Source organism: Thermochaetoides thermophila (assembly GCF_000221225.1).
Source record: "Thermochaetoides thermophila DSM 1495 unplaced genomic scaffold scf7180000011823, whole genome shotgun sequence".
Taxonomy (NCBI): Eukaryota; Fungi; Ascomycota; class Sordariomycetes; order Sordariales; family Chaetomiaceae; genus Thermochaetoides; species Thermochaetoides thermophila.
In genome coordinates, this window is record NW_006383039.1 from 617185 (window position 1) to 745067 (window position 127883).

The window sequence follows — 127883 nt, forward strand, 5'->3', positions numbered from 1 at the left end:
TCATCATAATGCTTCTTGCCGATCGTGGCACAGAGGTCAAAAGGTCTTTACTCCCTGCCAACTGCTTCCGAGACGTAACCTCAGAAGAGAGCAAGATGAATGTCTTTGATGTCTCAGGCAAGATATCCGAAGTGGATGAGCACAGCATTCTGGCCGCCGTTCTTGCCTCACTCTAAGACCTCAGATATCTATGCCAACAATAAAACGAGACCATTGATCATCTATCCATATTACTCACACACTAAGGAGCATCAAAACCTGGGCATGCAATGCAGCACTGAGGTAAGAAGATAACAAGTGTTAAAAGCGCGTGGCGCAATCAGAAAGCTTTGGCAAACTTTCTTGACACTCGGTTGCATCTCGAAGTTGAGGAAGCTGTGGAGTCTAGGAGCTATACTTATATGAAGCTTGGGGTTTCCATGCCTTAGTGTCAGAGAAACAGAGCTCGTATTGGCCCTCGAGTGTTCTTGCCTGTTGACCGCATTCCGTCGATGTTTCAGGGTTAGGGTTATCGCTACCGACTTCGGCCGCTCAAGGATTAAGGGGTAAGGTCCACCAATGTCAGCAAATGTCGTCTCCAGAGAAACCTTGTGAGTTGACATAAAGACGAGAACTTCTGAGATGATCTGAACATAAACTCATGGCAAGGTGAGCTATGCATAGCCTATGCTCACGTGCTACACAGCCGTTTGGCAGCCCGTGCCCAAGATTTTTGACTCGGATAACAAGATCGGCGCCAAGACCGGAGATAATCGTGGTCATCGGGTTTAATTCGCCCGAAATCCCTAATCTAGCGCCAGAGGTATCTTCCCCACGAGGCATGCTTCGTTGCTTGACAAATCGCAAACTCTCAAACAGCCCATTAAAGATGAGAGTGTGGCGTTCTCGCCACATGGGGTAACTTCGCACAATTGTGACACGATGACTGATTGGTCCGGTTATCGTGATTCGAGGGTTCATCAGTGGCTGAGGACGGGCTGAGAAGGGAGAGAACAAAGAGTTGAGGGTGTTTCATTGCCAAAGGAGGAATGCCCAGACATTGCGTGATCGCATTTGTCCCGCACGCCATGGCACAGAGAAGGCGCGTTCTGACAGCATATTAACACACCCAATTAATAACGAACCAACCCGCTGGTAAAATGCGCGCGCGACAGTCTCCCCTGTTTTGTTGTCGTTTTATCCTTCCCAGATTCGCAGACAGGGACGCTGGATGCGGCTCATGTTGCGGTGAGACAAACCGACCGCACGTTAACCGGAAACAGACTGGAAACCGTGATGGATTCCCTCCAGGTCGTAGTGGTGGCATCACCCTTTGTTAACCTGACCCCGCTGTACGAGGTTGACCCCGACGCCGATGTGCTCCTCATCGTCCCGCCACGAAACAGCTCTGCCGTTGCCCCGTCCGACCTGCTCGGCGTGAAGCCCAAACAGACCAGCACAGCGCCCCCTAAACCAGGGGTCCGCATCAAAGTTTCCTCGAAGCACCTTGCCTTGGCATCCAAGGTATTAAAGACCAAGCTCTTCGGCTCAGGCAAGCTCCCCAAGCAACCAGATGGCCGCGTCCACCTTCAACTTAGCGAGGGATTCGACTCCCAGGCCGTGACGATCATCATGAACGCCATCCACGGTCGGGGCCCCAGAGTCCCCAAGTCTGTCGACCTCGATCTTCTGGCCCAACTCGCTCTAGTCGTCGACAAATTTCAGTTTTATGACGCTCTTGAGGTCTACGCTGACAGATGGATCTCCCGTCTGGCGCACACTCTTCCCCAGTCCTACAACCGCGATCTCATTCTTTGGATCTACATTTCGTATGTATTCCGAAACGAGGATATCTTCGCCTCGATGACCAAAATCGCTGCCTTGCAGAGCTCGAGACCAATCCAAACCCTGGGCTTCCCCATCCGGGATAAGATCGTGCAGTCAATCGATGGAAGTCGCCAGGCTCTTTTGTCTCGCACACTTGCGACGCTCTACCAATCTCTGGAGGAACTCGCCAGCGGCGGCCTGAAACCAGCCTCCTGTTCTCACCACGGCACCCACGACTGCGGCGATTCTTTACTCCTGGGAGAACTCGTCAAGTCTTTGCACCGTCAGCACATCAGTCTGTGGCAGAAGCCTTCAGCGCCCTTCACCGGTCTGAGCTACGCCTCTGTTGCTGAAGGCGTTGCCTCAGGTCTAGAGCTCTATCAGCAGCGTCAGCGGGTTGAAGATTCAGAAGTCCTCTCCACTACAGCCCGACCCAGCACCGCTTCTTCTAGCACAAGCACTCGCCAGGTGCAAACCGTCTGGTCTCAATCAGAACCCAAGAAGGAGCATGTTATTAAAGAAGACCTTCCCGAGTGGAAGAAGAAGAAGAAACATCTCGCCTCCAAATCGAACGCCAACCCCGCCTGGGGTATCATAAACCTTCCCTCTGTTGGCCCACGCCTGCCCCCCACGCCAGCTGCCAGCCCGGAACTGACGTATGCCAAGGTTGCTGGGCTGCCGGACTTACCTGGTGCTGGGGCGGGGCTGCAAGCAGACTGTTGGGTAAGGAGGGTTACGGGGAAATTGGAAGGGGTGGAACAGCTGGGACGGGAGGTCGAGGGGTTGAGGTTGGTAAGCAAGTTGGGTTATCTAGCATTTTAAAGAATGAAATTCGGGAGGGGGATGTATCAGGTGAGGCTGATGTGCGGGGGTATTTGGGGATGGAGATTGGTGCTGCATCAGAGGCTACTCAGGGCAGGGATATAGTCTCTGAGGATAGCAATCTGAAGAAGGGGAAAATGGTGCAAGGGGATATGCCGGAAGTTAATAGTCCAGATGAGGGGAATTTGGACACGGAGGATGAGTCTCAAAGTGGCAACTTGCATAAGCAGACTCTGAAGAGGAGATATGAATCGCGGATTGACGACCTGAAAGGGGAAGGTCTGGGGAAGGGCGAGGAGTCCCAGCTTGAGGGGATTGGTTCAACAGGGGAAAGATCGCAGAGAGGAGGGCAGTCAGATAATGACAACCTGCAGCAAGAAGAGATGTGGAGAAGGGATTACTGGAGGGGAGACCTCGTACAACGACTAGAGGGTCTGAGTGGTAGGGAGGGCGACCTGAGCAGTACTTTCCTTGTGAAACAGGGGGAGCTGAATGGTAATAGGCCGAAAGTAAGCCACCTAAGTGGGACTATTGGTCCTATTGCGTGTGCTGTGGACTTTGGGTGTGTTTGGACATCCTGCTCTTGGGCAGGGCATCACCTATGGTTTGGAGCGAAGGAGTCACAGTCATTTTGCTCAAAAGTTCCCTGGCACCTAGTCTTTTCCTTTGTCTATTTGTTCATCTTTTCACCTTTTCTTCTTTCGGGGTTTTTTATTGAAGTTGTCGTTAATATCTTGTGCAGATGTATTTTCATTTAACAAAGGGTATTGTTCTTTGTTTTGGCATATGTTGGAACTTGCAAGACGGGAATCGACGGACGCAGGACAGAACGCTGGGCCTCCATCCAGCTTTCTCAACTTGTGACAGCTTGACCATACGAGCGTCAACACATGGCGTAAGGCCGCCATGGTGGTGATAGAAAACTCAGCCAATGGTTTAAATAGAGCAGCTCAGTATGCCTTGTCAAATGCGAGGTTGCTTTTGGGGCTTCTGGCTGAAAAGCGTCTAGTGGTTGAATTGTGTAAGAATTTATCTGTGAGCTCTCAGTCAACGATTAAAGCCTATTAATGAGCGAGAGTGAGCACTGAATAAGCGGGGATACCACAATGCTGTCTTTGCCCTTACCCATCATCACAATACGGAAAGGGTGGACTCATGGAAACCTTAAATCTCATAAGTGGGATGCGATTTTAGACTTCGCTTTTTTCCCTACTCAAATAACCTGAGCGACGGATATTGCAAGATTAGAACCTTGAACACTACCTAGTTGAAGGCTCATATTGACCTTGTTAGGTCTTGATCTCCTTGATTTGTAGAGAGACAAGTAACTTCATAGAAAAGCTTCATCCAACATGAAGGCCAACGATTCTGATGAGGCCTTACAGACATGATCAGATAAACCATCAGATAAGACCAGCAGCATCGATTATACTTCAGAGAATTACGGCTTCAAGAAAACTGGCGATGAGAGACTCGGTAAATGGTGTCAAGCCTGAAAGCACAGCCGACTTAACCTTGCACCCCTTTACTTGGACAACCTACCCCATGATCCCACCCCTGACAAATGCTTTGCCCACCAGAAATTGATGTTCGCCATCCAAAAGATAAAAGAGACCATCGCATTAACAGACAGTTTCTGGGGACTGTGGGACAGCATGGGACACACTCAGGAACTCGACCCAGTGCATCATTCCCTTGGCGCGCATTGAGAAGGGGGAAATCCTTTCATAGAGCTCCGAAGACCAGACCCTGAGCCACAACACAAGACCTTGCCCCTTCTGAGCCAGATCCGGGAGAAAAGATGGGTTTATTTTGTTGCTCGGACTGTTGACCGTTATAAAGCTTAGTGAAAGTTTTTACTGATAGGACTCCAAGCGGAACTGCTAACTAACGAGAACATATTGCTCCTAAACCATGGCAGTTATGGTGGCTTTGTACAGGGTACAGGGCATGTTGACTGGCGAGAGGAGATGTTGCCCCGTTAGGTAAGCTAATGTTTATCAAAATGGTTGATGTTATGGCAGTTTCGTGTGGTTAGAGTCTTCAGTTATGGTCCGCACCTATGTATTGGTATGCATTGGTATTATATTGTCTTTGGGAGAGTGGCCTGGTTGGGTATTTCTTTGCATACTCAGCTTGATGTTAAAAAGACAAACTGCTAACAACGATAGACATTTTTATGATCTGGCACGCCATATGCTCATTCCTCGTATCTTCCTTGGAGACGTTATGTGTCACATGGACACGGCAGTCCAAGGAAAGGGATGTCCCCGACTGCTAACACAAGGGACACCAGAGACAGGATGATTGAGCGGCACAAATGCGTGGTTGATTCCAGAAGATGTTTGGAGCCGGATGACCGAAGATAATCACCCATATAGCCGAGGCATGATGAGAATTCTATAAAGGAAGCTGCCCGGTCATGAAAGACTTCTCTTGGTTCCTCCTCTCCCTGACACAAGGACACCGAGGACCAAGACAGACTGTTACACGTAGTAATTGACTTCGCTTGCACCTCACATCGTCAGTGACCATTATATAACCCATTTGACCCATTGTCGATCTCTGTCTGCACCAGACCAAGTCACCCGTTACACCATGCGAGCAGGTCTCAAGCTGTTCTGGACAACGGGCATGCCTTGGGACCTTACCAACAAGGCGATCGATAAATCAAATTTTGAGTATCGAGTCTCATACGAATGAAAAAATAGATGGAACCAGGAGACTGACTGTGCATGATCAAATATTATGGCACCGGCACCTAACTCCACCTCATGCACCACATGTCATGGCGTTTGCGACATAACACAGCCTGATCATTTCCCAACACCGCCGCGGCCGCCTGGTCCGGACGGAGAAAGCCCCGACAACCTGCCAAGAATTTCCTATTCCCCTGTGACAATCTGAGGTAGTCAAATATGATTAATTCAGATGGGACCCAGCATGGCAAACCTGGACTCCCCACAAGAAACACTATGCATGTCAACCAAACTCGTGAAGGATTTTCACCAATTGTTCGAGGAACCATCAGTAAAAGGACCTATGGCAGGAACACCGTTGTATCCAAACTGGGAACAGGGAACAGCATATTCGGATTGAAGACAATCCGAGGCCCTTCTATGGCCTAACAGAATCTTCTGATGCCACGGAAATAGTTTTTTGATAGCAGACTACGACTCGACCACAGGAAATGGGTTTGAATGTTAGACGTACCCGAAGCTCTGTATGTATCGTTTGGTTACATAGCCCAACGGCCCGGGATACGATGATAGGCGCTATTGTCAGATACAAGTGATTTACGCTTCTCGCAGGCAATCCAGGTTCGTTTATGGCTCCTATCCTAGGCATTAATCTTGTGTGGCATACGCATCAATTGAGCCCGAGATAGTATTAAATTCAGTTGCAATCATACTGCTGGCTGATCGTTGATCATAATGATAGGATTGAGGAAACGAGACTGGACCATTGCTTTGAAAGGACGAGCAAGCTGTACCAGAAACTGTATGGAGGGGTTTCGCAGCATTGACTCATACACACCTCCATGTGTTCTTCAAAAGTAGGTAATAAATGAGCTTTGTAGGAACTCTATTCAGTTTGTAAACAGCATTCCTTTTCTTCACGTAAATTTGCACTGCGTCATCTTTCTTTGCCCAGAAGTCCTAGGTGCCATACAATCAAATATCTCTGTGTGAAAGAAATTAGAAAATTTAACCGGTGGAAACAAGAAAGTGTCCAAAAATAGTATCCAAAAAGGGTTCTACTCTCCTGCTAATCTAAACCGTTCATTTCAAATCCTTGTTCTGTCTTATCAGCACCTCCTCTGTGACGTCTCAGTCATGCAGAAAGAAGGCTTCTAGAACGCCCAACGATGCTCCCCCGCTTGATAGCGGCCTCTATGGTCGTGCTTCCATGCATGGAACAGCAGCTGAAAGGCGGGGTCCTCCACTCATTTGGCGCCAGAACATGTAAGCTGCCTTGCGGCCCTCGCTAAGCCCCACCGGCCGCATGCCTCAGCTTGACGTGTTTGTGTTAGTGCAACGAGTCAAGTATCCTATGTGTGAGAGATATCGCAACACATGTCAACCACAATGATGCATCTCGGGCAGCATACCAGATTGAGTTCTCGGTCATGCAAAAATGGAAACGCTGCAATCTGTCCTTGTGTTATCGAAAAGAACCGCGTTCAAAAAGGCTCACCTGATGCTTGAGAGCGCATTCGAGGTTGGAGTGGCGAGGCGGATGAAGAGTTAACAACGCGACGTTCAGCTGAGAGTTACCAAGTTGACCAGCCGCTAGAATTGGCTGCATCTCAGGCTTCACATCAGGTTGACAGCCCTCGACCGGCACGACCATGGATTCAGAGCACGTGTATAAAAAGAATGAAAGTCCTCGACTCCTGTGCGAGTGTGCCATCTTGAATGACTCAAGAGTAAAGACCTTTCAAGTAGTTTTTAACTGCCACGGCTTGACTTACAATCATCACTTTTTCATTGCGCTCTCTCAGTTTCTCGGCTTGCTTCTGTTGTTTATTCTAATTCTTGGGTTTTCTGGCCAAGACATCCGAGTCCCTCGTCAAAGATGTCGGCAACTTCTGGAATATCCCAACCTAACAAACGGCACTCTATCTGGTGGCTTAAGCACAATCAAGCGTCCAACTCTTCTAACAGGGCGCCCACTATCTCCAACGTCGCATTCGATGCCTCCAAGTTCAATAGGATGGCTTCAAACGACGGCAATGTTTCCAGCGAAGGTGCTTCTCCGTCTGACTCTCCCCCGCCCTACCAAACCGAAGCTATCCAAGACGTCGATCTGACTGCCGGATTTAAGAACCTGAAGCTTGAAAACGGCTGCTCCCCTCTGACGGCGGATTCTTGTCTTGCCCATCTAAAGTTGATGTTTGCCATTCAGCAGATGAAGGAGGAAGTCGGTTGCAAAGATGGCCTCTGGGGTCTCTGGGACTCTACCGCCGGCTATCATGATTCTCTGTCCAAAAACCCTTTGGACAAGACTACAGGGTCTGCGGGAGCAGAAAACCCACAGATGTCAACTGCCGGCTCGGACCTGAAGGACAAGGACAATGATGCCAGGCTATCTTTGTTGAGCAAAATTCGGGAGAAGCGATGGGCCTTGTTTGTTGCTCGAGCCGTCGATCGTTACGAAGCCTGGTGGGAGCATCTATCCAAAGAGTTTGCCGTTAGGCCTGTGGACATCAATGCGAGGACATCTGAATTCAGCTATTCTGATAACTCATGGAACCAGTCCGTCCTTCCCACAGCAACCCTGGACTGGCATGAGATATGGCTGCCGCCCCTTGGTAAGTTATCCCTCTTCCTGACTACATACATTGTCATTTCTCTTAAGTAATCAACTCTAACACGAAGCGGCTTCGCAGATGTTCTCATGGTCTGGCATACGCATATGTTGAATCCCCGGGCATTTCTTGAAGATTGCATGCGGCATCGCATCACAACTTTTTGGAATAACGGCATCCCATGGGCGCTCATCGACAAGGCCATCGACAACAACACGTTTACCTACAATGTATCAGATGCGTGCAAGAGGTTCTGGAGCAGAAAGACTAATCGTGCTTGGGAGAATGAGGATGACCCGATGGAAAAGACCCTCCGATGCCCCAACTTGAAGTGCTTCAAAATGATTAATATTCCATGGACAACTTGTCAACTTCCAACTTCATACGTCGATGATGAAAGCACTCCAATTGACTTCGATGGCACCGGTTATGGCGACGATCTGAACTTTTCCTGCCAGCACTGTGGGGCTCCAATCAACACAGACATTTTGACCTTCTTTAGGTTCAACGTTGACAGGGTATTGGCCATCATAGAACCCTCCGGGAGTCCAATAGACTTGAAAGACAACTCCGCCGACTCCCTACTGATCACTAGGGATATGATGTTGGGCATGCCCAAAACCACAGAGAGTCGGCCGATGCCCGGAACACTCCTGCATCCCAAGACGGGAACTCCGGTTCTGGATACGTCCCTTGATGATTACTTGGACGTGTCTTTCCCCCGTCGCTTCTTGGTTTTTACTTGGCAGTTGACAGATAAGCTGTACGGGGTGACCCCTACATCCTGGCCGACAATGAACTCGGTACGGACGTCCTGAACGGGCAGGTGAAGGACAGAAAGACCATCGAGAAAGCCCAGGAGAAGATCCCGTCTTCTTTGCGGCCCACATATCACTGGCGGGCCGTCAGGCCTATGGCCCGGATTGCTCTGCGCAAGATGATGGCTCGCTATTTCCAGAACCACAGCATGTTCGCCCTGGACCTCCGCAGCGCCATCATGAGACAAGGCATCTTCATCCAAAAGATGTGCCAGCTAGACTGGCTGCATAGCCCCATGGCCAGAGACACCATGAACCGGGCCATTAAGAGATACCACAGGTTCTTTGCCATCATCAACAGGTACCCTGGAAAACTCGTTGTGCCTACCCTGGATATTGATCTCGTTTGGCATACATATCAGCTCAGTCCGGGGGAGTACTATGACTTCAGCATCAAGCATGCCAATTACGTCTTCATTGATCACGACGACAAAATTGAGTCTTCAACGCTCAACACTCAGTTTGAGTGGACTTGCAAGACGTACCAATCTCTCTATGGAGAAGTGTACAGTCAGTGTACCTGCTGGTATTGTGAAGGTGAGTTCAGCCCCGTAAGCTATGATCATGCCATCAGAGAGAATTTGACCTAGGTTGACTCGTCCTTCAGCGATTCGATCTGCCAACATTCACCCCATCGGCGGGCTCCTTGGATTGTCTAAACAGCAGAAAAGTATATCATAATACTCTCTGTCTCTCCATTCCTAACTCCTGTCCCAAGGATAGAAATTCTAATTCTTGTTTCTGATCAGTTGCCGAAAACTTTCACTCCTCTGGCGAGGCAAATCTTCATCCTCCCGACACCAACCGTAAGTCCTTCTAGAAGCACCCGGACCACGATCCCTTCCCTCTCATCCCCGTGATACCAGCAAAGCACGCTTGTCAGACAAGCTAACTAACCCTCCCCCTCAAACAAGACATCTCCTCTCATCCTTCCATCAAACTGATCCCCGCCCCAGGCTACAAAGGTTCCAAAGGACTCGGCACCCCGCGCTCCGAACTCCTCTGGTAGAACGCCCTCACCCGCCGACACGCCGCCCACAAAAAGAGTTTAGACAACGCCTACAAGCGGGCCTGCGCTCGCGCAAAAAAACATGGTCGTGAGCCCCCCAAACGAGACGAAGTCTACTACGACCACTGGGGCTATCCTTACCTGGTTACTGCCCCCTTCGTGTACCCCCTGTACTGGACACCGGCAATGTATGCGCCAGGAGCGTACCCTGCAGAAGCAGCGATTTGTGGGAAAGGAACGGATGCCGGATGTGTGGCGGGAACGTGTGCGCCGGGGATAGGGGCGGGGGTTTGTGCAGGGGGTGGTGTAAGTTCTCGCCTTTCTCTCCAGGCCGAGCCTTATCTATGCCTTCAAATTTTTCGAAGCCAATCATGCTGACAAATTATCTGGATAGGGATTCTGCGGCGGCCAAGTGAGCACCGGCAGCGTGGGAGGTGGCCCCGGGGGCCTTGGTGGCATTGGAGTCTGCGGTAGTAAGTAGTCTCTCTCGACAGGTTGACTGTCCTATACAGATGGTTTGAAGATTTAAGGAGCTAACATTGTCATTTGCCAAGTCGGCGGTGGTGTCGGCGGTGGTGGTTGCGGTGGTTGTGTTGGCGGTATGTAGAAGAGTTTACCAGAAGACTGTGAGGGTGGCTGGGAATGCCTTGAGGCAATTCTGTGTGTCCTTGGCTACATTACCTTCATAACCATTAAGTGCTTGAGTCAAGCATGTTGTTTCCTTGTCCGAGAACTGGGGTTGAATGAAACTCTGAAGATGCTTTCAGAATACGTATAGCTTGCTTAGCCATACCTTGTTTTCCTTTAGTAAATCAATGCTTTATATGCGTGGCATGATTGTACATCTCTCGACCTTGTTGTCAAGATGTCTAACCTCTCGACCTGAGACATGTGCCGAAGGCGCCTTACAGAGAGCCTCATCATGACAGCAAAAGCAACCCTCGAAGGTGCGCGAACCTTTACACGACTGATCAAGAAAACTTACACCGCAACTTTGTGGTTACTAGTCCTAGTTCTGCAGGTGGGAATTAAGCAGAAGGGCATTTCACTAGCCCTGAGACAAGCGGGCAAGGATGAATACGATCAGGCAACCTATTTACAGATGAAAGGTACGATAAAAAATTTCAATCATGGGGTTGTGGGGCTATGGTCGATACAGGATTGGCTGGGTGAGCTGCAGGCCCCGCTCCGCCCTGACGCATGGAGCAGGGTTCGCGCAGCTCGGGAGACCCAGAGCACTGGTAGGGTGCGATGTGGGCGGGAGATTACCCGAACCCAAAGCATTGGGTGGCTAACTGACTGCAACCTGAAACATCGTTTTTGTTGTGGGCGTCACTCGCTATTTGGCGTTCTCTACGTCTTGCTCCCATTCTAAGCCCACCTAGCAGGAGGGCGGATTTCCAAAATCCCCGCTCTTCGGTAGTTGATGGGTCTGACTGATAGGTTGCGCGAGCAAGGTCGCATCTATCTTGTCAAGTTCAGAACTCGACGTAACTAAGGTACTGGATCTCTGTAGGACCCCAAAAGTTGGTGGACTTCGATTGCTAACCTAGAATTAAAATTTGCCATCCTCTGTGATTCTCGTCGGTGTGGGCAGTGAAATCCACTCTCCCGCCGTCTTGGGCCGAGGGATTGCCGGAGGTTGTATCGTCAATGTGAAGATGAACTTCAAGAAAGAAAAAAAAGCAAAATGAGGTCAAATTGTTGATGTTGAGGAGGAAAATGAAACTTCCAAGAAGAGTAGTGCACAAGCAAGGTAAGTGAGGAAAGGCAACAGTCGACCAGAGCCAGGAACGACATCCTTACCGCACAACGTGTAACATCCGCAAGGCTCTGGGAAAGCTCCTTACCCAGCTGGGATGCCAATCAAAATATTTCGGGCCGGAGGTGCTGTTTACTAGCACATCGCACGATTTCTCGAGGCTGTGTCTTCACGGTTGGTGATTCCTTCCCCTGCAGCGTTCGCATCAAGTTTTGTCTTCTATGGTCATTCTAGGTTCCACACCTCAGGCAGATACGGATTCATATCACCATCCGGATTGCTAGAGCATGTCGCATGCAATTAGGAGTTTTGTGCAATACACTGCAGATAGGTTCATCCACTCCATAAAGCGTTCGTCTCATATCTGCTCACTAGAAAACCCCTGGCACCGATCTGCCCTGTCACTGAGATCAAAGCATTGACATATACTAGGTAATTGCTCCCTAGCCTTTGACATCGCGTACTCTGTCACCCGAAGTAAGGCAGCGGCATACACTTACCATTACCTAACATTTTATCAGCAGCATTCGTGTTGCAATATGTAGGAAAAATGTACGTCAACAAAAAAGGAAAGCTGGATGCTGCAGAACGCATCTTGATCTCTGTTGATATGGTTCTAGCCCGTACCCGAAAGACTGGACAAGACTGCCAAGCTGGACAAGGTGCAGAAAAAGAAAGGCACCCAGCCGGGGGCAACCCAACGGGACGGTTCGTAGACCTTGGGCGCAGGTTCGGGCATTTCCACATGCCGTTCCAACTTACTGTCTCATTGGCCATCTTTGTTTGGACCTAGACAAACAGGATACGGCTCGGCAAGTGTTCGTATGCCAGGGCATTCGTTGAAAGATCTTGGATTACTTCCGCGTAACGTCATTGGCGTAACGGCAGGCAAAATGCAGGTGAGGGGGCGGTAGGGCGAGTGTGCATGGATTCAGTTAAGCCCGAGAGCAAGGCTGAACGTGTAACGAAATAGCAAATAGGTACATGCTGGAAGCTTATCTCCTTGCCTAAGTACTCGAGAAAGTCCATGTCTCTCTGTAACAATAAGTACACACCTGCAGCAAAAGCTATCCTAAATCACAGAACCCTAAGTTCAGAGTATAGGTGATATTTTGCTAAGAGGTACTTCGCTGCATTAGCGTGATCGATCCAACAAAATCCGATCCACGGCTCTTGATACAACAGTATACTATATTGAACTTAAGCTATCATTGAAGAGAGTACTGTGCCACGTACAGCAAGAGCATTGCGCTCACCCACAACCTGACATCATAACTAATAAGTTCCACTCTTCCACGTATGCAATTACTACATAATACATTCTTACATACGAGATACTTACCCGAGGAACCTTTTCTAGAAGGGCCCACTCTACCCAAATTCGTGGGCTCGGTCCTCCGTGCGGGCCCAGTTCTCGGCCTGCGGGGGTGGTTCAGCCTTCCGAGTCAATCCCTATTCTGAGTAGATATGGGAGGACGTCCACGCCCGGTCAGAGTAATGCTTTAGGCTGAATTTTGGCTGTGTAGGTCACTCTCTTTAGTTGTTGATAGGAAAACTGCGAGCAGGCGTGGATCGATCCTTTGGTGGTGCAATTGGCATGCCGTCCACAATTAGCCAATGAGAGGTTCAGGATTCTGCCAACATGCAAGTCACGATCTCTTGTAGCATCCTTAGACTTCGATTTAAGAGGTATAATCTGCATTCAATGTCACTAAACAGCTTGGAAAAAAGTATGACAAGTGAGTATAAGATTTACGTTTGTACTTTAGAGTTTTCCGTATAGTAGAAGAGTTTAAAGCATGCTTTGACTCCAAGGCAATATGTAAGCTGAAGCATCTGTTGGAATGTCTAAGGTTTCAAAGGCGGTGTGATGGTTGTATGACCAAAGGGGTGCAACACCTAACACTCCCCCTTTGACCCACTTATAACTAATGGTCAGTTTCTCAGCCGTTGTGTATTAGGTTAAATCCGGGCCAGGTGAGCATGTAACATGCACCACATAGGAGAATGTATGCAAGTACGCACATCACATGGGCTGAGGGGATCGCGAGGGGAACTAGGATTTGCCAGAAGGGGCGATCCTACTGGAGGAACTCACAACCCCCTAGCAATAGAAATGACTTAATGAATAATCAAGGCAATAAGCAACGTGCACCTGTGGAGGCGATAGTCTCACATAGGTCGAGGCCCTTCTCCCTGTTGGGTGTTTCAAGGGACATTCTAAATTTATATATGGGAAGCTTTCCACCAGCTCTTTCAATATTCTTACTCTCATCAAGACACATCATCCTCAATCTGCAGAACGTTCACATGCACGCACACACCAACACATAACGCAAACACTAGCATGCACCCCAGTTCGATTAACTTCCTGGGTCTAGCCCCCAACCCTCAAGATGCAACTCCCCTTCTCGATCCTGCAGCACAGGATGTTGAGACCATGAGCCTGTCTGAGTCTAGCGTTGTCGGTCTCTATACCTGGGGCGAGAGGTAGGCTTGTCCCCAGTAGCCAGAAGTCAGGGCCGATGACTACTACAAAGAAGCCCGAGCAGTTATTCAGCAAAAGCCGAAATACTGACACCCTTTTCCCTCAGTCAACTTTTCAACTCCAACCCATTCCCAACTGAGTTCCTCCCAACACCAGACCAGTCAGTCTTCAACCCAAGCCACAGCCCTTCTGGCTCCTCCAGCCCTGTGGTCTCATCCGTCTCCTCTTCGTCTGAACGTATCATTAACACTTTGTCCCTCGCCAACCATTACCCCCAGCGCCCCGCCCTAGAGCACTATCTCACGACTCCCGAACGGCACGAACAACTTTTCTTCTCCAACATCCCTCTCGAGCCCATGGAGTTCGAGCCCTATCCCAACGATCCTCTCGGCTGTGAGCTGGCAGACCTCTCCCAGGAGGACGACCATCTCGCCGCCGATATGCTCCGTCACAGTATAGAGGTCGACTCCAAATATGATCTCGACCTGGTTCAGTCTCACCCCGAAATCCACTGCCGTTCACCATCCGTCAGCACCAGCAGCACACTATCCATCGCCGCGACCTACGACTCTGACGGTGATAATGACCATGACCATGACCCATCACTTTACGACCCCGGGATTGAACGTACCCGCCGACAGTTGTAAGTGCCTCTTCCACCACTCCAACCCCACCTCTGACCCCGATCCCAATCCTACATGTTCTTCTACAATACCATGCGCCATCCCATATCACGAGGGACCAAGCTCATTGGCTTTGCTCTAAAGCATCCCCTGGTGCCTGAAGAGATTTAAGGCGAACGACCTCGTGACCCAAGACTGACGACATTGTCTCCCACAAAACAGGAAAAGCACTATCCGCAGAGTCGTCAAAGAACAATGCCGGACTAATACCCGAGTGTTGAAGAAGCCTCGCATGCGGCGGCGCGGTACCAGTAAAGGGTCGTCCTCGCTCTCGCCAGAAGAAAGTGACAGACCAGCTAAGAAGGCCAAGCTTGAGTCCGAGTCCGCAGCTGTTTTTGAGTGAAGATCGACAATGTGATCATTATGATACCCAATCCTCGGGAATGTATAGAAGGTAAAGAGTTGAAGTGAGATGGATGGCATCTTGGTGGCAATCGCCTGACACCCCTGAATATGTACACGATACAACATTTTCGTTTGGATATAGAGACCTGTCATGATTCCGCTGTTATCAATAATATTCAAGTTCCATTTCAACTAGTCGTTCATGAGGTCATGAAAAATGACATTGTTCCTGATTTATATCCAAAGGGGGCCGTCAGCCATCCATCCATAATACATGTATCCATCGTCCACAAGCAAAAACGTAGGGGGGTTGAAGGTGCTCATGATGATAATGATGCTTTTTGATGACAATGCTGAAGTTGGTCCCATACCAAGCATATCAGGGCCCCAAGCCAGCCGTCAGTGGCTAGTCGCAGTGTGGTGTGACCACAAAAGTGCAACCAGAAAGACAATGTCCCTTCTAGACAAAACGCCCATCCAGATGCAAATGCGAGACAAAAGCATGGGGGATGTACTTTGGGTATGTTCTGTGACCAATCCATCCAATCGCATTGGAAGTCAGTTCCCACATCCATAAATTTAGGTCAATGGTCGAAGGAAATGTATACAAGAATCCAAGCCCCTAACTTGCGAAACGTAAAAGCTAACAGCCGCCCAATTGCATGGCTTACGAATTGAGCCACACTTAACCAAGAACCTCCACTCAGAGGTCTCGTACACAATGCGGTTCGACTGAGTGTTAGGCATTCGTAATGTTGTAATGCTGCAGGGTGACCACCCCCCAATGTTTCTGGAACAGTATCGGCCCTGGGTATACATTCCAGGATCCCATGGTGGTCTAGGCTTGTCGCTCTAGTTCTCGATTGCTGGGCTAGGTGCTAGGACGGCACATCCGCTTGCGACAATAATCTTGTATTTGAATGAGTGCATGTATGATAAAGATCTTGGATGCCCTCGAAGCTCTCGAAGGACATGTGTCGTGTGTGAATTCTGCTTAAGTGTCCATCATGTCCATAGGACATGACGCCAACGTCCAATGCTTTGAGGGTCGTTAGGGGCCATGGCTGAAAACTCAAGTTGCGATATCGGTAATTTTAAGACGTCAGTTTGCGCTCAATTCCTCAATCCCTGCTCTCCAAGGCATTCTCTTGCTGGACCACAGCCCCCTTCTTCACCGCCGTCAACGGCTCAATAACCTCATTAATCGGCGTCCCCGGAGAAGTAGTACTCCTCGAGGAAGGCGATAGCGCGGCCGAAGCAGTGCTCCTCGACGCAGTACTACTGGACGAGGCGCTCCGCGATTGCAGGGAGTGACCCATCGTTGCCTTCCTCACACCCGCAGCCGGGCCGGGAGTAGTGGGCCTCGAGACCGAAACGGGGGTGCTGCAGCCAGAGGGGGAAGAAGCGGGGAGGATGGGACTAGTGAGGGTGAGCGAGCGAGCAGCCTTCTCGAGACGGAGGTTCTGGACGTTCAGAGCAGAATCAACGTTCTGGGATGAGTCGCGCTCTGACTTGTTGCTACCATTTTTGACAAGTTGCGGGACGAACCATGCCTCGGCGTCCACTAGGAAGCGCTCAAACTCGCAGTCGAAGTTCGTGGAGACGGCGGCGTCGAAATCATCCTCGAGGATAACAGGCAAAACAGGAACGACAAACGTGGGCTCGACATCGAGCTTCTGGGACTCAAACGTAGTGGCAACTTCAGTAACAGTCTCGGTGGCATTTTCGGCAGCAGTCTCCATGTTCTCGGTGATGGGGACAGACTCGATCTCAGTGCTGGCTTCGGTCTGGCTCTCAGAGGCCCCAACGGCGACATTCTGCTCAGTTTCAGATGTAACCTGAGCTGTTCCCTCAATCCTATCCCCGATGACAGGCTGGACCGGTTCATTAGCGGCAGTAGGAGCACCAGTTTCGGTAGTCTCCTGTTCCTCAACTGTGACTGTAGTCTCCTCAACCGCAAACTGAGTAACCTTAACTATCTTCTGAGACGGAGCCTCGGCGTCATATTTGGCGTCGAGAGCAGACAAATTCTCAATCTTGGGAACAGCGGCATCCTGCACAGTTTCCTCAACGACAGCTTCAGCCCTAGCAGTAGGATTTCCCTGAGTCTCAGCGAGAATCTCGGTTTCGGCAGCGACAAGCTCGGTCTCAACAGAAGGGGCGTTCTGAGGGTCAGCGACAGATTCCTCAGCTGAAGCAGTAACCTTGACAGTTTCGCTTGTGCCGGGCTCAACCTCGACGATGGGAACCTCAGATTCAAAGGAGACATCAACAGGAGCATCCTGCTCAACAGTAACCGAGGCCTCAATGGCTTCAAACGCTTCGCTAACGGTGGACTCAGCAGGCTCGACAGCGACCTCAGGAATTTCCTTGGAGACAGGCTCAATCTGAGAGGCAGAAACCTCGACGATCGGAGAAACCGATTCCTCAACGATAGAAGAAAGGGTCTCAACAACCTCCTCGGTGACAACCCTAGGTTTGGCAGCAGCGGAAATCTCAGCCTCGCGGGTCTCAGCTTCGGGGGTAGCATCGCCAATGAATTCCTGGGTTGCTGGAGTCGGAATCTCTCTGACAGGCACTGTCTGGTTCGGCACTTCGGTGATAGCAGCAATGACATCCTCGGCCGATTCCGGAGCAGCATCAGCAACAGTAGAGACGGTCTCGGTTGAAACAGCAGCGTTCTTGGTCTCCACAACGGCCGGCTGGGGATCAGCAGCAGGGACATCAGCCTTGGGAGTCGACTCAACGGTGGAAGCCGGATATTCAGCAACCGCAGACTCCTCGACAGGAGCTTCGATGGAAGTCTGCTCGACAGGGCTTTCTTCAACCGGAGCTTCGGTAACAGCCTCAACGTGGACTTCGACAGCAGACTGGACAAGAGCTTCAACCGGAACTTTAACAGGAGTTTCGACAGCATTCTCGATGGGAACCCCGGTGGAAACATCGACAGGAACTTCTCTGACGGAAGTTTTCTCGACATGGGGGATGGCCTTAGCAGTCTTTACCTGGGCAGCATCCTCAACAGTAACCGGTTTCTCCAACTCGCTAGTGACAGTCTCAGCTTCCTGTGCAGGGACCTCAGGTTCAACAACCGGGAAAGACTCAACAGGGGCATCCGAAGCGACAGCAGCAGGAGTCTCTTTGACCTCGGTAGCCTCTTTGACGGGTTCCTCGACAGTGCCCTTGCTGACCTCAGTGACGGCATCCTGCTCGACCGGAAAAATGTTGACCTGCACAGTTTCCTTAACCTCAGGCTGTAGTTCCTCTGCGGGAGCGCTCTCCTCAGCTGCCGCTTCGAAGGTCATATTTTCGACAGGGACATCACGAGTGACCTCAAGAACAGACTCGGTCTCAACTGCAGTCTGGGCATCAACCTGGGCACGCTCAGAGACGTCGACAGAAGAATCCTCAACAGCAGGAACAAGCTCTTCGACTGCCTTGAACTTGACTACAGGTTGAGCATCAACCTGAACGAGTTCGGCAGAGTCCTTGGCATCCGAGACAGTTTCTGTGGCAGAGACCGTTTCCTCAGCGGGCACGACAAGAGTTAACTCGACCTCGACTGGCTCGACAGGTTGTTGATCCTCAGCCGTGGCAGCATCATCCTTTATCGTGTCAACCGGAATCGATTCAGCCGTGGTAGTCTCTTCTAGAGGCGCCACAAGTTCCTTTTCATTGACTGAAACGCCATTGGCAACTGGAACAGCAGGATCGTCTGACTTGGTACCGGCATGGTTGACAACGATATCCTCGGAAGACTGGACCTGTTCTACTGCATCCGACGTTGAGACAACATGATCAACGACAGCCTGACCTATTACTGGGTCGTCCGAAGCAAGCTGCTGGGCCAATGCCTCCTCTTGAGGAGCATTGGCCTCCTTGGCAGCCTCGAGACCATCGTCGACAGCAGGCTCGGGGGCCGGAGAAACAGCGTGAGTGGAGAGAACCGGAGACGAGGGAACCTTAGACGAGACAGGATCGACAGGCTTGACGGCAACGACAGCGGGGTCGGCAGTTGGGATGGCGAGAAGATCGTGGTAGAACGATGTAAAGACCTCGTTGATGGGCTTGAGCGGGCCGACGCCGGGCAAAGCCACGCACCCGAGGGGCTTGCGCGCTATGGCGAAAGCCGGCATTGCGCCCGCGCCCAGCATCATCGCTGTGGCGGGGAAATTACCGGGAGCGGCCATGATGGGTGGTTCACGGCCGCTTCGAGAAAAAGCAAGAGGAGAGATCGCGGCGATCTCAATTCTGTTCACTAATGTGGGCGTCAAGACATGACTTGGAGATTTTGTGCAAAAAGCGAGCGAGAAGAAAGGCGGAGAGAGGGCAGAAGTGGAGGGGTAACTGAAATCTAAGAAGGCGGTAGGGCCGCTAGGTGTGCTGCGGTGCAGTGGTATTTACTCTCCCGGAAAATTTTGAGCGTGCCGGTTGGAGGACTGGCGGGCTGGCAGTGACCGAGGGCGCCAGCAGGTGGAGCCGCCCAGGCCACAAATACTCACAGCGGCCTGTGAACAAGAGTCAATCGCTTGATGGTGGGGTGAAATGGAGGGTGGGGTTGGCCAGCCCAGGTGGGGTCTTTAGGGCACCAACCAACCTCCAACGTCCAAGTCAGCGCTGCATAAGTGTCGTGCAGAAGGCACAAGATCGTGAAACCACAGCCAAGGTGAAGGCAAGATGAGGATCAATGCCTTCAAATCGACTACTTGAGATGTTGCAAAGGCTTTAAGTGGGTAATTGAGGCATCACGATACGACATTGGGCCCCGGGAGGGAGGGTTATGTACCCGAACAGAGCGCTTTTTTTTTTTCGATGAGAGATTTCGCGGCCGTGGTCTTGGGCTCTAACAGGCGAGCGGCTGGTGATTCTACTCATTAGAATCATGCATTTGGCTTAACTCAAATGGATTACCACCAATTGGGTATTCTCGTCATGAGGGTGCAGGCAGCCCTGGGCCCTTGGCTCAGGATTATGGGCTCCGCTGCTTGCGACCCTAACCCAGGACATTCAGCATTCGATGCCGATGATGTGCCATCCTCTGCTTTCACTCCTCTAATCTGCTATCATATGCATATTTCTCCTACTACTACTTACCCTCGCTTTGTTTGATCATTGCTTTATATATTTCCCTCATCAAGTGCTGTTTTCGACGTTGAAGTCTTGTTTCCCAGGCTATGATCTAATCCAGCCCTTCTCCCTCCACGCGTTGTTTGCCTTCTCGAGTCGCTTTACGATGTCTTTGAGTCCGACATCCGTCTCAGTTCATAATGCCAGAAACACATCCAAACAATGAGCGAATGGGGGCGCAAGCACTGACATCTTTCAAGTCCAGATCTCTTCCGTTACGACACATCCAATATGTTCCTTGGTCACCGGACTGGCACTGGCATACGTGCTTACCAAGCAAGTGTCTAAAAGGGCCAAGGAGGTTATTGACCGTCGTACAACGCCCAACTCTCTTCTGGCTTGTGAGACTGCGTGAAGTCTGTGCGCAGGGTATCTTCACAAGATTACTAACAAGCGCGTCTGCAATAATGGGACTTAGATAACGCGCTGAGCTGGCCACTATGTCCCTTGTATGCCCTCATTTTTTCAGAAGCTTACAACGTCAACAAAGACAGCATTTGCAGGCTTGTCAACAGCGCTGCAAGTATGACACTACAGCACTACAGCGTACGTTGCAATACAAGCGTCATGGTCTCGCTGAGTGTATGCAGACACTTCAAAAATGGACATTTAAATCCTGTCGCTTGCCAGTTAGGATTTCTCCCTCGAACTACGGAAAGAAATCAAACATCTCAATATTGGGTCCGACTTCCTTTGAGACAACGAGCCCGAGTCGACTTCTTTTGGGACCATGAACACCGAGTTAGCAGTTACCCAACACGAACCTGAACCTGAGTGCCGCCTCTCAAGCTCCGAGACCGCCACTATCTTGGCATGGCGTTCGGGCTCGGAACCTGGAGAACCCCTCCCCGACCAATGCTTCTTGCGCTGGCAGTCTGTGGGCTTCAAGGACGTCAAGCTCAAGCTCCTGAGAACGCCAAATACGCCGCCGTTCACCTTTACGACTGAAAGAGCATCCTGGATCGTTCAGCCAGCGGTCAATCTGGCGATGGACATTCTAGCGTGTCCACGCGGCCGGAAGGTTCTAACCATGATGGTCCAGGAGCTTCCGGAGGAGATCAAGGATCCCGTCGTCTACCAGATTGGACCCAAGGCCATCGTCCAGCAGTTCCTGCTACGGCTTAGGGAGAACTTTGCCAAGGTATACATCACGGACTCCTTGCAGAGGGATGTCCAAATTTGGTCGCTTGTGTGGGGCCATGATTCGAGCGAGCTGTCTCGCTTTTTAACCTGGAGACCCAGCTCGGAGGTATCAGTCTTCCTACGGCGACACGTGCGTCTTTCTATGTTCTGTTTACATATTTAACCACTCTTCTAACAACCAACTAGGCTATTGAGACCGCCCTTTTTGCCTGGGACCAAGCTGGAGCCCAATCTGAAAATGGGGGCGCTACGCCGCTCGGCGTTCACGACGTTCGCAGGGTGATCTTTTTTATCGGGGTGAGCCTCGCCACTCAGCTTGTGGACACCCTCCTAGGATTGCTAGCTGGGAAGTACGGTACCGAAAAGAGCTGCCTGCCTAATTGGCAGGGGATCTTTCAGGACCGTCTCTACGGCGGCAGGCTTCGGCGCCTTTTTAACCCTATTCACTCGCGCAGGGCTCAACAGCCTGGGTTTCTGTGCATTGAAACCCAGGACAAGCGCGAAGCAATCAGGCCAGATGTTATTGATCACTTCGTGATGAGGGAATGGTACCTCAAGAAGATCGGTACGTTGCTACATCTCTTGATAATCTCGAGCGATGGAATGCGTGCTAACTCTGCATAGTTTACTTCGATCCCTGGGTTCTCGATCTCGAGTTTTGGCTTTTGTGTATTTAGATCAAATATATACCACTATTGTTGATGTTTCTTAAAAGTTAATATAGTCATGCATAGTTGCATACCTTCAATTCTATATTCGTTCAAGTCTGCTCTGGCACCACCTACCACCTGCCCAGAGTGTGCTGTCTTGACAAACTGCTTAAAGATGAGACCTTCCAACTGCGGAGATGTTTGTAATAATCTTGATATAGAATCCTATCGGCTTACTCTCTCTTGATAGTTGTTCGAACTACATTTTGGCCTAATTCGGCCCATTCACACAAAGAGATCATCCTCAATGGTTATTTCGTCAAGCCAAGGAAATGACCAACGTTGAAGCAGCCCACTTCGGATCCGATGACGTCATATTTGCCAAGAGTTTCCCACATGAAGTCCCACAACGCCAAGCCTGCGGGATGAGAGGGCGGGGACCCAAACAGGGCATGTTCTCCATTCCTCCTCAAGGTCCCACCTGAGCTTCTCATCAACGACTTCGTAAAGTCATCATGTCCTCGTTTATTTTGCCTCAGGAAAATAATGGAGGTCAAGTCTTATCTTAATTCGCTCCATGGCTTTGTGACAAACGCTGACAAAACTGCGACAGCCCGCTTTACCATTCCGTTCATCGTCAGGTTCTTTGACCCACGAAATCAGAGCAGGCGCTAAGCACTGAAGCCACCGTTTTCACGGCGACGGAGCCTGTCACGCAAGTTTGCGTATCTATAATGTCACTCTCAAGGATAAGACCCAACCGACCGGCATGACCGCATCTTCCGTTCCAGACTTTTCTTCTACTTTCTTTCCACTATACCATCCAGGAGCAGGGGCTCCAGGGAAACCTCACAGTTCACACGAGTTTGGGGCTAATTTTTTAACACCGACTATCTCGCCGGGTGCTCAGGATGATTGGGGGCTATATGGCAAACCAAGATGCGAATGCTGGAAGAGAAGCCCCAAAAATGGAGGGAAATGTTTCTTCATTCCACCATGTGTTTTAACAAGGCCACGGCCGACCTTACGAGAGTCCTGGCCAGACGATGGCCCCTGAAGAGATCGTCGAACTTTTACAAAAACCAAGGCATTTTTACGGCTCTTTCTGTATTGCGGGCAGATTAGCGGGTGCACACGACACGACTTAAAGGTGTTCATCCTCGCCAATGCCCATGTGTTTGGAGCTGATTGCCGGCGTTTCGGCTCTCCGAGGAATTTGATAGAATTGAAGGAATCAATAAGGACGGCAATCCTCCGGGGGAATCACAATTGGTGTGAGGCGTCTGAGAGTATTGTTCAGAAGGATGACGAAGCGGTGGAGAAGGCTGATCCCGTGCCGTTTAACGATGTCAGGCCCACGACTGGGTTTGTCAAGGCACCGTGAATGAATAGTTGACTGTGAGATTAGGTTTAAACTTTAATTGATGGGGCCTTTCTGATTATGATTGAGCAAACCTCTCTGGCTTGTTCACGAGGTCGGAGGAAAAGAAAGGAATTAATCCCAAGATTCTCGTCTTAGGGCTCCGCTTCCATTCTATCGTACTTGTATCTCTCTCCTGCGCAGTTTCGTCCAGGAACCCGCAACATTTCTGTCTTGGCTTTCTCCTCTATAAATACTGCATGCTTTCATCTCCAAAACTCCATTCGATCAAAGTTATCAAAGCCGGAAGTGGGTTCAGTATCCTCCATCGCAAGTTTCGGATTAAACGCTTTGATTTGATGCTTGATCAGTCCCTCTACATACTGGGTTGATCGACCTTTTCATCACATCAGGAACAGCGGCAAACATTGGAGCTGTCAGGGCAACCTCATATAGTAGCATTAGGGAGAGTATCTACTTCATAACGACCCATCTCTCAATACCAATCCAATCGGCGTTCTGGTTAACTTTATGTCTGCATCTAATGAATGCATCGTTATCATCTTCCCACCACTTCACAACAGCAATTCCCATCACGAGCAAACCCCTTAGCTCCACGGCTCCCGACCTCCCTGACCACCAGGCGGCGGAGGAGGAGGAACGGCACCGCCCCGATTGCCGCCAACCTGAGGAGGGGGTGGAGGAGGGGGGGCAGCACCGCCACGGTTGGCTCCATCGCCGGCGCCGACGATTACAGGAGGACGTTGACCGTTAACCTGGCCACCGGGGGTGGCAACCTGGCGGTTTATGTTTGGCGGCAGGGGAGGGGGAGGGACGCCATTCCGGTTACCAGCTTGGGCACCAGGAGCAGGGGGAACACCGTTTTGAGTACCACCGGGACGAGGGACGTTCTGTCCGTTGTTGACGGGGAAAATGTTCTGGTTGTTGTTGGTTGGCGGGGAAGGAGAGACCTGACCCCGGTTTCCCGGGACAGGAGTATTCCTGTTACCGGCCTGGTTACTGCCAGGAAGAGGGGGAGAGGGGACTCCATTCTGCCCCCGCTGAGGACGGACCGCATTCCCATTTGGCGGCAGCGGTGCAGTCTGTGTATTCCCAGGAGAAGCAAGCGCAGCCTCGGCGTTCCTAATACCGGGACGGGGAGGCGGGGGGGGAGGAGCAGCCGGGAAGGCAGGGGCACGAGCGCCGCCGGGGGTGGGAGGAGGCCGGGCGACGCGAGGAGGAGGAGGAGGAGGAGGACGGGCGACGCGGGGAGGAGGCGGGGGAGGACGGCTAATGGCACCGACAATTTGGCCAATTGTGCCGAGGAGGGAGTTGGTGCGAGGAGTTGGGACTGCAGCCGCCTGGATGGAAGATGTGTCGCGTTGTTTGTTGCGGTTGCGGCCGCGGCCGCGGCGGCGACCGCCTGTACCGGCGCCATTGTCATTACCAGTGTTGGTGCCAGTGCCAGCGTTATTATCATTGTTGTTGGTGTTGCCGGCAGCAGCTCCTCCGCCAAAAGCAGCAGCCTCGAAACCACAGCCTTGCTTTCCAGCTTGGGTCTGGGCACCGACTCCAGAGCAAACACCGATGGTTTCGGCGCCGCGGGGGAGGATAGCACAGCAGCCTGAGGCACAGTCAGCAGCGCCAAGGCACTGGCCACCGATGAACTGGATACCGGCGCCGTTGCCGATGTTTTTCTCCCCGGCAGGGTCGGGAAGGTTCTGCCGGGAGGAAAGGTGAGGGGCAGCCTGGACGGCAACGAGAGACAGCGCCAGGCTGCTTACAACGTGGCCAAGCTGAACCATGTTGGAAGAAGGAGTTGAGCACAGCTTCAACGAAGGGAAGATGGAAGGAGTATTGAGAAAGGAGTGTCCGTCCAGACGGCACCAAAATTGAGACAGAGAAGAAGGGACACCAGGTCCTGGGAAAAGTAAAGACGATGATGAATAATGGTTGAGAACCTGTTGGCTAACTGTGCCAATGAGGAGAGGAAAACCATGGACGAGGAGGAAGATGGCTGATATTTATGCACCTCGTCCATCGTCAAGACGAGCTGGATGTCGACCTCTTGCGACTTCTTCCTGAGACTTTTGCAAGGCAGGGAGCAAGATAGCTTTGTCGGAAGCGGCTTTTCCTCCATCATGTTGGCTCGACATCCCCACAATGCTGCCGGAGAGTAGGAGATCAGTGGATGCTTTGGTTACAAGTTTTCATTCGTCTCAGACTCTACTGATAGACTGCGCGCCTAAGTTGCATGTCAGCACTAACACCGCAATGTTCGGCAAGTGGACGGCCCACTCGGCGACATCGTGATCGGAACAACGGCATTATGAAGCCAGGTTAGAGTTGTCAGAGAAGACTTTGAAGCGCTAAGGGTCATCAGCACAAAGTAGTCCCATCAGGGGTCTCTATTTACTGATAGACTGCGCGCCTAAGTTTCATGTCAGCACTAACACCGCAATGTTCGGCAAGTGGACGGCCCACTCGGTGACATCGTGATCGGAACAACGGCATTATGAAGCCAGGTTTAGAGTTGTCAGAGAAGACTTTGAAGCGCCAAGGGTCATCAGCACAAAGTAGTCCCATCAGGGGTCTCTATTCCAAGCTGTCTCGATTATCACACACGTCTCAAAGAACTTTTCAGGCCCACCAACATCGCGTAGTGTGTGCCTTGCTTTCAGCTGTAACATCGCGAAGAGAGAGTCGAGACCTAGACCGGTCTTTCGGCATTGTGAGGGTAGAGGCCGAGGAAAGCCGGATCGGGACGCAGAGGACCGTTAAAACTGTTGGAATACTTCCAGGCAGGAACCACAAAGTTTCAGATGATTGTCTGGTGTCAAATGTCAGTCACAAACGTTGGGTCTTTCATGAATCAGTGACGTGATGAAGAAATCGGCATAAAAGACGTTGGTCCAGCACGTTCAGCCTTGTGGGGCATCCACGTGGATGTGCAAGGAAGCTAAAGACGTGGCGTTCTTGGTATGGCTTGGCGAACTACTACCCCACACTCCAGGATCCAGCACGCATCTGAGGAGGGCTTTTCGACCCTTGTGACATGTCACTATCGCCACCCGGGCTTCTGAGTGTTGTCTCGGATCTCAAGGCACCGGTTTCACTGTAGAGGTCATCTGAAGTCTGGTTTTAGACTGGTACAAAACAAGACGAGATCGCGGTGTTGCAACTGTCCTGAGTTTGACAGCGGCACTTCCCGTGTGTAACCCACGATAAGCTGGCCGGAAATCTCGATGCCGTGTTTCATGCGGCTCTTGGCAATTTCGCCCATCTTGGGGCGGCACAGTGAGATTTGCGAAACGTCGCCATATCATGGCGGGCAGACTGCAAGATACCGTACTGACATCTGGAGCACAGTCACACCACAGCTAATGGTCGGGAATTTCTGCAAACAAACTCCAACAGATTGCCTGAAATTTGGAAAAATAAAAACAGGTGAAAGATATACTAGAATAAAAGGTTCATAATCACGTCCAACCCGGATTTCGCTGGTCGTCACCGGCCCAACTACTGACCGGGCCCTCAGTGGGTTAACTGGGGCAAAGCGGACGCGATGCCGTACTTTCCACTGTGTATGGTCGTACATACCAGTAAGTCCCGAAAACTTGACTGATATGAGCAGATATGAGAGGAAGGATCATGTTGAGTTTGCCCAGCGTCAGTCTTCCCAGCCCCCCGCAGAAACCCTTGCTTCAGGGCTTGTGCCTGGGCTGGGAATATCAATACTAACCTGCTTGCGGCCGGCCTTGGCATCGGCCCAACATGATAGCCGAGGACCCACACAGGCCGTCGCGCCAAGACTTCCGTTAAAACCCTATCCGGCAAAATTTTTCCTTGAGCTGTTCCACGAACAAACCTTCGTGACAGACCCTCGAGTAACACTGCCAAAGAATGTCAACCCTCAATGCCGGTGCCTCTGCTGGTGTAGCTGGCACATTCTCCTGGCAATTTTATTAAGGTAGGGACAACGCGCGTTTCTCTGTGAACAGCCGATCCTCTTTTTTGGGCCTCAGATGAGCCCACGCTTCAAGTGTCAAAAGTCATCTTGTAAATAACCACGCAGCGATCCTTCACCAACCGCTCGCCGTCAATGAGCCCCTCCCTCGGAGAGCCTTCTTGCTCCTGGCACGTCATGTGTTGGGTTCCGGAAGGGGTTGGCGTTTCGCTTGCTGCAAGAATAACAAATTCCTGGGTCGTCATAGTCCGCGCCTCTGCTTTCTCCCCAGAGGCGAGGCTCCAATTAGCCCGACATTTCTCGTAGTTCACAGTTGTCCTTTTTGTCTTGTAATGTGCAGACTGTTAAGTCTGCACATTGTCACTGGTTGGAAATCTTCCAGACATGACTGGGCGAATGTCAAACGGTTCTTGGCTGGATGCGTCTTTCTAGCTCGTCCCGCTGTTCCTCGACGCGTCATACCTCTTTCCAGGAGATCAGCCGAAATGCGGCATGCTCGTGCTTTCAAAAACTTGATCTACATAATTTTCCAGCATGCGCTTTTCTGGGATTCTAAGCATCGGACGATCTGGCGAAGAACATGTTCTTGATGTCCTTGAAGGATCAGAATGTTGTGCTTTACTTCAAGGTAAGACTGACTTCGTAGTTTTAGGACGTTGGTCGCATATGTTGATGTGTCGTGACTCTGGGAAGTAGTTTCTGCTCGACCACCTCAAGATGTTTAGAGTAGTGTACACGCCAACAGAAGGTGACGCTATCCAGAACTACTCGCGCATCTTCAGAAGTCTCGAAGGCGTCTACTTGAACATCAACGAGATTGACCGAATACACCATGATCTCTCATTGTGGGGGACAGCAGATATCGACTACATCCTAGTTACAGACGGCGAAGAAATCCTCGGCATAAGCGATCAAGGCTGTGGTGGCATCCTCATATCTGTCGCAAAGCTCGTTCCCATGACCTTTTGCGGCGGGATACACCCGAACCGCGTGTTACCCGTAGTCCTCGATTGAGGCATCGACAATAAGGATCTCCTTGCCGATTCTTCGTACTTAGATCTGAAGGAGAAGCGAGTCCTGGGAGCAAGATACGACCAGTTCCTCGACACCCTTGTCACATCGGCGAGTGGGCTATATCTAAAGGCTTGTATATACTTTGAAGATTTGGCGTTGGATACGGCAAGGGGTGTCCTTGCTGGATGGGAGGATACATGCTCAATATCAACGGCAAGACGTCCTGTAGAAAAGTGGAGGCCGCGAATTCCATGCCTCAATGATGACATCCAGGGAACGGGATGTGTCATTGCTGCCATGATTGCCGGACAGCATGTGACGAAAATGGCCTAAGAGACACCCGCATGGCTGTGTTTGGAGCCGGGACAGCAGGAGTTGGAATCGCCGATCAGGTTGTTAATGCCATCATGAGCAAGCTGAGAGAGCAAGCAGCCGTCAACAAGATTTGGTATGTACCTTTTCTTACACTTCGACACCTTCCAGTTACTCACCATGTAAACAGGCTCGTCGACAATCCCGGGCTCCTGAGTGACAAGACAAAAGACATATCTGAGGCTCAGAAGGTATACGCGCGCTCGAGCTGGAATCGCGAGCAATCCGACTTCCTTGAGGCAGTCAAACAGGATAACCCGAACATTCTGGTAGGCACATCCACTGTGCTCAGGACCCTCACCGAAGATATTGTTCCTGCAATGGTAGGAGGGAAGGAGGGCCAATCATCCTTTCGCTCTCCAACTTAACACGGCTGCACGAGGCAGTACCCAAACACTTGCTCCGCTGGACAAAACGGCAAGGCATTGGTAGCGACGGGGAGCCCGTTCAAACCGGTCAGGGGTCCTTGGAAAACATATGAAAAGGAGGTTTAACTCGAGTTGGCAGAATGCAATAACAACATTCTCTTTCCAGGCATAGGCCTTGGCGTTGTTTTGCACGAGCAAAGCTCATCACTGACAAGATGCTCATCGCGACTGTGGAGAATGGTCGAGCTGAGCCCTGCACTGTGGGACGGCACTGCACCCTTGCTGCCAGGTGTGAATTATGTGCGTGAGGTAAGTTTGCGAGTTGCTCAGAAGGTAATTCAGGCTGCTGTTGAGGAGGGCGTTGCAACGGCAGAAGGGACTCCTGAGGACGTCGGTGAGTTGGATGCTGGATCAAGAGCAGATGTGATATCCGGTTTACCGGCCGTTGAAGTATGTCGAGGCTGAGGGCACCAGCTGCCAGGCAAAGGGCGAGCTGCGTGTTGTTAGTAGCATACTGCATTAAGAGTGAAAATGAACTGATACCAAACAATAGACTGCTTGATGACCTGAGTTCGCTCTCGCGCCTATGTCGCTGGTATCGACGATGGTAACGGTGGGGCACACATGGTATCCTGACTGCTAGTTAGGGTCTTGAGGGTCTGCCCCACGTGACTACCCACAGCCCACTGCAGCCAAGTGAAAGCACTGACCACCCAAGTAGGGTTTCCGATCCACACCAAAAATTATCGCGAGGTGCCGCCAATTTCCATACTTGCCCTTGTGTCTCCCGAAATTTCGACCTATCGTCAAGTCGCCTTTTCCGCAATCAGACAGTCACAATGGCCAAGCAAAAGTGAGTCGAGCGCGCCGTGATGCTTGTCTGCGATTTCCGAAGCGCCTGCCGGCCTTCTCGAACGAAACGCTGCCGCACGGGCTGCATTGAGGGGAGTAAGAAGAGGAAACTAGGATGAGCCAAAAACATTGCGAGGGAATGGCCAGCGGAAGCTATCGAGGAATCGCAGAAAAATTCCTTATTTTGGCCCCTCTTGCTGACCAGATGTCGAAAATAGGCGCGGTGCCCCCGGTGGCAAGCTCAAGATGACCCTCGGTCTGCCTGTGTACGTGAAAACCCACCTAACGTTTCCTAGATAGAGCCTTCCCCGACTGCCTAGCCAAGAATTGCTTCCGAGAGACGCTAACTCGCGACGAACAGCGGCGCTATCATGAATTGTGCCGACAACTCGGGCGCCCGCAACCTGTACATCATCGCCGTTAAGGGTGCTGGTGCTCGCCTCAACCGCCTGCCCGCTGGCGGTGTCGGCGACATGGTCATGGCGACCGTCAAGAAGGGCAAGCCTGAGCTGCGGAAGAAGGTCCATCCCGCCGTCATCGTCCGCCAAGCCAAGCCGTGGAAGCGCTTCGACGGTGTTTTCCTCTACTTCGAGGACAACGCTGGTGTGGTACGTATTGCTTGGGGCGGCTTTGCTGGTTCCACCTGATGATTTCTCAATAGAGGGATGGCTAACGTCTGCAGATTGTCAACCCCAAGGGTGAGATGAAGGGGTCGGCCATCACTGGCCCTGTTGGCAAGGAGGCTGCTGAGCTGTGGCCCCGTATTGCCAGCAACGCTGGTGTTGTCATGTGAAGGGTTACTGGGGCAAGTGATGGGTTTTTGGCGCTTGGGGTTTCGAGGGACAAACGATTCTGTTGACCGGTAATAGTCTTCCGCTATAGACGAGGAGGACACGGACGATACTTCACCATGGGCTGGTTGGGTTGGCTGGGTTTTGCCACGGAGTCATACCACTTCTGCATGATACACAGGTCAATGAATCAGCTCTTCGATCCCAGGAATGGCTCGTGTCAGCTCGGTGTTATGATCGGCGGTATTTAAACCTTAAGAGAAGGGCTGTTCCAGTAATTGCCGACGGGCGGGAAGCTCTATGAGAGGCAGCGTTGCAACGTTCGGTCATGTCATCTTGGACAGCAGAATCAGGTTTTTGCCAGAAACCCTCGGCAAGGCTGGATCTCTACTAAATAACTATGTGCATACTAATACTTACAGAACATAGCCCCCCCTCTATTCACAACGTCCTGAAACTCAACATCCTCCTTTCCCTGTCCGACACCCTCCGATTGACCGCTAAACTTTGCCATTACTCACTTAACTAAAGGTAACACAGAAAGCCTTTTGGTATTCCTAACCACCACCATTGTATTGTCTACAGCAGCTATTCTGCAGCAACTCCTAAGCCCCTAGCCCCGTATCTTGTCAATTCCGCCCCCTTCTCCTTTCCGGACTCTCAATTCCTATACTTGGACTCGGCTCCAACTTCAGTCAGCCGCAGTGCCCTCGATTGACTTGCGTTGGGAACATTGCTCCTTTATATAGATAGGATCTCATTGCTTATCACCGCCGAGCATCTTGCAGTTACTGTGATGGAAGTAGGTTCCAATGTGAATTGTGTTGTGGAGGGGGTGTTGGTGACCGCAAATGTGATGGGTTTGGATGGGCCGGCATATGCTTGGAGTTGCAATTGCTTGTAAATGTATGGGCTATGAATCATGGTAGTTGTTGAAGGTTAGGAAGAGGAACTTGGAGGTGACACCTGCAGTTTAGAGTGCTTGAAGCCTGGTTCTCTATAGGTAAACAGCCCTGCTTAACAAACAATAGTGAATAGGACAAAGAGTCGCACACTGTTCTCACAGTCAGCAATAATCAAAGAAAGGTTTCAGTTCAGGGGCTGTTTCAAGACTGCTAATTCACCACGTTTCAGGACTGCGACCATTATTTCTTGTGAACAGGATAAAGGCATGATAGTGGCTGCATAGGCAGTTAGCCGGATTTCTGCGCACCTCTTTTCTGATTCTATAACTCCACCTCTATTGCCCTTCAGGAACTTTGGCTACTTTGACTATCTCAAAAATGGAAAGAGAGATGACTTGGAGAGAGGGTTGGGAGTAAGCACTAGTTTGAAATCTCCTTAACCACTGGAGGTAACCTTCCAGGCATGTACAGCTCAAGTTAAAATTTAAAGTTGTACCTTACCGCAGTTACTTAAGGTGAAGCTCCTTGCTAACTAGCACAATCAGTCCATCACTGCATCTCGGCAACACCTTCCTACCTTTCTAGGAGTTTAAGAAGCAATCCCTGCCCTGTACCCAGAAGACCCAACCATGCTTCCCTGATAGGCGGTGGAATAATATGTCACTATCCGGCTTCTTGGTCTTGCAACTAGGGCATTTATCGGTCATATAGTGCAGAGCAGTTAGGTCCACGGTCTTGCAGTTGTTGCCAGCCTTGGAAACATCGCACTCCTCTTTGCGGATGTTGTAGATTGCGTATTTACAGCCACAGGCGTAGTAGACTGGGGCGTATCTGCACATGGTTGGTGATAACAAATGATGGATGTGCAGATTGTGTTGGTTGTGGTGGGTTGTTGTCAGAGCGGTCATGCTGCAGACTCTTCTGTCTTGATTCCAATGACATCAATGCTATGTTACTAGCCATGAAATTCTGTGAGAACTGCGAGAAAACTGCCAGCGTGGCAACATGACGAATTTCAGGTTGGGATATTGGACAGTTTATGCAAGAACAAATTGATACATCTGCATGATATCCAGTTAGGTCAGAAAGAATCGCAATGCACTTTACGTAGTCTTTGTCCTGGTCGGAGTAACTTATTTTAAGCTAGACATCAGAGAGTGTTCATTAGTTTTATGCTTTTATGGACTTGATGCAACATACAATAGCACGTCACAAGCATGGATTGTCAAGCTTTTCGCTACAAAGTCAAGGGGCAGTGTATCCCATTTCCCTCGTAGTTTTCTTTTGCCATATCCATCTTCAAGGATTACGACACTCAGCCCAGCCTTAGATGTTCCCTCACAGTCGCCCAAGCTGGGTCCATAGCTAACAGGTAGGCTTAAGAGTTGTGGAAACAGTGATCAGGTGGATTAAGCAGCATGAATGTTGGGCACCAATCACCAATCTTAGCTGGCTCATTTATCTCAACTTGCTAGTCGGGTGGACAGTCGTCGCTCTTCTCGAGAATTTACTCGCAGCGGCAAGCCACTCTTCTTCGTCCAGGATGTGTATTAAACTGTGCGCTTTCTGCTTGTGCTTCCAGCACATGTCTCCTCAAGTGAAAGTATTGAGTAAGGTAATGATCGAAAAGGAAACCAAGTATCCGTTTAATGTTTGTTCAGTGATTGTCACATGGACACGGCAGTCCAAGGAGAAGATGTATCACTGACAGCCAGCATATATAACACCGGTGACACAAGAGCTGGGAAGGGCAAAGACATATCTGATTGGTAGAGCCCGGGAAATATAAGGTGGTAACAAGAATGAGTTAGATAACCTTGCCACGCTGAGGAACCCCTGAAGATTGCAGGAGACTGCGAGGTATTCACAAGGGCAAAAGGATTTTATAAAGGAAGCTACTGGGACACGATGAGGGATTTCTCTTGGTTTTCCTCTCCCCAACACAAGGACACCGAGGACCAGGAAAGATTATTACACGTATTACTTGACTTCGCTGTGCACCCCACATCCGTCAGTGGCCATCATCTAACCATTTGACCCATTGTTGGTCCCTGCCTGCACCAGACCAAGTCACCCGTTACAACATTGCCCTCTTTGATGAAGTTCCATGTTTGGTAAAACTTTGTGTAAAATAGATCTTGGTATATTCCAGGCCACGGTGCCATAATTTGTTTTCGGACTTGATACTGTCTTTGATTGAAACAAGACGTTATCATGGCTTTCTCTCAATATCTTGCTGCAAGCACTGAGAGTGAGCAAGGAAGATTTTAGACTTTGGCGCTAGCTTGTACTGCTGCTTCTCGCTGGACAGGATGACACAATGGTAATGTTTATGATGTGTCCTTTTCCACGGCATTTTTCGTTTGCTGAAAACCTTGTGTCTTGCAAATTTGGCCCACATAGGTATATGAGCAACTCTGTAACATATCATTAAATTCCATTCTTGCTTCAACAATGTCCATCCCTTTGCTATACCACTTTAAAAAAAGACAAATTACAAACTCATGCCCTGACAACCCAGCCCAATGCAGCCCATACAAGTTCTATAAATACCAACATACACACGAAGAAAAAAAAAAACCCGACCCATGAAAAACCATATCATAACCCGGGCATTCATCAACGTAACATCATACCGATCTCCGCAAAAACCTAGACCTTATCCGGCGCCATCCAGAGCATGCTCGTCATGCTCAGCTCCATCAAGCCCTTCTTCTTCCTCTCCAGCTTAGCCTGTACTGTTCGCATATACTCCCTCTCCCACATCTCCACAAACGTGCAATTATCAAATACCCCAAGCTTAGCACTCTGCACGGTGCTCCAACCGCCCTCACTCAAATCCAGCCCTGACACGCCCGGCTGATACCGTTCGGGATGGACAATTTCCATCGTGACCATCTGCACCCCGGGTGAGCCAGTCAAACTTGGGATCGTGACATCTACGCTCCCTGGATCCTCCCACAACCTTTGTGCTTCCGCACATATCTGATCCTGAGAATTAATTCTTGGATCACTTGCCAAATCAACCCAACACCGCCCCCCCTGCCCCGATGGCGTGACTTCCACCAAAATCCTTGCAATAAACCCAGACTTGATATGCTGCGACCAAAATGCCACTACGGCCAACTGACACACCACCAACCGATACAACGCCGCCCGATTCTTACTCATCATCCTCCTCACCTCCTCCTCATCCATCTCTGCGCCTCCAGCACCCGTGACCGACACCGCCCCGACCTTAACAACATTCGCCTTGCGATCAAACGTGGCAAACTTCCCTCCTAACCCACATACCTGGACAATCTCATACCCAGGCGAAAAGACGTCCGTCGCCCGCAAGAAAATGATCTCCTCCCTCTGCCGGAGTCTCGCAATTTGCTCCGTTACATTTGGGATGTATATCCTCTTGTTTTCACACTTCCCCTCTTTCAACACCGATACGGGGACAAGCAGTGCCTCTGACGAGGGGGCCCCCAATGTGCCGGGCTTGACGCGCAGATAAACATTCGGAATAGCCGTCACAGAAAGTGGAATCGCCAGCCGATGGGACGGGTCACTCGATAAATGGCAGGGCAACAATGCCAAGACATATCGTGCCCCCCCAGCGGGGTCGGGTAGAAGCGGCAGGGTGATGTGCAAGCCCTTGTTGGTCATAGAGTAATCTGCCACGCCGGCGGGGGCATTGACTTCGGGAGATTGCGGGACGATGACGAACTGCATATTGGCGAAATCATCAGGGGAGCGGGCGAGGATGGGGGTTGCGCCGGCGAGATTTTCATCGCTTTCATCATCCGCTTCTTCGTCGAGGCAGAGGGCTGAGGGAGGGAGGGTGTTTGTATGCCGGGGTTTGGGACCTAGCAGTTGGTTGAGGATGCCCCATGCAAAAATGGAGTGGTCGTCGGAACGCTTAATAATCTCCTCTTGCAACCGCTGGAACGCTGCCTCGGCACCCTCGCCGTAGACAATAGGCATGTGTATTCCGAACAGGCCCAGCAAGGAATACGCGACATCCTCCGGCCTGGACGCCTGCCTCCCTGCTGCCCAGGCCAACCGCTGCGCGATACTCGCCTTATGCACCAATTTCGGCTCAATGAGCGTCACCTCATCAATCTTGGTCACCCTCGCCACATGCTTCACCAAACTGGACTTCGTCCCCAACAGTTTCCAACCCTTCGCATAAAAAACCAATTTTTTCGGTGCCAATAACTCAGGCAACGTCCACGCGCGCTTGAACCACCGACTCATATTAAACAGATCCAGCCACGTGCGATATCCCTCAATGTTATCATCTGCTTGCACGTCGGCCAAATAGGCGTAGCATATCCCTGCGCGCGAGTACCACTGAAAAGCAGAGTTGATGGCCTCAGACACGTCGGTGCTGCTGGTGCGGTCGATACACGCAGTGTCAACCCAAACGTATTCGAAGCCGTCCTTTTCGGCTTGCTCGACTGCGTAGAGAATTTTTTGGTAGCCAGGCTTGAGTTCAGCGGGATGGGGGCCAGTGTTAGTGGATTGATGGGTAGAAGCTGATGCTGCAGCTTGGGCGAGGACTTCGAGACTGCTGTACCGCTGGTGATGACTCTCCCCATTTCTATTCGCGCGCTCAATTTCGTAGGACTCGGAGTACCCGTTCGTCGTCGTGCTCGTCGTGTCTTTCAGGGCAGGCAGGTTCCTAAGAAGATTATTCCCGATGCTGGGTGATGTTTTCCCCCGAAAGGCCATTAACATGCTAGTCAGCAACATCAAACGCATGGTCTCGGTGCTGTCGAGCGACGGACGTCCTGTCGAACTATGCCCGTTGACGCCGTTTACCCCGCTGATCGGCTCATGGTGGTGATGGCCTTGTGTCAGTAGAGGGGCGTTGTTCCGACGGGCTTCGCGCTGGGCCTTGCGGTGCTGGGCGATGCCCTGCAGGTCTTGGGCCGTGACTTCATCATTCTCTGGACCCCAGACGTGGGAAAGGATAGCGTAGGGCGGGACCTTGTCGTCGTGGAACTCCTCGACCTCGCGAGTCAGCACGCTGATGAGCTTCATTGTGGTGTGGATGTTGTTGATTCGATCTCAAACTGGCCGTGACCAGTTGATGACCAGAGGGTGGTTTTTTTTTTGAGTGTGTGTCTGTCAGCTCCAGCCTAGGTCATGATCTGAATTCAGAGATGGCGGTCTGGTCTGATCTGTAGACTCCAGTCTCTAGAAAGGTGGTGAAGAACTTCTTGACTTTACGGACCCGTCACCGCCCGTGGATCCGCCTTTTGGTTAAATATGCCCCCCCTTCGCCCATTCCCCATCTCCCATTCCCCTCCGCCATTCCCATTCGCGGAGACGTTTTCCTGCATCTGCAGTCTCCAATGTGCCCCATCATAAGTCTTCCGGCCGTCATTCGCCTCGATGGCCGGTCTGCGGCTTGCGGGCGGCGAGCAAGCGGTGTCGCTCGCGTGCCCTGCCCTTGCCCTGCCCAAACGCAGTGGCACTAAAAACACATGGCCCAATCAGACATCGCTTTGTCTGCATCGCTGGCGCAACGCCGATCCCATTGAAGAGACCCAGCAAACCGGCCAAGCAGCACCAGTGTTTGGTTGGGCTTGATCGGGCATCGATTCCATCGCAAAGCGGGTCCACTTCAGTGATGAGGAGCATTCAAAGTAGGCGTTGGAGGATGCGGAGAACTGAGAGGAGAGCAGGATAGCCACCCGAGGGGAAAAAAAAAGAAGTCCTTGCCTTCTTGGGAGTGGGTCGGGCTGTTCTTGCCAGGGTTAGCATCAAGCCCTGTTCATCAGCCGGAGAACTAGATCTTGCCTTTTCTGTCGAGTCGAGGGATGGATGCTTCCTTCCTGCACTTTCACATGCATACAATCACCCCTAGTCGCCAATGTCGATACCACCGGCGCCAACGCTTGCTGACTTGTCCATGTCCTTATCCATTCTTCCATCCCCAACTATGGAAGGAAACCCCGTCACATTCCGCATGCACATCAACAAATTTCCCTCTGCCTGCTGCTGCCTCGCTAGCGTCTACTTAGCGCAAACTGCAAAGTGACTTTTTTGCGTGCCGATCCCGTCCAGTGGTCACTGTCGTTGAGGGCCTGCGCAAATCGATGGGTGACTTCCAATTCGAGCGTTAATCTGGAGAATCGCTGCGTCACACTGGTCACACTGGGGGGCTAATGGGCCATGCCGGCTGACGGGCCGCTCGGGAGCCGCTCGGGAGGGGACAGATGGCTGAGTTCCTGAGCGGAAGGCATGAACTGATGGCTGCATTAACTGCAGTGGCCCGTTTCTAAAGCGCTGCGCCCATCACCCACCGAAGGGAACTGGACTGCAGGTGCTATGGTAATTCTACACCTAAGTGCCCTGGATTGATAAGATTGATGGCTCCAAGTTCTGGTAGCGATAGATTGGCCATTGGCTTGGGATGGCAACTCACTAGAGACATAACATGTGGGTAAATAAGGATCTCGCTTGTGAGAGGCAGAATTGGCTCCCAAGTTGCACATCCATTTCCCGAAGACCCAGCACCCTCTTCCTCGTGTCTCCGTCCGGTTGCTGCGGGACGACAGATTTGTTGACTCGAAATTTGCCCCTGAGAGTCCGAGACACTATACCGCTACATAGGCACTCACACAACAGCATATCTTGTACACACCAAAAATGCCTTAGTGTTTTATCTACTAGCCCGTTGACAATTTACATAGTTAAACTGCCACTACAAATGTAGCCTATCGTACCTGAATGTTAAGTATGCACGCGCAAAGAAAACCCAAACGCCACTCATTACGGATCTATCCAGTCTTTTCCAATTCATGATCCCACCCACCAACCAAATCGCTTGCCATTGACATGCTTGACAATGCTTGAAAACCCTCCAGTCCATGCCATGCGATGCAGTCCGTAGCAAGTAGTCAATGTACATGTGTATCGTTTTCTTCTCTTATCCCAGGCCAGCCAATTCTTTCGTACTCCTTTCCTCTTTTATAGTACTCAATCAAGCCCTTTTCAACAGAAGTAATCCAAACAGAAAGACTCAAATGAAAATGCAACTGTAATGAATAATTAAGCCGTCACTGTGAGTACTGTTACGTAGCTGTTGTTGGGGTTGTCCATGGCGAAGAAATCTCGCTCTGTTGCTCACTCCTCTCATTGGGACTGACCTTGATCAAAGTGAACTGTGGTAGGTAAGCGAGACATCTTGGGTGAAGAGGTAGAGCCGTGATGGCTCAAGGTGCTGCGCGTCATCGTCGTCTAAACTCGAAGCCCTTCCTAATCTAAGGCATTCTCCCAATACCAGGGTGCTGCTGTCCATGAGGTTGCTGCGGTTGCATCGGGGGAGGAAGTTGTCCATGCTGCATGCCATACTCAAGCATTCTCTGGCCGGGCATCAGAGGTTGCTGCATAATCCCATGAACTTGGTGCTGAGGAGGGTGCATTGTCAGCCCGCCAACAGAACCCCGCGGAAGCGCAAGCGGACCACCAGTCAACGAAGCAGGGGTAGTAGGATCAGAAGGGCCGGCTGAAGAAGGGGCGCTGTCGGTATTGGAAGGGGCCTGGTTCGTGCCGTTGCCGTTCTGAGAGGTGTTGTTGTTAGAGCTATTGTTGGCGTTAGCAGCTGCACGCTCGGCCTTCTTGTTCGCCAGGGTAGTGCGACGCTTCTCGACGGCGCCTTGCATTTCGCCCGAGGCCCACCGACCTGTTCAGTGTTAGGATTGTGGTCACAAGGTCAATATAAGAGTAAAGGAGGAACTTACGTCTCATCGACCAACTCATCTTCTCACTCTTGGTCATCTCCGCATAAGGCTTATCGAAGTCCCCATTGACGACGCCACTTCCGGCGCTGGCACTAGCACCAGAACCATTCTTCTCACCAGTAGAAGCGGCAGCGGAGCTCTTCCTGCCCTTACCCTTCCCACCAGTACCATTAGCAGGCGTCTGCGCGCGCGAAGTCGACCCAGACGCAGAAGCCGACCCATTCGAAGTACCGTTCCCAGTCTGGCCCGGAGGATTGGTGATCTTGATCTTAGTAATCGGCTTCTTGACTGATGGCGGCGGAGGAGGAGGGGGTGTAACACCGGGAGGGAACGCGGGGCTAGCATTAAAGGTATGTAAGTAGGGACCTTGAGCAGGTTGATGGGCAGCTTGTTGCGGCATGTGCTCGACGACCATGGGGCCGGTCATGAAACTGTGGTAAAACTTCGATGCTGCAATCGGCTGTAGGTGCGGGCTGCCGGGGGCAGACTGAGCTGCAGTCTGGGCAAGTTGTTGGTGTTGGGGGTGCATCGGAACTTCAGGTTGATCTTGAGCAGCCGGCTCCTTGCGACGCTGACGTCTGCGAGGCTCGCCGTTGTTCTCGCTATTGGTGTCTTGCTTAACTGTGCCACGACCACGCCTGCGTGGTTCTATCTCGGGGTCATTTTCCAGCGCAAAGTTGCGCCTCTTCTTTTCTCTCAGCGAGTAAGTCGACTCGACGGTATCATTCGTGTGCTCTGACGACGCGGTGCTGGGTCTCGACTCTTGCTGCTGCTCAACAGTCTGTCCATACAAGGTCTCTTGTCCAGCGTTGGCCCCCCGACCGCGCTTCCCAAAACCAGCCGGAACAGAAGTAGGCGCCTCTTGCTTGGCAGCAGCAATACGACCGCGTCTGCGGCCCTTCGGCTTGGTCTCAACCTCGTTCTCATCCTCAGTCTGGTTTGCGTCTTGAGCCTCAGCCATGACAGACTCCTGATCGTCACGGTCAGCCTGGGCCTGAGCGGCAGCGGTGGCCGCAGCAACAGCAGAAGCCGGCGGACGGCCTCTCCTGCCCTTGCGAACGGGCTGCTCAACATTCTCAGCCGGCGCATCAGCCTCTTCACCCTCACCATCCAGCGGCGTGGCAATCCTCTTGCGTCTCTGCCTACGACCCCAAGGGAGACTCGGCAGCGGTGTACCTGCGCGACTGACATCCTTGCTTTCATTAACATACCGCGGCTTGCGCGTCCGCTTTCCCTCAATAACGTTATCCTCAGCCAGTTCAGCCCCCTTCTCAGTCCGCTTGCGCAGGCGATTTTCGGGCATCTCCCAGCGCTGCTCCTCGGGATTTTGCCTTCCGACCATCGACGGGTGGTTGTTATGCTTGAAACCGTAGATCTGGGCCATCAGGCGGTCCTCTTCACGCTGGTGTTCCAGGACAGGGTCATCGACATACGGCTTGGGGGCGCGCACGCCACGAATCTCGTAGGGAGTCGGTCCCTTGACAACATCGTCGAAATGACGGCGCCAGTGCGGCGGGTCGTCAGCCTTCTGGCGGTTCTCCCAGTTGACGATGGTCTTGTCGTTGGCCTGGCGACGTTTGGCGTTATCCTCGTCGTCGAGAATCTTGCGCAGCTCGTTGTACTCGCGCTGGTAGACGTCCATAGTCTCAACGGCGGCAGCAAGCGTGCTGTAGAGCTTGTCTGAGTCCATTTCTTGGTAGTTCTCGAGGGCCTCGACAAACTCGTTTGGATCGCGCAGCTTGGGGAAGAGGTACTGCTTGCGAGGCAGACGAGTGACTTCGATCGGTTCCACCGGGCTGTCGGGCTTGAGGGCGGGGCTGTTGGACACGGTCGCGGTGTCTTGTTCCTCGTCAACAGCGTCTTCTTGGTTAGCTTCGTCCTCAGCAGCGGCAGGGGATGGAGCGGCAGTGGGAGCTTGGGAGTCGTCCTGAACCGACTCCTCGACGTCTTTGCGTTTGGTTGCCGACTTCTTGGGCGCAGGGACTTCCTCCTCCTCGTCAGCCGGCGAGATCCCACCAGGTTGGTCAAGGTTCTTTTGTGCCTCGCGATACCGCTTCGCGCAGACGTTGTTGAACTCGACCAGTGAGATGGGCGGCTCGCCAGCCTCCTCACGGCGCTTCTTCTCCTGGCGCCACAGGTTGAAAAACTCGCTGACTTTTAACGGCCGGCGAGCATCCCAACTGACAACAGGCTTCGGCTCAGTCGAGACCGAGGCTGCGGTGGGAGTAACCACCGGCGTGGGCTCGACAGCCTTGGCCTTGTCGGCGGCCGGGTAGACCCATTCAGTGAATGGGCCGGGAAGAGCAATGTCCTCACTCTCGTAAGGGGTGAGCTTAAGGAGGGTGCCAAACGGGGTCGGCGAGGAGTAGATGGGTTCTAACGCTCGCATCCTCGCCGGCCCCGTCGACTTGGCAGCCCGGCGCAGCAACGGGCTAGACACCTCGGCCTGTGCAGCTGGCGCAGCGGCAGACCCCTCAGAGGGCTTTGCTTCGGGCGCAGGCTGGCCGCTGGCAGCGGCGTTTTCAGTAGTCGGCCGGGGGGCCGACTCGGCGGAGGGGGAAGGGGAAGCCTTGGGCTCGCTCGGCCGGGGGCTGTCCTTGGCGGCTGCAGCGGCGGCGGGGGGCTCGATGGTCAGGCGCTGCTCTTGCGTAACTTTGGTCTCGTCGACCGGTGAGTTGCTCGCGAGCGTGGCCGAACTGGCAGCTGACGTGCCCCACGACGCGTCAAGCTCTTGCTGGGGCGCCGGAGAGGTTTCTTTTGTCCGGCCGGCGTCCTTATCCGCTGACCGAATCGATGAATCAGAACGCGAATCCGTCTTCTGAGGCGACGACTGGGTCGATTCGGCACCAGTGTCGTCCATGGGCACCCCGACCAGGATGGTGTCTTGCACGTCGTCAGCCAACTGACCGACGACGCTGGCGGCGAGGGCGGGGGCGACTTCGGTGGCCGGCTTCTTGCTCGCCGATGGCTGCCGGCGGCGGTAGGAGCCCGCTGTGCGGCCCATCGGAGCAGGAGACCCCTCGGCCCGCCGGCGCTTGTTGGCGGAGCTAAACTCCTCGCGGTCTGACTCCTCCTCGGAGTCGTCGGCGGCACCCCTCCTCTTCCGACTGCGGGTGGTCGGTGTGGCAGCCGCGGTCTTGGTTATCGCGACGCCGACCTCGTCATCGATGACCTCTTGGGTGTAGTCGATGCGGGCTCGCTTGCGCAGTGAGTGCCCGCCCTTGGAGTGCCCCTCTTCTTCGACCGTGGCATCTTGAGGGGTCTCGATCAATGCCCGTGACCGCTTGCGGGTCGAGGGCGCGGGAAGGACGGCCGAATGCATGGCTGTGGATGATGTCGGGGACGGGGGCTGGTCATCAACAGCACTTGATGTCAAATTGCGGGCTGACCGAGCGGCAGCCGCAGTGCTTTGACCCGCGGTGGATTTTTCAGACGCGGGGGAAGAAGGATTGGATGCTAGCGGGGGGAGAGTCGTAGAACTTGATAATTGATTTAATGTGGTGATCGTCTTGGTCTTGCCTCCCTTCTGCGGCGCCGCTAAAGCAATTTTTTGATGAGGCATGACTAAGCTAGATGAGGCCGGTAGGTTTGGTTGAGCAAGGCTGGCGTCTGATTGTGAGGGAGACGCCGAGCTCTGGTCTTGACGCGGCGGGTCGGCAGGATTAGAGTCAGAATAAAGCTGTCCTTGAGAAAAGTCGTGAGCGGGAGGTTGAAAATGGAATTAAGGTTGAGCCTCGTGAGCTGCGTGACGTTGTGAGGCGCGTGTGCGATAAAATGACCGACTGTCGCGGTGCATGAAAACTTAGGATAAAGTCGAAGTAGAAGATCAAGAAGTCGCTAGCTCGCATAAAAAGTCCGAGACAGAACAGGTCGACGTTGTTGATGTTTGAGAGGTGTTGAGTGAGAGTCGTGAACTGAATGTTGCCGCGAAGGCTTGGCCGAGGCTGTGGTGGTGTAATTGGCAGGCCCAGCGAAGCTTGGGAATGGGGGTGTGTGTGAGTGAGATCAGCGCTGGGGCGAACAAAGACCCACGGCGAAGCAGGAGTCCAGTAGGCTATCAGGTATGCTTGTTAAAAGTCGAAAAGCAGCTGCAATGCCGTTCGAAGAATCTGAAAAGGTCTCTCTGCTTGGTTGGAAGGGCGCTGGCTTGGCCTGATGCGATAGATCCCGGCGAGAACAGCTGGGTAAGGGCGCGTCGGGACAAATGTCGACAGTAAGAGAAAATGCAGTTATTGTGGCTGGCTCGATCCGACAATAGGAAAACGCGTGCCCGGTGCAATGAAGGTTCTGCTCGCAAATCGAGGCTCGGGATAAGAAAAAGCAGACAGGGAGCGCTGCGAATTGCGTAGGCAGAGTGATGTTGACTGAGGTGTAGATCGACCTGTAGTAGATTTTCTTCACGTCAATTTCTGGATGTTGCCGAATAAGCCAGCCTAAGGGACCCAATCAGGATGCCCGACCAATCGTGGGCCATCGCCCGACAGTTTTCCCCTCGAGTTCCACCCACGCCAGGCGGTGCTGCCACTTGGCTCGCGTTTTGTTGTGCTATTGTAGCCTAAAAACGGCGAAATAACTGCTATTGAACTCGACTGCTGTTGTCTCCTTCCAGTTTGCTCAAGACAATTGCAATTGATTGAATCCTTTGGGTGTCGAGCCTTGCTTTGCGTAGGCGATGACTTGGGCTCAGTTAATTCAGGGTTAGGGTTAATCCAGCACAGCCGCACGTTCTGTTGCGGTTGGCGGCCTTGTTCCAGCCAGGTGGAGCAGCCGTGGATCTCGCCCGTGACGCAACTCGCAACGGCGGGCCGGGGTCCATCTCAAACGCCAAGCACCAAGTAGAGAGCGCAGCATTCGAGTTGTGGACCCAGAGTGCTGCCTCAGTGCCTCCTGAGGGAAACCAAGCAGAGCTCCGAGACTAAGACAGCCTGGCATCTCTTCTAGGCTCGTAGGACAAAGCTTGCTTCTATTTTACGAGATTGATCTCTGTATCCATCATTTCCTCCATTTTTGGAACCCTTTGCTTTGACCTTCCCCGTCATGTCCAAACGAGCCAAGGACAACAAGTCAGCGCCGACCGACGACGAGCTGGGTGAGCTCTTCGAGGGTATCGGCGACGACGCCAGCATCCGCAAGTCCTCATCGTCCTCGACTAAGCCCAAGACATCCAGAGCCAAGGCTGTTGAGGACGACATTCTCGCCGACCTCGAGAACCAGCTGGGCGAGGCCGTCGCTGACCTGCCCAAGCGTCCCCACACTCCCCGCGTGCGCGACGCCGCGGCGACCAAAGCTTCCCCCGCTTCGAAGGCTGCCCGCTCCCAGGCCCAGGAGGAGAAAAAGACACCGACGCCGCCTCTGCAAACTCCTGTGGCTGAGGGCGCCAGTTCGCAAAGCCAGAATGCTACTCCTGAGCCGCAGAAGAAGCATTCTGGCGGCAGTTGGTGGGGTGGCTTGCTGTCGACCGCCACAGCAGCTATGAAGCAGGCCGAAGCCGCCGTCAATGCCGTCAAGGAGATTCAGCAAGCTGAGGAAGCAAAGAAGTGGGCTCAGCAGATCACCGGCAATGTCGGTGCCCTGAAGGGACTCGGTATGTTCCCCTTCTCCCCCCCCCCCCCTCTCCCCCTTTGATCTGTGCCCATTAGCTGACCGTTTAATGAAAGGCAACGAACTCCGCCATCGCGCCCTCCCAACCTTCACCAACATCCTACATACCCTCGCACCCCCCATCTCATCCCACGAACGCCTCCTCATCCACATCACCCACGACCTTGTTGGCTACCCCTCACTCGACCCCCTTATATACTCCGTCTTCAGCCGCGTCATGTCGCAAGTCGAGGGCGGCGATCTGATGGTGATCCAGCGCGGCCAGGAATCGTCTCACCGCTCATCGTCCGAGCACCACAAGTCATCCTTCTTCTCCCAGCCCCCCTTCGGCTGGCGCGACGGCCCCTGGTGGAGGCAGGACGATTCCCCAAGGAGTATTGGTATTGTACCTGGGCTCGTGGAAGGGACTAAGCTGTGCCGTGCTAGTGCCGAGGCGTATGCACATGAATATTTTGCTGCCAACGGGGGGATCGAGGTGGCACGGCAACGTGCCTCTGAACCACTTAGCGAGAGTAACCCCGTTCGTAGCTCGGATATCTTTCTCTCTGTGCAGGCGATCTCTGTCCCGAGCGACGGAGCCCTCTTTGTTGGGTCGGCAGCCGCCGAAAAGGAGAAGGCAGCGTCGGACGTCAAGGAAGAGCAAGAAGACGCTGAAGGCGGTGTCTGCTTCGCTGTATACGTCTTTGACCCTGTGCACGAGATCCGCTACTCGACAGTCAGCCAAACCGTCCCAACTCGCTGGATCAGGTGGTTGGATGCCCCGCCCGCTCCTGCATCCAGGGAAGAGGAAGGCAATGAATACGAGAAGGAGTTTGGCCGGTTGCCGGAGGAGATCCGGGAGATTGTCGAGACAGGCGGGGTTGATCCGCGTGAGTGGGTGTCAGAGTGGGTTGAGGAAGTGCTAAGCTTGGCTGTGGGAATTGTCGCGCAGAGGTATGTGGCGAGGAGGATGGGTGTGGGCGAGGGGGGCATTGGGAAAGGGAAACAAAAGGTGGAAGATGTGGTACAGGAGGGAGGAAATGAGGCTGCTAGGGCTGGGCTGATTTGAACGAGAGGGGAGAGGAAAGCAAAAGGTTGAGGATGTGATGCAGGAAGAGAAAGTGAGAATGTCAGGGCTGGGCTTATTTAAATGGGGGGGGAAGGGTTTTTTGTCTAATGTTGGGACGATGCATTGAGCAAGTTTTGTTCGGTGCCATTATGGCGTTAAGGAGTAATGCCAATTGACTGGACTATATACCATGAGACTTTTTCTGTCCTTAAGAGGATTACTTCTCGTCACATTCCTAAAGTGAATTGTTAGTGTTCTACCACCCGAACCTGGTATCCAACTAAGTCTAAGAAATCCAAGACATAAGTCCATTACACTGCAAGGTCAAATACCTAAAACTCCCCACCCGAGCTTCCTTCATCAACCATTACTCCCCTTTTTTATTCTCGACATCATTCTCCATTTCCCCCTGCTCTCCTGACCCCTTCACCCCGCTTATCTTTCTGTTTCTCTTCCTCCTGGCCCTTTTCGCCCTTCGCTTTCTCTCCAATGCTCTGCTGTTCCTTATTTCCAACCTCGTTCTTCTCTTTTTGAGTCTCCCACTCCCTCATCTCCTTCTGCGCAATTTCAATCTCATCCCCCGCCTTTTCAAACTCCCGCTTCATCCTCAAAAAGTCTTCCTCACTCCTCTTAATGGCCCACGTAAACTTCCCCTCCACCTGTGCGATCCACTCCTGCTCCCACGGCTCCCTTCCAGTTCCCAAGTCCTTGGTAATATCAATCCCTACCAATAGCCCTCTATTCCCATCCGGATAGATCACGCTCTCGATCTCTACTACCGTATCGGTGTAGCACCTCGTACAACACAACGTCGATAACTTGGGCTCTGCAGAACTCCACTCCCTTTTCACCTTTTTACCATCGGCTGTTCTCAGAGTAAAGTTTACCCCGTCGGTACGAATCCTCTTTTTTCCCAGTGCCCATTGGCTCGTGAAAGAGAGTTTGGTGTGCACGCACGGGTAAAACTCCTGGAATCCCCGGCCGATGAAGGCGTTCTTGGCAAAGGTTCGACTAAACACTCCGGGAGGGGGTACACGGCCATTGGACCAGGCGGGGCCGAGATCGAGTTCGGCGAGGGGGAAGCAGAAATAGGTTTGGAGAAGAACTCGGCTTTGGATAACCAATGTGCGGGTGACCAATGTTAAGGGGGGATTGGTCGAGGGGAGGGTTGCTATGCAGTGGAGGGGGGAAGAAGCAATTGACTCGAGTGTGTTTGTAGGAGGATTATGGGAGAGCCACTTTCGAAATTAGCATTTCTCTGCAAATATGAAGCTATTAAGCGTCTTACCTTAACGTGGTAATAACCTAGATCCCAAGGAACTTCACAATGCACCCTCGGCAGTAATTCCGTCCATTTCGGCACATCCTCCCCCATATGCACCTCCGGAATGCTATATTCCTCAGGTATATCCCCACCAAGCCGCTTTTTCATCACCTTCCCAACCTTGCCCTTATCTTTCTCGGGAAAGAGGGATGCATCAAAGAAGATGTCGTGGTTCCGCGGGTTGTGGCGTTTGCATCCGTGGCGGGGCGCGTGCACGCAGGGGAGGTGGGCTTGCCATGGTCCTGGGGGAAAGTTGGGTTCGGGGTCGTTTTGAAGGGGAGTTACGATGGTTGTGGCTTCGCCGAGAATGGATGAGGAGTCCTTGGGGCGTTTGAGGAGGGCTCTGAGGCGGTTCATGGTTGGTGATATTGGTATTGGTGGTGTATGTCGAGTTCTGGAGGGGCCGAAGACCGTAACTTTCTAAGTATGCTCGCAGAACGAAGTTGTTTGCTAAGCCAAAAATATGGAACGCTGAAGAGATGCTCGTTGGGAGAGAATCAAGTTTTACAGTTAGCAACGAAGAATGTAGAAGCTAACCTGCATTCACATACGATGTCCTATCGAAGAGTTTTCTTAACTAGTCCTCCATCATCCCCTTATATCTCCGAGCCCCAACCCATGCTACGTCGCTTGTTCTTTGACCTCCTACGAAGAGAGGCCCGAACAGGGTCCATAACCACGAGGTTCGGTCAAGCCCAAACTCAATCGGGCCAGCTTGGCGAGCTGAAAAGAAATCTGGTGTTATGAGAGGTCAATCTTTGTGCACAGCCAGGAGGTTCTCGTTTTGCACAGCCTCTGCTTAGGGCCAAGCCACATCAGGCAAGGAATCATGAACGGGTTGGCCGCCGAGGGCTTGCTTGTATTAAGAATTGATGTCGCATGCTTTCGTCTCCTTTGGGAACACTTGAAGATTGCTTCGAGAAGTATATTGTGGCAGTGGAAAGAGGTTTAACGCCGGCAACGCCAGTCTAATGTCTAACGGGAGGGGACACACGTGACCGGGATACTTGGAATCGATGCATTGAGAGGTAACCAGCATGGATGCCAGCAAATGCTTGTTATTTGGTATCATTGTTGGACAGTCTATTGAGAGTAGCGTAGGCTAGCTCGTGTGTCAAAGACACAGCTCTTTAACAACCCAGAACTTAGGGCTTGCCAAGAGATTTCATCGAGATTGTTGAACATGTCACCCAATTAAATCATGCTTACTCGATCACCCAACATCCCAAAAACACAGAAAACCCAGTCAATTAACGCCACCTCTACCAAATCCACAACCAAAACAGATATCTACACTTATATTCCAATATGTATAGGTTCCCCTCGCATGTAAATTCAAGCAAAAGCCCCGACAACAGCCATCAACGCCGCTCCCCCGGCAACCGCGCAAAACGCATGTACTCTCCTTCTCCCCCTCAACACTTTATAACTCTTCTCCGACAAAAAGTCCTCCGCCAGAAGCTGCACCAACCCCGCAAAGAGTAACAACCCAGCTGAGATGGCGTTCATCACGCCAACCATCAGCAGCCCGGCTTGACTTTGCGGGTCGTAGAAGCCGTGTACTAGCAGGCCGATAGCCTGCCCTACGGGGGTGGTTGCGCCGAAGGCGAGGACCATCAGCCAGGGGCGGGGGGAGGAGCGGGGGAAGTGTAAGGCTGCGATGCGGGTTCCTAGGGCGAGGCCTTCGAACGATTCTTTATTCAGATTGTCAGCTTTGAGCAGGAAGGGAAGAGGAGAGGTATGGGGACGTACGATGAAAACAAATCGCGATCAAAAACACCACAAACGCTGGCCCGGTTGCAACCGACAGCGCCATGCCGATGAACACGCTATGGAACAAAATCCCTGCCTCGAGAAGCATGCACTGCAGCATCATGCGTCGCTGTTCCTCGGGCGTCGTGGGCACGGGCAAGCTACTCCCTGAGAGGGACGACAATGTTCGTGTATGTTTGCGTGAGGGGCAACTGCCGTTACCGTTCGGGCGTAGCTCTTCAAGGGTGACGTCGAGTTCTTCAATAGAGTCGCGGTCGTTAACATCGTAGGAGGAGATACCTTGTTCAGGCAGAAGTCTCGCTCGTGAAGGCTTGAGCGTTGGTGTTGATCCTGCTAGGGGAGACGCCCCTGCTACCAGGCCCTGTGTCGCTTCTAGATCATCAAGTGCTATACTCCTTCTCCCTGGCCGATGGTCATGCCGTCGATGGTATACCCTTCCCTCATCACTCTCCAACCTCACTTCCGGCGTCCTAGCCCCCTCATCAATACCATCGCCATCCCAAGTATGATGATGCGCACACGAGTTTGCAACCCCCCTCGTAGTCAAATACGACTCTAGCGCGACCACCACCAGCGCCGACACCATGGCAATCAGCCCCGCCAGCGGGGGATACTGTTCGTTAAATAACGGTGGGAGGCAGGGATCAGTGAGGGAAGTGAATGCGGTCGGGAGCAAATGGACGAAGGCTGTGGCGAGGAGCACGCCGGTGCCGAAGTGCTGGCAGAGGAAGATAAGGGTGCGCTGGAGGGGGGAAGAAGTTGTGGTTGAGAAGCGTTGGGAGAAGAGAGGGAAGCCGCATGCTGAATACAAACATCTCATTAGCTTTGAATGTTGATATGTAAGAGGGCAGAGTAGGGGTGACGTACCCAGTGTGCTAATAACTAGTACCAAGAACAAGGCAAAGACATGTATGCCCGTGTCGTAGGCGCCCTTTTCGCTGGAGCCGCAGGCTGGCCGCTCGCCGTCGGCAGCGCGGCGTGCAAGCTCCGCGCGGAGCAGCGACGTCGGGATCGAGGACCATAGGGAATCTGCGACGAACTGTTAACTCTTGAGTTGGGTTGAGAGGCCAATGAGGAGGGTTGGAGAAGGAAGAAAGAGCGCACCGTCTTCCCGCACGTTGAAAGTATCCATAGCAGGAATGATAACAAGGGAAGAGAAACTATTTATGACGGACTCTGTGACAGCGTCATTGTGGACTTTCGAAATTAGGCACAAAGGGTTGTTGGGTTAAAGATATCAAGGCTGGCTGCGGTGAGGTGTCAGATTTGAGATGATGCAGCTCGGAGCTCAGATCGAGCCAACCGCCAGCCGGCGATTTCGCAGTCCCATCTTTGAAATGGAAGCTCGCCGGTGGGCCCTGGAACGCTTCTGGCTAAGGTTGCCCGGGCCCATCAGCAACGCCTGTGCAGCTGAAGGTTGCCCCGGCTTACAGCCAGGCGCCCCGCTAATTTTAGGTGAACATGTATATCTGCAAACATTGGGATGACGTCGGATTTCAATTTTCATCAGGACCACAACGGTCAGCAAAGTGCTCAATGTAACTCTGCAACGTCCACATATTTAGGTATTTTCGACACATATTTGCATCAGAGTCGGATCAGCAGCCTGCTCATTGACAACCCCTCGCAGCTGAAAAACTCATAACTCCATCACTTGCGTCACCGGCCCTGGATGTCTCCACAAACAACCGACCGTTCCGACAGCATCGCTCTTCCTGCGTTTTCTCCCAGGATGCATCTCCATCAGCCCAAGTTCTCAATTCTTTCCCTCGGTCATGCCCTTGGGGGGCTGGTCATCGCCCGCGGGAATGCCGTCGTCAGCGACGACCCGTAGCTTCCCAGGCTGTTGAAGTCCTTGGTCGGCTGTGTGTCAAAGAAAATTTTTTGCACAAAGGAGAGGATGAACGAGCTGATCCAGCAATACCTATCAAACACCTAAAAGTGGGATAGGGGACTCACTATCCACTCAAATCGCTGTGACCTCCTCCCCTCACACTGATACCAATCCGCCCCGGAACTCCCAATCGCTCATAAACCGCCTTCACCGCAGGATAAATTTTTGTCGCTGTCCCCCTCTCGCATTAACAAACGGATCCGTCCCCTCATTAATCACTAATGCCCTTGGTGCAATCTCCGCAGCAATAACAACATGTGCATCATACGGCACATATTCATGCCTCCCGACAGAGCCCCCAACTTGCTATTACTCTACCATGGCGCCCCCTGCTTGCTGTTGTCCAGATTTTCGCCCTGCCCGCTCATGGTGAAGTACCGATAGGGCCCAAGGCCTTGCACGCTAGAGGACACGGGCATGGTTAGGGTGATGTGCTTGTCGAAGAGACCGGCGGCGAGGGCGGCTTTGCCTAGACGCGAGCAACCTATTACGCTGACACGCGTTTGGGTCGATCTCGGGGACGGTGAGGTTGATGGCGTCAAGCACCTGGTGGAAGCCCCAAGCCCATGCGGTTAGAGTGCCTTGACGATCAACCTCTGCCTGGCAACAACTCAGGGGGGTGGAGACTTACCAACGTCCCGTCCATTATACAAGCTCCATAGCGCGCCACTCTTCCCATTACTATCCAGCGCCACACTAGTATAATCAAACGTCGCGACCGCAATTCCGGCACTCAAATAAGGCTGCGTCTGCATCCAATATAAATTACCAATGGTGCCGGCTTGTCCCTCGTCCCCCCCGACAACATCACGCTTGCCCTAATTGTCGCCCTCTTCCCCCCCGCCTTAACCTCGATGTTCAAATTATTCCCGCTCCTCGTAGCCTGAACAGTCTCCTGATTTCTGTCTGGGTAATAGCCATACTGGTATTCCTGCAGCATTTGGATGATCTCGGGCTGGCGGCAGCGGTACCCTTCTTCGTGGGTGGTGATACGGTGGGGGGTTGGCCGGTCATGACTTGCTGGGCAAAGGCTTGCGAAGACCGACCGGCGGTGTTGTCTATAGTTGTGCAGAAGAGGGGGGGGTAGGGGTCGGGGTGGGAGGATTGTTGGGGGAGTTGTTGGTAGGTGGCCAGAGGGACGGGAGAGGGGGGTATTGGATCATGGTGTTACCCGCTTGGCTGGCGTCTAGGGGGAAGTATGCGACGCCACTGAGGGCGGCGAGGGCTGTAATAGTGATGGGACGGATTTGAGTGCATCTGATCCCACCTGGAGGTAAGTCCTGATCTCCAATACCCTCTCAGCAGCTCCTTGGCCAAAAGCCTAGGAGTCCAGCAGCCATATACCACTCCCAGTCCAGGTCTGATCCAAAAATATCCTCCGAACAGCGCTACATCTGATCACCCGGATCCCACCACACATGGTAGTTCACCATCCGGATCTTGCGGGGTAAAGTATCACAGCAAGGCACAACCGTCTATATTCATAATAGATCACTGTCCAACTGCCGGTCAGGCTTCAACTTGGCAAGATCTAACAATAAACACCCACGCTGTGGGATAAGGATGTAAAATGTAGCGTTGCGCCCAGGGCAACCACCAGGTTGTGATAGGAGGCATCTGCCATCGTGGTTGTCGCTGTAAATGTTAGAGAAGCCTGAGGTAGGTCTTGGACTGCAGCCAGCGGTCTTTGGTCGTTATATCTTGGGTTTACAAAGCATGTACTGCCTTCATTCCACCTGTGTATACTGTAAAGTTATTGTACAAAGATTAAACAGCAACGATTATAGGGGGTAACATGCCGTCCGGAGTCATTGGCAACTCGCTGGATTGACAATCGGTTAAATCGAGATCCAGTGTTTGGGGAAACTCTTCTGTCTTGCGTGGAACTTGGCAATTCTAGGTTGGGCTCTCATTTTGCCGTGCAAGTGGACTCCAGCCGGCAGTCTCTTCTCTACCGCCACACTGGCCCCACCAAAGGCCGGAACTACAGTCGAAAATTACAAGATTGGTTAAACACCGTTATACAGACGGTATTGCAAGCCTGCTTTCAGTATTCACTCTTCTCTTTGTGCCTTGCTATGAGTGGAATCCAAGACCGAAGTGCTCATTTAAGAGCCCCTCTATACAGTTGATCCTTCTACGGCGTTTGCTTCACCGTCATTCTTTAACCACGCATCCAAACCCACGTAAAAAAGAACATCGAAATTTCCCAAGCACCGAGAACCAAAAGAGGAAAAATGAGAGAGCACTGACAAGGGTGAGATTCGAACTCACGCCCCTTTCGAGACCACGGACTTGAATTAAGGGTTTAAATGCCTTAACGTGGCGCCTTGGACCGCTCGGCCACCTTGCCTATTCACCGTTTCCTGATGTGAAGCAGCGTCACCTGGAGTGAAGGGTGCATGGCGCAATTCATTGTGGAAAATATCTACAAACACGATGAACATCGCGATGATGGAGTTGTCGGAATAGTGTTTGAAAGTAATCAGACGCTAAATGTGCTTAGCCGCGCAGTCTGCGCGACTTGAAACATTGATCAACTTGCTCACTTTCTCCCTCCCGCTGTGGAAGTGGTCAATTCCTCTCCTACTCAGTTCTATGCGCGCTCGAAGACCGGGTACAACATTTGGACAGATCGTGCGGAATCTCCTCATCCACGCAACATCCTTCATCCCAGTATTCCGGCTTGCTTTCCGGCTACTTAACTAAGACATGTCTCCAACACTCGTAGCTTTACCCTCTTCTCTCGAGTCGTACCAAGTCTAATTAGGGCATAACAAGTTTGCAAGAAGCGCTTGAGCAGCTTATTTGGTTGGACAATGCGAGGGAAATTCCGTGCTGAAAAAGCTCGGAGAAGGGGGATGTCTCGGGGGTTTGTGGGTAGGGTCTTGCTGCTACTCGGAAGAGAATCGGGAGCTTGGAAGGGCAAGGGATGTGGATAATTGTTGGAAGGCGGGTAATTCTGGTATTTAGCGCGCCAACGTCGGTTTCTACTTGTCGATATCCAGGGTTCAGGGAAGGTTGTACTTCAAAAACTTTCTCCTGGACTGTTCGCCGTTGAGTAGGAGCTTGAGCTGTCAATCCCTTCATAGCATCTACTGTCAGATCCTTCAGCCAGTCAATATCAACCGAAATATGTTCGTATTACCGTGGCTTAGCTTTTGAACGATCTGGCAGTCACCACAGACTGCCTTAAAGTCCTAGCTAATACAAAGTGAGGAAGATATAGCAGTACAGCGTAAAATACTGTCAACGTGAATGCAGGCACGTGCCAATACTTACATGTTTTCGCAGATATCTTCGATTATTCTGATGAGGATTAAAGTTTGGCATCATCAACTAATAAGGGATAAAAAGAAGACATAAGTGGTAGGCCGTGGGAGTCTATCACAGTAAGCTGGTGTCCACAAAAAAGGAAAGTTCATGTTGGAGATGGCGATAGGCAGGTGAGACTCGTCGAGCTTGTCCAAGTTGCTTTTTCTCATGTCCAGTTTGAGAGCAAGTTTGCCTTCATGACCGGCCAAGTCGGGTTCAACTTCTCCCAGTGCATCTTAACATCGATATTATCATGAAGTTGAGAAACTTGTCCGAGCAAACGCATTGGAGACATGACAGCAGCCTAAGATCCTTTGTCACTGTTGATAACCTATGCAGCTCTCCCAAAGAGGCAATATCGGCTTTATGTAGACTGCCAACAGCCGTCAGCCATCAAGTAGTACGGTTTCACGCGGAACGCTCGGGGCTCTTCTAGGTCAGAACCGATCTTATGCGATATGGCGATCGGCAAGCTGCAGCACGGAACCAGTGCGCCATCTAAACAAACGCCTTTTTGAGGTTCATGTTAAAGCACAGGTAACTTTGTGTTGTGTACATGGCCAGCTAAGGGTAAGCTTAACCTCTGGATTCATGGTAACGGAGCTTGTTCTGAGTGGGCAAAATAGAGATACGCTGTAACGCTGCGCTATATTGCGAAAGAGGTCTCTGTAGAGCCTTAATGGCTGCATCTACCTCTTAGTGAGGTGAAGTTCAGCCAAGCATACCAAGCTCAGCCGCCTTTATCACAGCTTCTTGTTAGGAGCAAACAAGGTACGTCTCCAAGCATTGATGTGCTTTCCAAGACCCAGATCATCAACCGGCGCTCTTCGGGAAAGGTTTATGTGGATTAGCCCACCACTTTGGATACAGCGAGAGCTAAATGTGTAAAAGATTGTTTTCTTCCTGCTGTCACCTTATAGCACGTTTTACGAAGTCGAAATGACCATTGGACTGCGCGTGGTGTTGACCCGCAGTTGCAATTCGGACTGATCAGAAACTGAAGACAGAACCTGCCCTCAGCTGGTGTCAGATAGAGACAACAGCTGTATGGAACTGGTCTAATTGGTTGGATTAAACAGAAAGCCTGATGCTCTTGCTTATCTTCTTTGCGGAAGAGCCAAACCGGAAGACAAGATCCGCTGAGACATATGATGGATACCAAACACAACTTTTGGTGTGAAAGAACAACGTGCCTGCAGATCATCCCCTAAGTAGACCTTGCATCGTGCAGGGAATAGCCTAAGTCACCAAGCCAATAGAATGAGGTAGGATTCTCCCAGAGAGGAATGCCAGCTAGCAAGATGGGACAAGTCATCTCACCCTACGATCAACGTTGTGCAGCGATCACAAACACAGATCAAGCACCATTTGCAAGCCCTCCGCCAGTCTGTTGTCTGCTCGCTCGGGATATGCAAGCAGGCAGACCTGATGGCCAGCCAGCAACGCCATCGGGTGTGTCCCATCCAATCACGTCTCCTGCACAAGCCATACCGGTCTCTCATCTCAGCACCTGGACAAATCAACGTCCTCTCTCCATGAGTTGCTTTGCCGCCACTGCACTTCATCTCCCATCTGGTCGGCAGGCTCGGTTTAGTTGTCTCAGTTCCATGTGCTGAGTGCGTGTTGGCCTGGCCATACCTTTCGTGTGTGCTGTGATGGACGGGCGTCCCATGTATACAAAAGCTGTTTTGTCCCTGCCCTCGGATGTCTGTGATGCCTATGTTGGAAACTGTCTGGACTCTTCATATCTAGGAGACTGTCCCCTTATACCGTCAACATCAATCCATCTTCATAATCGGCAGACGGTAGACACAACATCATGGCCCTCCGCGCGGAGTCACCCGACTCCAAGCCGCCTGTCCTGGGCTCAGAATTCGGCACAACCCCCGACACCAAGCCTGAAGCGCGTTACGATGTCGTCGGCATCTGGTGGCTCACTTGGTGCGGTGCCTGGACACTCATCCTGGCCTGGGGCATGATCTTCCTCTACCGAAAGCGTCATACTCCTCCGATCCGTCTGCGCAGTTTGTCACTAACCTTCGCCGGTATCATTCTGCTCCATCTGTACTGGGTCTCGGTGATGATCGCGTACACGTACGGCCCGCTGGCTCCAGAGATCGCTGAGTATTGGGTAATGGGGATCTGGTATCCGTTTGGGATTGCGCTATTCCAGGCGAGTAATAGTCAGTTTTTGCATGTGGCGAAGGCACAAAGTCGGTTTGCAAAACCGATGAAGATATCTGAGAAGTTGGATGAGAAGAGGGAAGAGGAGAGGAAGGGATGGTTTTCGAGCTTGCGGGGGATGGAATATCCGAAAAGGATGTTTTTGTTTGTGACGATGGGGATGGGCGTTCAGGTGAGTTGTCACCGTGATGGTGGTTTGACAGGCCTGCTGACTTGTTGGTTAGCTTGTCGTTGTGGTAATAATCTACCTCATCTCGCGCAAGTTCCATCCCGAGTTTGGCATCCCGGGCACCGAAGTGTACGGCAGCACGCCGCAGGAGATTGCCATGAAGCAGGGTCGCAGCTGGGAATGGTAGGTCTTGTCCTCCTGATCCTGACAAAGTGGTACTGATTGCCCAGGTGGCCATCCATCGTCTGGCAGTTCATATGGGCGTGGATCTACGCCCCCATCATTCTCTGGAAGTCACGCGGCATCCGCGACACCCATGGGTGGCAGCACCAGACCGTTGCCTGCTGCATTGCCGGCCTACCAGCCGCCCCGATGTGGCTCATTGCCCTTTATGTTCCTGGCATGGCTCCAGTGAACCGCTACTTTGTCCCTCCTCAATGGTAAGCCCCTCTTATCCCCGAATCATTAACCCCACGATGCTAACCGGGTTGAAGGATCGCCACCTCGGTCTGGTTTCTCGAAATTTTCACCATCTTTGTCCCCTGCTGGCAAGTGCGCAAACACGAGCGCCTGCGCCACGCCTCTCTCGAATCCATCGCCAACTGGGAGACCAAAAAGCAATACATCAGCTCCCGCAAGAGCAGCACAACCGAGTCAACCTGCATCCCTCCCTTAAGCCCGACCTCCACGAAAGTCGCCGAGGGAGGACAGCAAACGGGTCCCGATGCATGGAAAAAACTTCCCTCCGTCGAATCTGGCGATAAGGAAACTAAACACCTCAGCTTCGACAGCCTTGGGCTCAATCTCCCAGACGAAAGCATTCTAACCATGGCCGCCCTAGAAAAAGTCCTCGACCAAAACCCCGAACCACTCCGCGAGTTCTCCGCGCGCCGCGACTTCTCCGGCGAAAACATTGCCTTCCTAACTGCGGTCTCAGAATGGAAAGCTTCTCTCCCGAAACAATTTGTCGACAAGCGGTATGAAATCAGCCCCGAGGTGTTGCGTCAGGTGTATACCAAGGCGTTGCGGATCTACACCGAGTTTATCTCTCCCAAGGATGCAGAATTCCCGATTAATATTGCCTGGGCGGACTTGAGAAAGCTGCAGGGCATTTTTGAGCGTGCGGCGCATGCCATGGCCGGCGAAAAGAAATCGTTTGTTGATGCGGCGACACCGTTTGCGGAGGATGATTGGAAACCTTCTGCGAGGACGGCTGTTACGCCTGTTGCCAACCGGAACTGGAAGGACTCGGAGTCTCTCATCCTCCCTCAGAGGGGCAACTTAAACAAGTCCGAAGCAGTTGGCGATGTGATTGCTCTCGGTTCGCCACAGGGTAACTCAGGGGAGTCTCTCTACCAAGGCGATATCCCTCAAGCATTCGACGCAAATGTGTTTGATGCAGCCCAAGCGAGTATCAAGTATCTGGTTCTGACAAATACCTGGCCGAAGTATGTGAGGGAGAGGAGAAACTCGGAGAGTTCGTCACGCAGTGGGGGTAGCAGTAATGGGAGTGGAGCAACTGAAAACGGAGAGAGGGGGAGACGACGATTTAGGGGATTCGGGTTAGGGTTTCTGAGGGGCCGGGGGGAGATTGCGGCGCATTGATGGGAAGTAGGTATGGTGCGGTTGTTCGGGCAGTTCGATTCATGTCAACGTGTGAGCTGTGAGTTTGCAGGCATTCATTGCTGCGATCGCCAGCCGAGCTGCCAGTTTATACCCGTTTGTACTTTTGTACAGTATCTGTTGTGTGATAACTATTCGAATGAACCAGGGTTTTCATTGCGTTATAGAGAAGAGGGCTGTGATTCGGGCGAAAGGTCCAATTCCTATGTAGGGTTGAGGCACTCAGCGGCACGAACTCACCAACAGTATACCAAGTACTGGATTTGGAAAATGGCGGTATATTGCTTCAGAATTGGCCGGTAGCATCTTACTATCACCTGCCCAGGAAACCCAATCTGGCACTAGAAACAATTCCTCCCCTAACACTTTACATAACAAACAAGAGGTTGACATCTAGGGAAGTCAGTGCACGTCTTGCATGACAAAGGAGATGCAGGCTTACCAATAGGATGGCTAGACGAGAGCTGAGGCTTCTGGGTATATTTCTCCTCGAGCAGATCGCGAATGCTGTTAAGCAGCTGCAGGTAGCTCGGCTTGGGGTTCTTCTTAAGTGAGGTGATGAAGGCCCAGGACATGGCACCGGTCGCCTGCGAGGAGATGGTTGCATCGGCCCTGTAGCCCAGTTAGTCCCTGTACAACATAACTGCTAGATCCAGTTAGATAACATACGAAGTCTGATCATCCTTGCTTCCACTCCACATAACAACATCGGCCGGACTTGTCTTTGTCCTCTTGGTGTGCTCATAAGCCTTATTCCCTTGAATCGCCGACTGAGCCAGCTTAAACACCGATCCGAGCGCACTGCCCACATCGCCGCGTGCATAGTGCCCAACAGCCTCGAGCAGACCCTGGCCAGCTTCCTTCGCCAGGTTTGGCTCTTTCAACACACCCTTTGTGCTGTAGATGTAGGGAAGGTCGAGCACTGAACCGGAGTGGCACGAGTCGAAGATGGCGGTCAGACGCACGCCTGCTTGCAGAGGGCGCACGACATGGTAGTGGATCTCGTCATCGACGATATGGCCGGCGGTCTTGAAGTCGACAGGGTAGATGACCTCGTCATAGCCGTCCTCTTCGTCGCCGTTTTCGTCTTCTGTTTGGCCGCCGTGACCTAAAAGCATCGTGTCAGTTCTGTCCTGAAAGGCAAGGAAGACGTTGGGGCATACCAGAGTAGTGCAAGAACAACGCATCATTCGGCTGGGCATCCGCCACAAGCCACTGCATCGCTCTGATGATATTCTCCCTCGTCGGCTGGGTAATGGGGTTAGTATTCTCGGGATCATCCGTCAGGATAACCATATCCTCCCGCTTATACCCATAATTCTCAACCAAGAATGCCGACAGATTCTTCACATCGTTGATGCACCCTTTCAACTCAAGCCCTTCCTGCCCATAGTAATTGATACCAATCAGCAGGGCACGGCGACGGCCCGTGCAGTTAGAGTACTGGAAGGTGTATTCCGAGGGAGCACCATGGCCGAACTGCTGCGCTCCGGAGGGTGGCGGCGGGGGAGAACCGCCCGAGCCACCGAAGTCACGGGTGCCGCTGTGGCCGGACGACTGCTTCGGGTAGCCATACTGGTCGAGATGTTCCGGGGGAGGATGCGATGGGCGCTGGTAGCGCTGACCACCGTGCTGTTGTTGACCGTAACTGTGCTGGCCGTAACCACCGTACGGTTGCTGACCGTAGCCGCCGCCGTACTGAGGGGCAGGAAGGTGATGGCCCCCGCCGCCGGGTCCGTAGCCTTGACCGGGGTAGCCGTACGACATGTCGATGGGAGATTTGGTTCAGAAGGATTGAGAATTGAGTTGATGAAGGAAATGTCGATACGAGAGTTGAAGCTGAAGAGATCAGCTCCGAATTTGGGGTCAGGCAGCGTCCAGCAAAGAACCCGAAGAATGCCAACAACTGATTCCAGGAGGGGCACTTGCGTGCGGTTGATGGTTGGGTTTGTGTTCCTTGTATTGGAAGCCAATCAACAGTGGGGCTCAGGGACCGACAGGGTGGAACTGTCACGGAGCCGGGGACAGGGAGCCCGGATCCCTGAAATACTTGACCAAGATGTTGGTGGCCAGTGCTGCAGCAAAGCGGGTGGAGACAACCTGAGGCTGAACAGGTCGCCAAGAGGGTCGGCTCAGCGCCGTCAGCGGCTTGGAGCAGGCATTGGAGCGCACTCCAGCACACTGGCGGGTGTTGCTGCCCTATCGGACACCACTGCATGTTATTTATCATTCTCAAGTTATCGGGCTGCCTGACTGGATGGCTTTACACGCTGCGAGACTCCTAAGAAGGACAGTAAACAACCCCGCATGGAAAGAGCGTGTGTGACATCTAAGCTGTTAGTGAGGGAATGATTCATTGCCATACCGCTGAATTGAACCATTAAGTCTCATGCCAGACAAAAGAGACAAATGTGACGATCTGCTGGCTGGGCATTGTGTATGGTACACCAATTCCTTACGTCTTACGTGTATTGACAGAGTGGCATCACACCAGTAACACCGCCATATCTAACCCCTCCAATTATTCAGCGGCGCCATCAAAGCTCCCCTCATCACTATCTCCATCGCGGCTCCACTCAAGAGGGAGCCAACAGGGTCCCGCCAGACAGGCAGCCGCCGCGAGCACTTACACCCCACCCACTTTAGCCCCTTGCCCTTGCACTCCTGAAATAAAGCAGCTTGGTTGCTACGAAAGTAGAAAGCGCTCGGTCGACTCGGACTTTCATTTGTTAACTTCCCAAAGCAAACTTCTCAACCGCCAATAGCCATCCTCGATCACTGAACCATCGGGATCTAGACATGTCCTTTTTCAAGAAACTCGCCGATTTGGGCGACGATCTCGCCCGTGACCTGAACAAGTTGGGTCTTGGGAAGGACAAGGACAAGCACAAGGATGAGGCTCCTCCCCACAGGGATTACCAAGGTCAGTAACCGACCGTTGGCAGCATAGATCCGATCCTGATTCATGGGATTCGCCACACGGGAACCAACCCATCGATGGTTCATTCAACACGTGCATCGCTAACCAGGCTGTCCAGGTTACTACCCTCCCCCTCAGCAACAGCAATATCCCCCTCCCCAAGACTCCTACCCCCTTCCTCAAGGCGGCTACGGCCAGCCAGCGCCTCAGCCTTACCCTGGCCAGTACGGCCAGTACCCCCCCCCTCAGCAGCCCTACGGCCAGCCCGCGGATTACCAGCAGCCTCCTCCCCAAGGAGGGTACTACCCCCCTCCGCAGCAGCCCGCTTACTCCGGCTACGCCCCCCTCCCACTCATCAACAATCTGACTATGGTGCCCCTCCCTTGCAGCAGCAGCGTTACGGCTCATACCCCCCTCCCGGATCTGGTCCAGAGTTGGGCCATCGTGCCCCTCCCCCGCCTTACAACCCCCCTGCGGACAAACCCCCCCTCCCGGCAGGCTGGATCCCCCAGTGGGACGATTACTATCAGCGCTGGTTCTATGTTGAGGAGGCGACGGGACGGTCGCAGTGGGAAGCACCTGGGTATGAGCATGCTGCTGCTGCTGGCTATGGAGGGGATACACGTGGGCATGGGTCGGAGCAGTATGGATATGGTGGTTACGCGGTGCCGTATGGGGGTCATGGCGGGTATAAAGGGGAGTACGGGCATGAGGGGGAGTACATGGAGGAGAAGAAAAAGAAGAAGATGAGTAAGGGGAAGATTTTGGGCGCTGCGGCGGCTGGTGTGGCTGTTGGTGCTATTGCGGGCGCGGTTATTGCGCACGAAATTGGTATGTTTACGCTCTTCTTTCAAGTCTCTTCAGATACTTGATACTGATGTTCTTGCAGCCGAAGGAGACTCTAGCGACTCTGACCATGAAGACGGTCATCATTACGCCCCTCCTCCCCCTCCTCCCCCGGTCGACCATGACTCCTCCGACTCTGAATCTGATCACGGCTATTACCCTCCTCCTCCCCCTCCCCCTCCTGTGGAGTATGACCGTGAATCCATCAGCAGCAGCGAGGCCTCCGACCTCGAGGAAGCCCGCAAGGAGTACGAGGAGAGCGTGCGGAAAGCAGAAGAGAAGTACCAGGAGCGGCTGGAAGAGATTGCGAGTAGCAGTGTGAGCAGCAGTGATCGGGAAGAGTTGGAGGAGGCTCGGAAGGAGTATTACGAGGAGTTGGAGGAGGCGAGAGAGGATTATGAGGAGGCTTATGAGGAGGCGTATGAGGATTAATCTCAATCCAGGAAAAACTAGAGGCTGTTCTTGTGTCGGGACTCTATTGGTCCTCTGGATTTGTGAGATTTAGCGCTAAGTTGCATCTCTTTTCAAGCCTTTCAAGACATGCTTCGGTGGTTGTAAATTTCATTTTACTGAGGGATAACATTTCTGTGCCTTCATTATCTTGCGATTTGATCATAATGTTTCAGTCTCAGCATATCAACGCAATCTAAGTGCAATTGCATCAATTGTGTGGGTGACACTGTAACCAGCTCAACCTTTAGCCGGATAAGATAATAGAGAGGAGAACTATTAACTCCGGGAATGTACCGTGGCCAAACTGTACCATAACAGCGTTATCCCATCAACGTTTGGCATTAGCCTCTCCGTTTGTAATATGGGAGTGGACATGGATAATATACCGTGGCAATTAGAGAGCACTGTGCAGCCCGTATAAGGGGGCCCTGGACTGGTCAGGAGAGGACATTGTCAGGTGCCAACCCTCCCAACAGCAATTGGGGTCATCTTGAACGTACTCACTGCAGAGCAACCTGTTAGTCGGAGAAGTCAGGTTCACAACACACATACACTATGACCGTCTCAAAGCTCCAGCACAACTATCGCCACGGATATGATAGACATAGCCACAGTCCTTAGGAACACTGCCTTAAAATGGCCCGCCGCGAGGGCAGCTCCCCCTTATGGGCAGATTTCCCTGAGCCTAAGGCAATCTCACCATGAATTGAGTCAGCAGAAGTGTACCAGTTACTCCAGGAGCAAGAACAAGAACCATCCAAGCCAGAGGGCTTCCTGATCGTGGACACGAGACGGACAGATTGCACAGGAGGGACCGTCCGTGGGGCAATCAACCTCCCAGCACACAGCTTCTACTCCACACGTAAAGTACTGTACGATCTGTGCGTCCAGGCAGGTGTCATGAAGGTGACCTTCTATTGAGGCGAGTCTAAGACCGTAAAACAGACTCCTTCAATAAACTGATTTCCCACGTAAGCTTCATCCCTCGGCCGAGGCCCTCGCTGCGCAGCTTGGATGCAAGATCACATCGACTCCATCGGGATGACCACTCCCTCACATCGCAGGTCATGGTTGGCGGTATTCGCGGATGGGTTCGGACCTATGGAGGGAGCATGATGGACGGGTATGACGAGGTCTAGAGCAGAGCAGAGGAACTGTAGTATAACCGTGTGATGAGCATCCTGACCGTGATGGGGGTATCTCTTCTGCGCTTTAAGTGGGTGTTTGCTCTGACCGGAAAGCAAACTTGCCCTCGTCCTGCCCTGTCCTGTTATATGCAATAAACCTTTACACGTTTCCGCGATCATTGGGTCTTTGAATCAAAGCTTTCAGTTCCCATATCGTCGAGATCGAACGCCGTAACCTTTTTAGCAGGATCCCATTCCCGATTATCCCGGGGTAAAACGCGAAATCGAGGGCAGATTAATCGGCCATTGTGCAGTAGGGTAAAGCGAGGGGTGGCTTAACGGCCGGGACGATCATCGCCGATGCGCTCGAGAGGCTCCAGGATGACGACCGAGTTGCCACGGATGGTCTACAAGACTGATCAGCAGGAGCTCAGAATGTAACTTCTAAGGTCGAGTAAACATACCACCATGCCCAGCTTGACCTTCTCTCCGTTGGGCCTCTCCTCGACAGCATCGTCCAGAACAATGTTCAAGAAGACCTAGACGCGTCAGCAGCTGCTAGTTGTAGAATGCCTTGGAATTGAGCTTACGTCATAGCCACGGAGAACGCCAATAACCCTGCGGCTGCCGTTCAACTCAACAAACAGCCTTTTGTCAAGGTACTGCCGGCAGTTAGCATCGCAATTGAGGCAAAGACACGGTGCGGAAAGACACGATCGGTCGCGCCAATGCTCGGTCTTGTGAATTGCTTCTTCCTTGTAATGCATGGGGAACACACCTTCTTAAGTTCTGGTTGTGCGGGCGCCATCTTGTCTTATTGCGTCTCAGGCAAGATTGGAATGGGGATGCTGGCGATGCTGTCAAGGTTCCTGTGTTGCTGCGGTTGTCCCATATCGCGGCGCGCTGGCTTGCCTGGCTCCTCGATTCTTAGCCTCGATTGAAGAAGTGATGTCACGTGTAATGAGATAAGATAAAGTCTGCATGCTTAGATAAGATAAGCTTAGGTAGAGGTGGGTCTCCACATGCGCTGGGCCCTGCAGTGACATCGCCCTGGCGCAACTTCGCGCTTCGAACTTCTCGTTTGCTTGCACCTCCCAGTAACAATTGCTTGCTCGCCAACCGCAAAAATGGCCGCCTTCGGCGCGAAGCGCAAGCCGCGCATCATCAAGGCCTTCGACGACGATGACGAGGACCTCAGCCTCCCGCTAAGCAGCGGCGGCGAGGACAAGCAAGCAGGAGAAGGTAAGCTTCACCGTCTAAGTACCATCCCATGCCCCCGTCCCCAATCCAGTGTCCGTCCCTTGTCGCTGATCAGTCGAACCCGCAAGACACATGAGTCACAAAGAAGGAAAGCTGATGCGATCTTCGCGGCAGAACTACCGCCCCCGGCGCGCATCAAATTCGGCCGCACCAAGTTTACAAAATCGTCGGCGCTGCGCAAGAACGCGATGATAGGCAATGATGATACCGATAGTCCGAACGCTACTTCTGCTCGAGACGATGATGACGATGATGAGAATTCCGGTGCTCCAGTCGTGGTGCGGCCGTCCTCTGTTAACAAGGGCAGTTTGTCGAAGATCAAAAAGCGCCCCGCGGCATCCCGTCTCTCCTTCGGCCCAAGCGCAGGCGCAGAAGACGACGATGAGGAAGCCGAAGTCGTGATCCAGCCCCGCAAGATGCTTAATCAGCGCGCCGTAGAGAACAGCGCACTTCGCGCAAACAGCAGCCTCCCTACGCGCTTTGGCGGCGAGGAGAACCGACCCAAGTACAGCAAGGAGTATCTAGCAGAATTGCAAAGCGCAACGTTCAACACACCGCAGAACCTTGCCGATCTCAAGATCCACGATGATGATGAGATGCAGTTGGATGAGATGGAGCTCGAGGGGGCATTAATTGTTCCGTCGAACGAGGTTGCCGTCCCTGGAGCATCGACAACACAAACAACACACATCCCCACTGAAGCCGAAATCCGCGAACGCAAGGAACGCCGCGCGCGTCTCGCTCACGAAGCCAAATTTATCCCCCTCGACGATGAGTTCAACTCCGATAACGAAGGTGCACAACCCTCCCATCCCATCCTCAACTTACCGTCCAAGCAAAAACGGAGAGACACCCGTCTCATCCGCGAAGATGAAGACCTCTACGAAGGCTTCGACGAGTTCGTCTCCGACGGCAACCTCGCCCTCGGCCGGAAAGCCGAAAAGGCTGTTTTGCAACGCCACAGGCAGGAAATGGCTGAGCTGATTGAGGCCGCACAAGCAGAGGATAATGATGAGGCCGCAAGCGACGATAGTGAAGCTGAGGAACGAGCGGCGTATGAGGAGGCGCAGGTTAGAGCAGCAATGGATGGGTTGAGGGGGAAATATCGCGAGGAACATCTCGAGCGCGGAGGAGGGGCAGATCTATACGAAGGAAGAGGGCCGGATGATATACCCCGGATGAAGCCCCTCCCTAAACTGGGCGATGTTCTGCAAAGGATAAGGGAAGCCATTCAGGGCTTAGAGGGGGAAGTAGTGAGAAAACGGAGTCGGATTGAGGGTTTGGAAAAGGAGAAGGCCGAGATTCTGGTCAGAGAGAAGGAGGTGCAGGAGATACTGAACCAGGCGGGACAAAAGTATCAGGAAGTTGTGGGAGGTCTTGGTGTACACAATGTGCCGAAGATTGTCGCTGGGCAGTCGCCGTTGAGACCATTCCCTCCGGGGCTGGCCCGGGAGATGCCTACGGAAAGAGGTTTAGAGAGCTACGGCGCGACGCCCATTCGGAGATATGGAGGTGAGGAGGATGATGGCTGATGGATAGGGAGCCAGTTCATAGAATGTTCGGGTAATACAGGAGTTGATGAATGGGGCTCAATAAGTAATGCATCATTTACTGCCTTCTACCTCAAAAACCAACCAACATACCCAATACCAGCCGACGCCATGTACATATGGTACATTACCCCGTCCAGAGCCGTAACACTACCAGCCTTCATATTCTTATGTCCATTTCCATTTCCTTCATACCCCATTACCTTGACCATTCATTCCCATACAACCTTGGTTCACTTTCTCGCTACACCAGCCCCAATAACTCCCGGCAACTTCTCCTCCCCAACCTGGAACAACAAGCTAATACAGAAGCTGATCGCCCCAACCATGGTAACCGTGAAACCCACAAACAACAAAAACGGTACACTGATATCCTCCCTGTGGCACATGTTCCCCCCCCAGTGGATAGTTTTCTTGCCCTTGACCTTCGCGTCCTCCCCACGGTCAACCCGCGAAGCCTTGCACATACACGTGAAGCACGTCGGGCCCTTGGAATCGGTGGTAGTCGAGCTGCTGCCATACTTGTTGACGCACTCGCCGTGGCCAGAGCAGTTATTCGTTTGGTTCATGCAGCTTGCGTAGGAGGTGAAGCAAGACGGGATGGACTTCTTCAAAGCAAACGCGGTCGGAACAGGGGACGTGTTGCCTGAGGTGTTGGATGATTCGGTCTCGTACTCGTCGTCCGAGTCGGACTCGGAGTCAGTCTCAGCTTCGTTGGAGATGACAGTCTCTTTGGCGCGGCGTTTGAGATCGGCCATGTCATTGACTTGCAGAGAGGTGGGCAAGCAGGCGGCCGTGCTCCAGTGCCTATTCCAAGAATAGCGGGTTGATTCGGGGAGGGCAATGAGCAGAACTTCGATGTCGCCAGTGTTGACAAACTTGTGCAGGCGATGGAGGTTATCGAAGAAGGCGTTAAGGACCTTTGGATTCTACCTGTCTGTTAGCAGACAGATCCATGCTTGTCAGGTAGAAGCTGAGCACTGACAGTCTTGAGGTCGTACTTGACCACCGAGGAGGTACCGGACCAGCAGTTCTCCTGGTGGGGGTTGAAGGAAGCGGGGATCTCGCACTGCTTGGAGCGTGTGATACCGAGGTCCTGGAACTGGATCATCAATTCGTTGTTGGCAGATGCGGAGGGCGGGTTGGCGATGGTAAAGGCAAGGTAATCTCCTGCTTCCTTTCTCAGCCACTTGGACCCCTCATGAGACACGCCCTCCAGTATGATGACGAGCTGTAACGGATCGGCAGCGGGCTCGGCCTCGAACAAGGGTGTTGGGTTCTTCCCATATGTAGTGATCTGATCGATTGCGGTCTTGATATTAAGGCGGCTGGAGAGATCACACAGATCATCACCATATGGTTGCCTTGATGTCTACAGCCAGCACCGCATTAACGACCAGTAGAGCCTCTCCAAAGCAGAATCATTCTACCTACCCTTTGAAGGATGATGTGACGAACGATCTCCTTCTGGATGACCGGGAGCTCTGATGGGGGCTTTGACGGCGCATAAGTCTTAGTAAAGAGAAAGACGTCGGCAGACTGGCTCGCGGCAGCAGTAAGCCCCGAGAAGAGGGCTGCCACTGACACCGCAATACTGCTGAGAAGCCTCATCTTGTTGAGAAGTCAGACCCGCTGTCAGGGACCGGAGGATGGTATGAATGCCGCAACAGGAGAGCGGCGCAGTGCGATGCCGATCGATCGGCCTAAGTGGTTATGGCTGGCAGCAGCGACGGTTGTTTCTTTCAATGGCTGGCGAGAGTTCCAGAGGTCAAGCGGGAGGTCGAGGCTCCGTACGATCCACCTGTGTTCACCTGTTTGGCTGGCTGTTGGTTGGCTTGGCACCCATATTGCAATGGGTGGACCCATCTGCCCCGTTGTCGACAGCAGACCCGTGCGTCTTTCTTGGCGTTGATAGGTTTGTTTGGACCTGGCGCATAACCCTTGTTTTTGCGCTTTCGCCTGTTTGGCGGGTCTTGTCTTGGCGCCCAGTACCCGTTGGCAGTAGCCAGTCAAGTGCCAGGCAGCGACTGGCCGTTCCACCGTCGGCTGTGCTCGTCATCCAGATCGCGATGGGACCAGAGACCAGGGTTTTGAGAAGCGGAAGCAAGTCGCTGCGCTGCAGCATCAAGATTCTCGATCTACATCTGTCTAGAGGTCAACTGCCTGTAACGTGTGCGATACACAGCCAAGATTTATACTAGGCAACCGGCTTGCCCTATACATACAGATTTCGCACATACAGCCTTTGTCCCACCTGATCGCCGCATTCGCCTTCCATCCTCAAAGAATATTCCAGCGCATTGGCTTCGGTATCACTCCTCCTTTCTGATCCTTTCCACAGCATCTTTCCGGCGACTTAGTCTCCCCTCACCTTGCCGCGTCCACCACGCTTCCTGACAATTTCGCAGCTTTGTTCGCCCGCCGCTCGGCGCGGCGTCCCCTCTGGCCACCATGATACGCATACTGCGGTCCTTTCGGGTATTCAGGCCGCGCTGGAGCCGAGCCACGCGCGAAGTCAACGGTCAGGTCGTCCGTGTTGAGAAGGTCCGGATCCGTAAGGCCAGGCCGTTGACCCGGAACTTGTACGTGTCTGTCTTCTATACTGGAGAGCACACGGCATGCGCTGACCAGCAGCACAAGGGGAGCCCTTACAAAGCTCGTCGCCGTTGCCCCGATATTCCTCACGACTACGTTTATTGCCGGCTCCGTGTTGCTCGACGATGACGATGTCAGCCCTGATGGGGAGGAAGGGAGACCAGAGGAGGGGCCCCGCAACAGCGAGGGGAAGCATGGTGACCACTCTCATGGTCAGGAGGATGATGACGAGGAGGACGTCGAAGAAGTCGGTGTGTTTATTCCATTCCCCTTCACTATAACGCAGTTGCCCAGCCGGCATTACACTAGGAGAGAGCTGGAAGAGATGGCGAAGGCGTTTAAAGAACCCGGCTTCCATAAGAAACTGCAGGGTGAGTACCCTGCTTGTTCTCCTTCTGTATTACCCTTACTCACCTTCATCTTCAGAGGAAACAACGCGTATTGTCCAAAATGCCATCGCTCGTAACGCCTTCATCACATTAAGAATGGGGAAGATCGTGGGTGTATCCAAGACATGGCTGGAGGTTAATGTGCCCCCGGCGCCGCCGCCAAAGTATGAGGAGTCGGGGTAAGTCTGTCTCTTAACCTTATGTTGTGGTGACCCTTGCTGACCATATCGTTCCAGTATCTGGATCGGTCCGCACGGAATAGAATGGACGACAATACCTCTTGACTCTACCAGCGTAAAAATGCTACAGCGCGTTCTATATCCTCGGCCAGCCGCCCTTGCCACTTGGGCTTTCATCAAAGCCTCGGCTCAAGAAGCCAAGGACAGGTTAGCCAACTTTTTAGGCTTCTCAGGCCACCAGCAACAGTCAGCATCCAACGGGCAACCAGACAACAGGACTTTTCCTCCGACGATAGGCTTCGTAGGCAACCGTCTTCCCCCTGGCTTCCCCGGCAGACCCCACAGAACCAACCAATCCTCTCCGCAAAACATGCGCCAGTCTGCATCCCCCATTAGCGGCAGCCCGCCCGGTCGCCCATCCGACGGGCCTGTTAGCACATCCGAAGACCAGACTTCGTCCGACCAGCCCTTCGGCGTGCCCCTTCCAAGCCTACCTGAGAGGGCGAAGAGGGAAGCGCTGGAAACGTTCAGAAAAGAATGGAGACCATTGCTAGCTGACCCTCCGCCCATGAGCCTGTCCGTGCGGAACACCGTTCGTGTTGAGACGACTAGGGGGTGGGTGACGGTCGTGATTCAGGCGTGGTATAACACCAAGACGAGGCAGCTGGACATGCCGTCTATTCATATGCATTTCGCGAGCATTGCGTTGAAGTTGCAGTAGCTTGGGAGCTCCAGACGTGGTTAGTTTCCCGTCCTCAACGTCTGATTTTGCCCAGCTGGCCAGCTGCTCGCAGTGCTCGCCGTAATGCAATAGTGCCTTGCAACTTGGAGCATTGCATGGCTGGCTTGAGGTTACACAAGTGAAGGAAAGAAGACAAAAAAGAAGAGCTATTGCATACAGTCCGCATCCGGGCAACCGAGGAACCGTTCAGTATAACAGAGATACCATAGAAGCGTTGACATGGCACTTCCTCAGCTTATACATATTCTTTTTGTGTATATACATGCCGTGAAATTGTATCTTTGAGTATACATACACTCTTACTCTTGTCGTACTTTTCAGCATCAATTCCGTCTTCTGCTGAACAAGCGGGGCTCTCCGGTGAATTCAACGGGCTTGTGCCACCGGATTCGGTCCCACTTCGCCGAGCCCCACACGGAATCCGGACAGCTTCCAACGCAAACTTCACCAATGCTCTCCTCAGTGGGTATGCATGTGAATGAGATCAAGTTAATCTGGACTAGCTTAGTGCAGGGAGCAATTAAGATGAAACTGGAAGCAGTTGTCTACTCAATCTTTGTCTAAACCTTAGCGCTAGTGCTTGGGAAGCTGAAGTTTACAGCATTATCATGGAGTTACTCTTATGAGATGCATGTTCAAGATGGCAGATTATGATGTTACATGTATATTGTGAATTTCAAGATGAGTTTCTCACTTATACACGGTAAATGGACAAAGCATTGTGATAATATCACTGAGCGTCCTCTTGGTCCTGTTCATGATGTTTCATGACACTACTGGCAAACAGTCGCCGGTGACTGCTGATTCCTGAGTTTGTTCTTCCAGAACAATTGGACAACAAAGCTCCTAAACAATGAGCATTTATCCTATTTCAAGTCTTGTCTTGGAATAGCCACAAGTATCTTGCCTTCTGGGTGCTCCCCAATAAGGTCATGAGAAGCTCTTTGTTTTTCGACTCTACTATCTCAACTGGAGCCATTCAACCCAGCAATCTTGAGAACAGGCATCTTCAACCTATACCTGCTGGCTCACTTGTACTCTTAACCGCTGTGTAACCACTGTGAAGTCATGGCAGATCCCCCATGTCACACAAACTCTCGGCCTGCTAACCCTGACCCGACTCCCTACACACTCCTTGATTGCCCCAAATCCCATGCAGTCATCTTTGTCCCATCGCAACAATGGGATTATATCCATCTCCTACAACGGATATGTTCTGTCTTGAAAGCATCTGTTGATCATCTAACCTTGCCCCCATCACTCACCATCATCCCGTATATCTCAAGAGCCCATCATCAGCCTTGCCGATATGGCTTATGTGATCATCGCGCTCATTTATCAGGGCATCGGGATGGAATGCGGATAACTACACTCATGAGGAAGCTGTTCAACCATCCATCACTTACACGACCCTCCGCGCCTGCATCGGACCTTTCGAACGAACCTATCCCCTCGAAGAAGAACGTAAGTGGCTGACCTTTGGGCAATATGTCTCCCATGCCTATGCCTGTTGTCAGTAGAAGACTCAGGTTCTTCAAAGCACTAAGAAATATTCTCCTCTGGTGTGGCGTCGTCGCTGCTTTCCATTTTATCTTTGCCTACGTCAGCGAAAACGAGCCCTTCCTCCATGCTTTCCTCGCCCTCTTCACCTGGCGTTACTTGCGCCTTATTGGTAATATAATCGGTTTTTACTACTACCGCCCCGCCATCCCTCTCTCTAACAGGCTCCGGTACATTCCGTCTAGAGATGTCACCGTTGTCATCCCCACTGTCGATCCGAACGACAAAAACTTCACCGAGTGTGTCGAGTCGGTGGCCTTTAATCGCCCTGCTAAGATCGTGGTCGTTACTGTCGGCCAATCCTTGCATACTGTGGCCCAGGCTAAGGTTAACGCCCTGCGGTATCGGTTCAGAGACACTCAGTTTGTCGTCGACCACAGCAATGTCGCCAATAAACGTCACCAGATCGCCAAGGGCATCTCCAAGGCTGCGACCCCTATCATCACCTTCATCGATGATACCGCTGTCTGGGGTCCCAACATGCTCCAGTCCATCCTCTATGCCTTCGAGGAGGATCCCCACGTCGGTCTTGTCGGAACCAACAAGTGGGTGCGTCGTGTTTCTGGTCTCAGCCCCTGGGCTCGCATCTGGAACGTCCTTGGCGCGACCTACCTGATTCGGCACAACTTTGAGATCCGTGCGACCAACGCCATCGACGGCGGTATCTTCGTTGTGTCTGGTCGCACGTACGCCATGCGTGCCGAGCTATGCAAAGACCCGGAGTTCCTGGCCGGCTACACCAACGAAATGTTCTTCTTCGGCCTGCTGGGCCCGCTGAACCCGGACGACGACAACTACAACACGCGCTTTGCCGTCCGCAGGGGATGGAAGATCAAGATCCAATACACGCCCGAGTCAGAGATGATCACGACGATCGGCGTGACGAACGGCATGAGCAAGTTTCTGAGCCAGTGCTGTCGCTGGGCGCGCACGACCTGGCGTTCCAACGTATGCAGCCTCATTACCGACCGCTCCATTTGGGCTGAGCAGTGGTGGTGCATCTACGCTGTGTATCTCACCTCGCTAACCAACTTTGCCCTGATAATAGATCCTTTGTTGATCACCCTCGCTGCGATGGCGCCCGCCCTCCCTAACGTCATCACCCTCCCCTGCCTGGTAGGTTGGATCCTGTTCACTAAGGTGATCAAGGTCTTTCCGTATTACCGCATGCACCCGCAAGACCTGTGGACGTTTCCAGCGTATGTGGGCTTCGCCTACTTCCACAGCCTGATTAAGTTCTGGGCACTCGTAACCTTCTGGGACTGTGCCTGGAGCGGCCGCAAGCTCGAGGACGTAAACAAGCAGGCTGCTAATCCGCAATCCATTGAGCTACGCAACCTGTCGCCGCCGACTGACAATGCTGTCGCTTCTTCCAATGGGCATACCAATGGTCATACTAACGATTTATGCCAACAGCACAGTGGGCACTCCTCCTCGGGCTCGGCTGTTACCCCGGGTCAACAGCAGCAGCTCTGGTAGGTTGGGTCCCGAGCACCTTCTATCCGTTTGATCCCGACTGTGATCCCGACTGTCAAAGCTTCAGTAATAGGACAAGCCGCACTCGTGCCCGGTCAACGCAAAGTCTGCGACAAGTATCGGCAATGGCCGTAAGGAGGTCGCTGTGATTCGATCACTCGCTAGTCGTTTCCAGATGACTTGTGTAAGACCATAGGACAGGTAAGCCCACCCTGTTCGGTGTATCATAGACAATGGACATTGAAAGTGTTCGACTCGCTTGATGTCGGTAAGTTCCCCTGTTTTGTGCTTAATGTTAGTGTATGATCCCACGTCTCATCTTATGGTTGCATGATCCAACCCGATGTTGGATGAACACAAGACATCAGGCATCGAATTGAAGCAGTTATCTACGATTATTCATTAGTCCTGTAGAGAAATTTACACTCTGCCAAACGTCCGTTCCCGACTATGATCTGTATCTTCGCAGAGCGCCACCCATATCGTCAACGGTACAATTGCAAAGCAAGCATTCATAAAAACCAAAAACTTTAGACAAAGGCGCGAAGACTATCTGTCGCATCGCCCCTTAACCGGGCATGAATGCTGATTGGCCCGTATTCGGGTCCTGCATAGAACGGTCGGACAATCCATACTGACCGGCGTTTCCTTACGGGTACTGCAGTCGTTATTAGCATTCATCGTTCATGCAGGGGGCGTGGTAAAAGCAATACTTACTACCAACAAGAAACTCTGGTTCCAATGACCGAGATGAAGATGTGATTGGCCGGTGAGGCTCTTCGTGAGGAGGAGCCTCTTTCGGTGTGCTGTCTGGCTGATCGAACATAGCGTACCACGACTGGGGATTGTCTGACCATTGCTGCTGTTGCGGTTCAACAGTTGCCGGGAAAACTGTTGGCGGCGGGACCTGATCGAGTACGGGAACCGGGATTAAGGGGTTCGGGAGATCCGCCCATATCGGATCTTTGCTGCCTCCCAAAGGTCCCGCCCGACTGCTTCCTCCACATTCATCACTTTTCCTCTTCGACGAAAACCCCGATAGCCCAAAAACATCCGGCGGAATCTGCTCGTTCGACTTCATCTGCAGCTCTCCCCACACAAACAACTCGGCCTTATTCCACCTCATAGTCGCCGTATCAATGATGCGCTGCTCCAGCCCCTTATCGAGCTCAATGCCCAGCATCGAACCAATGAAGATAAGGTGATGCGCTAGCATCTTGCACAGCTGCGCCTTCATGGCAATCCACCGAGTCGGACTGCGTTGTGACTCAGGGGTAAGCGAGTTCAGGAGGAAGGACGGAGAGAACTCGGCCATTCTTGTGGGTGAGTAATACCCGACTCCCAGAACAGTCCCTAGGACAAGCAGAAAGAGCACTTGGCACGATTCACGATCGCAGCACGCCAGGAATTGAGGGGTGAGTATCCGATCAAGGCGCTTGATCAACCGGCATCCCGAAATCTGCGCCGCCGCTGTGATATCACGGAGCTTCGTGGACTGCCTGTCACCGTGCCATCCACTCTGCACCAGCGTCGTCGCGAGCAAAAACCGTTGGAAATCTACAATTAACCCTTGCTCGCCAACAGTCTCATCCTGGAATTGCAACCCCAACAAGCTCGAACAGCACAAGCCGACAATACTGCCACTGGGGAGTTGAAGATCGGGATCCGTGAGCCACGAGACCATTGTCTGGTTGAAAGAGGCCGAGTGAGATTGAAGTTTGAAGCAGGCAGGCGCAGCGACCCTGCTGAGCAGGTCGCTCGCCATGAGCATGAGCGTTTCCGTCCTCATAGCGTCTGGCGGTCTCGTCTGGGGGGACGAGGCGAAGATGTTGATGTCGCTGAACGAGGTCCTGATGCAGGAGGAAAAAGAGAGAGGTTGTCTCTCTATTGACGGGCCTCTAACGGCTGCTAGTTGAAAACGATGTTGACAGGGGGTAGCGTGAGAACACTATGGTTCGGTCAGTAAGGGGGATTAACACAATAATACAACGCTATCATAAACGTTTGTGGACAAACCTCTTCTTCCGGTCGCTTGCGCCGCAGACAAGTTTCTTGCCGTGAATCTTCCAGAAGTTCTTCGCGGTATTCTACTGTGAAGTCGACCCTAGTCAAGCGCCGCGGCTCGATACTTTCTTGGGAGCTAGGCACAGATGACTGTTGCGTGACAGCGTGGGGATCGGCGTGGAGAAGGGCAGGAGCGATAGCAGGATGAAGAGGTTCGGCCCGGGGAATTGCCATTTTTTTGCAATTCTTTAAACGGACAGACCCGAGAGTTTGGATACGCCACCCTCCAAGTTATGCAGGTGGCAGTGGCTGAGTTAGGGAGATGTAACTTGTAGAGCTGATCACTTGGTGCAAGGTAGCTGAACTGTGGGATAAATTTGAGAAACCATATCACATACCCCCCTGAACGCCATGTTGCCCAAAGTTCTGCACATCGGACCCACCGCATATGGCTTTCTTGTGGGAAATTCATCGAAATCCCGTCCGACTGATAGGCAATTGACCTGTGGTAGCTGCATACCTAGTGTCAGGCGTAAGCTTCAACAGACAACGAAGCAAACATCCCAGGGCTGTAACTTTGTGCCCCAGGGCGGAACCCACAAGTCGGAGCGCGTGGCCATCTATCCAGACATGGCGTTCCTTGGCAGGATCAGCAGGTCAGCCATCAATGCATGCATATCCGTTTTTCTCAGCGCCTCACAAAATGACCACAGACGACCAGGAATTATGTTTGTTGGGAAGGAGGGGCGCAGTTGAGAGCTGAGGACGATAGGTTGCCGATTTGGACTGGCACCCAGCGCGATAATCCCCACCCGCGGGCGGCGCAAGCCTTTCTGTTGTCGGAGTCAGAAAGAAACAAGCCTCGGCAAGGTCGGCGAATGTGCCGGAGACGGGTCCACATTTCGTGCGTGTCGTCACTGTTGCGGCTTTCTCATGGCAAAGATGTCAAAGCTTGGGAGATTTGGGCATGCGGCTCGGGCCAATGAGCGTGAGGCTCAGCCCCCAAAAGAGCTGAAAACAGGTGATATCCCACCCACGAGTCACCTTGACCAGCTGAAAAAACAGGCTCGAGATGTTGGTCCCGTGGTTCTGGAACCGCAGTTTTGGTCGGGGGAATACAGCCTAAGGCTGATGAACCTGGACCTTAAGCCGAGCAAATCCAGATCACAAATGTGGCTTCCCGCTCACTCTTTCTTTTCCCGCATCATTGTGGCGGGGATCGTCCGCAGGCCCCCGAAAGGCGACATATTCGAAGCTCGAAAAACCAGCTTTTACGCCCATGTGCGAACACAGAAAACGGAGAAACAAATCTCCTGTGCCCCCTGGCCATGCAGCAGGCAGCGGCGGCGACCAACAACAACCTATTTGTTGACGCAAACTTGCTGCAGCCCAGGTTGTTCAACGCCCTATGACCAGTCTGCAGTTATCTACTTTTTTAGGCTCGCCGCTCCCAAAGCAGCTGAAAATCCAGCATAGCATTTCGCCGCACGTCAGTGTTGTCCAAGTCGTTTTCGACCTTGAGCACCAGCAAAACACACTGCCATCTGCCAGAGTTGTATCGGCGGGAGGCTTGCCAACAAAGCCCTGCCCACGCCACACCACTTTATGCGTTGTATATCCGCTGGTCCGCGACCTCAAGATTTGCAGCTCTTCCCTCTTCGAGTCGGAAAGAATGATGTAAACATGTCCGCTCACACCAATGAGGATTCGACCCTGTGTGCTGCTGATGATTCGAAGGATTTTCGTTGCAATCCACTTCCCTATAGCGACCCCGGGGTTAGCCTCTCGGTTACAGCACCCCCAGAAACCCATTCATTCCCATGTTGACTCACTGCCAGGAGCCCTATAGTAATTGCTTCCACGAAATGTACGTTTCATCCTCAGCGATATCGCGGTCAACACGTGGACACCTCCATCTTGGTCGACCGTCTGAGCTTCCTGATTCATGAGGCTGGAATTTTTGGGGGAGACAAGAGCAATGATGCGTTCACCGTCGTTCGTGATGCTTCCTCCCGACTCCAGCTGCGCAATGACGCCCCCCCTGTACATTCTTCCAAGTATAGCCCTTGTAGTCCCTGTATACGTAGTAGGTGTTGTAGTTGTTCTCAGGGCCGTTTGGTCCGGCCTGTTGCTTGTGCTTTGTGTTCCTCGGTTCATCCCAACCTTTGTAGTAAGTACATAACATCGCGGTATACCCAAGTGATGTGGGGCAGGCCGTGTTCGTAGTTGATACCATTGGCACAGCGGCTGCTCTGGATGTTGGTCAAGTACGTGCCAACAAACTTGTACGCTTGAGTGTGGGCTTCTTAAATGTACAAATGCTCACTGCCGAGCTCTGCTATATCACCACGAAAGGAGAGGAACATGCCATCTCCTACAATTCCGAAGCGCGGGTACGTCACTTCTCCGAAGAAGCGATCATCGTGGGGAAGACCTGGTAGGTGATGCTCTGTTGGACTGAAGGCATATGCCTTCCGAGGAAAATCTTCTGGGTTCACAGCTAGCTTGTGCCTGTCATCGGTTGTCTGTGGATAATCGTTAAACACCATGACTTCCCAGGGTCCGTTGGTAGCTGTCTCCTGGCAAGATGCACATAGAGGGGCTCTCCGGCATCGCTGGATGGAAGGGAGCCGTAGTAGGTAACGTACGGTCAACCATTGAGCGTGATGATCGTATCTTGCTGGACGCGTAACATTTGATACGGCACCTCCGATGATCCAGATCAGGTCCCACGACCGAGATGACGGGATCGAACAAAGCGGAAGACATGGTGCTTCACCTGGTGCTCGAACAGGAAAAACCTCGTCGAGCGTTCACGTCGAGAGCTTGCGCTTGCAATAGTTTTGGGGTCCCGAGCTATCGTTGCTCTTGTCGTTATGCAGTTGCCCGGCTAGATATCCTACTAAGATGAGGTTGTTGATTCGTGGATAAACTGACTGCACGATAGATTCGCAATTCCAGGGCTTTACCACGAGTCTCACCAGCTCCTCCTGGGAGCATCTGACCTTAGGTAGCATATTTGTTGTGAGTAGCACTAGAGAAAACCCGCCATAATGTATACGCCAACTTAGCAAACGACAATGGCAGTCTGCACAAAGGGTTCAGCTCTGTCAAGAGCATGGAAGAAGAGCTGAAGAACCTACAAAAGGTAGACCGATGCCGAACGTCGGAATAATAAGAAGCAGGTTGTCACATTTGAAATGTTCGGTTAGATTGTTGGCTGTTGAGGAAACCTGCCACATCAGTTTCCTGTCGCCTGCGGATGGACTGTGCTGTGTTGCCTGACAGTGAACGTGGAGGTTGGAGGAGCCATGTCCGCGTTTCAGCCTAGGAATTGGGTAAACATCGCTCTACTCATCCTTCATCCTAATCCAGAACTACAAGGCATTGCATGCTGTATCTTGTCGTTCGTTTCAAGATGCTTGTACGTGATGCAATGGTCGGAGAAGCTTCCTGTTGTTTGATTCCCAACAATCCTTGGGTGGACTAGTGGAAGAGTCCAAGGGACACACATCCAAGGGTCCTTGCTCCCAGGGCTTAACCCCGCGCCCCTGGTTCTCCCCGCTGTGAAGTCCCACTAGGCCCCTCACCCGCTTTTGGCTTCCCAAAGTCTAACATTCGCACTGGTACTGGCTCTGGAGGCTGCATCATAGACTTTTGAACAGCTCCAAATATCCAAAACTACAGGCTAATCTGATAAATAAACACTTTTAAACTTTTGCTTCATTATGTTAATGTCGTGCCCGCCGGGATTGGTAATATGAAAGCAACTTGCCCTTGCGCACCATGGTTCCCTCTACTGTTCCTTAAGAGCTTGTCCCATCATGGCTCGACACCAACACTAGAAGTACACCTGGGGCAGCCAATTGTGTGCAGTGCGTCAAGGACAGCTATTGCAACTAGGTCGCACAATTGATAGCTGTTCTACGAACGGGTCGGAACAAATTGCTCTCTTGCATGTTCCCGCATGTCACTTCTTGACAACCTCGTGGCTTCCCGCCTTGGCGCCGGCATTATGGGCGAACGAAGCCGATGGCATGTTACAACAGTTCCTGACCATATCCACACCGATGATGCCAAAACACGGAAAGTGGATTAATGTTGCATAGATCTTGAGCACCCCTTGGGCGAGCATATTAGAACGGTCCGCCGGGTAGCTTCCAGCAAGAAAACCCGTACGTACCCTACTGTAGCATCGCGTTCTCTCCAGAATGCTCGGGACGTTTTAACGACATTCACGGTTAGCCTATTCAGAAATCATCATCTAATATGTGATGTGATGACAGTTAGGAACGATAATCCTGTCCAATGATTCCCCTCCTTTAGGACTATCCTTGGCAACCGGCGCAGCATGCTCATCAGTATTACCCTGATGATCTGCCAGTAGATGACGGGACCAATGCGTCTAACAGGTACCTCGACAGGCTTGTTCATCACAGGCATCTACGGCATCATTAAAGCAACGACGTGTATCTGTTTCCTGCTGTTGATGGCCGATTCTTTGAGGCGGCGGCGCAGCCTTCTCTGGACGAGTGTCGCGCAGGGGCTAGCGATGTTCTACATCGGCTTATACGTCCGCATTAGTCCCCATAGTGAAGAGGAGAGTGTCCACCGGCGGGGTATTTTGCTCTTGTATGTGTATTTCTCTTTGCTACGTAACTTTACCTAACCCTCCCCCATACCCGTATCACTAATCTTCTCTCCCTGGAACAGGTTGCTCCAATTCGGTTGTGGCCCGCCTGCTGGATCTACACAATCGAGATAGCCGCGGCCCGTCTTCGCTCCCTGAACGTTGCTAATGCAGCTGCGACGCAATGGCTCATCCACTTTGTTGTGGCGCGCACCGTACCCGCGATGCTGGTGACGGTTGGCAGTGATGGGTGTGGAACGTATTTTATAATTGGCAGCTTTTGTTTTTCCATGTTTGTGTTTGTGTTTTCGTGCTCAAGACGAAGGAGTTCACACTAGAGGCATGGATAATTTGTTCGGTGTTACGAAGGGGCCGAGCAATGAGGTTGAAGGGAGTGAGAAAAGTGCTATTTTTGCGAGGGAGGAAGGGGTGTGGTCAAGGTACGGGAAGGTGAGAGTGTATGAGCCAAGAAGACACCCAAGCCATGTATCATTTTCTTATCATAAGATATACATACAAGTCCAAAAATCCATGGCAACATTTTGACGTGGTATCATTAAGCTTAACAGTCATTGAGGTATCGTCTCTACAATATCCTAATCAACGAAACACAAAAGGTATGAGTAGTGGATCTCCCTTTCCCCTTCTCCATATAACCACCGAATATGCAGGCAATACTTGTTACTATGTTGTTTGCTATGTGCATTTAGCATTCGTTGAGCGGGCAAGCAATGTGCGTGCCGACAGTGTAACCATCGACCTTGAGAATGGTGAGTACGGCGTTAATGACACCACCGAAGCCCTCGCCAGCAATGAAGCCTGCATGATCTGTTAGTAATATGCTTAGGACGGTTGAGTAATAAAATACAAGGACTCACCAGCAGCGACGGCGTAGCCATAAATCTCCCAAGTGCGCATGCTGTACTTCCTCCAGAAGTGGGCGATAATGGCGCCGAGGAGGGCAGCGTTGGCGAACACAGGAGCGGGAATGACCCAGGAAAGGGCAATAGCACCCCAGTTGGGCAACCACTCGCGGTACTTCTCACGTTCACCGACGAGGTAAAAGTGGCGGACAACGACCTGGATGACGGAGATGACACCCATGACAATGGCGAAGATACCAGAAGACAGCGGGATGCTGACGTTGGGGTCAGTGACGGCCTGGGCGACGGCAGCCCAAGCAGAGACAGACGGGACGGAGAAGGCGCAGTGGTCATCACCGTTCCAGATGCAAGGATAGGCAGTAGTGAAGAGTACAAACAGACCGGGGCCGAGCCAGACAGAGACGAAAACACCAATGGCCTGGGCCACCCACTGCTTGATCGGGGGAGTGCCAATGAGGAAACCGGTACGGAAGTCGCTAACAAGAGCAGTGGCGGTATCAGCACCACCCGACGCGAGGGCACCAGCGACCAAGTTGAGCTTCTGGGCGTGCTCAACGCTGTAGTTGCCGTTCGAAGTGGCAGCACCGAAGATGAGCTGAGAGGCCTTGGCGGCAGCAGTAAGAGGGGTATTGTCCGTGACGGCTCCGATCTGGATAGCGAGGAAAGAGAAAAGGAAAGCGAGGAAGATAGCAAGGATGGTGAGACCGCCGTTCATCTCCCACTGGAAGTGGAAGATAAGGATACCGGCAACGAGGCAGGCAAGCAGACCAACAATCCACATCCAGTCTTTGACTTGCTGCTCCGGAGGGAAGGGATCCTCGACAGCGTGCTCGGACTTCTCCCTGGGGGCACCATGCTTGGCGAAGAAGGCGCTCTGCTTGCCGCGCTTCTCCAGAGCGTAATTGATGCCGCTGCAGGTGTGGTTCCAAAGGGACTTGACGCCGGCCCAGATAGCTTTATACTGGACGAAGAGCTCAGCCATGGAGGAGCAGACCATGACCATGACACCGGGCCAGAGAAGCCAATAACGAGGAGATGGGGTGACCTTGCCGAGGTTCTTCAGCGAGGCAAATGAGTAATAGGAATCCCACTTCGGGTCATCGGGAGCGAGCTGGATACCAATGCACTCGCCGTAGTGGACAAGGAGAGGGCCAATGAGACCCCAAGCCATGAGGGAACCGACGAACATAGAGATGGCAGGGTTAAGACCGATCAGGATACCAGAACCAATGAAGGCAGGAGTCCACTCGAAGTACCAGCCCCACGACTCAATGTTCAAGGCCCAGCTCTTGTAGCCGCTCCAGATGTGGAACCAGGTAAAGATGTGCCAGTCGTAGAGAATGCCAATTGCATAGGTCGAGACGACACGGTGAATCATCGAGGTAACGAAGCAGATAGCCAGACACTTGAGCTTCTTCATGGCCTCTAGGGAGCCAGCGGCACCAGCGTGCATGGAGCGGATGGTAAGCGCCACAGCGGTGGGAGTAGGAAAGAGCAGCTTGAGCTCGCGGGCGACCTGGACGATGAAAAAACGGCGAAGAGGAGTGACGTAGAAAAGACCAATGAAGGAAGCGACCAAGGTAATGGTGAAGATGGCGCCAATGTCATCACGAGGGGAGCGGCCCTCACCCATCACACCGAGACGGTACATGGCCGGAAGGGCAGCAACGAAGATACCACCAGTGCCACCGGCACCAGTGGCAGCAGCCTGAACGATCGAGTTTTCCTGGGGACCGAAGAAGCCACCAATGAGTGGAATCTTGCCACCGGCCTTCTCGAAGAACTTGAGGATGCCATAGCCGAAGATGGCACCAAAGATGTTGGCGCTGAAGGTGAAGCCGGTCTTGAGACCTGCACGAAGATGGTCAGTCTTTGCTCCATGGCAACTGGAGCCAGTGTCAGGACAAATAGGAGAAACGACGTACCAAGGTACAAGTTGGAAGCGCAGACGAGTGAACCAAGAATGCAACCGACGACAATAGCACGGACTGTGACGGGGTCATCCTCGTGGGGAATGTTGGCGTCCATCAGCAGGGGCTTGTAGAGGTCTTCTTCCTCGATTTCGCCCTCGGACTCGTTCTTGTCGGACTTCGCAGCCTCATCCTTGAGATCAGTCTTCTCGGTAGGCTGTTCATCGTGGGGGCGAGCCGCTGAGTCGGCCGCCCCCTGCTGGACGACCTCTTTCTCGCTCATTGTGTGTCGGTGCGTGATGGGAGTATCTCTCTGTCGGTAGAAAGGGGAAGCCCTGCGAGAACGGGAGCTCACTGCCGGTCAGGGGCTGGAGCGAGCTCAGAACTTTTGAAGGTTGTCGACGAGACAGACGTTAGGGAACGAAAACGTCAATGTAAGTAGAAGAGAAGGGAGTGAGCAGAAAACAGGCAGCCTGTGTGACGGGCAGGGAGCATTTAAGGGCAGCTCGTGGAGGGGCGGTCGCCGGTAGGTCTGTCAATGGGCCGAGTCCCGGAAAGGCTGTTGCAATGCAATGATGGGTGGATGTCCAGGGTGTATCTGCACGCCTGCAATTCTTCCTGCTGTTGACGGTTTGGTGCCACTTCACGGCCGCTGTCGGAGTAGTTCCGTGCAATTCTCCTGTCAATCTGGCCAACCGAAAGCAGCATGTGTGGGCAGTATGTGGGCAGCCTGGCCAGTCTTTGGCTGGATTCGGCTGGCAGCTGCCGTCGTGGGCAAGGTTCTCCAGAAATTGGCGTCATCTCCATGGTGCCATGTCTTCTCCAATGCTCACAATGCCTGGCGATAAGGGATGAAAACGTTCTGCCGGGAGCATGCCCCGTACGTGATCTGCAACTGCCCTGCACTGTGGCATGCTTGCCCTCAAAATACAGTGGGGATCGTCGGCTGGGTGTGATCCATGCACCTCCAGGCGGATGAGCTGCCGTGAACGTCTGCGCGCGCTGATTCGCCGGGATCAGAAATTCTTCCAGAAAAGGCAGGTGCTGGTGGCCGTTGGAGCCGCCTGGAGGCGTGTCAGTCCAGAGCGCAACGCTCGACCTTGCCGATCTGGCAAGTCCTTCTCGTGTGGAGAATTTTAGTCAGGCATCAGAATTAGAAACCATCAAACTTGTTTCATGCCCGTGTTTGCAGACAATCTTCTACTCTGGTGCTCCAGAAAAGCGAAGCAAAGCCACTCTCGAACATTCTCTTTGGAGCAGATGCCATGTATCATACAATGCCTTTTTTAGACTCTGCTCCTGCAGGTCCCAGAAGGCGACAGAGTTGACTGAGATACGATCGGCAGCGCGGGCTTGATTGGCACAGTGTGTAAGCACAGTGCCTGGAAACATCGGATAAATCTAAAAGCATCGGCGCGCCATATGATTGGTGCTTGGCCCGGCTGCGACTGTCGAAGAAGGCAGGTTGACAAGCAGCGACCGGTGCGGTCCGCAGATGCCACCATGCCGGGAACAGCAGGAAGCTTGATCAATGGAATAAGGATGCCCCGCTCAGTCTGACGAAGCCTGACGAAGCATCGACATCCTCGGATATCACCTCATTGACCGTAAAGCGACCTTGCACCCAGGCTACCTATGTGCCGCCCTAGCGAAACTCCCCACCTGACAATGTCTTCAACCTGGGTTGGCCACGTGCTGGCGACTTGGGGCATAAGGGTGTGTTTCGTCGGCAATAGGAAGAACGATGCCGGCTGAGCATAATGATAGCAATGTCGCCAACAACACTTGTTGGATGCTACCAAAAACTTGAGCTATTGAGCACCTTTGCACGTTGACTGCTTGATAAAGAGTATTATGCGCGGGAAACATTGTTCTAAACTGACCTCCATGATGCTTGACTGCAGTTTGTTTAGTCCGACTCTGTGCGTGAGACGCCTGTGAGAGATGCTACCGCAACCATCACCGTCGACACCTTGGCTCAGCTCGCAGGGTATTGTTGTGTCACATCGGACGATGCGTCGAAGACGGCACGCAGCTGTGATCCTTCGTTGCAGTGCAACTCCCTTTTCAAGCTGGGGAGGGACACCTGGCAGCTAAACGAGAACTGCCTAGCCTGAACGGCGATTCGGGAAGAAAATGTAGATTTGGGACTCCAGGTGTGATGTATCCAGGTTTCTGGTGTCATTTAAATTTGTTGTTACCGGAACTGACAACGAGAGGCTCTGGTGCTGCCTATTCTAGGTAGACCTACATCACCAGATCTTGACGTGCATCTAGTGGTCTCACCAGATCCTTCGAACAATGACAGTGGGGAGTGCGTCCCTTCAACGCTCCACCGCAGAATAGCGTTGGCTCCCACTGAGCCTTGGAGATAACTATCTCACTTGACCTAATCACTACTGAATAGATGCATGCAGGCTGCATGTGGACATCATGACTGACGATGAAAATCGATACAAGACTGACTGGTCAGCCTAAGCGGTGTTCCTCTGGCAGGTGGCTAGAAGTTAGGGGAGGTCTTCCAGTAGCCACATTTAAGTTGTGGAGTCATCCCACCAGAGATCGGATGACAAGAGGCTTTTATATGAGGTCTCGCGACCGAGCTGCAGAGATTTCGTAGATTGGAAGGATACCAATGTTTATGCGGTTCCATAGTGAGACTACCTCTGTTAAGGAGGTCGGTATGTTGTGCGATGCTCGTAAAATGACAATGTCTATTTACTGCACATCATCCAGGTCCTTTGAGCTGTGAAGCCCGTGAGATAAAGCTATCTGATTCAACCACAGCAGCGTCTAATGCGAGGTAGTCTACATTGTCCCTGAAATCCGAGCATCAATGTTGCAACAGGGAGATCTAACAATTGCCCAAGAGTCACCGAAGACCCACATCGGGCCTGAGCCCCAGACAAAACGGTGGCGTCGGTGTTCTAGCCAAGCTGGAGCCCAGAAAAGCTTATCTCCTGCCGTTTATGCGTCAAGCATGACTGCCAAGACACCTGCCCCGGATCCAACAGCCACGCTAGCCCGAACCTTCGCTCACGCCACCAGCCTGAGGGTCCACAAGAACTCGATCCTCCTACGAACATGTCCCCAGCAGCCACGACGCGCTTGTGTCAGGTGTTGATTTATTTTTGATCTAGAAACGACATCACACATGTCGAGAGAGCGCAGGCATGCGTTAATACATCGATGGCACAAATTTAGTGGTATTTTGTCATCCTAAACTAATCACAAGAACACCAAGCGCCTCATTTGAACCCTGGCCGAAGCAACGACCACAAGCGCCTTCACGAGAGATCCTTGGACGCCCATCCCAACCGTTTTTTGCCGCCGTCAAAAACCACAAAAGCAGCCTTGAGCGCCACGTCGCCAAAGATCGAAAACCCAATGCCCGAATCGGCCTGAATCCCGCCAAAGCACATCGTTCCGATCGAAGTGATGGCAGCGTACAGGATATACTCCCCAGGAATCGTGATGACTTGACCATCATCGCCGACGGCGAAGGAGAAGTCCGGAGGCGTTGGGCTGCACGGTAGCGTATACGCTCCCTGAGTAGCATCGTACAACGCGCCAGGAATCTGGGCATAGTACATTACCACGATGGTGCTGGGCAGAAGCAGCAAAGTCGTACCCGTGTCCGCGATCCCCATGATCTGCGTGCTGACCAACGCCCCTGTGCCAATTGCGTACCCCGGCGATGTCCATGTCCAGTATCCGTTGCTGTCATTGACCGACACATAGCTGATGTTACCAATGTGAGCGTTCTTATCGATGTACCCGAAGTTGTACGTTCCAGCTGGTCGTGTCAGTTCGAGATCGCACACGGTTCTGACGAGGTCGACTTACGTTCGCCGGCCTTGAGGTCGGCCGTGAAGATAGGGGAGTCCAGCTCTTGCATGATGTTCTCGAACCACGTCTTTTGTCCCTTTGGCTGCACCGTGTTGAGGCTGCCAAAGCCCAGGCCAAGCAACCCGTCGTTGTTGGAGTCCGAGGTGAACTCCTCCGAGACCTGGGTCGCGGCTTCAACTGCCTGCGAAGAGACCGTCAAGCCGCCCAACGTCACAGAATCGCGGTATACCACCCCGCTCGACGAGCTGCCATCTCCGTACGAAATCTTCCATGTATACCCTTCCAGCTTCTGCGCCGTCGAGCTCTTAGCCGGTTCATAAAGCGACTGCCCATTGACTAGGTTACTCGGGGTTTCGGAGCTGAAGACCCAGAGGTCACTTGACCCGGTATCAATGTCCAGGTGGAGGACCTGGCCGGGGGTGCCGATAGACACCGGCGTCAGATACTCGACATCATATGACTCCGGCTTTGTCACCTCGTTGCCTGTTGACCGCTTTCGCTTCTCCAAGCGCAGTCTTCCCAGTGCATTCTTGAGGTCTTCTGGGAGCGGCACGCCGAACTTCTTGTAGGCCTTGGCCAGCTGGTACGGACCCGAGCGGATGAAGTCTGGGTTGCTCACCTGGCGGACTGAGAAGGTCTTTCCGCCCCCTGTGTGGTGTGTGTCGTCGCTTCTCAGGCTGGTCTCTAGAGGAAACGTGCCGGTCATGTACCCCAACACTAGGGCAATTGTGAAAGTCACGCGGACCATGCTTTCGTCTTAGATATCGGAGTTGCACTCCTGTAAATCCGTCGAGATCGTAGGTCGAGCGACAACGGCTAACCAAGTGGGTATTTGGGGAGGGAGGAAGGGGAGAAGGCCCAGAACTGCCTCGCTTTCCATGATTTTAATTTTAACTCCTGCTCTTCGCAAGCGCTTCCAGCTCGGCTTGACATCTTTCTTACATCTTCTTCCATACGGGAGAATGACGTGTACATCATTCAAAGCATTATGTTGAGATGTTGGGGACGTCTACGACAATGTTAACTCGGGGGAAGATATAGACGGATCCCTAGCGATGGTAAACGATGCCTCGGTCTTCTCCGTCCAGTTTCATGTTGCTTATCCTTCATCTGCTAGTGTACTTGGCTAGGCAATAAGAAGTCTTGATGAACAAGGCATTGCAACTCTGGTTTCTTCCAAGCTATGATCACATGTTGAAGTTGGGGTGGAACTCAGGGGTTACTGTTAATGCAGCTGAGAAGCATGTGCTAGAGCTTCCAGCAATCTGTGCTTCAGACGAAATTCAAATGCAGATTCCCAACTCTCAACTCTAATGATGCATCTACTATCCAACAACTTGCAATTGTGCTAAGGGAAAGAATGTTTCGTCGCAGAAGTCATGGGGTTTCCAAGTTGTAGCGATTAACGAGCGACTTTGTCCAAATCTCATAGCTTTATCCCTCCTAAAAGCAAGCGAGAGACCTTTGATGGCAAAGCGCGCATTACAGTATCGCTGCCATAGTGCAACACATTTACTGATAACGGCTCTCATGGAAAAGGCCTTTCAAGGCTGGGTTCAAGTCGAGTCTCGCTTATTCCTTCAGCCCCGTGCAAAAATAAACAGGTCGTGCCCGGATTCGAACCGGGGTTATTGGAAGGCTGAGGAGGAACTCTTCAAAATCCAATGTGCTAACCACTACACTACACAACCTTCAGTGGTAGTGTCTCTGATGAGAGCTACTATGTTACTACATCGAGCCAGGAGGTCATCCTGGCTATCGATAACTTGTCTCTTGCACCGTTTAGGGTTCAGATGATTTCACGTATTTGTTTGGTGAAAGTCAGAAACTATCAGAAATTTTAAATGCATGGCATATCCTAAGATCCTGCCTAAAAAAACGGCGACAGAATGAACCCGTGTCGCAGCTCAGGAAAAGAATCATACATGAGATGGCAATCTTAAGTTTGCAGTCGCGGTTCAATACTGGGGTTCATTCTCGTCAGAAACAACAGTCTGTATGGTATGTTACAGTATTCAACTTGTTTTCTGCTTGTCTATTCATCCTCCAGCATGGGAAATATCACCGGGAATGTGTCTTTTTCGTTAGACGCTGCGGGGTCTTCCAAAGTAAACGCAATGATGCAACGGTCGTGAAACTGAAGAGACCCAAGAGTATCTGTCGCCTTTGCCTTCAATAAGGTCCAGCCCTTTGACGGATCATTGGGGGATTTCAGAACGCCGAAAATAAGTTTCAGTTCCCCTTCTTGGGGGACTGGCGTGGTCTTTGGGGGAGCAATAGAGGTCGTCAACCCGTTTGGGTAACGTTCCCGGAGGATGGAGACGAGCTCTTCAGTGAGCTGCGAAAAGCTCCAGTCACGGGTAGTGGACACAAAAATGGTGTGGATTCCGTGTTTGAAGCGAACCGTGAGGTCCGGATTGTCGTAATCGTTAAAGACTTTGGGTGACTGCGCTGGAGTTAGTATACGGTGATATGAGATATACTACGTCAGTCCTACCATATTGACTCCTCAGGGGCCGATTAAGCTAAGAGAAGGATCAAAATCTAGATAGGTAGGTAGCTGTTGCTTCCACGAGACGTTTGCACGGTACCACTCCGATCTGCTGAGAAAGCTGCGGTTGGTGGGGTACCTAATGGGGTCGGTTTGGGACCGCAGTGCGCTGGTAAAATACAAGTAGGTCTTGGTATAAGAATCGACCCCTCCAGAGGAAGTGTGCTCTCTAACTGTAGATAGACAACACAGCAATTAAAATCTTTAGCTACCAATACATCGTTTATTTTCTCAAGCATATCATGTCTTGATCGGGGGCAACGCGGCGCATGTGCTTCTCTGACAACTCCTCGTTACGTAAAGAATTGTAACAAACAGTTGAGACAATACCGAGCTGGAGCTCGGACCATCACCAGTTTCTGGCGGGTCTCAATTTTCGGATAACAATTTGAGCGTACGGCCCTTCTTCAAGCTGTCACCAACATTCCTTGAGACACTACGAAGTCTCTGGCCACGGTTGGGCATAGAACATGAGCGACAACAGCAAGGTGATCGCGACCGAAAAGGGACAGCTGGTCAAGCCGACGTGCTGGCGGGATCTACCCGCCCCGACGATGACGAGGGAGGAGATCGAGCAGCAGTACTTCGCCAATTCTCGACTCTTTCTCCCAGCTGTCTTGCGTATTCCCCTGGCCTCGACACTTTCTTTTCTCTCCGGATTTACTCTTGGCGCTGCGCATGGCGGCAAGATGTCTGGCTTGCAGTTCCGAGCAGAACATGCCCACAAGCTGCCCGCGACGACGACTGGTTGGTACCTCTACCACAAGAGCAAGAATTACTATGCCGCGAAGGGTGCTGTTCGCAACGGAATCAGGACGGGGATGCGTGTCTCCCTCTGGACTACGTCCATGTTTGCCATTGAGCAAATGTTCGACTCGTACCGAGGCACGGCCGATCTGCTCAACACAGTCACGTCTTTTGTCACGGTTGGAGGATGGTTCAGCTTGTGGAGTGCGTATTTTCCTCTTGTCGCGCCGGTCTTGTGCACTGTGGCTAACGCGGTGAACCCATTGCAGATCGGTTTTCGCTGCCGGCAACCGCGCGGACGGCTAAGTTTGCCCTTATTGGCGGCCTGATCTATGGCGGACTCCAAGATATTCTTGGGGCCCTTCGAGGCCGTCGGATCGGATACGTTGAATGGGTCAAGGACCGACTGGGCAAACAATCGGCTGAGCATCCCAAAGGCCAATGAACTGGCGGAGAGATTATTCTCCCGTCCTTCCGGTACACCGGTACCCCTCTGGAGCGGGCAGTCCTTCCTATGGATCGAAATAAACGTCCCCCTCCATCACCAATTCGCGGAGGGCCACCGAATGGCCAGGATGCGGACTATCGCCCCCGACCAAGTGGTATCTTGCTTTGGTGCGCAATGCATACCGCCTAACCACTCCGACGTGGCCCTCGACCAACAAGCACCGATATCAACCGACCTCGGCCCCCCTGCCGGAGTCCAAGACGCTGGGCCCTTTGTGAAGATCAATACTAACATCTGCCCTTCCGCTGCGCAAGCGTCGGCTCTTGCAACCAGCCAGGCGCCGGGTGACGCTGAGCCTCGTGACTAGCGCACCTGCGGTAGCGCGCCACAATCCCTTTCCTCCTTGCTCGGTTGGGCGGTTTAGCAGGGACTGCTCCTGCGGTGTCGGCAGACACTCGAGTCTCCACAGAGCGGCTATCTGCGGCCTTCCACAGCGCAGCGATAAGGTCAGCAGCATAGCATCATCGCCCGTATCCATGGTCTTGGACAAAGCAGTGCTAGGAAGACAAGATGCAGCTCAGATTGGCATCCAGGTTTCCAGCTCTTTGTGGATTGGCTGGGCATCGCATCTTTTATTCAAGGAAGCTGCGATACCGGCGCCAAGCAGCGCACAACTGCAGCTAGTTCGCGAGAGATTATCTCCACCTTGTTGTCTTATATACTCCTCTTCGCCTATATGTGGAAGATCTCATCCCGACTTTCAGCTCTTACCAGGAAATTCTGTTACCATAACCTCGTCATCGATAAATGCTCTTGATCATCAAGAGTTCTGGTGTGTCTAGAACTGTCTTACCTTTAATGCTCGCAATGTCCCTCGTCCTAAGACTCTCTTACCGAATGCCTTTGATCCAGCTTCTCGTTGTGCACATCCCTTCAACCAGGTCACCGTCCTCTGCTGTGTCCGCGTCTCTACACTTGCGACGTACTGTGCGGCTCTCAAGATCAATGTCAACTAGGTCTCTTCACTCTTCGTCCAATCAGTCATCACCTTCTGCCGGCGTTGCCTTAGACAGCACCGAGTCAATGCCTCCGTCGACTCTTGCAGACCCCCGTCCGGTCAAGATATCTCAAAATGCCCCTTTGGCTGTGTTACCATTGACCAATGTCCTTCGGTCTTTGCTGACCACAACCATTTCATCCTCGCCAATTCTCTTGCGCCCATCGCTGGCCATCATGTCTCTTCTCGCCAGCACAGCCCACCCAGTTCTCAACCCCGATGTCAACCCACTTCTCCGCGTATTCCTCAAGAAAACTTTCTATGCCCAGTTCTGCGCGGGCGAGAATGTTGCAGAAGTCCGGCAAACCATCGCTTCTCTCAAGCAGATCGGTTTCGCCGGTGTGATCCTTGGTTATGCTAAGGAGGTGGTGCTTACAGACTCGCAAATGAAGGGGCTGGAGTCGTGCATTTCTGGCTCTGTGGCAGAAGAGTGCGTTAGGAATGAGATTGGACCGTGGGCAGCTGGGACCAAGGAGACCGTCATGCTGGCTTCTCCAGGGGATTTCGTCGCGCTCAAGTTCACCGGCGCAGGTCGTCAGGCTCTCTATGCTCTTTCCAAACGCCTTCCTCCTCCAGCCGCTCTGGCATCTGCGATCGACGACATTTGCGAGCTCGCGGTATCACGAGGCATTCGTCTTCTCTTTGACGCCGAGCAACAGGCCCTTCAGCCGGGTATTGACGATTGGAGCTTGGAGTACATGCGCAAATACAATACCCTTGACCGGGCAGTGATCTTTGGGACCTACCAAGCATACCTGAAGGCGACACCCACAACACTCAGCCGACATCTTGCTGCCGCCAGCCAAGGAGGGTTTACTTTGGGTGTCAAACTCGTTCGTGGCGCTTATCTCGGCTCTGACCCCCGGCATCTTATTCACGACACGAAGGCCGACACGGACTCGGCCTATGATAGCATTGCAGAGGCTTTGATGAAACAGCAATGGAAGACTCCTCTTCAGCCTTCATCCAGTGACAGAACGTCTTCGCCCTTCCCCAACGTTGCCCTCGTCCTAGCCACACATAACCGGGAATCTGTCCTCAAGGGCCGCACTTTGCTCTCTGAGGGTGGCATCAAGACGGACGTGGCTTTTGCCCAACTCCAGGGCATGGCAGACGAAGTAAGCTGCGAGTTGTTGACTACTGGCAATGAAGAAGCGAATGTGGAGAGACCACGTGCGTACAAGTACCTCGTTTGGGGCACCACGGGTGAGTGCATGAAGTATCTGCTTAGGCGGGCGCATGAGAACAGGGATGCGGTGCAGCGGACAAGATCGGGGAGGGACGCCATGCGGACAGAACTGTTGAGGAGGGTTAAGGGGTTGTTTGGGCTGGGTAATTAAATAGCATGTTCTATCGAGGGTTGGGTATCTGCGGGTTTGGCTGATGTTTTGGGTGACAAAACTTCAAGGCCTGTTTTGCGCATGGTTTTTACTTGGCACGAGAGCCAAGAGCTAGCTGCTGCAATAGACATCTGAGCATTATTGATGACAATTGTACCTTTCCACGTCCAAACTCTGTGAATGACGGGGCTAGCGTTGCATGGAATCGCAGCACCCAGATTGAGAGCTGTATCCAGCCTTTCTTGTCTTTCTCTCGAGCTCAAGCCTTACCTTTCTTATAGATCGCAGCTGGGTGCAGTTCACCCTCTCAACATCATTGGCCTCACCATGTGCGGTTCGTGTTGCTGTACGACTGAAGCCAAAAAGCAACATAGACAAGCGCGATCACCTGGATTGAATTGCCTCAGAGAAGCATTTCATCATGATTACCAAGAACGCCTGCCATCATAAGCCGCGCAAGGCCATGCCCATGATGGCGAGCTGTTCCATTTTCCTCTGGTGCTCTGCCTTGTCTGCGACCTTTTCTAGTGCTGGCACGCCATTGAGTCTGTAATATTTGCGAACCTTAGGCCAGTCCGTCGCCTGAGCAATCTCCGAGTCCGTCACTGGCACGGGTTTGCCCATGACGTGTTCTGTTAGGTGAGCCCAGATAGCTTCTGGCGTGCGCGCTGAAGTTGCCGAGAATCCATTTTGTCCTTCTGCGGTGGGAGAGATGATCTTCACTACGATAAGGTCCTTGGTTTTTCCTGGCGTTATGCCCCATCTTCTGTACGCATCGGCAATCTAGAAGAAGGATCAGGGATCAGCGCTGGCTGAGTACCAACACCTTACTTTGAGGGCGCCCGTACATTGTTGTTTGTGTTGAACGACGTCACGATCTCTGAGTGGACATTTGGTGTCCTCAATGCCCCGACTAGTAATGTGTTGAGGGCGCTGTAGACGGCTGATAGGAGATGCAGTCGCGAGATGACGGAGGATGCGTCGATAAAAGCATACTCAAAGTCCCTGTTGCGGGACAATAATTGTTGGTGGAGGAAGTCGGCATTGGTGACATCACGGAAGAAGCCAACGTAGACACCGTATCCTGAGGGGACGTGTTCGAGCGCAACGTTTTCGAGGGCCATTGCGTTTGTTACGACGTCGAGATGAAGGAAACGGGGAATATAGGGACAGAATAGACAGTTGAACTTTGATCGCGTTTGCTGCGAAGTTGAACAAGAGTCCTCGACAGTGACAAATGCTCTAGTTGGCCAACAGAATATTGTAAGTACTTTTGTCCTTGTTCAGGTCGTCTGTCGGCTTCCAAGTTGCTGGTTGTGTACGGAATCCTTGCAACTTTGTCCGTGGAGGGGCAGCGCGAACCACGGGGTTTCTTGACCGGGCATCACTTGAAATTATGATCCAATGTGTTCCCACAAGGCTGTGGCAGTAAACCCTAACCCTGAAACTCTCGAAATTGATATTCTCCCTTTGTCACGTCACCCGGCGCTGCGCGTCTGCAGGACGCATCAATCACGGCGACCTGGCGAGGTACATCGGTTCTCCGCAGGCGGTCCCTGTGCCGCACCGTCTCATCACATAGAGTCCCGCTCAGACACGCCGCAATTGTATTATCACTGGCCCCATAGCATGAACTTCCATACACCGTTTTGACCACGACGAGAGCACGTGCAGATGTTGGTTGGCGTCAGGGTCATGCCATCTCGTCTTCCCAACAACTAGGGCATTGGGACACCAGCGATACTTGGTTCAGATTTCTAGACTGTGCATGTGCATCTTCGCTACGGGTCTGCGCCGTGCACCGCATCTGCGCCAACTCCTGTCGTTCTCAACTCGCTGTTTCTCCGCTCAATCAGTTCTTTTCCGCGCTGCAGCTGTCGCACTCCGTCCACAACAATTGCATTGCCGTCCCGGTGAGACGCTCCTCTTCGTCCCGTCGCCGCACGTGCTGGCGCGGCACAGCATCTGCCCCAACTTGCAACCTGCCGGTTGCCGACAGTCACCAGCATGCCTCAGTCCCGCCAAACGAACAAACGTCCCGGAACCGCTGGTGACACTGCCCTCGCCAACGCCGAGTCAGCGGCTCCCAAGCCAAAGCTGCCGCGAGTTGAGCGTAGCCCATCAGATTTCTCCAGCGTCGTCAAAAGCAAGCTACAGTCCTACACGCGCACTGGACAAGCATGCGATCGGTGCAAGGTACACTCCGCGTGTTCTGAAGAGGGATCATAAATGTGTTTGCTGACAAGACTTTCCTACCCAGGTTCGCAAGATCCGTTGTGATGCCCTCCCAGAAGGGTGTTCTCACTGCACGAACCAAAACATTGAATGCTATGTGACAGATCGTGTCACTGGCCGCACTGAGCGGCGTGGTTACTTGCAGCAACTCGAGCGCGAAAAGGGGGCAATGCTGGTGCATATCCGTGAACTGGAGAAGCTGTTGGAAAGCAACGGCATCGAGGTTAGGCCATGGCAATGGCCCGGGTATACGACTACATACCCTTCAGCAGTCACGTATGATGCAATTAGCAACCCTGTGCAGAATCCGGCATCAAAAGACGAATGGACACAAGTTGGGCTCGTGTGGGTGAAGAACTACCGGCAAAAGCCCCAGATTACTTTGGGCGATTATATCCCATTTTCTGCGCTAGAGTCACGGCGGACAGACAGCTACCTGGGGGTGGCCGAAGATAATGCCCTGTTGAGCTCTATCAAGGGAACCAAATTGTCCATTTTGGGAACTGTCATCGACATCGCATCATTCGAGTCTCCAGACACGGACGAGCCCCCACCGGAAACGCCCATTGGATGGCCGCTTTATAATAAATCCGTCATGGCTTTTCTTCAGTCTATACTGCGTGTTAACCCTCCTCCCGAGCACATTGAACTTCCCCCCAAACCAGACGCCTTCACCTATGCTGAGTGGTACTTTCTGGCTGTCTCGCCGTTTCTCCCTGTTCTCCATAAGCCCTCATTCTTTCGGCTTGTAAGTCATGCATACCCTGTGGGCGCATCGTTCACTCTCAAATGCCCATGCTGATTTGCGGCGCAGTTGACTCGTATCTATGATGAAGGTTATAAGCCAACAATACCGGAGTTGGTCACGGTTCATATGGTCTTTGCTACCATGTGGTTCCAATATGGCATCAGAAATCGTGAGGAGCCTGAGAGGTATGCACAACTCAACGAGCTCTCAAATCGACACTACCATTGGTGCCTGAGCAAGTTCTTCGACCTTGCCATCTCGCCAACTTTGACGGCTGTTCAGGCTTTGGCCATGATCATGGTCCACACACGAAACTTTCCCAAGCCCGCTTGCTCTTCAACGATTGCCCAGTACGCCTTCATTAAGGCCCTGGAGTTGAATCTCCACCGGAGAGTTAAGATGCCCAACAACACCACTACCTTGGAAAACGAGATGCGGAAGAGAGTTTGGTGGGTTATCCTGGCTGTCATGGTTACTCTCAGCGGCCGTCTCGGCAGACCCATGCCAATCTCTCTTCACGAGTTTGACGTCGACTTTCCTATTCCCATTGAAGACGAATATCTGGGCGAGGAAGGTATTTTGGATCACTCCCAGGTTGGCCGCTGCAGTTGGCACGTCGGTCTCATGGGCTTTAAAGTTGTACCACTGTATATGGAAATGTACACCAAGATCTACGGCGTGCGATGTGACCCGAGGCGTTATGTCCAGGTAGTCCAGGATCTTGACGCTGCTATGGATAAGTTTATCGAAAGTTTGCCTACCGAACTACGGCTGGAAACATATCGCGACCCGAACCGCCAAAATGACCCTGGTATGCTCTTTGCAATGTATACTCGAGCCTTTTGTCTCGAGTTCAAGTTATGTCTAAGACATCCTTCAGTCTGTATGTCCAACGATCCCAAGGTTATTGCTGAAAACTCGAGGATATGCGAGGAAACGGTCAAAGAGCTTCTGAAGGTCGTCAAGGAAGTACAAAGGAAGAAGTCTCTCGATACGACCTGGTATCAGCTTGCCGTCTATCTCGCTGCTCTTTTCTCCCTTCTTGTTGCACATTGGCAACGGCGCTTTGATGTTACAGAGGCCGAGGTAGCTGCTCTCCGCGAAGATGCAAGGGCGTGGTTGAGCATCATCGCCGAAATTGGGCGGCAAATGGGTATGTGTTTTACCCCAGCAGTCTTCGATCTTCTCAACTGACGTTACGGTTTCTAGGTGCTGGAAGCCGCCTTGCCGCGGACGTTGGCGGCATTATTGATCGTACAGTTGGCTCGATTGAACAGGATATGCGCAAGCCAGGCCCGCCGTCTGACTCGTCCACTGGCACGATGAAATCGGAGTCGCCAGCACCATATCCGCAACCAGTGGCAAGGCAAAACGATCCCCCAGCCAACTCTGTCCCATCCACTGCGACAGCTCCCATTCCCAGGCATCACGTACAACGTGACGCAATAGCAACAAATGGAAGCAGTTATTATGATTCGAACATTTCATCACCACAATACGCTTCTGTTGCTTACAGTTCCCAAGCAGCTTCTGGAACCCCCTCCCATCCAAACCCCAGTAATCAGGGAGGATCAATTGACTCAACACAGTACCTGTACGCAGCAGCGTCAGCTGCAACAACTACAGCAGCGCCAACGACTACCGCTGCAGTCAGCGAATCAGCAGTACAGGCGACGAACCCCCTTATTGCCTTTGCTTCGCAGGCCACGCAGCACGTCGCTGGACAAGCTGCAAACAACTGGTCCGCTCAAACTCAGTTCATGGCGCAGACTGCAGCAATCACAAACGCCTGGCACGACTGGGCTGCTGCCATGACCGACAACCGGGCTACGTCCATGCCCGGGAACCAAGATCGGTTCAGTGCAACTACCCTGCTCACTCTGGGGACGGGAAGACCGGCAGATGTGGGTGCCTGTACGATGGTTGAGCACGTCAACCAACCTCCAGATCCACAAACTGGGCAGTGGCCACTGCTGTTGTTTCATAACGGCGGTGGTTCGGTGAGTGGGTCTTGAAGTTTTTCCTTTCGGTTATTGAAATCAGGTTTGTCTGGAATAACCTTGCTGTGTGTTGTCTCTTACTCTGGGCTGGACCCATCATGTCTCTATACATTCCTGGGTCCCTGTTATTGACTGTTCTGCTTCTTCGTGGCTTTTTGCACAACTGGGATGTTGTAAGAGGAGGAGTTAAGGCGCTGAAGCAGGCCCAGGAACCCTCTGTTTCTCGACCAACAGTTTTGGGTAGATCTCTTCAGGGATGGGAAGGATGGTTATCTGGATAAATTCGTCCTGGGTGACAGGCATATGAGATGTGTATCACCTAATGTCAGCACATATTGCATACTAATTTGCTGAATGTTGTCTTGTGACAAGTTAATCTACTTTAGGTCTTTGGATACGTTTAACATTCAGGCATGAAATGCAAGGGTATACCTAACTCAATCCTCCCTAAACTTGCCCATTCCACTTTCAAAAGAAACAATAAAGCATGGAGAATAAGACAAGGACTACCAAAGCTTTCGCAATGATGTTTTGAAATCTATTGGATGTGCAACTTTAGCTATCTTTGCCATTCATTCATGGGGATCCCCGTGCACTGTTATGAGCCTTAGGCTGCTCAGCAGCCGCACTTGCCAGTAATTCTACAAGTAATGGCTGTTGAGCTCCCGCACATTCTGTGTTCTTTGGATAACCTGGAGGAGTGAGGACTTGAACACATGGAATAGGCTCCTTGCACGCCGGAAATTCTACGGGCTCGCTCTTTGCTCCAGGTACACTTCTGGTTGTCCACTCATTAGATCTGATGACGCTGGAGCAATACTGCGGACTTGGTTCTTGTTTCGACGGATCATCCAGATAATGATAATCGCCGTCATGCATATTAGAACAAGACTACCGACTATGCTATCGACAATGGCCCCAATATCCACTCCCTTGCTGTCTTTCTCATCCGAGTCTGGTAGTGGCGAACTAGAGGAGGAGCTTCTGTTGACCCCTGGGTCTGATGATATTGTTGCAACTGGAGAGCTTGTCAGTATGGGATCTGAGCTTGATGATGGTGACTTAGAAGTTGAATGCAAGGCAGTCGGCGATGTATATGGTGTTGCATACGCGAAGAGGACCTTCTCTGTAGGGCTGGGTCCACAGTTGTATTATGTGTAACGGGTGACTTGGTCTGGTGCAGGCAGGGATCGACAATGTGTCAAATGGGTTAGATAATAGCCACTGACGATGTGTGGTGCACAACAAAGTCAATTGCTACGTGTAATAATCTTTCTTGGTCCTCAGTGTCCTTGTGTTGGGGGAGGAAGACCAAGAGAAATCCTTTATCGTGTCCAAGTAGCTCCCTTTACAAAATTCGTTTACCCTTGTGAATACCTCGCGGTTTCCTGGGATCTTTAGGAGTTTTCTCATCGTGTCAAGGTTATCTAACTCATTCTTGGCATCCCTTATATTTCCCGGGCTCTACCAATCAAATATGCCTTTGCCCTTCTCAGCTCTTGTGTCACCGGTGTTCTATATGTTGGCTGTCAAGGATATTTCTTCTCCTTGAACTGCCGTGTCAATATGACATTTTGTGAACCTGTCAAGGTTGGAAGTAAGAGTCAGGTATCCCATATTACAACGTTGGCCTTCGTCGGTGCTACAAACCTGTTGGTAGGCCCATGATACATGGCGACTTAGGAAAGATAGAATGATTGGTTAGCATGAGGTACCAGAAAGAGTTGGCAATGACTTGTCCGTAGGTCCGAATATACCGCACAATTGAACCCATCAATACACACGCCCTCCAGTTAACAGTCAGTGTCCTGGTCATTACAAATACCCTAGATGTGATTTGGAAGTCGACTCTGAACTGCGACCCATCTACTGCTGTTATCATCTGTAACGAGAGACTTGGTCTGGTGCAAGCAGGGATGACAGTGGGTCAAATGGGTTAGATGATAGACAATTATAATGTGAGGTGCACACCGAAGTCAATTGATACATGTAATAATCTTTCTTGGCCCTCAGTGTCCTTATGTTATGGAGAGGAATAATCCAAGAGAAGTTCTTCATCTTGTCAGGGTACCTTCCTTTATGGAATCTTGCCCTTGTGAGTGCCTAGGCCTTTCAGGCTTTCCAGGGGTGTCACATGGACACGGCAGTCCAAGGAAAGGGATGTCCCCGACTGCCAACACAAGGGACACCAGAGACAGGATGATTGTGAGCGGCACAAATACGTGGTGATCCCGGAAGATGTCTAGAGCCGGATGACCGATGAGAATGAGCCATATGGCCGAGGCATGATGAGGATTCTATAAAGGAAGCTGCCCGGTCATGATAGACTTCCCTTGGTTCCTCCTCTCCCTGACACAAGGACACTGAGGACCAAGAAAGATTAATACACGTAGTAATTGACTTCGTTGTGCACCCCACATCGTCAGTGGCCATCATCTAACCCATTTGACCTATTGTCGACCCCTGCCTGCACCAAACCAAGTCACCCGTTACAAGGGGTCTTATCTTCATGCATTGGCCATCTAGCTCCTTCGGTCCTGTGGCTCCACATATCTTCGGGATCAACTACGTATTTGTGCCGTTCACAATCATTCTATCTCTGGTGTCCTTTGTGTTGGCAGTCAGAATGCCCCTTCCTTGGACTATCGTGTCCATATGACATCATTTGATCCCGATCGCCATTCTAACGCCTTCGATACTGGAGAGTGAATATTGGCTCTCTCGTCACTCATGCTGGAGCTGTCTCAGTATTATCCGAGGTTTGTGTTTTCGAAACCACCAGTGCGACGCCCTAAACAATTTGCCAGAGCACCAGCACGCTGAAAATGAAGCATGTCTTTGTTTGAATCAAAGTCATGGAGGTGGGCGAGGCTAGAAGGACGTTGTTGCAGCAGATAGAAGCAACCAAAATACTGAGTCAAGGTAAGGGCAGGGGTTCGAGAAACATCTTCAAGAGGAACTCAGAACAACAGGTCAAGTTTGATGAATAGGGCACCCGCTGAGAATGTAAGGGAAAAAGTATTTCGACCCGGCCACGTTGATCCTTTGCTGAGAATGCGCACTGCCAGTCATTGGAACACAAGAGCCTTATTCTTTCATGCAAAATGGCAGTTTCTGGCGAAGTTCCTTTCCAGACCGTCTGGTTTGAGAGTTCTGGTTGGCGAAGACCTTGCGGCTTTGGTCCGACGATATCTTAAGCATCACGCCTTCCCCTATCTTACCAATCACTTGGAGGCGTCTTCCATAGCCCCATAGTGTTGAGAAATTTCCTACATCGTCTTCAACGCGGAAAATAAGAAAAAAGACACAGGAACTACACAGCCGATGAGATCTCGATACGGAAAGAAGGACGTGGCGTCATGGCCAAATCCAGCATTCAACCTAGGGAGAACTGCTTCAGCTCAGAGTAATAAGGGTTGGATTAGCCCCCGATGCTGTGGACTGCTCCGATAACTTTTCCTGCTGTGAGTGCTGTGCAACCTGAGAGCCAGGCAAACTGAGCTCCTGGCCTTGCTCAAGCCACCTTACCTTGTAAATATTGCACACTCAGTCTCAACACCATATACATCGATCGCAATTTCTATCGTTACTACAATCACAATGTGCCCAATTTCAATGCAAGTTATAGCAGACTTGGCTAGAAGCTTTTGAAGTTATGGTGTGTTAGTCCAGGGGGAACTCGAGGTAGTTCAGGGGCTGTACTGCCGGCTTTAAACCCTAACCCTGATATCAAGGCTCCGGCGTATCAAGGGCGACGATTGGATGCCAAGGCGGCCCTTTCACCCTACTGCGGACGTTTTTCTCCAAAAACAACCATCTCGACTTTCGATTTCGGTTTCGTTCGCCTTCGCATCGTTCTGCTTCTTTCTGTCGCTCCTTTTTGGTACATAATATCCTCTTCCTTCGCTCCCTTCCGCAATCCCATGCCGGTGCCGCTGCCTTGATGACGCGCCTGTCCCCGACCGCGCTCGTCGGCCGCGTCCTTCGGGTGCTCGCGCCACTGTCGCTAGTCCTGACCGTGTATTTGTACCTCTACCCCATCTTCAGCAACTGCGCCTTTCCACTGCCGCCCTCGCAATCGGTACAATCGGCGCAGGCCACGAAAAACTATGGATCAACATCTGCCGCAAGCTCGAGTCGTGCCGCCTTCATTGAGACCGCAAAGGGTCACTGGGAGTCCCTCGCCACCGTCATCGATGCCAACTTGAACACGACATGGTCGCAACGAGCTCGAACCGTGTTTGTGCCCTCTCAGCCCCTTGCTCCCTTTCGCCTGCTCGTCTTTGGAGATCCCCAACTCGAAGGTGACACGTCGATTCCGACTGAATACCTTGGCGTCTTCCCCCATGCAAAGAACCTCTGGAAGCATGTGACCTTCCAGACAGAACACCCCTCCGTGCGTCAGCGAATCCGACAGTCCTTTCATGAGGTGGTGGACATACTGTTTGAGGATGCCTTCAATTTCCTTGAGTCGTTGCGCAAGCGTATCGACTTGGTCGGAAACGACCTCTATCTTTCCCATATCTACCGGACAGTTCATTGGTGGACGCGCCCGACTCACGTCGCTGTGCTCGGGGACCTGTTGGGTAGCCAATGGATCAACAATGATGAGTTCTACCGCCGTGCCGATAGATACTGGAATCGTGTTTTCCGTGGAGCAGAGCGCGTGCCGGACAGCCTTGCTGCATACCCGGCTGACGAGTACGATCTGGCCGGTTTTTTGGGAAGCGGTGCGTTCAACGAGTCTTCTCCGTGGTCCCGCCGCTTGATCAATGTAGCCGGCAACCACGACATTGGCTATGCTGGGGACATTAATGATGAGAGGGCTTCGCGCTTTGAGACTGCTTTTGGCAAGCTTAACTACGAGCTGCGCTTCGAGCTTCCCCTACTCGAAACTGCTGTGGCTGTGTTCGACGACGCGAAGCATCCTAATCCTCACTCGGACCGATTAATGCCCGAGGTGCGCATCGTTGTCCTCAACGACATGAACATCGACACCCCCGCTTTGTCTGCTAAGCTTCAGGATGACACCTACACGTTCATCAACAAGGTCATCAGCACTTCAGCCTCGGTCGACTTTAAGGGCCACTATACCGTGGTATTGACGCACATACCTCTCTACAAACCCGAGGGCGTCTGCGTTGACGACCCCTATTTCGACTTTCACGAGCACGACGGCACACTGAGATCGCAAAACCAGCTCAGCGCCGCCGCTAGCAAGGGCTTCCTAGAGGGTATCTTCGGCATGTCGGGCAGCACGGCCGGTCCGGGAAAAGGCCGCGGTAGGAGAGGCATTATCCTCAACGGCCATGACCACGAGGGCTGTGATACCTGGCATTATATCAATCAGTCCATCACTGAACCTAAGCATCGCAAGTGGGAGGTTAAGCGCTGGCGGCAGGCCAACGTTGCTGGCATTGTTGGCCAGGAGGGTCTGCCTGGAATCCGGGAGATCACGGTCCGCAGCATGATGGGCGACTATGGCGGCAATGCTGGTTTGCTAAGCTTGTGGTTTGACGTGGCTTCTTGGGAATGGAAGGCGGAGTACGCAACCTGCCCGCTCGGGACGCAGCACCTCTGGTGGCTGGTGCATATCTTGGATCTCATTGTTGTCGTCAGCATTGTGCTGTTAACTGTTGCTTCCATTCTCTTGCCTCTGGGCGTCGATGTGGAGGGTGCTCAGTTGCGGCTCATGTGTTTTGGGCGGAGGAGTCACAAGGTTAGAGACACTCATGGTGTTCCTAATAGTAGGGGATTTGGAAAGAAGGTCGGTTCTGGATGATACTTGTATATGCTGCCCGTGGTACTATTTTACTACTATATAATATCATGTTGTTGTAACCTTCTTCCGGCTTCACTTGATTCTGATGATGAAACGTCGGCATATTTGGAATACACATGCTCTTGAGAGCTGCCGCTAGGTCAGCCAGGTAATAAGGGTGAAGGAGCCACATCTGTGACCACTTTAGATCAGTAGCCACTGCAAAAACGCGTTGTTGGTCTTTTCCATTTCTGCAGCAGTTTTATTTTCCCCACCATCACTCACTGGTGGAACAAGTGAACTGGTGTCCATGGCGCAAGACATCGCGTCATGTGTAATCCAGATAACAATTCTCGTTGCTGGCTTGATAGGTCGGAAGGCCACGAGGTTACGATCTTCTAAGGGGCCTTTCTCGCAACCTGATAATCATCTGGAATACTTCATGCTAGCTTGTACATGTAGCTTTTCCAAGGGGGAATGTGACCTCAAATCTTAGATGCCTCAAGCGGGGCGCCATGTTAAAGGACCGGGGAAGGAAAATCCCCTGCATGTGCCATGCTTCGAGGGAAGACTAATTCCAGACCATCACCGAACCCATTTTGTCTAGAGTTTTGCTGACACAGCACAATATCTTCTATAACTCCTCCCATTTTGGTCAAAGCTCTACAACGTATGTGGATCTTGCGAGCACCTTGGGGGGATCTCTCTCCTGACGTGAACGCGAGTGCTGTCGCCTTCTTAAAACCACCGACTATTACCTGGAGCCCTACGGTCGCCCGGAGCAATAGCACAGATGGGATAAGCGGGCCGGGACCTTAGACTGGCTCACTCTCCCTCAAGAGTTACAGAGCAGGGTCGACAGCTTTTAGCGATGCTAATGGAACAAAAGGCCTAATGGTCCTCGTTGAAGGACGAGGGTCTTATACTTAACGATTATCCTGGATCATAGCAAACTCTAAGTCTGCACACACACCCAAGTAGTTGGAAGTCTTGAGTAAGATGTCTGGAAATATCGAAAAAGTAGATCATGTTGTGAATTGATCTTTTGCTTAGACTCATGGGGTAACCAGAATCAAGACAGTTCTGTTCTTCCAGAATGGCACTCTACTGCCTATGTTTTCCCGCATGTAACACTGCTCAGGTGAGCAGAGAACATCGCAGATCTTCTCAACATATCAAGTGAACAGCTTACGATGTTCAGCTACTCCTTCATGGGCCTTTTCTTCGTGCAAATTTGATTACAATGTGAAAATCCGGTTGGAGTGAAACATCGCGCCATGTTCTCCAATGGTCAAACAAAAAGATCCAATGGAACACTAAACGCGATCATGAACAGCAAGCTGAAGTGCTCGACGATCCGCGGAGTTCCGGAAGTTATGTCCAGTGGTTAGCGCCGACAGCCGAGCCCCCCACACTCACAAGCTGCGTCGAAAGGGACTGAGTCATCTCCACATTACGGAATCCGTCAATCCGAGGATAGCAATGAATGTATAAAAGGAATGATTGACACCCTAGAATCTCCATGCAGAGTTGGCACCCTGTTTTCTCCAACTAGGCATTCGGGGATTTCTGGACTACACCTCGCCATGGCCAACAAGCTGCAATCCATTGCTCTTCGTGGCGCCCTTTTGGCCGCCTACCCCTGGACAGTAGCCCCGCTCATTGTCAGCGCGCCGATGCGGGTCATGTCCGGGCCGGATCTTGCTGTGGCCGTGTCCCGAGCCGGCGGACTCGGCTTTATTGGCCCGGGAGCTAAACCAGAGGACACGGCGGCGGACCTGGAAACAGCGAGAAAACTCTTGGCCGCGTTTGAGCCTTTTACTGCCACGCAGGCGTCTGTCTTGCCGATAGGAATCGGCTTCCAGGTCTGGAACGGGAACCTGGATGTTGCTGCATCGACCGTGGCTCAGTACAAACCTGCTGCCGTATGGCTCTTTGCACCACGAAATGGCCAGGCTGATATTGACAATTGGACAAAACGACTCCGTGGGGTTTCTCCAAGCTCCAAGATCTGGCTTCAGATTGGCACCTTGAAAGAGGCACTAGACGCTGTGCGCAGCGCAACCCCTCCTGATGTCCTCGTTGTTCAGGGTGCCGAAGCTGGTGGGCATGGTCGTGCCAAAGATGCCATTGGCTTCATCACACTCCTGCCCGAAATTGCCGACGCCACGAAAGATTCGGGCATTCCCCTCATCGCAGCGGGCGGTATCGCTGACGGTAGAGGTGTAGTGGCGGCTCTGGGGGCCGGCGCAGCTGGTGTAGCGATGGGAACGAGATTCCTAGCTTGCAATGAGGCACGCATCAAAAAGGGGTATCAGGATGAAGTGGTAAGGGCAACAGACGGCGGGGCCAACACGGTGCGGACGCATTTGTACAACCACCTACGCGGCACTTTTGGATGGCCGGAGCAGTGGAGTCCACGAACCATCATCAACCGCAGTTGGCTGGAACAGCAGGCAGGAATGCCGTTTGAAGAGATCAAAAAGCACCATGACGAGGCAGTCAGCAAGGGAGATGCCGTGTGGGGACCGGATGGTTGGACAGCGACATATGCTAGTGCCAGCATCGGGCTAATCAGGAGTGTTGAGGCTGCAGGGACGATTGTTGAGAATGTCAGGAAAGAAGCATCCGAAATTGTCCAAATGTTACATGTTTTATTCCGCTAGACTGGAATGGAGAGGCTAGTGATACAATTACAGCCGATGCGTGAAGGTTTATTGTTTCAGCACTTGCTCCTAAGCGGTGCGTCAAGCAGGGCCAGTGCAGCCTTCTCTTTGTCTTGTTGTCCCGCTTCGTGCTGTTCGATTTCTGGTCCCCAGCAGACCCGTTTCTTATGCTTAGAAGCGACTTGGAGCAAGCCCTGAATCATGGCGCCCGATTTTTTGACGCCACTCCAAGCATCAAAACAGATATCGTCGAGAGAAGGCAGTTCCTTCAACACGCCGTCCAAGAGTTGCTTGGAAAAGGTTTCGTAAAAGCCATCTGCCTTGCGGAATCCCTTGAAATAACCATCGCTGGGATCAACCTGCACGAAGATGGTAAGCTTGCGAACATTGATGCATTCATAAAGTCCCAGGGTGTCATTCACGACCCAGCCCTTTGGAGGCTTAGCCCAGCCGGGGCCCAGCCGCAGCTCCAGCGAGGTAAGTTTCTGTCGTTGCCACGGCTTCAGTCGAGCAAGTAAGGGCCTCTTGGTCTTAAAGAAGCGCCCTGGTTGTGTGGGGAAGATGCGAAATGTGTGTGTGCTGTAGAAGACATGGGAGGCTTCTCGGTATATTGTCCTGCATGTCCAAAATATGCGCATCTTAGGGTAGATAATCTTGTAGTTGTCATAGTCGAGGTCAATAACGCGGTCCCCAAGGTCGAAGTAATGCTTGTAAATCTCCATGCGCAGCTCGATCGGGAGGTCCATGAACCGAAACGGCTTCGTAGTGCTGGTGGCCTGCTTAGGGGCTATATTGCCCCAGGTCTCGCCATTGGCGGGGCTGGAGAAAGTCATTGCCTTCGATGCAAGGCTGGAGAGCTCTTTGTCCACCTCATCCTCGGCATCCGAAGCATATGTGGACGGACTCGCAGAGCGGGAGGAGGGCTCGGAGGTGGGGGGCACGGGGGATGGAGCTGAGTGGTGCCCGGCTGCGCGAGACACCCTTCGTACGGCTCGTCGAGCAGCCATGGCGGTAATAAAAAGGAATTGGACTGGTTATGTGCGTCTCGAATGCTCTGAAATTTACAGTCAGTCGCTGTATGGAACGTATGGAAAAGTCAGGCATGCGCGATGTGGAACAAGTTACGGACTACTGACTTCAGCGAGGACTCAATGGCAAAGCGGAATGATGCATAAACCGGCCTGGTACACTTGAGTCGTGGTGGCGAGATTGTCAACGTCAGAGAGGGTGGTCCCATGGTGAGCATTGATGATACACGACAGTAGGCCACCCTCTAAAATGCATCCACTGCGGCCATTGTAGGCGAGTTCTTGATGGAAAGGTTGGTGGTGGGAACAAAGGGTATCATGGACCACGCAACCACGAAGCCACAAAAAGGGTTTGGAAGGTACCAAGGTAGAGCAACAGACGTTCCAGGCTTGTTGGCTCCTGAAGACAAGGAGAGAGGGACCCTTAGGTAAAAATGCCGCGCTGGTTTGCAGAGAGGCGATTGTGCAAAGGAGAGAGGGGAGGGGAAAGGACCGGTTATGTTTGGAAGATGCAAAGTGTTCCACAGCAGTTGGAGAGGTAGTGGAAGCGACTTTGTGTGTGGCACCATGGTGCCGTTTTGCGTTATGGTGTGCGCTGCAGCGCTAGTCTTTGCGGGAAGATGAAGCCCGCGACTCAACTGGGGAAGCCGAGCGGATTCTCCGTGCGGGGCCCAGCTGAGCCAATGGCATGACACCGATCGATCCAACATGACGAAAGATGGTTCCACTACTTGCGCTATTCCAGATATAGCTAGAGATAGTGGGGCGACCTGTGGTTCGCCAGTCGAAAAATCCACCGCCCAAGCAGCGAGAGTACGCCTGTGAGCATGCACGGCAACAGAAGATCGCGCGACGGAATTTTTTTGAGCCCAGCCCATCAACGCCGCACCCGACATCAACATCAGCGACAACAGTCGGGGCACATTGAGGCACCCACTGGATACTGCTTGCTGGACGTATATCGGGTCCCATTACCGTGTGCATATTCGCAGCATCTACCCTTCCGCACCATCTACGACATACTTGGAAGCCTGCCTCTTCTATCCCGTCAGCTCCAGCACGGTTACCCGGTTTGCCATCTCCGAGCATATCACCATTACCCTTTAACTCAGAATAATGCTGTCGCGAGCTGCAATGGGGCCACTTGGCCTGCGAGCTGCCGCTCTGGCATCCTCATCCACTATTCGCTCCTGTGCCGTGCCCGCAGTCTGGTCCCGGTGCATGTCGGCGACGAGGGACAGCAAATCAAGATTCTCCAAACCCCAGAACCCACCTGCTCAAAAGCCATCACAGCCCGCCTCTAAGCCGTCACCAGAACCTTCACAAGACGCTCCTGCTCAGCCATCTGCGGAGAAAGAGACTACTCATGACGCCCCGCAAGAAGAGATTCCTGACCTCTCTAAGCTGCCGGACCTCACACAAGGCATCCCGTCGACTCTCGAGTATGAGACCGCTGGTGCTACCGACAAGTCTTCACTGCACCCGTCTGAAGAAGAACCGCCAAAGACTGGTGGGAAAAGACCGAAGGGTGAGCTGCCTGCTTCTGCCTACGTTTCATCCACGGAACGTCGGCGTCAGAAGATGGCCTGGTGGGCATTTGCTTTGACCGGTGTTTTCACGGTTGCTGGCACGGTATACCTTGGCAGGAACTGGAGCGAGGAGGAGCTGGCAAAGAACCCAGAGGTGCCCAACGGCTGGAGTCTCACTCTCTGGTGGAAGCGTGCCATGGCTCGCATGACCGACACCGTCGAGTACTACCAGGAACCCGCCTTCGAGAAGCTGCTGCCGGATCCCGATCCGTCGTTCGAGCGCCCGTACACCCTTGTTATCAGCTTGGAGGATATGCTGGTCCACAGCGAGTGGACCCGGGAACACGGCTGGCGCATTGCGAAGCGCCCTGGCGTCGACTACTTCCTCCACTATCTCAGCCAGTACTACGAGATCGTCCTTTTCACCACTGTTCCCTTCGCTACCGGCGAGCCTCTTGTACGCAAGCTTGATCCCTACCGCTTCATCATGTGGCCGCTTTTTAGGGAGGCTACCAAGTATCAAGATGGCGAGATTGTCAAGGTATATTATAGGTCAACCTGTTGTCTCATACCCTTTGCGATGTATGACTTGTTTGAGAGCTAACATTGAACTCACTCCAGGACCTGTCGTATCTCAATCGCGATCTGTCCAAGGTGATCATCATTGACACCAACCCCAAGCATGTCCGCGCGCAGCCTGAGAACGCCATTATCCTCCCCAAGTGGACTGGTGACCCGAAGGACAAGGAGCTGGTATCTCTTGTACCATTCCTTGAGTTTATCCATGCCATGCAGTATAGCGACGTGCGCAAGGTCCTCAAGTCCTTTGAGGGCACCCATATCCCCACCGAATTTGCCCGCCGTGAGGCGATTGCTCGCGCCGAGCATAACAAGCGTATCCAAGCCAAGGCCCGTCAAAGCGGCATGAGCTGGCTCAGCAGCCATCTCGGCTTGAAGCCGAGCAGCATGAGCCTGATGGTAGCCCCTGAGGGCGAGGAAGACCCTCAGGAGGCCTTCGCCAAGGGCAAGATGCTCCACGATATCGCACGCGAGCGCGGTATCCGGAATTATCTGATGCTTGAAGAGGAGATCCGCAAGAACGGTGAGAAGTGGCTCAAAGAGGAGCAGGAGGCTATGGAGAGGGCACAGAAGGAGGCCATGAAGAACATGAAGTCGTCTTTCTTTGGCTGGTTCACCCCGTCCGAGAAAGAGGAGAGTGTCAGCACGCAGTCCAAGCGCAGTTAAACGGCTGTTGGGATAACATCAACCCAATACATCATCAGCATGTATCACCACGTTCATAAACTCCACTATTCATTCCCGGCTGGAACTGAGGTGTCTGCTGCCCTGATTAGTTTCGGAGTTTCACATATGGAGCACCGGGTTTAAAGAGGGAATGGGATTGTATCAAAACATTGCTCATCTTGGGCATAAAGGACAGGGGGTTTGTCAGAGCTCTGTACAATACAATGTATTCTTGGAAGATTGTTGGCACTGTGCTTCGATTAAGTAGAGGCTGTCAACAAGCCATAAAGACTATTGCCGAAGTGAACATGAACAAGTGCTCAGGCTGCGGAAGTTCTTTCCAATCTTTGCATGTGCTTAGAGACTGAACTAGGCTTGACGACGACACCTCAAACATTCTGAAGCACAATTCCGAAGCACGTCGCTGGGGAGCAAAGCGGCACGAATTCGAAATTGCAGCGAGTTAGTTTTGCCGGCGCGTCTTCAATTTTACTGTCCGGAAGTTACGGGCCCTAGCATGGCTACCCGAGGTAATAGAGAGATCGTAACGTCCACTTGTCCATCTACCGAAATAGAGTACCTCTCCTTACCGCACATCGCGTCGGCAGACCTTGAAAGAACACAGTTTGGTACTAATCTGATATGGTTTGCCATGATACATGCTGTTATGGTAGACTATCCGTCCAGCACCTTCAAGATGTTGAGTTGGGTCAGCTCAATTGTCCAAGTGCTAACATTGGCTCGTTATATGTACAATTGGGTGGTTAAGTAGAACGTGATGCTTCTAATTACTCAGTCAACACGGCTTTCCTAATGTTATACAGAGGTAGGGATCTCTTGGCGCTTGGCTCTACAAGTATACTTTATGCAGCAAGTAGGCCGTCTATTTATACTTGTTTACATTATTTTGCCTATAAAAGTTTCCTTCTCTACCTCTTCCCTATAGATAGAGTGTGACAATTCCACACCTTCTAGAGATGGGTGAGAAGGTAGTGGCCAGGTTGTAGAACCTGAGGGACCAGGGTCTTCACACAGTAGTAGTGTACGCTATTTACTGTGGTCACCAGCTGTTGGTTGGCAACTGTTTCTATTGCTGATTTAGAAGTCCTCATCATGGCTCTGGGAATGGGCGACTCTACATCCATATTAATGTTTACATCATTGAGGTGCTTGCCATGGTGTTGAGATCCTTGCCAAGCATCCTCGTCACCGTCGTCGCTGGGTGATGACGGTGAAAATCTTCCCTCCTTTCGATTGATCACTGCCCATTCTTACCTGTCTATTAGCTATTTCCTTTATGCCAAGTGGGCTCTCCATTGGCTTCCTATCGCACCGCTGAGGGGCAGCTGCTGAACCACACTTCTAACCGTAACATAGAGCATTCTCTAAGAATAAGATAGTGTCCATCTTCCATTCTGATTACTGTTTCAGTTTACTATATGTCCATTACGCTTGTCAATCCATCCATCCATCGGCTTGCGTGACACTAAACCAGGCCTGGCTGCAATGCGTTCATCCAGATCTCCTGCTCTAGAGTGATCCAGATATGTGCTTCTGTTCCTTCCTCAGCAGTCCTGGCACAGTTTTGGAATCCCGACTGCGTTATTAAGAATAGGAGCCTGTACGTTTGGTGCTGTCATGGAAGAGGCCCGGTTTATCAACCAGGAATCCGTGGCTGTTAGTACAGCGTTATCCCGATCTGCTACTGCAGCCGCGGATACTGAGGCTGCTAAGGCAGCCAGGGAGAAGAAGGTAAGATTGAAGAACGTCGTGATCAAGAACAAATGTTTTGAGAGCTTGTTGAGGGAAACGAGTAACTCTTGCCGTACTTTCCCCCTGTGAAAATAGAGGCTAGGAGAGCATCATATATGTGAATCGGTGCGTGCAGAAGGGATGAGGTCACGTCATATTAGACGCGAGTAAGAGGGAACTATACAAGCAATTTCACCAAACGCGCAAAAGTCGTAGCTTCTTGTCATTATCCATACTGTCATTGGGTGGTTGGACCAACGGTTTAGTGAGAATCCGAGTCATGACCTCAAACTGGTTGCGGCCGAAACATTGAGAATGCATCATGGGGGCCGTCCTTTCGGCTAGATTTGGAAGGCCAATCCAGCATAGGACATCTCTCAACAAGCGGAAGTGTTTGTTGGTAAGCAGCCATCATGATTGGATCAGATGTGTTCTCTAGCAAACTCCGTCAGGAATGCATGATGTTTCGGCGTCAAACTTCAAGGGTCTTCGTTCTACCTTTTCATTTTGGGACTCTTATTGTCTGCACTATCATTCTGCTTACATTCCCTTATATCTCCCCACTCGCTGGGTCATTGTGCCGTTATTTCGCCGATATTCGCATCAAGCCCAAATTCTGCGTGATCTCGCAGATACTGGAAGGAGGCTCCTTACTTTAGATGCCTTCTGTTGTCTCGACGATCTAGACTTGGAACACTGTTTGAGCTTCCTTCAACCTTCTTGCATTTGTCCTACCAACTTGCTATTATGCTCGTATGTCTTGGTGTGCATTGCTAACATTGGGAAGGGAGGGGACTAATTATTTGTTCAAAGTTCCCTTACCAGAGTCCCTCAGAGTTCATCCCTGAGCAACTCTTTCACCATAAGCGCATGTTGTGTCAAAAACACGATTGTTCCTGCCTCGAGAGGGTTAAGGGGGTGGAAATTGTATAAGGCGCTAGCTGCTTTGTATTCCTGCCTGGAATGAATGTAAGCAAGCAAAGGTAGAAAGAAACAAGAGAATGTGCACAAGTTTGGTTCTCGCTGCCAAAAAGCTTAAAAATGTGAGAGTGCTTTGGGGGATTTGTAAACAATTTCTCTACTCTAGTTGCATGAACTTGACTTGATCGGAGCGGTACAGGTAACTGACCCAGGAGAATTGTCTGACTGCTGGAGGATGGCCTGGCGGTTGCGGGTTGAGTTCTATGTACCAATACTCATCAACCACAAACGAGAACATTAGCTTGATAGGATGGGGTGAGAAATTACAATTCAATAATTCCTCAATGATTTTGGTGGCTTGTATACATAGTTCACTGGCCCAATAATAATTTAGATAAAGTAGTTTTGGGATCTTGATAAGATCTCTTGATATGCTGTCAATAATGGTTTCCTTCCACTGACACCTCACCATCGCTGCAGATGTGGATGAGGTGCTCGATTTGCGGGGGATCCGTTGTTGATCCCAGCCCTTGACCAAATACTGTCAGGGGTCAGTTACCAGCACCACTGCACTGCGACTTCCCAAGGTGACATGGAGGGGTGACATAGCGGGTGGGGTATGAGACGATGGGCATTTCCGGCCATTCGAGCTTCCTTTTGCTTTCTCCAGTGTGCGCACAAAAGGGCTGGGTGCCCACAAAAGATCCATAGGTGTGGCCTCTTCGATCGGCTTGTCAGCAAACACAGATTTGGTCTGAATAAATGGAAGATGCGTTTCTTTGTGGACACTCCGTCGGTAAGGCTTGTTTGCCGACGTGGCGAACCTTGCGAGCTTCTCCACCACACAGGATCTGCATGCGTGGCTATCAGACTGCATGGCTTGCTGCAAGGGTCCCGCTTCCCAACCGGCTGGGATGCAGCTTGAACCGTAGGATAACCAGCTCCGTTTTGGAAGAATCAAGCCGATCTCTCGCCTGTCTTTGTCCATGCCCACACCACCAACAGCGCTATCACCACACCACAATGCCTCCAAAAAGGGCCAAAGATCGAGATTTCAAAACACAGATTCGGTCGGGAAACTCGTTGCAGCTGTCTAGCTGTTGAGCCATCATGCGCCTAGCGGCAGTTGCTTTCACCGAAAACACCAGAGAATGCAGGATAATTTCCCCTGTGGGACTGGCGGCTGGTGCTCGGTCGTGCTTGTTTCCACCGGCGCCTTCTGAAGCCATGCCAAGTAGACCACGATGAGTCTCCTGCCCTTCTGTCAGTTTTTCCATGCCTGCATAACCCTGCCGGCGGGGCCTGTGAGCAGCAATCGGCGTTTTAGCTATGCGTGGAGCTTGATAGAGCTAGTGGGTTCTGGGAATAGCATGGGAAAAAAGGAGGACTCCATCTGATGGAGACTCGCAGCCTAGCACGGAGATCGTGGGCCACAAGGTATTTTACCTTTTGGGAGCCCGTCGATTTTTGTCCTCTGTTGAACTTCCGAGTTGATGTAGAGCTTGATCGCTGCCGTGTACCACGTCATACCCCTTGGCACCAGGAAACAGTTTGCTCGCTTCTCCTCCCATGGCTTCCGTCGACAATACCTCGAGACCCGAGCAGTACGCCGCGCCGGTCGACGTTGACCCGAATCAGCTCGCTGCCCTTCCGCACGATGATTCCGGCCCCAAGCTGAACGCCGTCATCTGGACCCTGACGGCCCTGTCAGGACTCATCCTCGCTCTCCGCATCTACTGCAGGTTTTGGAGACGTAAAGGTCTCTGGTGGGACGATGCTTTCCTTATTGCTGCTTGGGTATGTCAGCGTTGATGCTGCCTCACTTATGCCTTGTCTAACAAAAATATCAGCTGTGCATCACGGTCGAGTCGGCCATGTTGACCAAGGCCACTACTCTCGACTACGGCAAGCACATCTGGGACTTCGACATGGCAAATATGCGTGAGCTGCTGCTCTATATCAACATTGCTGGCAGCTTCTCGGTCACTGCCGCCATCTGGGCTAAAACTAGCTTCGGTATCACCTTGCTTCATCTCACCGACGGCTGGATCAAAATGGTCACCTGGGTCATCATCATTTCCATGAACATCGCCATGGGTCTGAGCGCTCTTTTCCCCTGGGTTAACTGCAAGCCGCTTAAAAAGTCGTGGGACTACACCATCGATGGCACCTGCTGGGCACACGAAGTCACTGTTCATTACAATATCTTCTCTGGCGCCTACTCCACCTTTATGGATTTTGCCCTTGCGCTGCTCCCATGGGGATTTATCTGGAAGCTTCAGATGCGCAAGAAGGAGAAGTTTGGCGTCGGCGTAGCCATGTCAATGGGTATCTTGTGAGTAAATTTTGCAGGTTCGGACTTGCTACTAATATGGTAGCTGACATTTTCTTCCAGGGCTGGTATTACTGGCATTGTGAAAGTCAGCAAGATTCCAAACATGTTGTCTAATGACTTTGGTGAGTATCCCGAACATAGCAATTTTTTATCTAACCGACATTGCTGACTCACGATTTTTGCAGCCGATGGTGTTGATCTCTGGTCCGTGCCAACCGTATCCTGATTTGTGGATCTTGTCATTCGCTTTTGTGTGCTATTACTAACTTTTCTCGCAGGTGCTGGGGCAATGCGGAAACGACTGTTACCATTATTGCAGCTAGTATCCCGATGCTTCGAGTCATCATTCGTGAGGCTGCCGGCTCCAGGCAGACCTATGGTGCCGAGTATTATAAGGAGGGCATGACCACCGGCAAGCGCAATGTCACTGGGAACGTCACCATTTCTCGCGGCGGACCTATGGGCAGCGACGTTGAGATGGCAAAGCAGATCAATGATGACAGCAGCAGCGATAAGGGTATCCTTGACAACTCCAACCAGGACACCTTCAAGATGGGGCGCATTGTCAAGACCCACAACTTTACCATCGAGTATCACTCGAGGGATTCTCATCAAGGTGGTCATTAGCATTGTCCAGCTTATTTACAGCAACAAACGGCGGTTTGGAATATTGGTCCTTCGGACGTTGTTCCCTTTGTGATACTTCTACGGTGTGTTTTACGAAGACTACAGTGTGCGCGGATAGTGTTCTGGCTGTACTGGCGATGATGCAGTTTCTGTTATGGTCATGGACAACTTGACAACTGCTTGGATGTTCTCTAACCAGCTAATCAATCTATTTTGGAAAAGTGCATGTTCAATCAACAGAACCTGACGGAAATATGGACATGGTGTACCATTGGCAAGGGCATGGCGGCTAATGACAGGTTAAGATACGACTGGGGGTTCAGAGATGCATTCCTAATTTGACTTTTGCGCTGATTGACCCGGTTTCAAACCACTAAATATCGCATTCAAAATAGAGAACAAGATCGAGAAGAGGCAAAGCTTTACCTACCTGGAACAAATGGAGACAGGATCGTGTTACTTTGCATGCAGGGGGGACTATGTGCCTACAGAGGTCTTGGCTTCATCATCGATGTCAGCCCCCACTTCCTTCCAAATCCAGCTTTGATGTGGATTCTCATTGGTTAGGCTCCCAAGGGCCTCGTTGCCAGGGTTGAAGATTGATGGTAAATTTAATGCGCAGGCAAGCTATCTGAGGTCTTAATCATCGATCCCCTTCTGTTGTCGGTACTCATAGACCATTTTCTGCCATACCGAGCAGACAGCTCTACGGGCGACTCGGACATGGCGCTTGAATCTTGATGGCCGACTGGCAGGATGCTCTGCTTTTAAGCCCGAAGCAGTGAGATCTAACTATCCTCCTCCAGGGAGGTTGCAAAATGTGTTCTGAACCATTAGGCAAGCAATTGCTACATGTGATATCATAACTGACGGAAACATCCCGCAAGGGAACTCCTCTTCCCAACACCTGAACGCCGGTTTAACTCGCTAACTATTGGATAACGACATGAGAGATTGTGAGCAGCGAAGTAGGCTAAGAGATAGTTAAAAACCTTGTCGAAACCTCTGGTAGTATCTCATGGCTGGGGACGGATGTGGCACCGAGTCGTACGAAATCGTCTTTCAGGCTAGTTAGCGGGTGCGGTCCTAGAATAATGCAAGCTCAGGCATGAACTTAAGGGAAAGTGATGATCTGGGAGACTTACAGTTTCGCGTCGAACCAGAATTTCCTCTTGCGATTCCGTAGCCTGAGACGTGCAGCTAGCACCCGTTTTAACACTACGGGCATTGTCATTGTGGACTGGAGTCAGAGCCACGCTATGTGCACTTCTCGCACTTTTGCCAGCACTTGATACTTGTTTCTTCTCAACACCTCGGTATTCCCCGTTTCCAGAACGGCTCTTGGAAGCGCGTGCTCGAGCGGTAATCAAGACTTTGAAAGCCGGTAGGGTACCGACAAGAACAGCTGCATTCGGGCGGTCAGCTAGTGCATAAGAGGAAAATGTCCAATGGACAGAACTCACATATTGACGCCGCCAATGTCGACCAAATAAGCAGCAATGTCAAGTGGACGAATTCATTCTGGGCCAAACTCTGGTTTGCCCTAATGATGGCAAATGTGATCATGACAAATCCAAGGCTGAACACACACGCCAAGCCCAGCTTCTGACTGAAAGAAACCCTGAGGTTGTAAAGCAGGCGAAGTGGCATCGCCATGATACAGAGGTCGGTGAAAACATCAACGGCGGTGCTGAAGTAGACACTGAAATTACTCCGCCGCACATTGTCCGATGCGCCGCACTTGTAGAAGGCAAAGAAGTTCCGGACATCGGAACCACACGACACGCTCAGAGTGGCAATACAGCCTCCATACGCCAGGAATGTGATGATGGCCAACACAGTCCAGGCGCGGCGATACCACACCAGGTCACGGAACAGCCGCCAGTAAAGCGCGAGGAAAGCGGCCTTGATGGACCAAAGGACAGTCCAGAACAAGATGACAATGGGAAACTGGTACCGTAGATAACGTTCTGTTTGTGATATGATGAGCTCGGCGGTGGTGATAGGGATGGTGCCTCGCAAGACGCTGGTGATGTAGTAGAGGCTCGGAAGCTGGATGGTTTCGAGAATGCAAAGGGCGAGAAGCGCGGCAAGCCCTAGGAAGATGAAGCAGTCTTCGAGGGGAGTGACGTGGTGCGTCGTCGGGATCCGGATGCGGATAATGGTTCGCAGGGCGACGAAGAGCAACGCGGCGGAAAAGGAGACCCAGATGAGGACAATGAGTGATTTGTGAGATGGATTGCCAGATTTGCCCGACGCCATTGTGAACAGTGAGATAGTGAAAAAAGCTACAGACTTGTCCTTGAGGCTTGAGCTGGTACCATGACGCTCTCCGTTCAAGTTGGACAATCCGTGCTGATCGGTGTTAAAGACGAATGAACGGTCTGAGGCAAATACGACAGCATCTGTCGTCCTTTTCTATATGAGCCACCGAGACAGATAAAATGTTTGCTTCTCTGAGATTTCCATGCTTGCTTTCGGCACATTAATAAATGACACGATAAGAGACCTGCGGCAATGGTACTAGTAAGGGAACTGAAAGCCAAGACCAATACAATGGGCCAACAGCGGCGCAGACATTGTGAATTGTCGGGTCTTATGGGGCCGTCACGATTCTTGACTCCTGTTTGACAATGCCATAGGTTCGACAATGTCCAATACTCGAGCAGTCAAAATTGCGGAGGGAGCCTTGGACTGACAGGCTACTGACTGACGGGACTGGGCGACTGCCCAAGCCGCGTTTGCCACTGACTGGCGGCCTTTGTTTAAGGCAGGCACACAGTCTTGGAGAATCGCGTTGCGGCCTATGATTGGCTGACCAGCGAGGTAGCAAGCGCCTATTAGAGTGCGCAGTGTAGCCCTACCAGACGCAGCCTCCGATCACAGGACATAGAGCGGCAGCCAGTCTTTGCTACCAATGTCTCTCGCAAACTATATTATGTCGCTGCCGTCGCTCTTTGCCGTTTGTCGACTGGAGTTTGTGTGTCGACCGGGACTTTGCAGGCAATAAAGGGTGGAGACTGGTCGCATTTGGGTCAATGCGGCCCAACCTGGGGCCAAGCTTGACCCTAATGGCACGTGCGTGGTTCCCATCGAGCCCTCCAGTCGGAGCTGTTCCTCGGAGTGGCGGAACCCGGTCGGTGCCAAGCTCGGTCAGCACCTTCTGCTTGGTACCTGGGCAACGTCCCACGGCTTTTGAATTTTCCGATCCGCTCAAGATCTTCGCTTTCCACCCCCGCGTCAACCCCACTCTCGGCATGTCGTCGCTGGCACCACGGCACCTCCGGATTCGTCCTCGGCGGCGTGGGAGCACTGGGACTTCGGAAGATTAGCTAAGTTCAGCCAGCCACCCGTCCGGCCCATTGGCAACCAGACCAGCCAGCTCACCGTTTTCCGATCAGGCTCGACATCTCTTAAACAGAGCTCCAGAATGCCAACCCACATCGCCTTTGGGGAAAGAAAAATGCACGGTCGGCTGGGCAGCAACCATGTTCATATTCACGAGACATTTGCGCTGCTGAACCTTGGCACTTGGGTTGTTCTCCCGGGGAAATTTTCTGATTTATCAGCCAGCAATGCCGCGATACCGCCGGTACGCAGCCTCGCAGCGCTGGCGGTTGCGTGACACTGCTTCGCTGTCCGTTGCGGCGTTTTAGGTTCTTTAATAGGACCCCGCGATATCGGCAGCGGAACCCCCGGACGCGTCGCTGAGTCGCTAGCCAGCTATGCAATGTTGACCATGATGACGCTCTTTTTCGCTACCCGTTCCATCATGCATGAAATCGTTCTCGAAGGTGGTTCGCAAATGGCGCCCGAAACCCTGGTGGATTTCGCCTTCTCGGACTAGCGCGCCGCGTCCGTGGAAACTGGAAACCCGGGGGTTGGGTTTTCCGTTGCCATGATTTGCTTGCTGGGAAGAGTCTGCGCTGCATGCTGTGGTTGACCGCCACGTTGCCGAGACGATGAATTGGGCCCAGTTTCGGGCCTGCGGTGAGAGACAGGATAAAAAAACCTCGACGTCGGCTGCAGGTGTCCATGGCGTTGTAAGTACATAAGCTTGTTGTCTTCCCTTCCGTGGGGCTCTCTAAGGACTGGGGAGCAAGCGAGTATTGGGTTGCTGCAGACAATGCAGATCGCGATCCAAATGTTTCGCCCAAACTTCATCCTTCTTGCCCTCGGGTGGGCTCTGCTGCAGCAGGTCCACCTCGCCAATGCCTGGCCTACACCTCACCAACTGTCCCAGTGGCTGCCGCATTTCAAGAGCCAACGGCCGCAGACCCAGCCCGACTTTGCACGCCGCAACTTCGAGACAATGTCGCGCATCTACAACCTCACTGTCTATCCCAATCAGCTCCCCATACTTGGTGGTGGCGGAGCTGCTGCCCCCCCCGGCCTCTTCACGCAGGACGTTCGGGGACGTGTTACTCCTGTCGGCGACTTCGAAGATTTCGAGCACTCGATCGAGTACTTTTTTTCTCTGTCGCCGGTGCCACAGGGAAATGCCGTCAAAGGTGCCATTACAGGCTACCGCATCGTTGAGTTCAGCTCTCAGTGCCCAGAGATTGCTGCCTCTGTGGTCTATCTCTACTGCTCTGTGGTAGATCCGGGCAGCCCCGATCATGGAAGGCCTTTGCCTGCCCTGAAGCAGGTCGCTTTTTGGAGATTTGATTCGCAGGGTACCGTGGCGTACTACGATGCTTGGATTCCCAATCTCCACAGCTGGGTCGAGTTGACGAACGGTGGTGTCCCTGTCTCAGATCCGCAATTCCAGGCCTCCAGTATCACGCAAATTTGCACTCTTACGCAACTCCGCTGCCACGGGGAGAACCGCCAGTGGGACAGCATCGAGCAGTGCATCGCGGATTTGAGCCAGAAACCATACGGTAATTATGATGAAGCCTGGGGCGACAACATCGCTTGCCGTAGCATCCATCTGGTTCTGACACAGGTTCGCCCTGATGTATGTCTCTACAGCCTCTTCTATGCACTTGCCATGTCGAGCATTGCATCTGACTGTGTGAACAGGTTCATTGCCCTCATGTCGGGCCCACTGGAGGCGGGAAATGCGTTAATGCTCCCTATGCCGAAAGGTATTTCTCTGACGAGTCTCTCTTCGGCTCCCCCTCGGGAGAGACGTTTGTGTGCAAATAGAGGGAAGACAACATGACCCCGACATTCTCTACATAATTAGACAGTTAATGTTATAGATTTTATAATCACTCACTTGATGTACGTAGACACCTGCTGGCAACGGGCCATGAGTTTTGACCGAGATATAGACATGTTGATCTAACAGCTAGGACATGTTGGTTAGACATTCTCTGCATGACGGGGTTTTAAGCCGTTTTTGAGAGAATGATATGGCAATAAGGGTTGGTTTTGTCTTTCTCAGAGTAACTTTGCTTCAATTTGAACAGCACCAACTACCTACTGTATCCAACAGTCTGTTAGATACCCCGTGACTACTGCATATAGAGCCTTGTGCATTATGTCTATCACTTGCTCGCTGGCAGGCCATGTCCTAGAATTTGCATTAGTGGTCACCATTTCCCTTTCCCTCCTTTCCAGACAATCACCGTGTCTTACCATGGTGCTGCACCAACACCGGTCCAGTTCTCGAGAGTTTGGTCAACCAACAGCCGAAAACCGGTGAACATGAAGTCAGTAAAAGGGCCGCGAAGCCCAAGGTAGCTGGCAAGGCCTCGGACGATAGCTGTTACTGCTCCTTGCCCATAATGCATGGTCATATTTAGGTACCAAAGTTGTTTACGCGATTCTGGGTTGACTTTGATGATCCGTGCGAGAGTATATCCCGGGACTTCTGAGCTTGGTCGCCTTGTGAAATACTGCTCAACTTTCTCACCAACCGTCATCCTAAGACATCGGTTAGGACAGGGCCAGTTTTAGTTTCCCAAGATTCAACACTTGAGGAGGGTAGCCTACGCAGCCACGCCTAAGACACCGGCGCATGCTCCATACATCAGCGCTGTGCCTCGTCCCATGTGGGAATAAGGACGAACTGCGTCTGTTGCCCGGCGAGACATATTGTCGCGTGAGCTAGCTTGGGAATGGTGATGATGTGGTGAAACTCTATGGGGAAACGTTAACGGGGTGCCATATTTCAAATAGCAGAGCACTTTGCTGTCTGTGATGCAACGACGTCATCGACTGGGAACCGAAGGAAGTGTGAGTTGGATCATGTGACTCTTTGCTCGGTTAGCAAGGGTCAATGTTCTTTCCACTCCGCCAAGATCAGATCAAGTCACCATCAGAAAAGACTAGGCAAAAGCCGTTAGAATAAGGCATAAAAATATTGTTCCAGGGAGCATATGGAAAATCCGAATTTTGTTGGCGTTAGCTGGAAGAGAGTGAAAATATGCTTTATTAGTTACCGGGCCCCTGTCAAAATCGAATGTGAATTTTTTCAGCAGATGTTAAAAGAACAATTCCGGTTAGTATTGCGGTTCCTAAGGTACTATAGGCCTAAAGCCTCGAGTGTAAAGAAAATTCCTCTTGCTATTATGGGATTCTAACTCCAATATGGCTGGTAATGTAGTGATGTGCTTTTACTGAAGTCTTGATGTTGTGTATGTGTCACGACCAACAATGACCATCTGGGAGAGTAGCTTCCGTGCAATTCACTGTTTGGAGTAGAAGGGAGTTGTGACCCATCAAAGTCGGATATCCGCCCCTAACAACCAAACATTGGGAAAGTGTTTCTCAACACCCAAGGATGTTGACTCTCAACTGTCTGCTGTTGAGGAAGAAGGAAGGGAAGCCACAAGAGTGCATAAGATGTATATAGATTCCAAGTAGGGCCATCTGGCCCAAGAAACTCTCCAGTCAGCAATACGACAGTTGCTTACCAACTAGTGACCACAACGGGCACTTTGGTTGTGTAAGAACTCCTGTCTCTCAATCCAGCAGCCTGGCAACCATCGAACCCATCTCAGGAGGTCTGTCTGGATCGCCACAGTATGGTTCAAGATTACTACCGCACGTGTGACTACACTCGTTATTACGATCTGTTAACGCGGTAATTCCTTGTTTCTTGTGTTACAGGGCGCGTTTAATGTTTATTCTTTTATAATTTTCTTCTCATCTTCTGGTCTTTCTTCCATTCCCATTTCCCTTCACTATCTATTATACTCGTTTCAACGAGATGTGATATCGTTATTTGACCATGATCTCTATACAGTACTTAGGGTCCAGTTTGTACAGTGCGAAGAGACTGTTTCAAAATCAATGTAATTGTTGGACAGGACTGTCAGTAGTTATCTTCAACCATGGTGTCACATGGACACGGCAGTCCAAGGAAAGGGATGTCCCCGACTGCCAACACAAGGGACACCAGAGACAGGATGATTGTGAGCGCACAAATACGTGGTGATCCCGGAAGATGTCTAGAGCCGGATGACCGATGAGAATGAGCCATATGGCCGAGGCATGATGAGGATTCTATAGAGGAAGCTGCCCGGTCATGATAGACTTCCCTTGGTTCCTCCTCTCCCTGACACAAGGACACTGAGGACCAGTAAAGATTAATACACGTAGTAATTGACTTCGCTGTGCACCCCACATCGTCAGTGGCCATCATCTAACCCATTTGACCTATTGTCGACCCCTGCCTGCACCAGACCAAGTCACCCGTTACACATGGCTTGTACACTGAAAGAACATAGAATGAACTTCCGGAGCCCATGAGTTGCCTTGTCCAATCAAGGTTTTGGTCTCAGCGCATAGGCATAATAGTAGATGTCCGGCTCGTATGGATTAAGCTTCGGCGTTGGCAACTTGCTGACAAGTTCAACATCGAAAAGTGTTTTAACCCCTTCGTAACGTGATGGAGAGAAACTGAGTGATAGCCACAAGCCATCGTCTTCAATGTGACGGCGAATCGCTTCAGCAAGCAGGGAAACAGCCTGGTGTCCACCACATGCGATAGCATCAGAGGTGGACTTGTCGATAAAGACTCTATACTTGTCAGGTAGATCCATCTTGGTCGCGTCGTTGACTATGTAGGTTGTCTTGACATCCCCAAACCGCTTCCGTTCAAGCTCCTGACCTCGCTCGAGAGCAAGTGGCTCGTAGTCGACATTTGTGACATTACTAAACCCACAATCTCTCAGATGGTTGTGCAAGTCGCTGGTGCCGGAGCCGAGATGGAGAATTTTCGCAGTTTTAGGAAGTGGTCTGAGATAGAGCGCAAAGAGCTCCAGAAATTGCTCAGACGAGGCCAGCCATTCGAACGATGTCTCAGACGCAAACCGCTGATGCCAGTAGTTGCGGTCTTCGTAGTTGGTGGGCATAGTCGGAATGGGAGGGTGAGCGTATATGCCATTCAATGGCTCGCTAGCAATTTATCTGGTCCGTGGCCGTGATACTTGCGGTTTGCAGAGCCTTGCCAGTGTGCAAACAATCGAAGAGGAGGGCACACTGTATGGAGTACGAATATTTTCGCCGTAGAGTTAGGGTTAGGGTACAGGTGTCTGTTGTGAATCGCATACAGAAAATTCAAGTAAACAAGGAAGCTGTGATACTGAGATCCAAGGATCCTACAGCGCTAGGAAATAGCACTAAGGACTCGAGTTTTCCGTGCAGCGACCATTATTTTGGAGCATGAGCTTGTCCATTTTCTGCTTCGAGCTTTGAGTTCACACAAGCAACTCCTTTCCTGCATGCCACTATTGTCTCCCGTTTCGTCGTTTGAAATGATTGGTAGATTCCCCCACTCTTTGGTCCAACCAACTTGGCGACCCCGAGGAGTCCGACCCTAACCGTACAGAGACAGCAAACCCGGCACAATTATTTTCGACCGGGACCACCCTGAGGGTGCTAGGTCGTGCCCACGACGACGGCGAGCAATAGCTACTGGACTACCTATATACATGTAATACCGGAGGAAAAGCCTGCACTGGGGCAAAACTGGTGTGAACCAAGTGGGCTGGGGCGTTGTGTCCTGGATTGGATGGGGGGGTTCACACTTGTACGAACCCGGGGATGTGGATCTCCAGCTCCGACTCCGACTCCGATGAATCGATGTCGCGGTCAATGCCCCTGTGGGGCTGGGATCCCGTGCGTAGGGGGAAATGGCGGGGTCTCGACGTTGGGATAAGGCGCCCCGTGGCGACATCACAAGCCTGGCCCCAGAGCTCGATCTGGAGGACCTGGATCTGAAAGTTGGAAAGAGGACCAGAACGTCCTCGGGCCCAGCCTGCTGGCGAGCGGGTTGTTAAAGGTAGCGAGGGGCAGGTGAAGAAGTGGCCTCTAGACACTATTCTGTCACAGGGGCACTTTTTCAGCGCCCCTGGGGGGTGGTTGAATCGCACGTGCTACTCCGAGAAGTCGCCATGGCCCGAAGCCTCCGCTAGCCAGCGGGAGAGACACTGCTGGAAGAACCTTTCGAGGAAAGGCTTGGCTGTGTGTCCATCCCAAAGAGTTGAGGCAGGCTTGTTAGCCCGCCACGGAATCAAAGAAAAGAGGGAAAGATTGTAGTTGTACTATAGCGCTGATAAAAAACTACATCATAATGCATTTTCACATTTATCAAGTTTGAAATCATCCTTTCTCATTGTGCTGCTTTTAACTATATACAAAGAAGTCAAACCATTGTATAGAGAAAAATCTTCTAATCTCCCCTTTCATGCAGTTCTATTCTTGCGTTTGTCTTCCACTCCTGTAAATGCTCACTCGACTGGCAGACAGTATTGCTGTGTGCATGCTCCATCAGCAGGGGCGCAGATTCCACAGCTAGAGTTGCAGCAGACAAGACCCTCTGCGCAAATTGTCTTTCCACATGGTTGCGTTGGTGTCTTAGGCGGGTTGACAACACAGAGCATCTTATGACAGCCCTGACCAGGCTTGGTGCAGATGCCACAGCTTTCGTTGCAGCATTCATACCCAGGAGCACAAAGTGTAGGTCCGCACTTCGTTGGCTTCACCGCTGGGAGTTCCGGCTCCTCAATCTTCACAATGTCCTCCCTCTTGTCGACCGTAGGAGCAGGCTCAACAGGCTGTAACTCGATATCTGGGCAGATTTGCTGAGTGCACACGCCGCCGGGCTTGGTGCAGATGCCACAAGAAGAATTGCAGCAAACGTGGCCAGGGGCGCAAACAGCCTTGCCACATTTTTGCTGCCTCGAAATGGGTAGGCATACGGGTTTGCCGTTGATGACATTGCAAAAGGTATTGGTGCTGCAGGTTACAGCGGCGCAAGGGCTGATGGGTTCGACAGGTGTAGCACTGGCGCTGAAAGCCAGCAGCGCGACAATGAAAGCGCTCTTTGCAGAAAGGTTAAACGCCATGATTGTCTCACGTCGATGCGTTGAGAGAGTTAAAAGGCGGGTGGTTTTTTTTGCGTCTTGACGGCTCTGCATAAGATCTGGAAAATCTCCTATGTTATATACTTTTTTGATTCATAATTCTGGGACCCTTTCCAAGGACTCAGCATTTGCAGTTCTCAACGCCGGGCCGACTACCGTTCAGCACATGCCTGAAAACTAGGAATGGTGAACAAAATTGAGCTCATGGTTTCCGGGTTTGGTAATGACGGAAGTTAAGTCCATAAATAGAAGCAGTGGGTCGAGAAAAGGTGTGATCTGCAACTAGCGAAATCGTCCCGTATAGCCTAAGATCAAATTCACGAGCGCCAAGCTGTCCGCCCAGAGGATTGGAAACCTGTCGGTTGTCGGAATGCTACACTGCGGTGCGTAGTCCGGTGCAAAGACCAGCCGTATGACAAGGAAAACTTGGTATGTGTTGAGCTGCATATGTATGCCGAGACTCAATGGCGAGCAAGTTGACAACTTGTTGGGGAGATATCGATCATCGGCCTTCAAACCTTGCCAAATTGGTCTGGTTGTGGAGAGAAATCACGGAGGGAGATGGCCATGCTCCGTAGGTAGTGTTACAGACTCAATGTGCGTGCTCAGCGGCTGTTCGTGAGTGTTCGGAGCAGACCACAATGAGGGAAGTTAGGCAATGGACTCTTTCCCTCCGCCAGTACATCATCAAATTCTCTGTCGGATGATTGGGGTGTAATGCTGTGGCTTGAATGAACAAATGGATTCTATTTTTCGACCGGCTCCATCACTGATGGTGCTGGGTCGTGCTCACAGCAACGGCAAACAAAAGCTACATCACTAAATCATGTACATGATGCACTGGAAAAATCCTGAAGTAAGCAGCTAAGAGAAAGAAGTGCTTAATTCAGCTGTTGACTTAAAAGGTAACAACAAGGTTGGTCACGACGGCTTCGAGGATATTTCTTCTCCTTGGACTGCCGTGTCCAAGTCACAGGAGTACTAGATCTAGCTCTGGGGCCGGAGACAGCCTTCGCCGAGTTTGCCCACTGGACCTCGGATTACAGAACCCGCCCGATACCCCCCCTCCCCCGAAATTGCTATCAAGAAGCCGGTTCGACGAAGCCTCCGCTCTCCTAGAGAGCCTTCTGCCCCAACCGAGGCAAATCCTCACCTTGCAAGACCTGGAGGATTATGCTTGGGTAGTCTATGACGCCTCAAAAGGAGTAGTTGGCCGTTTCGCTCTTCCACTTGGCCCACACACAAAGAGCATTCCATGGTGGTCTGAAACGCTCCAGGCATCCAGAGACCATCCTGCGATGGCGCAAGGGCTCCTCGGACGACCGCCCATCGGTAATTTCAGTCAATGGGCGTTCCATCTTGAACGTAGAGGAAATAGCAGCTTACCTTGCCGCCCAAGCCTTCCGCCCAGCTGGTTCGTAGTCCGGCCCCAGACCGCTAGGGTCCGGATCAAGAATCACCCCAGATTTACGGATCAAGTTAATACCCCACCCTCGGACGTTGAACTCACTGACAGCTTCCTCAGGGCGGCGTCTACCACTCCTGGTCCCGATGGAATGCCTCTAGCATTTGTTCGACACGCCTGGGACAAATTGCTATCGATCGCCCGATGTCTCTCTGAGGCCTGCCTCCGCCTCGGCTACTTCCTTTCGCATTCAAGTAAGCAACTGTGGTTACTTCATCCAAACTGGGCCGCGACCCCCGATCATACAAAGGATGGCGGCCGATTACCTTATTGTCTGTCCTTTTCTAGGGTTAGGGTTAGGGTTAGGGTTAGGGTTAGGGTTAGGGTTAGGGTTAGGGTTAGGGTTAGGGTTAGGGTTAGGGTTAGGGTTAGGGTTAGGGTTAGGGTTAGGGTTAGGGTTAGGGTTAGGGTTAGGGTTAGGGTTAGGGTTAGGGTTAGGGTTAGGGTTAGGGTTAGGGTTAGGGTT

General features: G+C 52.1%; 37 protein-coding genes and 2 non-coding genes across 39 annotated transcripts; 20 read left to right on the forward strand and 19 right to left on the reverse strand.

Annotated features, from left to right (window-relative positions):
- Positions 1–1275: 1275 nt before the first annotated feature.
- Positions 1276–3285, forward strand: CTHT_0074370 (uncharacterized protein; the record flags this gene model as incomplete). Its single annotated transcript, XM_006697626.1, has 3 exons — positions 1276–2598; positions 2721–3137; positions 3220–3285. 3 exons carry the CDS (start codon positions 1276–1278, stop codon positions 3283–3285), a joined length of 1806 nt encoding a protein of 601 aa, XP_006697689.1.
- Positions 3286–7206: 3921 nt separating this feature from the next.
- CTHT_0074380 (uncharacterized protein) lies at positions 7207–9766 on the forward strand (the record flags this gene model as incomplete). The annotated part of the gene is made up of 5 exons (XM_006697627.1): positions 7207–7942; positions 8021–8702; positions 8777–9294; positions 9507–9563; positions 9672–9766. The coding sequence occupies 5 exons, from the start codon at positions 7207–7209 to the stop codon at positions 9764–9766; spliced, it is 2088 nt and encodes a 695-aa protein (XP_006697690.1).
- A 4109-nt stretch (positions 9767–13875) lies between these two features.
- On the forward strand, positions 13876–15042 carry CTHT_0074390 (uncharacterized protein; the record flags this gene model as incomplete). The annotated part of the gene is made up of 3 exons (XM_006697628.1): positions 13876–14018; positions 14123–14659; positions 14862–15042. 3 exons carry the CDS (start codon positions 13876–13878, stop codon positions 15040–15042), a joined length of 861 nt encoding a protein of 286 aa, XP_006697691.1.
- A 1123-nt stretch (positions 15043–16165) lies between these two features.
- On the reverse strand, positions 16166–19234 carry CTHT_0074400 (uncharacterized protein; the record flags this gene model as incomplete). Its single annotated transcript, XM_006697629.1, has 1 exon — positions 16166–19234. One exon carries the CDS (start codon positions 19232–19234, stop codon positions 16166–16168), a length of 3069 nt encoding a protein of 1022 aa, XP_006697692.1.
- Positions 19235–20901: 1667 nt separating this feature from the next.
- CTHT_0074410 (uncharacterized protein) lies at positions 20902–21991 on the forward strand (the record flags this gene model as incomplete). Its single annotated transcript, XM_006697630.1, has 3 exons — positions 20902–21312; positions 21501–21879; positions 21939–21991. 3 exons carry the CDS (start codon positions 20902–20904, stop codon positions 21989–21991), a joined length of 843 nt encoding a protein of 280 aa, XP_006697693.1.
- Positions 21992–23932: 1941 nt separating this feature from the next.
- On the reverse strand, positions 23933–25129 carry CTHT_0074420 (uncharacterized protein; the record flags this gene model as incomplete). The annotated part of the gene is made up of 1 exon (XM_006697631.1): positions 23933–25129. The coding sequence occupies one exon, from the start codon at positions 25127–25129 to the stop codon at positions 23933–23935; it is 1197 nt and encodes a 398-aa protein (XP_006697694.1).
- Positions 25130–28008: 2879 nt separating this feature from the next.
- Positions 28009–29045, forward strand: CTHT_0074430 (uncharacterized protein; the record flags this gene model as incomplete). Its single annotated transcript, XM_006697632.1, has 4 exons — positions 28009–28210; positions 28349–28525; positions 28618–28753; positions 28808–29045. 4 exons carry the CDS (start codon positions 28009–28011, stop codon positions 29043–29045), a joined length of 753 nt encoding a protein of 250 aa, XP_006697695.1.
- Positions 29046–29884: 839 nt separating this feature from the next.
- On the forward strand, positions 29885–30690 carry CTHT_0074440 (60S ribosomal protein uL14; the record flags this gene model as incomplete). The annotated part of the gene is made up of 4 exons (XM_006697633.1): positions 29885–29898; positions 30116–30163; positions 30259–30505; positions 30580–30690. 4 exons carry the CDS (start codon positions 29885–29887, stop codon positions 30688–30690), a joined length of 420 nt encoding a protein of 139 aa, XP_006697696.1.
- A 3555-nt stretch (positions 30691–34245) lies between these two features.
- CTHT_0074450 (uncharacterized protein) lies at positions 34246–36627 on the reverse strand (the record flags this gene model as incomplete). Its single annotated transcript, XM_006697634.1, has 1 exon — positions 34246–36627. One exon carries the CDS (start codon positions 36625–36627, stop codon positions 34246–34248), a length of 2382 nt encoding a protein of 793 aa, XP_006697697.1.
- Positions 36628–38855: 2228 nt separating this feature from the next.
- On the reverse strand, positions 38856–42657 carry CTHT_0074460 (uncharacterized protein; the record flags this gene model as incomplete). The annotated part of the gene is made up of 2 exons (XM_006697635.1): positions 38856–39277; positions 39336–42657. The coding sequence occupies 2 exons, from the start codon at positions 42655–42657 to the stop codon at positions 38856–38858; spliced, it is 3744 nt and encodes a 1247-aa protein (XP_006697698.1).
- A 1715-nt stretch (positions 42658–44372) lies between these two features.
- Positions 44373–45984, forward strand: CTHT_0074470 (uncharacterized protein; the record flags this gene model as incomplete). The annotated part of the gene is made up of 2 exons (XM_006697636.1): positions 44373–44919; positions 44993–45984. The coding sequence occupies 2 exons, from the start codon at positions 44373–44375 to the stop codon at positions 45982–45984; spliced, it is 1539 nt and encodes a 512-aa protein (XP_006697699.1).
- A 392-nt stretch (positions 45985–46376) lies between these two features.
- Positions 46377–47665, reverse strand: CTHT_0074480 (uncharacterized protein; the record flags this gene model as incomplete). The annotated part of the gene is made up of 3 exons (XM_006697637.1): positions 46377–46779; positions 46942–47222; positions 47273–47665. The coding sequence occupies 3 exons, from the start codon at positions 47663–47665 to the stop codon at positions 46377–46379; spliced, it is 1077 nt and encodes a 358-aa protein (XP_006697700.1).
- Positions 47666–48643: 978 nt separating this feature from the next.
- Positions 48644–50213, reverse strand: CTHT_0074490 (uncharacterized protein; the record flags this gene model as incomplete). The annotated part of the gene is made up of 4 exons (XM_006697638.1): positions 48644–49002; positions 49061–49882; positions 49949–50110; positions 50186–50213. 4 exons carry the CDS (start codon positions 50211–50213, stop codon positions 48644–48646), a joined length of 1371 nt encoding a protein of 456 aa, XP_006697701.1.
- Positions 50214–53224: 3011 nt separating this feature from the next.
- Positions 53225–53328, reverse strand: CTHT_0074500. Its single transcript is given in 2 exon segments — positions 53225–53270; positions 53289–53328. It is a non-coding gene; the product is annotated as a tRNA-Leu (tRNA).
- Positions 53329–56109: 2781 nt separating this feature from the next.
- Positions 56110–58248, forward strand: CTHT_0074510 (uncharacterized protein; the record flags this gene model as incomplete). The annotated part of the gene is made up of 4 exons (XM_006697639.1): positions 56110–56646; positions 56699–56826; positions 56874–57083; positions 57138–58248. The coding sequence occupies 4 exons, from the start codon at positions 56110–56112 to the stop codon at positions 58246–58248; spliced, it is 1986 nt and encodes a 661-aa protein (XP_006697702.1).
- Positions 58249–58633: 385 nt separating this feature from the next.
- CTHT_0074520 (uncharacterized protein) lies at positions 58634–60033 on the reverse strand (the record flags this gene model as incomplete). Its single annotated transcript, XM_006697640.1, has 4 exons — positions 58634–58659; positions 58709–58878; positions 58936–59374; positions 59430–60033. The coding sequence occupies 4 exons, from the start codon at positions 60031–60033 to the stop codon at positions 58634–58636; spliced, it is 1239 nt and encodes a 412-aa protein (XP_006697703.1).
- A 1032-nt stretch (positions 60034–61065) lies between these two features.
- On the forward strand, positions 61066–62464 carry CTHT_0074530 (uncharacterized protein; the record flags this gene model as incomplete). Its single annotated transcript, XM_006697641.1, has 4 exons — positions 61066–61189; positions 61305–61612; positions 61699–62017; positions 62076–62464. The coding sequence occupies 4 exons, from the start codon at positions 61066–61068 to the stop codon at positions 62462–62464; spliced, it is 1140 nt and encodes a 379-aa protein (XP_006697704.1).
- Positions 62465–63947: 1483 nt separating this feature from the next.
- Positions 63948–64420, reverse strand: CTHT_0074540 (putative small nuclear ribonucleoprotein; the record flags this gene model as incomplete). Its single annotated transcript, XM_006697642.1, has 4 exons — positions 63948–64019; positions 64077–64151; positions 64203–64274; positions 64391–64420. 4 exons carry the CDS (start codon positions 64418–64420, stop codon positions 63948–63950), a joined length of 249 nt encoding a protein of 82 aa, XP_006697705.1.
- A 319-nt stretch (positions 64421–64739) lies between these two features.
- CTHT_0074550 (uncharacterized protein) lies at positions 64740–66404 on the forward strand (the record flags this gene model as incomplete). Its single annotated transcript, XM_006697643.1, has 2 exons — positions 64740–64854; positions 64987–66404. The coding sequence occupies 2 exons, from the start codon at positions 64740–64742 to the stop codon at positions 66402–66404; spliced, it is 1533 nt and encodes a 510-aa protein (XP_006697706.1).
- Positions 66405–66655: 251 nt separating this feature from the next.
- CTHT_0074560 (uncharacterized protein) lies at positions 66656–68033 on the reverse strand (the record flags this gene model as incomplete). The annotated part of the gene is made up of 3 exons (XM_006697644.1): positions 66656–67351; positions 67408–67794; positions 67857–68033. 3 exons carry the CDS (start codon positions 68031–68033, stop codon positions 66656–66658), a joined length of 1260 nt encoding a protein of 419 aa, XP_006697707.1.
- An 840-nt stretch (positions 68034–68873) lies between these two features.
- CTHT_0074570 (uncharacterized protein) lies at positions 68874–70306 on the forward strand (the record flags this gene model as incomplete). Its single annotated transcript, XM_006697645.1, has 4 exons — positions 68874–69004; positions 69063–69388; positions 69444–69585; positions 69643–70306. The coding sequence occupies 4 exons, from the start codon at positions 68874–68876 to the stop codon at positions 70304–70306; spliced, it is 1263 nt and encodes a 420-aa protein (XP_006697708.1).
- Positions 70307–71815: 1509 nt separating this feature from the next.
- On the forward strand, positions 71816–73366 carry CTHT_0074580 (uncharacterized protein; the record flags this gene model as incomplete). The annotated part of the gene is made up of 1 exon (XM_006697646.1): positions 71816–73366. One exon carries the CDS (start codon positions 71816–71818, stop codon positions 73364–73366), a length of 1551 nt encoding a protein of 516 aa, XP_006697709.1.
- Positions 73367–73931: 565 nt separating this feature from the next.
- Positions 73932–75601, reverse strand: CTHT_0074590 (uncharacterized protein; the record flags this gene model as incomplete). The annotated part of the gene is made up of 3 exons (XM_006697647.1): positions 73932–74011; positions 74081–75311; positions 75380–75601. 3 exons carry the CDS (start codon positions 75599–75601, stop codon positions 73932–73934), a joined length of 1533 nt encoding a protein of 510 aa, XP_006697710.1.
- Positions 75602–80703: 5102 nt separating this feature from the next.
- CTHT_0074600 (uncharacterized protein) lies at positions 80704–83074 on the reverse strand (the record flags this gene model as incomplete). The annotated part of the gene is made up of 3 exons (XM_006697648.1): positions 80704–80816; positions 80876–82732; positions 82807–83074. The coding sequence occupies 3 exons, from the start codon at positions 83072–83074 to the stop codon at positions 80704–80706; spliced, it is 2238 nt and encodes a 745-aa protein (XP_006697711.1).
- A 3004-nt stretch (positions 83075–86078) lies between these two features.
- CTHT_0074610 (aspartic-type endopeptidase-like protein) lies at positions 86079–87388 on the reverse strand (the record flags this gene model as incomplete). The annotated part of the gene is made up of 2 exons (XM_006697649.1): positions 86079–86587; positions 86638–87388. 2 exons carry the CDS (start codon positions 87386–87388, stop codon positions 86079–86081), a joined length of 1260 nt encoding a protein of 419 aa, XP_006697712.1.
- An 854-nt stretch (positions 87389–88242) lies between these two features.
- On the reverse strand, positions 88243–88331 carry CTHT_0074620. The gene is given in 2 exon segments: positions 88243–88279; positions 88293–88331. It is a non-coding gene; the product is annotated as a tRNA-Gln (tRNA).
- Positions 88332–89661: 1330 nt separating this feature from the next.
- CTHT_0074630 (uncharacterized protein) lies at positions 89662–90383 on the forward strand (the record flags this gene model as incomplete). The annotated part of the gene is made up of 2 exons (XM_006697650.1): positions 89662–90142; positions 90208–90383. 2 exons carry the CDS (start codon positions 89662–89664, stop codon positions 90381–90383), a joined length of 657 nt encoding a protein of 218 aa, XP_006697713.1.
- Positions 90384–91619: 1236 nt separating this feature from the next.
- CTHT_0074640 (proline oxidase-like protein) lies at positions 91620–92783 on the forward strand (the record flags this gene model as incomplete). Its single annotated transcript, XM_006697651.1, has 1 exon — positions 91620–92783. One exon carries the CDS (start codon positions 91620–91622, stop codon positions 92781–92783), a length of 1164 nt encoding a protein of 387 aa, XP_006697714.1.
- A 444-nt stretch (positions 92784–93227) lies between these two features.
- On the reverse strand, positions 93228–93907 carry CTHT_0074650 (uncharacterized protein; the record flags this gene model as incomplete). Its single annotated transcript, XM_006697652.1, has 2 exons — positions 93228–93566; positions 93632–93907. The coding sequence occupies 2 exons, from the start codon at positions 93905–93907 to the stop codon at positions 93228–93230; spliced, it is 615 nt and encodes a 204-aa protein (XP_006697715.1).
- Positions 93908–94790: 883 nt separating this feature from the next.
- On the forward strand, positions 94791–97781 carry CTHT_0074660 (uncharacterized protein; the record flags this gene model as incomplete). The annotated part of the gene is made up of 5 exons (XM_006697653.1): positions 94791–94979; positions 95044–95766; positions 95833–96577; positions 96647–96919; positions 96976–97781. The coding sequence occupies 5 exons, from the start codon at positions 94791–94793 to the stop codon at positions 97779–97781; spliced, it is 2736 nt and encodes a 911-aa protein (XP_006697716.1).
- A 3928-nt stretch (positions 97782–101709) lies between these two features.
- Positions 101710–103548, forward strand: CTHT_0074670 (uncharacterized protein; the record flags this gene model as incomplete). The annotated part of the gene is made up of 1 exon (XM_006697654.1): positions 101710–103548. The coding sequence occupies one exon, from the start codon at positions 101710–101712 to the stop codon at positions 103546–103548; it is 1839 nt and encodes a 612-aa protein (XP_006697717.1).
- Positions 103549–105113: 1565 nt separating this feature from the next.
- Positions 105114–106193, forward strand: CTHT_0074680 (uncharacterized protein; the record flags this gene model as incomplete). Its single annotated transcript, XM_006697655.1, has 1 exon — positions 105114–106193. One exon carries the CDS (start codon positions 105114–105116, stop codon positions 106191–106193), a length of 1080 nt encoding a protein of 359 aa, XP_006697718.1.
- Positions 106194–106249: 56 nt separating this feature from the next.
- Positions 106250–107200, reverse strand: CTHT_0074690 (uncharacterized protein; the record flags this gene model as incomplete). Its single annotated transcript, XM_006697656.1, has 1 exon — positions 106250–107200. One exon carries the CDS (start codon positions 107198–107200, stop codon positions 106250–106252), a length of 951 nt encoding a protein of 316 aa, XP_006697719.1.
- A 1137-nt stretch (positions 107201–108337) lies between these two features.
- Positions 108338–109995, forward strand: CTHT_0074700 (uncharacterized protein; the record flags this gene model as incomplete). The annotated part of the gene is made up of 2 exons (XM_006697657.1): positions 108338–109291; positions 109372–109995. The coding sequence occupies 2 exons, from the start codon at positions 108338–108340 to the stop codon at positions 109993–109995; spliced, it is 1578 nt and encodes a 525-aa protein (XP_006697720.1).
- Positions 109996–114237: 4242 nt separating this feature from the next.
- On the forward strand, positions 114238–115630 carry CTHT_0074710 (putative integral membrane protein; the record flags this gene model as incomplete). Its single annotated transcript, XM_006697658.1, has 5 exons — positions 114238–114465; positions 114519–115003; positions 115064–115125; positions 115189–115207; positions 115282–115630. The coding sequence occupies 5 exons, from the start codon at positions 114238–114240 to the stop codon at positions 115628–115630; spliced, it is 1143 nt and encodes a 380-aa protein (XP_006697721.1).
- Positions 115631–116701: 1071 nt separating this feature from the next.
- On the reverse strand, positions 116702–117892 carry CTHT_0074720 (uncharacterized protein; the record flags this gene model as incomplete). The annotated part of the gene is made up of 3 exons (XM_006697659.1): positions 116702–116716; positions 116776–117035; positions 117094–117892. The coding sequence occupies 3 exons, from the start codon at positions 117890–117892 to the stop codon at positions 116702–116704; spliced, it is 1074 nt and encodes a 357-aa protein (XP_006697722.1).
- Positions 117893–119774: 1882 nt separating this feature from the next.
- On the forward strand, positions 119775–120781 carry CTHT_0074730 (uncharacterized protein; the record flags this gene model as incomplete). Its single annotated transcript, XM_006697660.1, has 2 exons — positions 119775–120590; positions 120656–120781. 2 exons carry the CDS (start codon positions 119775–119777, stop codon positions 120779–120781), a joined length of 942 nt encoding a protein of 313 aa, XP_006697723.1.
- Positions 120782–123348: 2567 nt separating this feature from the next.
- On the reverse strand, positions 123349–123939 carry CTHT_0074740 (uncharacterized protein; the record flags this gene model as incomplete). The annotated part of the gene is made up of 1 exon (XM_006697661.1): positions 123349–123939. The coding sequence occupies one exon, from the start codon at positions 123937–123939 to the stop codon at positions 123349–123351; it is 591 nt and encodes a 196-aa protein (XP_006697724.1).
- Positions 123940–124608: 669 nt separating this feature from the next.
- On the reverse strand, positions 124609–125934 carry CTHT_0074750 (uncharacterized protein; the record flags this gene model as incomplete). The annotated part of the gene is made up of 2 exons (XM_006697662.1): positions 124609–124909; positions 125531–125934. The coding sequence occupies 2 exons, from the start codon at positions 125932–125934 to the stop codon at positions 124609–124611; spliced, it is 705 nt and encodes a 234-aa protein (XP_006697725.1).
- Positions 125935–127883: the final 1949 nt, after the last annotated feature.